Below are 144179 nucleotides of genomic sequence, written 5' to 3'. Positions count from 1 at the left end.
CTATAAGCGGTCCAAATATCCACTTGCAGATTCTATGAAAAGAGTGTTTCAAAACTTCTCTGTCAAAAGGAATGTTCAACTCTGTGAGCTGAATGCACACACCACAAAGAAGTTTCAGAGAATGCTTCTGTCTACTTGTTATGTGAAGATATTTCCTTTGCACCACAGGCCTCAAAGCGCTCCAAATGTCCACTTGCAGATTCTAGAAAATCAGTGTTTCAAAACTGCTCTAGCAAAAGAAGAGCTCAGCTCTTTGAGTTGAATGCACCCGTAACACAGAAGTTTGTGAAAATGCTTCTGACTAGTTTTTGTGTGAGGGTGTCCCGTTTCCAATGAATTCCTCTAAGCGGTCCAAATATCCACTTGCAGATTCTACAAAAAAGAGTGTTTCAAAACGGCTACATGCAAACGAAGGTTCAACTCTGTGAGTTGAATGCACAGATCACACAAAAGTTTGTCAGAGTGCTTGTCTATTGTTTGTGTGAAGGTGTCCGGTTTCCAACGAATTCCTATAAGCCTTCCAAATTTCCACTTGCAGATTCTACAAAACAAGTGTTTCAAAACTTCTCTGTCAAAAGGAATGTTCAACTCTGTGAATTTAATGCACGCACCAGAGAGAAGTTTCAGAGAATGCTTCTGTCTAGTTTTTATGTGAAGATATTTCTTTTCCACCACAGGCCTCAAGGCACGCCAAATGTCCACTTGCAGATTCTAGAAAAAGAGTGTTGCAAAACTGCTCTATCCAAAGAAAGGTTCAACTCTGTGAGCTGAATGCTCACATCACAGAGAAGTTTCTGAGAATGCTTCTGTCTAGTTTTTGGGTGAGGGTGTCCCGTTTCCAATGCATTCCTATGACAGGTCCAAATATCCACTTGCAGATACTAGTAAAAGAGTGTTTCAAAACTGCTACATTGAAAAAAAGGTTAAACTCTGTGAGTTGAATGCACATATCCCACAGAAGTCTGTCAGAATGCTTCTGTCTTGTTTTTGTGTGAAGATGTCCCGTTTCCAACGAATTACTGTAAGCGGTCCAAATTTCCACGAGCACATTCTACAAAAAAAGTGTTTCGAAACTTCTCTGTCAAAAGGAATGCTCAAATCTGTGAATTTAATGCACGCACGAGAAAGAAGTTTCAGAGAATGCTTCTGCCTAGTTTTTATGTGAAGATATTTCCTTTCCACCACAGGCCTCAAGGCGCTCCAAATGTCCACTCGCAGATTGTAGAAAAGGAGTGTTTCAAAACTGCACCATCAAAGGAAAGGTTGAGCTCTGTGAGCTGCATGCTCACATCACACAGAAGTTTGTGAGAATGCTTCTGTCTAGATTTTCTGCGACGGTGTCCCGTTTCCAACGAATTCCAAGAAGCGGTCCGAATATCCACTTGCAGATGCCATAAAAAGAGTCTTTCAAAACTTCCCTGTCAAAAGGAATGTTCAAATCTGTGAGGTGAATGCACACACCACAAAGAAGTTTCAGAGAATGCTTCTGTCTACTTGTTATGTGAAGATATTTCCTTTCGAAAACAGGCCTCCAATCGCTCCAAATGTCCACTTGCATGTTCTAGAAAAAGGTGGTTTCAAAACTGCTCTACCAAAAGTATGGTTCACATCTGTGAGTTGAGATCACACATCAGAAAGGAGTTTGTGGGAATGCTTCTGTCTCCTTTGTGTATGAGGATGTCTCGTTTCCATCAAATTGCTATAAGTGGTCCAAATATCCACATGGAGATTCTAGAAAAAGTGTGTTTCAAAACTGCTGTAACAAAAGGAATGTTCAACCCTGAGAGTTGAAGGCACACATCACAAAGTGGTTTCTGAGAATGCTTCTTTCTAGGTTTTATGTGAAGACATTTCGTTTTCCACAGCAGGCCTCAGAGCTCTCCAAATGTCCAATTGCAGATTATACAAAAAGAGTGTTTCGTGGCTGCTGTAACCAAAGGAATGTTCCGCTATGTGAATTGAATGCAAACAACACAGAGTCGTTGCTGAGAACGCTTCTTTCTAGGTTATATGTGAAGATGTTACCTTTTCGACCACAGGCCTCATAGCTTTCCGAATGACCACTTGCATCTACTGCAAAAGGAGTGTTTCCAAACTAATCCAGTAAAAGACAGTTAAACTCTGTGAGTTGAATGCACACATCGCAGATAAGTTTGTGAGAAAGCTTTTCTCTAGTTTTTGTGAGAAGTTGTCCCGTTTCCAATGAATTCCTATAAACGGTCCAAGTTGCCACTTGCAGTTTCTACAAAAAGAGTGTTTCACAACTTCTCAGTCAAAAGGAATGTTCAACTCTGAGGGTGACTGCATGCACCACGAGGAAGTTTCAGAAAATGCATCTGTCTAGTTTTTTAGTGAAGATATTTCCTTTCCACCACAGGCCTAAAAGCGCTCCAAATGTCCACTTGCAGATTCTAGAAAAAGAGTGTTTCAAAACTGCCTTATCAAAAGAAAGGTTCAGCTCTGTGAGCTGAATGCTCACGTCACAGAAGCATTTGTGAGAATGCTTCTGTCTAGTTTTTGTGTGAGGCTGTCCCGTTTCCAACGAATTCCTATAAGCGGTCCAAATATCCACTTGCAGATTCTATGAAAAGAGTGTTTCAAAACTTCTCTGTCAAAAGGAATGTTCAACTCTGTGAGCTGAATGCACACACCACAAAGAAGTTTCAGAGAATGCTTCTGTCTACTTGTTATGTGAAGATATTTCCTTTGCACCACAGGCCTCAAAGCGCTCCAAATGTCCACTTGCAGATTCTAGAAAATCAGTGTTTCAAAACTGCTCTAGCAAAAGAAGAGCTCAGCTCTTTGAGTTGAACGCACCCGTAACACAGAAGTTTGTGAAAATGCTTCTGACTAGTTTTTGTGTGAGGGTGTCCCGTTTCCAATGAATTCCTCTAAGCGGTCCAAATATCCACTTGCAGATTCTACAAAAAAGAGTGTTTCAAAACGGCTACATGCAAACGAAGGTTCAACTCTGTGAGTTGAATGCACAGATCACACAAAAGTTTGTCAGAGTGCTTGTCTATTGTTTGTGTGAAGGTGTCCGGTTTCCAACGAATTCCTATAAGCCTTCCAAATTTCCACTTGCAGATTCTACAAAACAAGTGTTTCAAAACTTCTCTGTCAAAAGGAATGTTCAACTCTGTGAATTTAATGCATGCACCACAGAGAAGTTTCAGAGAATGCTTCTGTCTAGTTTTTATGTGAAGATATTTCTTTTCCACCACAGGCCTCAAGGCACGCCAAATGTCCACTTGCAGATTCTAGAAAAAGAGTGTTGCAAAACTGCTCTATCCAAAGAAAGGTTCAACTCTGTGAGCTGAATGCTCACATCACAGAGAAGTTTCTGAGAATGCTTCTGTCTAGTTTTTGGGTGAGGGTGTCCCGTTTCCAATGCATTCCTATGACAGGTCCAAATATCCACTTGCAGATACTAGTAAAAGAGTGTTTCAAAACTGCTACATTGAAAAAAAGGTTAAACTCTGTGAGTTGAATGCACATATCCCACAGAAGTCTGTCAGAATGCTTCTGTCTTGTTTTTGTGTGAGGATGTCCCGTTTCCAACGAATTACTGTAAGCGGTCCAAATTTCCACGAGCACATTCTACAAAAAAAGTGTTTCGAAACTTCTCTGTCAAAAGGAATGCTCAAATCTGTGAATTTAATGCACGCACGAGAAAGAAGTTTCAGAGAATGCTTCTGCCTAGTTTTTATGTGAAGATATTTCCTTTCCACCACAGGCCTCAAGGCGCTCCAACTGTCCACTCGCAGATTGTAGAAAAGGAGTGTTTCAAAACTGCACCATCAAAGGAAAGGTTGAGCTCTGTGAGCTGCATGCTCACATCACACAGAAGTTTGTGAGAATGCTTCTGTCTAGATTTTCTGCGACGGTGTCCCGTTTCCAACGAATTCCAAGAAGCGGTCCGAATATCCACTTGCAGATGCCATAAAAAGAGTCTTTCAAAACTTCCCTGTCAAAAGGAATGTTCAAATCTGTGAGGTGAATGCACACACCACAAAGAAGTTTCAGAGAATGCTTCTGTCTACTTGTTATGTGAAGATATTTCCTTTCGAAAACAGGCCTCCAATCGCTCCAAATGTCCACTTGCATGTTCTAGAAAAAGGTGGTTTCAAAACTGCTCTACCAAAAGTATGGTTCACATCTGTGAGTTGAGATCACACATCAGAAAGGAGTTTGTGGGAATGCTTCTGTCTCCTTTGTGTATGAGGATGTCTCGTTTCCATCAAATTGCTATAAGTGGTCCAAATATCCACATGGAGATTCTAGAAAAAGTGTGTTTCAAAACTGCTGTAACAAAAGGAATGTTCAACCCTGAGAGTTGAAGGCACACATCACAAAGTGGTTTCTGAGAATGCTTCTTTCTAGGTTTTATGTGAAGACATTTCGTTTTCCACAGCAGGCCTCAGAGCTCTCCAAATGTCCAATTGCAGATTATACAAAAAGAGTGTTTCGTGGCTGCTGTAACCAAAGGAATGTTCCGCTATGTGAATTGAAGGCAAACAACACAGAGTCGTTGCTGAGAACGCTTCTTCCTAGGTTATATGTGAAGATGTTACCTTTTCGACCACAGGCCTGATAGCTTTCCGAATGACCACTTGCATCTACTGCAAAAGGAGTGTTTCCAAACTAATCCAGTAAAAGACAGTTAAACTCTGTGAGTTGAATGCACACATCGCAGATAAGTTTGTGAGAAAGCTTTTCTCTAGTTTTTGTGAGAAGTTGTCCCGTTTCCAATGAATTCCTATAAACGGTCCAAGTTGCCACTTGCAGTTTCTACAAAAAGAGTGTTTCACAACTTCTCAGTCAAAAGGAATGTTCAACTCTGAGGGTGACTGCATGCACCACGAGGAAGTTTCAGAAAATGCATCTGCCTAGTTTTTTAGTGAAGATATTTCCTTTCCACCACAGGCCTAAAAGCGCTCCAAATGTCCACTTGCAGATTCTAGAAAAAGAGTGTTTCAAAACTGCCTTATCAAAAGAAAGGTTCAGCTCTGTGAGCTGAATGCTCACGTCACAGAAGCATTTGTGAGAATGCTTCTGTCTAGTTTTTGTGTGAGGCTGTCCCGTTTCCAACGAATTCCTATAAGCGGTCCAAATATCCACTTGCAGATTCTATGAAAAGAGTGTTTCAAAACTTCTCTGTCAAAAGGAATGTTCAACTCTGTGAGCTGAATGCACACACCACAAAGAAGTTTCAGAGAATGCTTCTGTCTACTTGTTATGTGAAGATATTTCCTTTGCACCACAGGCCTCAAAGCGCTCCAAATGTCCACTTGCAGATTCTAGAAAATCAGTGTTTCAAAACTGCTCTAGCAAAAGAAGAGCTCAGCTCTTTGAGTTGAATGCACCCGTAACACAGAAGTTTGTGAAAATGCTTCTGACTAGTTTTTGTGTGAGGGTGTCCCGTTTCCAATGAATTCCTCTAAGCGGTCCAAATATCCACTTGCAGATTCTACAAAAAAGAGTGTTTCAAAACGGCTACATGCAAACGAAGGTTCAACTCTGTGAGTTGAATGCACAGATCACACAAAAGTTTGTCAGAGTGCTTGTCTATTGTTTGTGTGAAGGTGTCCGGTTTCCAACGAATTCCTATAAGCCTTCCAAATTTCCACTTGCAGATTCTACAAAACAAGTGTTTCAAAACTTCTCTGTCAAAAGGAATGTTCAACTCTGTGAATTTAATGCACGCACCAGAGAGAAGTTTCAGAGAATGCTTCTGTCTAGTTTTTATGTGAAGATATTTCTTTTCCACCACAGGCCTCAAGGCACGCCAAATGTCCACTTGCAGATTCTAGAAAAAGAGTGTTGCAAAACTGCTCTATCCAAAGAAAGGTTCAACTCTGTGAGCTGAATGCTCACATCACAGAGAAGTTTCTGAGAATGCTTCTGTCTAGTTTTTGGGTGAGGGTGTCCCGTTTCCAATGCATTCCTATGACAGGTCCAAATATCCACTTGCAGATACTAGTAAAAGAGTGTTTCAAAACTGCTACATTGAAAAAAAGGTTAAACTCTGTGAGTTGAATGCACATATCCCACAGAAGTCTGTCAGAATGCTTCTGTCTTGTTTTTGTGTGAAGATGTCCCGTTTCCAACGAATTACTGTAAGCGGTCCAAATTTCCACGAGCACATTCTACAAAAAAAGTGTTTCGAAACTTCTCTGTCAAAAGGAATGCTCAAATCTGTGAATTTAATGCACGCACGAGAAAGAAGTTTCAGAGAATGCTTCTGCCTAGTTTTTATGTGAAGATATTTCCTTTCCACCACAGGCCTCAAGGCGCTCCAAATGTCCACTCGCAGATTGTAGAAAAGGAGTGTTTCAAAACTGCACCATCAAAGGAAAGGTTGAGCTCTGTGAGCTGCATGCTCACATCACACAGAAGTTTGTGAGAATGCTTCTGTCTAGATTTTCTGCGACGGTGTCCCGTTTCCAACGAATTCCAAGAAGCGGTCCGAATATCCACTTGCAGATGCCATAAAAAGAGTCTTTCAAAACTTCCCTGTCAAAAGGAATGTTCAAATCTGTGAGGTGAATGCACACACCACAAAGAAGTTTCAGAGAATGCTTCTGTCTACTTGTTATGTGAAGATATTTCCTTTCGAAAACAGGCCTCCAATCGCTCCAAATGTCCACTTGCATGTTCTAGAAAAAGGTGGTTTCAAAACTGCTCTACCAAAAGTATGGTTCACATCTGTGAGTTGAGATCACACATCAGAAAGGAGTTTGTGGGAATGCTTCTGTCTCCTTTGTGTATGAGGATGTCTCGTTTCCATCAAATTGCTATAAGTGGTCCAAATATCCACATGGAGATTCTAGAAAAAGTGTGTTTCAAAACTGCTGTAACAAAAGGAATGTTCAACCCTGAGAGTTGAAGGCACACATCACAAAGTGGTTTCTGAGAATGCTTCTTTCTAGGTTTTATGTGAAGACATTTCGTTTTCCACAGCAGGCCTCAGAGCTCTCCAAATGTCCAATTGCAGATTATACAAAAAGAGTGTTTCGTGGCTGCTGTAACCAAAGGAATGTTCCGCTATGTGAATTGAATGCAAACAACACAGAGTCGTTGCTGAGAACGCTTCTTTCTAGGTTATATGTGAAGATGTTACCTTTTCGACCACAGGCCTCATAGCTTTCCGAATGACCACTTGCATCTACTGCAAAAGGAGTGTTTCCAAACTAATCCAGTAAAAGACAGTTAAACTCTGTGAGTTGAATGCACACATCGCAGATAAGTTTGTGAGAAAGCTTTTCTCTAGTTTTTGTGAGAAGTTGTCCCGTTTCCAATGAATTCCTATAAACGGTCCAAGTTGCCACTTGCAGTTTCTACAAAAAGAGTGTTTCACAACTTCTCAGTCAAAAGGAATGTTCAACTCTGAGGGTGACTGCATGCACCACGAGGAAGTTTCAGAAAATGCATCTGTCTAGTTTTTTAGTGAAGATATTTCCTTTCCACCACAGGCCTAAAAGCGCTCCAAATGTCCACTTGCAGATTCTAGAAAAAGAGTGTTTCAAAACTGCCTTATCAAAAGAAAGGTTCAGCTCTGTGAGCTGAATGCTCACGTCACAGAAGCATTTGTGAGAATGCTTCTGTCTAGTTTTTGTGTGAGGCTGTCCCGTTTCCAACGAATTCCTATAAGCGGTCCAAATATCCACTTGCAGATTCTATGAAAAGAGTGTTTCAAAACTTCTCTGTCAAAAGGAATGTTCAACTCTGTGGGCTGAATGCACACACCACAAAGAAGTTTCAGAGAATGCTTCTGTCTACTTGTTATGTGAAGATATTTCCTTTGCACCACAGGCCTCAAAGCGCTCCAAATGTCCACTTGCAGATTCTAGAAAATCAGTGTTTCAAAACTGCTCTAGCAAAAGAAGAGCTCAGCTCTTTGAGTTGAACGCACCCGTAACACAGAAGTTTGTGAAAATGCTTCTGACTAGTTTTTGTGTGAGGGTGTCCCGTTTCCAATGAATTCCTCTAAGCGGTCCAAATATCCACTTGCAGATTCTACAAAAAAGAGTGTTTCAAAACGGCTACATGCAAACGAAGGTTCAACTCTGTGAGTTGAATGCACAGATCACACAAAAGTTTGTCAGAGTGCTTGTCTATTGTTTGTGTGAAGGTGTCCGGTTTCCAACGAATTCCTATAAGCCTTCCAAATTTCCACTTGCAGATTCTACAAAACAAGTGTTTCAAAACTTCTCTGTCAAAAGGAATGTTCAACTCTGTGAATTTAATGCACGCACCACAGAGAAGTTTCAGAGAATGCTTCTGTCTAGTTTTTATGTGAAGATATTTCTTTTCCACCACAGGCCTCAAGGCACGCCAAATGTCCACTTGCAGATTCTAGAAAAAGAGTGTTGCAAAACTGCTCTATCCAAAGAAAGGTTCAACTCTGTGAGCTGAATGCTCACATCACAGAGAAGTTTCTGAGAATGCTTCTGTCTAGTTTTTGGGTGAGGGTGTCCCGTTTCCAATGCATTCCTATGACAGGTCCAAATATCCACTTGCAGATACTAGTAAAAGAGTGTTTCAAAACTGCTACATTGAAAAAAAGGTTAAACTCTGTGAGTTGAATGCACATATCCCACAGAAGTCTGTCAGAATGCTTCTGTCTTGTTTTTGTGTGAGGATGTCCCGTTTCCAACGAATTACTGTAAGCGGTCCAAATTTCCACGAGCACATTCTACAAAAAAAGTGTTTCGAAACTTCTCTGTCAAAAGGAATGCTCAAATCTGTGAATTTAATGCACGCACGAGAAAGAAGTTTCAGAGAATGCTTCTGCCTAGTTTTTATGTGAAGATATTTCCTTTCCACCACAGGCCTCAAGGCGCTCCAAATGTCCACTCGCAGATTGTAGAAAAGGAGTGTTTCAAAACTGCACCATCAAAGGACAGGTTGAGCTCTGTGAGCTGCATGCTCACATCACACAGAAGTTTGTGAGAATGCTTCTGTCTAGATTTTCTGCGACGGTGTCCCGTTTCCAACGAATTCCAAGAAGCGGTCCGAATATCCACTTGCAGATGCCATAAAAAGAGTCTTTCAAAACTTCCCTGTCAAAAGGAATGTTCAAATCTGTGAGGTGAATGCACACACCACAAAGAAGTTTCAGAGAATGCTTCTGTCTACTTGTTATGTGAAGATATTTCCTTTCGAAAACAGGCCTCCAATCGCTCCAAATGTCCACTTGCATGTTCTAGAAAAAGGTGGTTTCAAAACTGCTCTACCAAAAGTAAGTTTCACATCTGTGAGTTGAGATCACACATCAGAAAGGAGTTTGTGGGAATGCTTCTGTCTCCTTTGTGTATGAGGATGTCTCGTTTCCATCAAATTGCTATAAGTGGTCCAAATATCCACATGGAGATTCTAGAAAAAGTGTGTTTCAAAACTGCTGTAACAAAAGGAATGTTCAACCCTGAGAGTTGAAGGCACACATCACAAAGTGGTTTCTGAGAATGCTTCTTTCTAGGTTTTATGTGAAGACATTTCGTTTTCCACAGCAGGCCTCAGAGCTCTCCAAATGTCCAATTGCAGATTATACAAAAAGAGTGTTTCGTGGCTGCTGTAACCAAAGGAATGTTCCGCTATGTGAATTGAATGCAAACAACACAGAGTCGTTGCTGAGAACGCTTCTTTCTAGGTTATATGTGAAGATGTTACCTTTTCGACCACAGGCCTGATAGCTTTCCGAATGACCACTTGCATCTACTGCTAAAGGAGTGTTTCCAAACTAATCCAGTAAAAGACAGTTAAACTCTGTGAGTTGAATGCACACATCGCAGATAAGTTTGTGAGAAAGCTTTTCTCTAGTTTTTGTGAGAAGTTGTCCCGTTTCCAATGAATTCCTATAAACGGTCCAAGTTGCCACTTGCAGTTTCTACAAAAAGAGTGTTTCACAACTTCTCAGTCAAAAGGAATGTTCAACTCTGAGGGTGACTGCATGCACCACGAGGATGTTTCAGAAAATGCATCTGCCTAGTTTTTTAGTGAAGATATTTCCTTTCCACCACAGGCCTAAAAGCGCTCCAAATGTCCACTTGCAGATTCTAGAAAAAGAGTGTTTCAAAACTGCCTTATCAAAAGAAAGGTTCAGCTCTGTGAGCTGAATGCTCACGTCACAGAAGCATTTGTGAGAATGCTTCTGTCTAGTTTTTGTGTGAGGCTGTCCCGTTTCCAACGAATTCCTATAAGCGGTCCAAATATCCACTTGCAGATTCTATGAAAAGAGTGTTTCAAAACTTCTCTGTCAAAAGGAATGTTCAACTCTGTGAGCTGAATGCACACACCACAAAGAAGTTTCAGAGAATGCTTCTGTCTACTTGTTATGTGAAGATATTTCCTTTGCACCACAGGCCTCAAAGCGCTCCAAATGTCCACTTGCAGATTCTAGAAAATCAGTGTTTCAAAACTGCTCTAGCAAAAGAAGAGCTCAGCTCTTTGAGTTGAATGCACCCGTAACACAGAATTTTGTGAAAATGCTTCTGACTAGTTTTTGTGTGAGGGTGTCCCGTTTCCAATGAATTCCTCTAAGCGGTCCAAATATCCACTTGCAGATTCTACAAAAAAGAGTGTTTCAAAACGGCTACATGCAAACGAAGGTTCAACTCTGTGAGTTGAATGCACAGATCACACAAAAGTTTGTCAGAGTGCTTGTCTATTGTTTGTGTGAAGGTGTCCGGTTTCCAACGAATTCCTATAAGCCTTCCAAATTTCCACTTGCAGATTCTACAAAACAAGTGTTTCAAAACTTCTCTGTCAAAAGGAATGTTCAACTCTGTGAATTTAATGCACGCACCACAGAGAAGTTTCAGAGAATGCTTCTGTCTAGTTTTTATGTGAAGATATTTCTTTTCCACCACAGGCCTCAAGGCACGCCAAATGTCCACTTGCAGATTCTAGAAAAAGAGTGTTGCAAAACTGCTCTATCCAAAGAAAGGTTCAACTCTGTGAGCTGAATGCTCACATCACAGAGAAGTTTCTGAGAATGCTTCTGTCTAGTTTTTGGGTGAGGGTGTCCCGTTTCCAATGCATTCCTATGACAGGTCCAAATATCCACTTGCAGATACTAGTAAAAGAGTGTTTCAAAACTGCTCCATTGAAAAAAAGGTTAAACTCTGTGAGTTGAATGCACATATCCCACAGAAGTCTGTCAGAATGCTTCTGTCTTGTTTTTGTGTGAAGATGTCCCGTTTCCAACGAATTACTGTAAGCGGTCCAAATTTCCACGAGCACATTCTACAAAAAAAGTGTTTTGAAACTTCTCTGTCAAAAGGAATGCTCAAATCTGTGAATTTAATGCACGCACGAGAAAGAAGTTTCAGAGAATGCTTCTGCCTAGTTTTTATGTGAAGATATTTCCTTTCCACCACAGGCCTCAAGGCGCTCCAACTGTCCACTCGCAGATTGTAGAAAAGGAGTGTTTCAAAACTGCACCATCAAAGGAAAGGTTGAGCTCTGTGAGCTGCATGCTCACATCACACAGAAGTTTGTGAGAATGCTTCTGTCTAGATTTTCTGCGACGGTGTCCCGTTTCCAACGAATTCCAAGAAGCGGTCCGAATATCCACTTGCAGATGCCATAAAAAGAGTCTTTCAAAACTTCCCTGTCAAAAGGAATGTTCAAATCTGTGAGGTGAATGCACACACCACAAAGAAGTTTCAGAGAATGCTTCTGTCTACTTGTTATGTGAAGATATTTCCTTTCGAAAACAGGCCTCCAATCGCTCCAAATGTCCACTTGCATGTTCTAGAAAAAGGTGGTTTCAAAACTGCTCTACCAAAAGTATGGTTCACATCTGTGAGTTGAGATCACACATCAGAAAGGAGTTTGTGGGAATGCTTCTGTCTCCTTTGTGTATGAGGATGTCTCGTTTCCATCAAATTGCTATAAGTGGTCCAAATATCCACATGGAGATTCTAGAAAAAGTGTGTTTCAAAACTGCTGTAACAAAAGGAATGTTCAACCCTGAGAGTTGAAGGCACACATCACAAAGTGGTTTCTGAGAATGCTTCTTTCTAGGTTTTATGTGAAGACATTTCGTTTTCCACAGCAGGCCTCAGAGCTCTCCAAATGTCCAATTGCAGATTATACAAAAAGAGTGTTTCGTGGCTGCTGTAACCAAAGGAATGTTCCGCTATGTGAATTGAATGCAAACAACACAGAGTCGTTGCTGAGAACGCTTCTTTCTAGGTTATATGTGAAGATGTTACCTTTTCGACCACAGGCCTCATAGCTTTCCGAATGACCACTTGCATCTACTGCAAAAGGAGTGTTTCCAAACTAATCCAGTAAAAGACAGTTAAACTCTGTGAGTTGAATGCACACATCGCAGATAAGTTTGTGAGAAAGCTTTTCTCTAGTTTTTGTGAGAAGTTGTCCCGTTTCCAATGAATTCCTATAAACGGTCCAAGTTGCCACTTGCAGTTTCTACAAAAAGAGTGTTTCACAACTTCTCAGTCAAAAGGAATGTTCAACTCTGAGGGTGACTGCATGCACCACGAGGAAGTTTCAGAAAATGCATCTGTCTAGTTTTTTAGTGAAGATATTTCCTTTCCACCACAGGCCTAAAAGCGCTCCAAATGTCCACTTGCAGATTCTAGAAAAAGAGTGTTTCAAAACTGCCTTATCAAAAGAAAGGTTCAGCTCTGTGAGCTGAATGCTCACGTCACAGAAGCATTTGTGAGAATGCTTCTGTCTAGTTTTTGTGTGAGGCTGTCCCGTTTCCAACGAATTCCTATAAGCGGTCCAAATATCCACTTGCAGATTCTATGAAAAGAGTGTTTCAAAACTTCTCTGTCAAAAGGAATGTTCAACTCTGTGAGCTGAATGCACACACCACAAAGAAGTTTCAGAGAATGCTTCTGTCTACTTGTTATGTGAAGATATTTCCTTTGCACCACAGGCCTCAAAGCGCTCCAAATGTCCACTTGCAGATTCTAGAAAATCAGTGTTTCAAAACTGCTCTAGCAAAAGAAGAGCTCAGCTCTTTGAGTTGAACGCACCCGTAACACAGAAGTTTGTGAAAATGCTTCTGACTAGTTTTTGTGTGAGGGTGTCCCGTTTCCAATGAATTCCTCTAAGCGGTCCAAATATCCACTTGCAGATTCTACAAAAAAGAGTGTTTCAAAACGGCTACATGCAAACGAAGGTTCAACTCTGTGAGTTGAATGCACAGATCACACAAAAGTTTGTCAGAGTGCTTGTCTATTGTTTGTGTGAAGGTGTCCGGTTTCCAACGAATTCCTATAAGCCTTCCAAATTTCCACTTGCAGATTCTACAAAACAAGTGTTTCAAAACTTCTCTGTCAAAAGGAATGTTCAACTCTGTGAATTTAATGCACGCACCACAAAGAAGTTTCAGAGAATGCTTCTGTCTAGTTTTTATGTGAAGATATTTCTTTTCCACCACAGGCCTCAAGGCACGCCAAATGTCCACTTGCAGATTCTAGAAAAAGAGTGTTGCAAAACTGCTCTATCCAAAGAAAGGTTCAACTCTGTGAGCTGAATGCTCACATCACAGAGAAGTTTCTGAGAATGCTTCTGTCTAGTTTTTGGGTGAGGGTGTCCCGTTTCCAATGCATTCCTATGACAGGTCCAAATATCCACTTGCAGATACTAGTAAAAGAGTGTTTCAAAACTGCTACATTGAAAAAAAGGTTAAACTCTGTGAGTTGAATGCATATATCCCACAGAAGTCTGTCAGAATGCTTCTGTCTTGTTTTTGTGTGAAGATGTCCCGTTTCCAACGAATTACTGTAAGCGGTCCAAATTTCCACGAGCACATTCTACAAAAAAAGTGTTTCGAAACTTCTCTGTCAAAAGGAATGCTCAAATCTGTGAATTTAATGCACGCACGAGAAAGAAGTTTCAGAGAATGCTTCTGCCTAGTTTTTATGTGAAGATATTTCCTTTCCACCACAGGCCTCAAGGCGCTCCAAATGTCCACTCACAGATTGTAGAAAAGGAGTGTTTCAAAACTGCACCATCAAAGGAAAGGTTGAGCTCTGTGAGCTGCATGCTCACATCACACAGAAGTTTGTGAGAATGCTTCTGTCTAGATTTTCTGCGACGGTGTCCCGTTTCCAACGAATTCCAAGAAGCGGTCCGAATATCCACTTGCAGATGCCATAAAAAGAGTCTTTCAAAACTTCCCTGTCAAAAGGAATGTTCAAATCTGTGAGGTGAATGCACACACCACAAAGAAGTTTCAGAGAATGCTTCTGTCTACTTGTTATGTGAAGATATTTCCTTTCGAAAACAGGCCTCCAATCGCTCCAAATGTCCACTTGCATGTTCTAGAAAAAGGTGGTTTCAAAACTGCTCTACCAAAAGTAAGGTTCACATCTGTGAGTTGAGATCACACATCAGAAAGGAGTTTGTGGGAATGCTTCTGTCTCCTTTGTGTATGAGGATGTCTCGTTTCCATCAAATTGCTATAAGTGGTCCAAATATCCACATGGAGATTCTAGAAAAAGTGTGTTTCAAAACTGCTGTAACAAAAGGAATGTTCAACCCTGAGAGTTGAAGGCACATATCACAAAGTGGTTTCTGAGAATGCTTCTTTCTAGGTTTTATGTGAAGACATTTCGTTTTCCACAGCAGGCCTCAGAGCTCTCCAAATGTCCAATTGCAGATTATACAAAAAGAGTGTTTCGTGGCTGCTGTAACCAAAGGAATGTTCCGCTATGTGAATTGAATGCAAACAACACAGAGTCGTTGCTGAGAACGCTTCTTCCTAGGTTATATGTGAAGATGTTACCTTTTCGACCACAGGCCTGATAGCTTTCCGAATGACCACTTGCATCTACTGCAAAAGGAGTGTTTCCAAACTAATCCAGTAAAAGACAGTTAAACTCTGTGAGTTGAATGCACACATCGCAGATAAGTTTGTGAGAAAGCTTTTCTCTAGCTTTTGTGAGAAGTTGTCCCGTTTCCAATGAATTCCTATAAACGGTCCAAGTTGCCACTTGCAGTTTCTACAAAAAGAGTGTTTCACAACTTCTCAGTCAAAAGGAATGTTCAACTCTGAGGGTGACTGCATGCACCACGAGGAAGTTTCAGAAAATGCATCTGTCTAGTTTTTTAGTGAAGATATTTCCTTTCCACCACAGGCCTAAAAGCGCTCCAAATGTCCACTTGCAGATTCTAGAAAAAGAGTGTTTCAAAACTGCCTTATCAAAAGAAAGGTTCAGCTCTGTGAGCTGAATGCTCACGTCACAGAAGCATTTGTGAGAATGCTTCTGTCTAGTTTTTGTGTGAGGCTGTCCCGTTTCCAACGAATTCCTATAAGCGGTCCAAATATCCACTTGCAGATTCTATGAAAAGAGTGTTTCAAAACTTCTCTGTCAAAAGGAATGTTCAACTCTGTGAGCTGAATGCACACACCACAAAGAAGTTTCAGAGAATGCTTCTGTCTACTTGTTATGTGAAGATATTTCCTTTGCTCCACAGGCCTCAAAGCGCTCCAAATGTCCACTTGCAGATTCTAGAAAATCAGTGTTTCAAAACTGCTCTAGCAAAAGAAGAGCTCAGCTCTTTGAGTTGAACGCACCCGTAACACAGAAGTTTGTGAAAATGCTTCTGACTAGTTTTTGTGTGAGGGTGTCCCGTTTCCAATGAATTCCTCTAAGCGGTCCAAATATCCACTTGCAGATTCTACAAAAAAGAGTGTTTCAAAACGGCTACATGCAAACGAAGGTTCAACTCTGTGAGTTGAATGCACAGATCACACAAAAGTTTGTCAGAGTGCTTGTCTATTGTTTGTGTGAAGGTGTCCGGTTTCCAACGAATTCCTATAAGCCTTCCAAATTTCCACTTGCAGATTCTACAAAAAAAATGTTTCAAAACTTCTCTGTCAAAAGGAATGTTCAACTCTGTGAATTTAATGCACGCACAACAAAGAAGTTTCAGAGAATGCTTCTGTCTAGTTTTTATGTGAAGATATTTCTTTTCCACCGCAGGCCTCAAGGCACGCCAAATGTCCACTTGCAGATTCTAGAAAAAGAGTGTTGCAAAACTGCTCTATCCAAAGAAAGGTTCAACTCTGTGAGCTGAATGCTCACATCACAGAGAAGTTTCTGAGAATGCTTCTGTCTAGTTTTTGGGTGAGGGTGTCCCGTTTCCAATGCATTCCTATGACAGGTCCAAATATCCACTTGCAGATACTAGTAAAAGAGTGTTTCAAAACTGCTACATTGAAAAAAAGGTTAAACTCTGTGAGTTGAATGCACATATCCCACAGAAGTCTGTCAGAATGCTTCTGTCTTGTTTTTGTGTGAAGATGTCCCGTTTCCAACGAATTACTGTAAGCGGTCCAAATTTCCACGAGCACATTCTACAAAAAAAGTGTTTCGAAACTTCTCTGTCAAAAGGAATGCTCAAATCTGTGAATTTAATGCACGCACGAGAAAGAAGTTTCAGAGAATGCTTCTGCCTAGTTTTTATGTGAAGATATTTCCTTTCCACCAAAGGCCTCAAGGCGCTCCAAATGTCCACTCGCAGATTGTAGAAAAGGAGTGTTTCAAAACTGCACCATCAAAGGAAAGGTTGAGCTCTGTGAGCTGCATGCTCACATCACACAGAAGTTTGTGAGAATGCTTCTGTCTAGATTTTCTGCGACGGTGTCCCATTTCCAACGAATTCCAAGAAGCGGTCCGAATATCCACTTGCAGATGCCATAAAAAGAGTCTTTCAAAACTTCCCTGTCAAAAGGAATGTTCAAATCTGTGAGGTGAATGCACACACCACAAAGAAGTTTCAGAGAATGCTTCTGTCTACTTGTTATGTGAAGATATTTCCTTTCGAAAACAGGCCTCCAATCGCTCCAAATGTCCACTTGCATGTTCTAGAAAAAGGTGGTTTCAAAACTGCTCTACCAAAAGTAAGGTTCACATCTGTGAGTTGAGATCACACATCAGAAAGGAGTTTGTGGGAATGCTTCTGTCTCCTTTGTGTATGAGGATGTCTCGTTTCCATCAAATTGCTATAAGTGGTCCAAATATCCACATGGAGATTCTAGAAAAAGTGTGTTTCAAAACTGCTGTAACAAAAGGAATGTTCAACCCTGAGAGTTGAAGGCACACATCACAAAGTGGTTTCTGAGAATGCTTCTTTCTAGGTTTTATGTGAAGACATTTCGTTTTCCACAGCAGGCCTCAGAGCTCTCCAAATGTCCAATTGCAGATTATACAAAAAGAGTGTTTCGTGGCTGCTGTAACCAAAGGAATGTTCCGCTATGTGAATTGAATGCAAACAACACAGAGTCGTTGCTGAGAACGCTTCTTCCTAGGTTATATGTGAAGATGTTACCTTTTCGACCACAGGCCTGATAGCTTTCCGAATGACCACTTGCATCTACTGCAAAAGGAGTGTTTCCAAACTAATCCAGTAAAAGACAGTTAAACTCTGTGAGTTGAATGCACACATCGCAGATAAGTTTGTGAGAAAGCTTTTCTCTAGTTTTTGTGAGAAGTTGTCCCGTTTCCAATGAATTCCTATAAACGGTCCAAGTTGCCACTTGCAGTTTCTACAAAAAGAGTGTTTCACAACTTCTCAGTCAAAAGGAATGTTCAACTCTGAGGGTGACTGCATGCACCACGAGGAAGTTTCAGAAAATGCATCTGTCTAGTTTTTTAGTGAAGATATTTCCTTTCCACCACAGGCCTAAAAGCGCTCCAAATGTCCACTTGCAGATTCTAGAAAAAGAGTGTTTCAAAACTGCCTTATCAAAAGAAAGGTTCAGCTCTGTGAGCTGAATGCTCACGTCACAGAAGCATTTGTGAGAATGCTTCTGTCTAGTTTTTGTGTGAGGCTGTCCCGTTTCCAACGAATTCCTATAAGCGGTCCAAATATCCACTTGCAGATTCTATGAAAAGAGTGTTTCAAAACTTCTCTGTCAAAAGGAATGTTCAACTCTGTGAGCTGAATGCACACACCACAAAGAAGTTTCAGAGAATGCTTCTGTCTACTTGTTATGTGAAGATATTTCCTTTGCACCACAGGCCTCAAAGCGCTCCAAATGTCCACTTGCAGATTCTAGAAAATCAGTGTTTCAAAACTGCTCTAGCAAAAGAAGAGCTCAGCTCTTTGAGTTGAATGCACCCGTAACACAGAAGTTTGTGAAAATGCTTCTGACTAGTTTTTGTGTGAGGGTGTCCCGTTTCCAATGAATTCCTCTAAGCGGTCCAAATATCCACTTGCAGATTCTACAAAAAAGAGTGTTTCAAAACGGCTACATGCAAACGAAGGTTCAACTCTGTGAGTTGAATGCACAGATCACACAAAAGTTTGTCAGAGTGCTTGTCTATTGTTTGTGTGAAGGTTTCCGGTTTCCAACGAATTCCTATAAGCCTTCCAAATTTCCACTTGCAGATTCTACAAAACAAGTGTTTCAAAACTTCTCTGTCAAAAGGAATGTTCAACTCTGTGAATTTAATGCACGCACCACAAAGAAATTTCAGAGAATGCTTCTGTCTAGTTTTTATGTGAAGATATTTCTTTTCTACCACAGGCCTCAAGGCACGCCAAATGTCCACTTGCAGATTCTAGAAAAAGAGTGTTGCAAAACTGCACTATCCAAAGAAAGGTTCAACTCTGTGAGCTGAATGCTCACATCACAGAGAAGTTTCTGAGAATGCTTCTGTCTAGTTTTTGGGTGAGGGTGTCCCGTTTCCAATGCATTCCTATGACAGGTCCAAATATCCACTTGCAGATACTAGTAAAAGAGTGTTTCAAAACTGCTACATTGAAAAAAAGGTTAAACTCTGTGAGTTGAATGCACATATCCCACAGAAGTCTGTCAGAATGCTTCTGTCTTGTTTTTGTGTGAAGATGTCCCGTTTCCAACGAATTACTGTAAGCGGTCCAAATTTCCACGAGCACATTCTACAAAAAAAGTGTTTCGAAACTTCTCTGTCAAAAGGAATGCTCAAATCTGTGAATTTAATGCACGCACGAGAAAGAAGTTTCAGAGAATGCTTCTGCCTAGTTTTTATGTGAAGATATTTCCTTTCCACCACAGGCCTCAAGGCGCTCCAAATGTCCACTCGCAGATTGTAGAAAAGGAGTGTTTCAAAACTGCACCATCAAAGGAAAGGTTGAGCTCTGTGAGCTGCATGCTCACATCACACAGAAGTTTGTGAGAATGCTTCTGTCTAGATTTTCTGCGACGGTGTCCCGTTTCCAACGAATTCCAAGAAGCGGTCCGAATATCCACTTGCAGATGCCATAAAAAGAGTCTTTCAAAACTTCCCTGTCAAAAGGAATGTTCAAATCTGTGAGGTGAATGCACACACCACAAAGAAGTTTCAGAGAATGCTTCTGTCTACTTGTTATGTGAAGATATTTCCTTTCGAAAACAGGCCTCCAATCGCTCCAAATGTCCACTTGCATGTTCTAGAAAAAGGTGGTTTCAAAACTGCTCTACCAAAAGTAAGGTTCACATCTGTGAGTTGAGATCACACATCAGAAAGGAGTTTGTGGGAATGCTTCTGTCTCCTTTGTGTATGAGGATGTCTCGTTTCCATCAAATTGCTATAAGTGGTCCAAATATCCACATGGAGATTCTAGAAAAAGTGTGTTTCAAAACTGCTGTAACAAAAGGAATGTTCAACCCTGAGAGTTGAAGGCACACATCACAAAGTGGTTTCTGAGAATGCTTCTTTCTAGGTTTTATGTGAAGACATTTCGTTTTCCACAGCAGGCCTCAGAGCTCTCCAAATGTCCAATTGCAGATTATACAAAAAGAGTGTTTCGTGGCTGCTGTAACCAAAGGAATGTTCCGCTATGTGAATTGAATGCAAACAACACAGAGTCGTTGCTGAGAACGCTTCTTTCTAGGTTATATGTGAAGATGTTACCTTTTCGACCACAGGCCTGATAGCTTTCCGAATGACCACTTGCATCTACTGCAAAAGGAGTGTTTCCAAACTAATCCAGTAAAAGACAGTTAAACTCTGTGAGTTGAATGCACACATCGCAGATAAGTTTGTGAGAAAGCTTTTCTCTAGTTTTTGTGAGAAGTTGTCCCGTTTCCAATGAATTCCTATAAACGGTCCAAGTTGCCACTTGCAGTTTCTACAAAAAGAGTGTTTCACAACTTCTCAGTCAAAAGGAATGTTCAACTCTGAGGGTGACTGCATGCACCACGAGGAAGTTTCAGAAAATTCATCTGTCTAGTTTTTTAGTGAAGATATTTCCTTTCCACCACAGGCCTAAAAGCGCTCCAAATGTCCACTTGCAGATTCTAGAAAAAGAGTGTTTCAAAACTGCCTTATCAAAAGAAAGGTTCAGCTCTGTGAGCTGAATGCTCACGTCACAGAAGCATTTGTGAGAATGCTTCTGTCTAGTTTTTGTGTGAGGCTGTCCCGTTTCCAACGAATTCCTATAAGCGGTCCAAATATCCACTTGCAGATTCTATGAAAAGAGTGTTTCAAAACTTCTCTGTCAAAAGGAATGTTCAACTCTGTGAGCTGAATGCACACACCACAAAGAAGTTTCAGAGAATGCTTCTGTCTACTTGTTATGTGAAGATATTTCCTTTGCACCACAGGCCTCAAAGCGCTCCAAATGTCCACTTGCAGATTCTAGAAAATCAGTGTTTCAAAACTGCTCTAGCAAAAGAAGAGCTCAGCTCTTTGAGTTGAACGCACCCGTAACACAGAAGTTTGTGAAAATGCTTCTGACTAGTTTTTGTGTGAGGGTGTCCCGTTTCCAATGAATTCCTCTAAGCGGTCCAAATATCCACTTGCAGATTCTACAAAAAAGAGTGTTTCAAAACGGCTACATGCAAACGAAGGTTCAACTCTGTGAGTTGAATGCACAGATCACACAAAAGTTTGTCAGAGTGCTTGTCTATTGTTTGTGTGAAGGTGTCCGGTTTCCAACGAATTCCTATAAGCCTTCCAAATTTCCACTTGCAGATTCTACAAAACAAGTGTTTCAAAACTTCTCTGTCAAAAGGAATGTTCAACTCTGTGAATTTAATGCACGCACCACAGAGAAGTTTCAGAGAATGCTTCTGTCTAGTTTTTATGTGAAGATATTTCTTTTCCACCACAGGCCTCAAGGCACGCCAAATGTCCACTTGCAGATTCTAGAAAAAGAGTGTTGCAAAACTGCTCTATCCAAAGAAAGGTTCAACTCTGTGAGCTGAATGCTCACATCACAGAGAAGTTTCTGAGAATGCTTCTGTCTAGTTTTTGGGTGAGGGTGTCCCGTTTCCAATGCATTCCTATGACAGGTCCAAATATCCACTTGCAGATACTAGTAAAAGAGTGTTTCAAAACTGCTACATTGAAAAAAAGGTTAAACTCTGTGAGTTGAATGCACATATCCCACAGAAGTCTGTCAGAATGCTTCTGTCTTGTTTTTGTGTGAGGATGTCCCGTTTCCAACGAATTACTGTAAGCGGTCCAAATTTCCACGAGCACATTCTACAAAAAAAGTGTTTCGAAACTTCTCTGTCAAAAGGAATGCTCAAATCTGTGAATTTAATGCACGCACGAGAAAGAAGTTTCAGAGAATGCTTCTGCCTAGTTTTTATGTGAAGATATTTCCTTTCCACCACAGGCCTCAAGGCGCTCCAACTGTCCACTCACAGATTGTAGAAAAGGAGTGTTTCAAAACTGCACCATCAAAGGACAGGTTGAGCTCTGTGAGCTTCATGCTCACATCACACAGAAGTTTGTGAGAATGCTTCTGTCTAGATTTTCTGCGACGGTGTCCCGTTTCCAACGAATTCCAAGAAGCGGTCCGAATATCCACTTGCAGATGCCATAAAAAGAGTCTTTCAAAACTTCCCTGTCAAAAGGAATGTTCAAATCTGTGAGGTGAATGCACACACCACAAAGAAGTTTCAGAGAATGCTTCTGTCTACTTGTTATGTGAAGATATTTCCTTTCAAAAACAGGCCTCCAATCGCTCCAAATGTCCACTTGCATGTTCTAGAAAAAGGTGGTTTCAAAACTGCTCTACCAAAAGTAAGGTTCACATCTGTGAGTTGAGATCACACATCAGAAAGGAGTTTGTGGGAATGCTTCTGTCTCCTTTGTGTATGAGGATGTCTCGTTTCCATCAAATTGCTATAAGTGGTCCAAATATCCACATGGAGATTCTAGAAAAAGTGTGTTTCAAAACTGCTGTAACAAAAGGAATGTTCAACCCTGAGAGTTGAAGGCACACATCACAAAGTGGTTTCTGAGAATGCTTCTTTCTAGGTTTTATGTGAAGACATTTCGTTTTCCACAGCAGGCCTCAGAGCTCTCTAAATGTCCAATTGCAGATTATACAAAAAGAGTGTTTCGTGGCTGCTGTAACCAAAGGAATGTTCCGCTATGTGAATTGAATGCAAACAACACAGAGTCGTTGCTGAGAACGCTTCTTTCTAGGTTATATGTGAAGATGTTACCTTTTCGACCACAGGCCTGATAGCTTTCCGAATGACCACTTGCATCTACTGCAAAAGGAGTGTTTCCAAACTAATCCAGTAAAAGACAGTTAAACTCTGTGAGTTGAATGCACACATCGCAGATAAGTTTGTGAGAAAGCTTTTCTCTAGTTTTTGTGAGAAGTTGTCCCGTTTCCAATGAATTCCTATAAACGGTCCAAGTTGCCACTTGCAGTTTCTACAAAAAGAGTGTTTCACAACTTCTCAGTCAAAAGGAATGTTCAACTCTGAGGGTGACTGCATGCACCACGAGGAAGTTTCAGAAAATGCATCTGTCTAGTTTTTTAGTGAAGATATTTCCTTTCCACCACAGGCCTAAAAGCGCTCCAAATGTCCACTTGCAGATTCTAGAAAAAGAGTGTTTCAAAACTGCCTTATCAAAAGAAAGGTTCAGCTCTGTGAGCTGAATGCTCACGTCACAGAAGCATTTGTGAGAATGCTTCTGTCTAGTTTTTGTGTGAGGCTGTCCCGTTTCCAACGAATTCCTATAAGCGGTCCAAATATCCACTTGCAGATTCTATGAAAAGAGTGTTTCAAAACTTCTCTGTCAAAAGGAATGTTCAACTCTGTGAGCTGAATGCACACACCACAAAGAAGTTTCAGAGAATGCTTCTGTCTACTTGTTATGTGAAGATATTTCCTTTGCACCACAGGCCTCAAAGCGCTCCAAATGTCCACTTGCAGATTCTAGAAAATCAGTGTTTCAAAACTGCTCTAGCAAAAGAAGAGCTCAGCTCTTTGAGTTGAACGCACCCGTAACACAGAAGTTTGTGAAAATGCTTCTGACTAGTTTTTGTGTGAGGGTGTCCCGTTTCCAATGAATTCCTCTAAGCGGTCCAAATATCCACTTGCAGATTCTACAAAAAAGAGTGTTTCAAAACGGCTACATGCAAACGAAGGTTCAACTCTGTGAGTTGAATGCACAGATCACACAAAAGTTTGTCAGAGTGCTTGTCTATTGTTTGTGTGAAGGTGTCCGGTTTCCAACGAATTCCTATAAGCCTTCCAAATTTCCACTTGCAGATTCTACAAAACAAGTGTTTCAAAACTTCTCTGTCAAAAGGAATGTTCAACTCTGTGAATTTAATGCACGCACCACAGAGAAGTTTCAGAGAATGCTTCTGTCTAGTTTTTATGTGAAGATATTTCTTTTCCACCACAGGCCTCAAGGCACGCCAAATGTCCACTTGCAGATTCTAGAAAAAGAGTGTTGCAAAACTGCTCTATCCAAAGAAAGGTTCAACTCTGTGAGCTGAATGCTCACATCACAGAGAAGTTTCTGAGAATGCTTCTGTCTAGTTTTTGGGTGAGGGTGTCCCGTTTCCAATGCATTCCTATGACAGGTCCAAATATCCACTTGCAGATACTAGTAAAAGAGTGTTTCAAAACTGCTACATTGAAAAAAAGGTTAAACTCTGTGAGTTGAATGCACATATCCCACAGAAGTCTGTCAGAATGCTTCTGTCTTGTTTTTGTGTGAGGATGTCCCGTTTCCAACGAATTACTGTAAGCGGTCCAAATTTCCACGAGCACATTCTCCAAAAATGTGTTTCGAAACTTCTCTGTCAAAAGGAATGCTCAAATCTGTGAATTTAATGCACGCACGAGAAAGAAGTTTCAGAGAATGCTTCTGCCTAGTTTTTATGTGAAGATATTTCCTTTCCACCACAGGCCTCAAGGCGCTCCAACTGTCCACTCACAGATTGTAGAAAAGGAGTGTTTCAAAACTGCACCATCAAAGGAAAGGTTGAGCTCTGTGAGCTGCATGCTCACATCACACAGAAGTTTGTGAGAATGCTTCTGTCTAGATTTTCTGCGACGGTGTCCCGTTTCCAACGAATTCCAAGAAGCGGTCCGAATATCCACTTGCAGATGCCATAAAAAGAGTCTTTCAAAACTTCCCTGTCAAAAGGAATGTTCAAATCTGTGAGGTGAATGCACACACCACAAAGAAGTTTCAGAGAATGCTTCTGTCTACTTGTTATGTGAAGATATTTCCTTTTGAAAACAGGCCTGCAATCGCTCCAAATGTCCACTCGCATGTTCTAGAAAAAGGTGGTTTCAAAACTGCTCTACCAAAAGTAAGGTTCACATCTGTGAGTTGAGATCACACATCAGAAAGGAGTTTGTGGGAATGCTTCTGTCTCCTTTGTGTATGAGGATGTCTCGTTTCCATCAAATTGCTATAAGTGGTCCAAATATCCACATGGAGATTCTAGAAAAAGTGTGTTTCAAAACTGCTGTAACAAAAGGAATGTTCAACCCTGAGAGTTGAAGGCACACATCACAAAGTGGTTTCTGAGAATGCTTCTTTCTAGGTTTTATGTGAAGACATTTCGTTTTCCACAGCAGGCCTCAGAGCTCTCCAAATGTCCAATTGCAGATTATACAAAAAGAGTGTTTCGTGGCTGCTGTAACCAAAGGAATGTTCCGCTATGTGAATTGAATGCAAACAACACAGAGTCGTTGCTGAGAACGCTTCTTCCTAGGTTATATGTGAAGATGTTACCTTTTCGACCACAGGCCTGATAGCTTTCCGAATGACCACTTGCATCTACTGCAAAAGGAGTGTTTCCAAACTAATCCAGTAAAAGACAGTTAAACTCTGTGAGTTGAATGCACACATCGCAGATAAGTTTGTGAGAAAGCTTTTCTCTAGCTTTTGTGAGAAGTTGTCCCGTTTCCAATGAATTCCTATAAACGGTCCAAGTTGCCACTTGCAGTTTCTACAAAAAGAGTGTTTCACAACTTCTCAGTCAAAAGGAATGTTCAACTCTGAGGGTGACTGCATGCACCACGAGGAAGTTTCAGAAAATGCATCTGTCTAGTTTTTTAGTGAAGATATTTCCTTTCCACCACAGGCCTAAAAGCGCTCCAAATGTCCACTTGCAGATTCTAGAAAAAGAGTGTTTCAAAACTGCCTTATCAAAAGAAAGGTTCAGCTCTGTGAGCTGAATGCTCACGTCACAGAAGCATTTGTGAGAATGCTTCTGTCTAGTTTTTGTGTGAGGCTGTCCCGTTTCCAACGAATTCCTATAAGCGGTCCAAATATCCACTTGCAGATTCTATGAAAAGAGTGTTTCAAAACTTCTCTGTCAAAAGGAATGTTCAACTCTGTGGGCTGAATGCACACACCACAAAGAAGTTTCAGAGAATGCTTCTGTCTACTTGTTATGTGAAGATATTTCCTTTGCACCACAGGCCTCAAAGCGCTCCAAATGTCCACTTGCAGATTCTAGAAAATCAGTGTTTCAAAACTGCTCTAGCAAAAGAAGAGCTCAGCTCTTTGAGTTGAACGCACCCGTAACACAGAAGTTTGTGAAAATGCTTCTGACTAGTTTTTGTGTGAGGGTGTCCCGTTTCCAATGAATTCCTCTAAGCGGTCCAAATATCCACTTGCAGATTCTACAAAAAAGAGTGTTTCAAAACGGCTACATGCAAACGAAGGTTCAACTCTGTGAGTTGAATGCACAGATCACACAAAAGTTTGTCAGAGTGCTTGTCTATTGTTTGTGTGAAGGTGTCCGGTTTCCAACGAATTCCTATAAGCCTTCCAAATTTCCACTTGCAGATTCTACAAAACAAGTGTTTCAAAACTTCTCTGTCAAAAGGAATGTTCAACTCTGTGAATTTAATGCACGCACCACAAAGAAGTTTCAGAGAATGCTTCTGTCTAGTTTTTATGTGAAGATATTTCTTTTCCACCACAGGCCTCAAGGCACGCCAAATGTCCACTTGCAGATTCTAGAAAAAGAGTGTTGCAAAACTGCTCTATCCAAAGAAAGGTTCAACTCTGTGAGCTGAATGCTCACATCACAGAGAAGTTTCTGAGAATGCTTCTGTCTAGTTTTTGGGTGAGGGTGTCCCGTTTCCAATGCATTCCTATGACAGGTCCAAATATCCACTTGCAGATACTAGTAAAAGAGTGTTTCAAAACTGCTACATTGAAAAAAAGGTTAAACTCTGTGAGTTGAATGCACATATCCCACAGAAGTCTGTCAGAATGCTTCTGTCTTGTTTTTGTGTGAGGATGTCCCGTTTCCAACGAATTACTGTAAGCGGTCCAAATTTCCACGAGCACATTCTACAAAAAAAGTGTTTCGAAACTTCTCTGTCAAAAGGAATGCTCAAATCTGTGAATTTAATGCACGCACGAGAAAGAAGTTTCAGAGAATGCTTCTGCCTAGTTTTTATGTGAAGATATTTCCTTTCCACCACAGGCCTCAAGGCGCTCCAACTGTCCACTCGCAGATTGTAGAAAAGGAGTGTTTCAAAACTGCACCATCAAAGGAAAGGTTGAGCTCTGTGAGCTGCATGCTCACATCACACAGAAGTTTGTGAGAATGCTTCTGTCTAGATTTTCTGCGACGGTGTCCCGTTTCCAACGAATTCCAAGAAGCGGTCCGAATATCCACTTGCAGATGCCATAAAAAGAGTCTTTCAAAACTTCCCTGTCAAAAGGAATGTTCAAATCTGTGAGGTGAATGCACACACCACAAAGAAGTTTCAGAGAATGCTTCTGTCTACTTGCTATGTGAAGATATTTCCTTTCGAAAACAGGCCTCCAATCGCTCCAAATGTCCACTTGCATGTTCTAGAAAAAGGTGATTTCAAAACTGCTCTACCAAAAGTAAGGTTCACATCTGTGAGTTGAGATCACACATCAGAAAGGAGTTTGTGGGAATGCTTCTGTCTCCTTTGTGTATGAGGATGTCTCGTTTCCATCAAATTGCTATAAGTGGTCCAAATATCCACATGGAGATTCTAGAAAAAGTGTGTTTCAAAACTGCTGTAACAAAAGGAATGTTCAACCCTGAGAGTTGAAGGCACACATCACAAAGTGGTTTCTGAGAATGCTTCTTTCTAGGTTTTATGTGAAGACATTTCGTTTTCCACAGCAGGCCTCAGAGCTCTCCAAATGTCCAATTGCAGATTATACAAAAAGAGTGTTTCGTGGCTGCTGTAACCAAAGGAATGTTCCGCTATGTGAATTGAATGCAAACAACACAGAGTCGTTGCTGAGAACGCTTCTTCCTAGGTTATATGTGAAGATGTTACCTTTTCGACCACAGGCCTCATAGCTTTCCGAATGACCACTTGCATCTACTGCAAAAGGAGTGTTTCCAAACTAATCCAGTAAAAGACAGTTAAACTCTGTGAGTTGAATGCACACATCGCAGATAAGTTTGTGAGAAAGCTTTTCTCTAGTTTTTGTGAGAAGTTGTCCCGTTTCCAATGAATTCCTATAAACGGTCCAAGTTGCCACTTGCAGTTTCTACAAAAAGAGTGTTTCACAACTTCTCAGTCAAAAGGAATGTTCAACTCTGAGGGTGACTGCATGCACCACGAGGAAGTTTCAGAAAATGCATCTGTCTAGTTTTTTAGTGAAGATATTTCCTTTCCACCACAGGCCTAAAAGCGCTCCAAATGTCCACTTGCAGATTCTAGAAAAAGAGTGTTTCAAAACTGCCTTATCAAAAGAAAGGTTCAGCTCTGTGAGCTGAATGCTCACGTCACAGAAGCATTTGTGAGAATGCTTCTGTCTAGTTTTTGTGTGAGGCTGTCCCGTTTCCAACGAATTCCTATAAGCGGTCCAAATATCCACTTGCAGATTCTATGAAAAGAGTGTTTCAAAACTTCTCTGTCAAAAGGAATGTTCAACTCTGTGAGCTGAATGCACACACCACAAAGAAGTTTCAGAGAATGCTTCTGTCTACTTGTTATGTGAAGATATTTCCTTTGCACCACAGGCCTCAAAGCGCTCCAAATGTCCACTTGCAGATTCTAGAAAATCAGTGTTTCAAAACTGCTCTAGCAAAAGAAGAGCTCAGCTCTTTGAGTTGAACGCACCCGTAACACAGAAGTTTGTGAAAATGCTTCTGACTAGTTTTTGTGTGAGGGTGTCCCGTTTCCAATGAATTCCTCTAAGCGGTCCAAATATCCACTTGCAGATTCTACAAAAAAGAGTGTTTCAAAACGGCTACATGCAAACGAAGGTTCAACTCTGTGAGTTGAATGCACAGATCACACAAAAGTTTGTCAGAGTGCTTGTCTATTGTTTGTGTGAAGGTGTCCGGTTTCCAACGAATTCCTATAAGCCTTCCAAATTTCCACTTGCAGATTCTACAAAACAAGTGTTTCAAAACTTCTCTGTCAAAAGGAATGTTCAACTCTGTGAATTTAATGCACGCACCACAAAGAAGTTTCAGAGAATGCTTCTGTCTAGTTTTTATGTGAAGATATTTCTTTTCCACCACAGGCCTCAAGGCACGCCAAATGTCCACTTGCAGATTCTAGAAAAAGAGTGTTGCAAAACTGCTCTATCCAAAGAAAGGTTCAACTCTGTGAGCTGAATGCTCACATCACAGAGAAGTTTCTGAGAATGCTTCTGTCTAGTTTTTGGGTGAGGGTGTCCCGTTTCCAATGCATTCCTATGACAGGTCCAAATATCCACTTGCAGATACTAGTAAAAGAGTGTTTCAAAACTGCTACATTGAAAAAAAGGTTAAACTCTGTGAGTTGAATGCACATATCCCACAGAAGTCTGTCAGAATGCTTCTGTCTTGTTTTTGTGTGAGGATGTCCCGTTTCCAACGAATTACTGTAAGCGGTCCAAATTTCCACGAGCACATTCTACAAAAAAAGTGTTTCGAAACTTCTCTGTCAAAAGGAATGCTCAAATCTGTGAATTTAATGCACGCACGAGAAAGAAGTTTCAGAGAATGCTTCTGCCTAGTTTTTATGTGAAGATATTTCCTTTCCACCACAGGCCTCAAGGCGCTCCAACTGTCCACTCGCAGATTGTAGAAAAGGAGTGTTTCAAAACTGCACCATCAAAGGAAAGGTTGAGCTCTGTGAGCTGCATGCTCACATCACACAGAAGTTTGTGAGAATGCTTCTGTCTAGATTTTCTGCGACGGTGTCCCGTTTCCAACGAATTCCAAGAAGCAGTCCGAATATCCACTTGCAGATGCCATAAAAAGAGTCTTTCAAAACTTCCCTGTCAAAAGGAATGTTCAAATCTGTGAGGTGAATGCACACACCACAAAGAAGTTTCAGAGAATGCTTCTGTCTACTTGTTATGTGAAGATATTTCCTTTTGAAAACAGGCCTGCAATCGCTCCAAATGTCCACTCGCATGTTCTAGAAAAAGGTGGTTTCAAAACTGCTCTACCAAAAGTAAGGTTCACATCTGTGAGTTGAGATCACACATCAGAAAGGAGTTTGTGGGAATGCTTCTGTCTCCTTTGTGTATGAGGATGTCTCGTTTCCATCAAATTGCTATAAGTGGTCCAAATATCCACATGGAGATTCTAGAAAAAGTGTGTTTCAAAACTGCTGTAACAAAAGGAATGTTCAACCCTGAGAGTTGAAGGCACCCATCACAAAGTGGTTTCTGAGAATGCTTCTTTCTAGGTTTTATGTGAAGACATTTCGTTTTCCACAGCAGGCCTCAGAGCTCTCCAAATGTCCAATTGCAGATTATACAAAAAGAGTGTTTCGTGGCTGCTGTAACCAAAGGAATGTTCCGCTATGTGAATTGAATGCAAACAACACAGAGTCGTTGCTGAGAACGCTTCTTCCTAGGTTATATGTGAAGATGTTACCTTTTCGACCACAGGCCTGATAGCTTTCCGAATGACCACTTGCATCTACTGCAAAAGGAGTGTTTCCAAACTAATCCAGTAAAAGACAGTTAAACTCTGTGAGTTGAATGCACACATCGCAGATAAGTTTGTGAGAAAGCTTTTCTCTAGCTTTTGTGAGAAGTTGTCCCGTTTCCAATGAATTCCTATAAACGGTCCAAGTTGCCACTTGCAGTTTCTACAAAAAGAGTGTTTCACAACTTCTCAGTCAAAAGGAATGTTCAACTCTGAGGGTGACTGCATGCACCACGAGGAAGTTTCAGAAAATGCATCTGTCTAGTTTTTTAGTGAAGATATTTCCTTTCCACCACAGGCCTAAAAGCGCTCCAAATGTCCACTTGCAGATTCTAGAAAAAGAGTGTTTCAAAACTGCCTTATCAAAAGAAAGGTTCAGCTCTGTGAGCTGAATGCTCACGTCACAGAAGCATTTGTGAGAATGCTTCTGTCTAGTTTTTGTGTGAGGCTGTCCCGTTTCCAACGAATTCCTATAAGCGGTCCAAATATCCACTTGCAGATTCTATGAAAAGAGTGTTTCAAAACTTCTCTGTCAAAAGGAATGTTCAACTCTGTGGGCTGAATGCACACACCACAAAGAAGTTTCAGAGAATGCTTCTGTCTACTTGTTATGTGAAGATATTTCCTTTGCACCACAGGCCTCAAAGCGCTCCAAATGTCCACTTGCAGATTCTAGAAAATCAGTGTTTCAAAACTGCTCTAGCAAAAGAAGAGCTCAGCTCTTTGAGTTGAACGCACCCGTAACACAGAAGTTTGTGAAAATGCTTCTGACTAGTTTTTGTGTGAGGGTGTCCCGTTTCCAATGAATTCCTCTAAGCGGTCCAAATATCCACTTGCAGATTCTACAAAAAAGAGTGTTTCAAAACGGCTACATGCAAACGAAGGTTCAACTCTGTGAGTTGAATGCACAGATCACACAAAAGTTTGTCAGAGTGCTTGTCTATTGTTTGTGTGAAGGTGTCCGGTTTCCAACGAATTCCTATAAGCCTTCCAAATTTCCACTTGCAGATTCTACAAAACAAGTGTTTCAAAACTTCTCTGTCAAAAGGAATGTTCAACTCTGTGAATTTAATGCACGCACCACAAAGAAGTTTCAGAGAATGCTTCTGTCTAGTTTTTATGTGAAGATATTTCTTTTCCACCACAGGCCTCAAGGCACGCCAAATGTCCACTTGCAGATTCTAGAAAAAGAGTGTTGCAAAACTGCTCTATCCAAAGAAAGGTTCAACTCTGTGAGCTGAATGCTCACATCACAGAGAAGTTTCTGAGAATGCTTCTGTCTAGTTTTTGGGTGAGGGTGTCCCGTTTCCAATGCATTCCTATGACAGGTCCAAATATCCACTTGCAGATACTAGTAAAAGAGTGTTTCAAAACTGCTACATTGAAAAAAAGGTTAAACTCTGTGAGTTGAATGCACATATCCCACAGAAGTCTGTCAGAATGCTTCTGTCTTGTTTTTGTGTGAGGATGTCCCGTTTCCAACGAATTACTGTAAGCGGTCCAAATTTCCACGAGCACATTCTACAAAAAAAGTGTTTCGAAACTTCTCTGTCAAAAGGAATGCTCAAATCTGTGAATTTAATGCACGCACGAGAAAGAAGTTTCAGAGAATGCTTCTGCCTAGTTTTTATGTGAAGATATTTCCTTTCCACCACAGGCCTCAAGGCGCTCCAACTGTCCACTCGCAGATTGTAGAAAAGGAGTGTTTCAAAACTGCACCATCAAAGGAAAGGTTGAGCTCTGTGAGCTGCATGCTCACATCACACAGAAGTTTGTGAGAATGCTTCTGTCTAGATTTTCTGCGACGGTGTCCCGTTTCCAACGAATTCCAAGAAGCGGTCCGAATATCCACTTGCAGATGCCATAAAAAGAGTCTTTCAAAACTTCCCTGTCAAAAGGAATGTTCAAATCTGTGAGGTGAATGCACACACCACAAAGAAGTTTCAGAGAATGCTTCTGTCTACTTGCTATGTGAAGATATTTCCTTTCGAAAACAGGCCTCCAATCGCTCCAAATGTCCACTTGCATGTTCTAGAAAAAGGTGATTTCAAAACTGCTCTACCAAAAGTAAGGTTCACATCTGTGAGTTGAGATCACACATCAGAAAGGAGTTTGTGGGAATGCTTCTGTCTCCTTTGTGTATGAGGATGTCTCGTTTCCATCAAATTGCTATAAGTGGTCCAAATATCCACATGGAGATTCTAGAAAAAGTGTGTTTCAAAACTGCTGTAACAAAAGGAATGTTCAACCCTGAGAGTTGAAGGCACACATCACAAAGTGGTTTCTGAGAATGCTTCTTTCTAGGTTTTATGTGAAGACATTTCGTTTTCCACAGCAGGCCTCAGAGCTCTCCAAATGTCCAATTGCAGATTATACAAAAAGAGTGTTTCGTGGCTGCTGTAACCAAAGGAATGTTCCGCTATGTGAATTGAATGCAAACAACACAGAGTCGTTGCTGAGAACGCTTCTTCCTAGGTTATATGTGAAGATGTTACCTTTTCGACCACAGGCCTGATAGCTTTCCGAATGACCACTTGCATCTACTGCAAAAGGAGTGTTTCCAAACTAATCCAGTAAAAGAGAGTTAAACTCTGTGAGTTGAATGCACACATCGCAGATAAGTTTGTGAGAAAGCTTTTCTCTAGTTTTTGTGAGAAGTTGTCCCGTTTCCAATGAATTCCTATAAACGGTCCAAGTTGCCACTTGCAGTTTCTACAAAAAGAGTGTTTCACAACTTCTCAGTCAAAAGGAATGTTCAACTCTGAGGGTGACTGCATGCACCACGAGGAAGTTTCAGAAAATGCATCTGTCTAGTTTTTTAGTGAAGATATTTCCTTTCCACCACAGGCCTAAAAGCGCTCCAAATGTCCACTTGCAGATTCTAGAAAAAGAGTGTTTCAAAACTGCCTTATCAAAAGAAAGGTTCAGCTCTGTGAGCTGAATGCTCACGTCACAGAAGCATTTGTGAGAATGCTTCTGTCTAGTTTTTGTGTGAGGCTGTCCCGTTTCCAACGAATTCCTATAAGCGGTCCAAATATCCACTTGCAGATTCTATGAAAAGAGTGTTTCAAAACTTCTCTGTCAAAAGGAATGTTCAACTCTGTGAGCTGAATGCACACACCACAAAGAAGTTTCAGAGAATGCTTCTGTCTACTTGTTATGTGAAGATATTTCCTTTGCACCACAGGCCTCAAAGCGCTCCAAATGTCCACTTGCAGATTCTAGAAAATCAGTGTTTCAAAACTGCTCTAGCAAAAGAAGAGCTCAGCTCTTTGAGTTGAACGCACCCGTAACACAGAAGTTTGTGAAAATGCTTCTGACTAGTTTTTGTGTGAGGGTGTCCCGTTTCCAATGAATTCCTCTAAGCGGTCCAAATATCCACTTGCAGATTCTACAAAAAAGAGTGTTTCAAAACGGCTACATGCAAACGAAGGTTCAACTCTGTGAGTTGAATGCACAGATCACACAAAAGTTTGTCAGAGTGCTTGTCTATTGTTTGTGTGAAGGTGTCCGGTTTCCAACGAATTCCTATAAGCCTTCCAAATTTCCACTTGCAGATTCTACAAAACAAGTGTTTCAAAACTTCTCTGTCAAAAGGAATGTTCAACTCTGTGAATTTAATGCACGCACCACAAAGAAGTTTCAGAGAATGCTTCTGTCTAGTTTTTATGTGAAGATATTTCTTTTCCACCACAGGCCTCAAGGCACGCCAAATGTCCACTTGCAGATTCTAGAAAAAGAGTGTTGCAAAACTGCTCTATCCAAAGAAAGGTTCAACTCTGTGAGCTGAATGCTCACATCACAGAGAAGTTTCTGAGAATGCTTCTGTCTAGTTTTTGGGTGAGGGTGTCCCGTTTCCAATGCATTCCTATGACAGGTCCAAATATCCACTTGCAGATACTAGTAAAAGAGTGTTTCAAAACTGCTACATTGAAAAAAAGGTTAAACTCTGTGAGTTGAATGCACATATCCCACAGAAGTCTGTCAGAATGCTTCTGTCTTGTTTTTGTGTGAGGATGTCCCGTTTCCAACGAATTACTGTAAGCGGTCCAAATTTCCACGAGCACATTCTACAAAAAAAGTGTTTCGAAACTTCTCTGTCAAAAGGAATGCTCAAATCTGTGAATTTAATGCACGCACGAGAAAGAAGTTTCAGAGAATGCTTCTGCCTAGTTTTTATGTGAAGATATTTCCTTTCCACCACAGGCCTCAAGGCGCTCCAACTGTCCACTCGCAGATTGTAGAAAAGGAGTGTTTCAAAACTGCACCATCAAAGGAAAGGTTGAGCTCTGTGAGCTGCATGCTCACATCACACAGAAGTTTGTGAGAATGCTTCTGTCTAGATTTTCTGCGACGGTGTCCCGTTTCCAACAAATTCCAAGAAGCGGTCCGAATATCCACTTGCAGATGCCATAAAAAGAGTCTTTCAAAACTTCCCTGTCAAAAGGAATGTTCAAATCTGTGAGGTGAATGCACACACCACAAAGAAGTTTCAGAGAATGCTTCTGTCTACTTGCTATGTGAAGATATTTCCTTTCGAAAACAGGCCTCCAATCGCTCCAAATGTCCACTTGCATGTTCTAGAAAAAGGTGGTTTCAAAACTGCTCTACCAAAAGTAAGGTTCACATCTGTGAGTTGAGATCACACATCAGAAAGGAGTTTGTGGGAATGCTTCTGTCTCCTTTGTGTATGAGGATGTCTCGTTTCCATCAAATTGCTATAAGTGGTCCAAATATCCACATGGAGATTCTAGAAAAAGTGTGTTTCAAAACTGCTGTAACAAAAGGAATGTTCAACCCTGAGAGTTGAAGGCACACATCACAAAGTGGTTTCTGAGAATGCTTCTTTCTAGGTTTTATGTGAAGACATTTCGTTTTCCACAGCAGGCCTCAGAGCTCTCCAAATGTCCAATTGCAGATTATACAAAAAGAGTGTTTCGTGGCTGCTGTAACCAAAGGAATGTTCCGCTATGTGAATTGAATGCAAACAACACAGAGTCGTTGCTGAGAACGCTTCTTCCTAGGTTATATGTGAAGATGTTACCTTTTCGACCACAGGCCTCATAGCTTTCCGAATGACCACTTGCATCTACTGCAAAAGGAGTGTTTCCAAACTAATCCAGTAAAAGACAGTTAAACTCTGTGAGTTGAATGCACACATCGCAGATAAGTTTGTGAGAAAGCTTTTCTCTAGTTTTTGTGAGAAGTTGTCCCGTTTCCAATGAATTCCTATAAACGGTCCAAGTTGCCACTTGCAGTTTCTACAAAAAGAGTGTTTCACAACTTCTCAGTCAAAAGGAATGTTCAACTCTGAGGGTGACTGCATGCACCACGAGGAAGTTTCAGAAAATTCATCTGTCTAGTTTTTTAGTGAAGATATTTCCTTTCCACCACAGGCCTAAAAGCGCTCCAAATGTCCACTTGCAGATTCTAGAAAAAGAGTGTTTCAAAACTGCCTTATCAAAAGAAAGGTTCAGCTCTGTGAGCTGAATGCTCACGTCACAGAAGCATTTGTGAGAATGCTTCTGTCTAGTTTTTGTGTGAGGCTGTCCCGTTTCCAACGAATTCCTATAAGCGGTCCAAATATCCACTTGCAGATTCTATGAAAAGAGTGTTTCAAAACTTCTCTGTCAAAAGGAATGTTCAACTCTGTGAGCTGAATGCACACACCACAAAGAAGTTTCAGAGAATGCTTCTGTCTACTTGTTATGTGAAGATATTTCCTTTGCACCACAGGCCTCAAAGCGCTCCAAATGTCCACTTGCAGATTCTAGAAAATCAGTGTTTCAAAACTGCTCTAGCAAAAGAAGAGCTCAGCTCTTTGAGTTGAATGCACCCGTAACACAGAAGTTTGTGAAAATGCTTCTGACTAGTTTTTGTGTGAGGGTGTCCCGTTTCCAATGAATTCCTCTAAGCGGTCCAAATATCCACTTGCAGATTCTACAAAAAAGAGTGTTTCAAAACGGCTACATGCAAACGAAGGTTCAACTCTGTGAGTTGAATGCACAGATCACACAAAAGTTTGTCAGAGTGCTTGTCTATTGTTTGTGTGAAGGTTTCCGGTTTCCAACGAATTCCTATAAGCCTTCCAAATTTCCACTTGCAGATTCTACAAAACAAGTGTTTCAAAACTTCTCTGTCAAAAGGAATGTTCAACTCTGTGAATTTAATGCACGCACCACAAAGAAGTTTCAGAGAATGCTTCTGTCTAGTTTTTATGTGAAGATATTTCTTTTCTACCACAGGCCTCAAGGCACGCCAAATGTCCACTTGCAGATTCTAGAAAAAGAGTGTTGCAAAACTGCACTATCCAAAGAAAGGTTCAACTCTGTGAGCTGAATGCTCACATCACAGAGAAGTTTCTGAGAATGCTTCTGTCTAGTTTTTGGGTGAGGGTGTCCCGTTTCCAATGCATTCCTATGACAGGTCCAAATATCCACTTGCAGATACTAGTAAAAGAGTGTTTCAAAACTGCTACATTGAAAAAAAGGTTAAACTCTGTGAGTTGAATGCACATATCCCACAGAAGTCTGTCAGAATGCTTCTGTCTTGTTTTTGTGTGAAGATGTCCCGTTTCCAACGAATTACTGTAAGCGGTCCAAATTTCCACGAGCACATTCTACAAAAAAAGTGTTTCGAAACTTCTCTGTCAAAAGGAATGCTCAAATCTGTGAATTTAATGCACGCACGAGAAAGAAGTTTCAGAGAATGCTTCTGCCTAGTTTTTATGTGAAGATATTTCCTTTCCACCAAAGGCCTCAAGGCGCTCCAAATGTCCACTCGCAGATTGTAGAAAAGGAGTGTTTCAAAACTGCACCATCAAAGGAAAGGTTGAGCTCTGTGAGCTGCATGCTCACATCACACAGAAGTTTGTGAGAATGCTTCTGTCTAGATTTTCTGCGACGGTGTCCCATTTCCAACGAATTCCAAGAAGCGGTCCGAATATCCACTTGCAGATGCCATAAAAAGAGTCTTTCAAAACTTCCCTGTCAAAAGGAATGTTCAAATCTGTGAGGTGAATGCACACACCACAAAGAAGTTTCAGAGAATGCTTCTGTCTACTTGTTATGTGAAGATATTTCCTTTCGAAAACAGGCCTCCAATCGCTCCAAATGTCCACTTGCATGTTCTAGAAAAAGGTGGTTTCAAAACTGCTCTACCAAAAGTAAGGTTCACATCTGTGAGTTGAGATCACACATCAGAAAGGAGTTTGTGGGAATGCTTCTGTCTCCTTTGTGTATGAGGATGTCTCGTTTCCATCAAATTGCTATAAGTGGTCCAAATATCCACATGGAGATTCTAGAAAAAGTGTGTTTCAAAACTGCTGTAACAAAAGGAATGTTCAACCCTGAGAGTTGAAGGCACACATCACAAAGTGGTTTCTGAGAATGCTTCTTTCTAGGTTTTATGTGAAGACATTTCGTTTTCCACAGCAGGCCTCAGAGCTCTCCAAATGTCCAATTGCAGATTATACAAAAAGAGTGTTTCGTGGCTGCTGTAACCAAAGGAATGTTCCGCTATGTGAATTGAATGCAAACAACACAGAGTCGTTGCTGAGAACGCTTCTTTCTAGGTTATATGTGAAGATGTTACCTTTTCGACCACAGGCCTGATAGCTTTCCGAATGACCACTTGCATCTACTGCAAAAGGAGTGTTTCCAAACTAATCCAGTAAAAGACAGTTAAACTCTGTGAGTTGAATGCACACATCGCAGATAAGTTTGTGAGAAAGCTTTTCTCTAGTTTTTGTGAGAAGTTGTCCCGTTTCCAATGAATTCCTATAAACGGTCCAAGTTGCCACTTGCAGTTTCTACAAAAAGAGTGTTTCACAACTTCTCAGTCAAAAGGAATGTTCAACTCTGAGGGTGACTGCATGCACCACGAGGAAGTTTCAGAAAATTCATCTGTCTAGTTTTTTAGTGAAGATATTTCCTTTCCACCACAGGCCTAAAAGCGCTCCAAATGTCCACTTGCAGATTCTAGAAAAAGAGTGTTTCAAAACTGCCTTATCAAAAGAAAGGTTCAGCTCTGTGAGCTGAATGCTCACGTCACAGAAGCATTTGTGAGAATGCTTCTGTCTAGTTTTTGTGTGAGGCTGTCCCGTTTCCAACGAATTCCTATAAGCGGTCCAAATATCCACTTGCAGATTCTATGAAAAGAGTGTTTCAAAACTTCTCTGTCAAAAGGAATGTTCAACTCTGTGAGCTGAATGCACACACCACAAAGAAGTTTCAGAGAATGCTTCTGTCTACTTGTTATGTGAAGATATTTCCTTTGCACCACAGGCCTCAAAGCGCTCCAAATGTCCACTTGCAGATTCTAGAAAATCAGTGTTTCAAAACTGCTCTAGCAAAAGAAGAGCTCAGCTCTTTGAGTTGAACGCACCCGTAACACAGAAGTTTGTGAAAATGCTTCTGACTAGTTTTTGTGTGAGGGTGTCCCGTTTCCAATGAATTCCTCTAAGCGGTCCAAATATCCACTTGCAGATTCTACAAAAAAGAGTGTTTCAAAACGGCTACATGCAAACGAAGGTTCAACTCTGTGAGTTGAATGCACAGATCACACAAAAGTTTGTCAGAGTGCTTGTCTATTGTTTGTGTGAAGGTGTCCGGTTTCCAACGAATTCCTATAAGCCTTCCAAATTTCCACTTGCAGATTCTACAAAACAAGTGTTTCAAAACTTCTCTGTCAAAAGGAATGTTCAACTCTGTGAATTTAATGCACGCACCACAAAGAAGTTTCAGAGAATGCTTCTGTCTAGTTTTTATGTGAAGATATTTCTTTTCCACCACAGGCCTCAAGGCACGCCAAATGTCCACTTGCAGATTCTAGAAAAAGAGTGTTGCAAAACTGCTCTATCCAAAGAAAGGTTCAACTCTGTGAGCTGAATGCTCACATCACAGAGAAGTTTCTGAGAATGCTTCTGTCTAGTTTTTGGGTGAGGGTGTCCCGTTTCCAATGCATTCCTATGACAGGTCCAAATATCCACTTGCAGATACTAGTAAAAGAGTGTTTCAAAACTGCTACATTGAAAAAAAGGTTAAACTCTGTGAGTTGAATGCACATATCCCACAGAAGTCTGTCAGAATGCTTCTGTCTTGTTTTTGTGTGAGGATGTCCCGTTTCCAACGAATTACTGTAAGCGGTCCAAATTTCCACGAGCACATTCTACAAAAAAAGTGTTTCGAAACTTCTCTGTCAAAAGGAATGCTCAAATCTGTGAATTTAATGCACGCACGAGAAAGAAGTTTCAGAGAATGCTTCTGCCTAGTTTTTATGTGAAGATATTTCCTTTCCACCACAGGCCTCAAGGCGCTCCAACTGTCCACTCGCAGATTGTAGAAAAGGAGTGTTTCAAAACTGCACCATCAAAGGAAAGGTTGAGCTCTGTGAGCTGCATGCTCACATCACACAGAAGTTTGTGAGAATGCTTCTGTCTAGATTTTCTGCGACGGTGTCCCGTTTCCAACGAATTCCAAGAAGCGGTCCGAATATCCACTTGCAGATGCCATAAAAAGAGTCTTTCAAAACTTCCCTGTCAAAAGGAATGTTCAAATCTGTGAGGTGAATGCACACACCACAAAGAAGTTTCAGAGAATGCTTCTGTCTACTTGCTATGTGAAGATATTTCCTTTCGAAAACAGGCCTCCAATCGCTCCAAATGTCCACTTGCATGTTCTAGAAAAAGGTGGTTTCAAAACTGCTCTACCAAAAGTAAGGTTCACATCTGTGAGTTGAGATCACACATCAGAAAGGAGTTTGTGGGAATGCTTCTGTCTCCTTTGTGTATGAGGATGTCTCGTTTCCATCAAATTGCTATAAGTGGTCCAAATATCCACATGGAGATTCTAGAAAAAGTGTGTTTCAAAACTGCTGTAACAAAAGGAATGTTCAACCCTGAGAGTTGAAGGCACACATCACAAAGTGGTTTCTGAGAATGCTTCTTTCTAGGTTTTATGTGAAGACATTTCGTTTTCCACAGCAGGCCTCAGAGCTCTCCAAATGTCCAATTGCAGATTATACAAAAAGAGTGTTTCGTGGCTGCTGTAACCAAAGGAATGTTCCGCTATGTGAATTGAATGCAAACAACACAGAGTCGTTGCTGAGAACGCTTCTTTCTAGGTTATATGTGAAGATGTTACCTTTTCGACCACAGGCCTGATAGCTTTCCGAATGACCACTTGCATCTACTGCAAAAGGAGTGTTTCCAAACTAATCCAGTAAAAGACAGTTAAACTCTGTGAGTTGAATGCACACATCGCAGATAAGTTTGTGAGAAAGCTTTTCTCTAGTTTTTGTGAGAAGTTGTCCCGTTTCCAATGAATTCCTATAAACGGTCCAAGTTGCCACTTGCAGTTTCTACAAAAAGAGTGTTTCACAACTTCTCAGTCAAAAGGAATGTTCAACTCTGAGGGTGACTGCATGCACCACGAGGAAGTTTCAGAAAATGCATCTGTCTAGTTTTTTAGTGAAGATATTTCCTTTCCACCACAGGCCTAAAAGCGCTCCAAATGTCCACTTGCAGATTCTAGAAAAAGAGTGTTTCAAAACTGCCTTATCAAAAGAAAGGTTCAGCTCTGTGAGCTGAATGCTCACGTCACAGAAGCATTTGTGAGAATGCTTCTGTCTAGTTTTTGTGTGAGGCTGTCCCGTTTCCAACGAATTCCTATAAGCGGTCCAAATATCCACTTGCAGATTCTATGAAAAGAGTGTTTCAAAACTTCTCTGTCAAAAGGAATGTTCAACTCTGTGAGCTGAATGCACACACCACAAAGAAGTTTCAGAGAATGCTTCTGTCTACTTGTTATGTGAAGATATTTCCTTTGCACCACAGGCCTCAAAGCGCTCCAAATGTCCACTTGCAGATTCTAGAAAATCAGTGTTTCAAAACTGCTCTAGCAAAAGAAGAGCTCAGCTCTTTGAGTTGAACGCACCCGTAACACAGAAGTTTGTGAAAATGCTTCTGACTAGTTTTTGTGTGAGGGTGTCCCGTTTCCAATGAATTCCTCTAAGCGGTCCAAATATCCACTTGCAGATTCTACAAAAAAGAGTGTTTCAAAACGGCTACATGCAAACGAAGGTTCAACTCTGTGAGTTGAATGCACAGATCACACAAAAGTTTGTCAGAGTGCTTGTCTATTGTTTGTGTGAAGGTGTCCGGTTTCCAACGAATTCCTATAAGCCTTCCAAATTTCCACTTGCAGATTCTACAAAACAAGTGTTTCAAAACTTCTCTGTCAAAAGGAATGTTCAACTCTGTGAATTTAATGCACGCACCACAGAGAAGTTTCAGAGAATGCTTCTGTCTAGTTTTTATGTGAAGATATTTCTTTTCCACCACAGGCCTCAAGGCACGCCAAATGTCCACTTGCAGATTCTAGAAAAAGAGTGTTGCAAAACTGCTCTATCCAAAGAAAGGTTCAACTCTGTGAGCTGAATGCTCACATCACAGAGAAGTTTCTGAGAATGCTTCTGTCTAGTTTTTGGGTGAGGGTGTCCCGTTTCCAATGCATTCCTATGACAGGTCCAAATATCCACTTGCAGATACTAGTAAAAGAGTGTTTCAAAACTGCTACATTGAAAAAAAGGTTAAACTCTGTGAGTTGAATGCACATATCCCACAGAAGTCTGTCAGAATGCTTCTGTCTTGTTTTTGTGTGAGGATGTCCCGTTTCCAACGAATTACTGTAAGCGGTCCAAATTTCCACGAGCACATTCTACAAAAAAAGTGTTTCGAAACTTCTCTGTCAAAAGGAATGCTCAAATCTGTGAATTTAATGCACGCACGAGAAAGAAGTTTCAGAGAATGCTTCTGCCTAGTTTTTATGTGAAGATATTTCCTTTCCACCACAGGCCTCAAGGCGCTCCAACTGTCCACTCACAGATTGTAGAAAAGGAGTGTTTCAAAACTGCACCATCAAAGGAAAGGTTGAGCTCTGTGAGCTGCATGCTCACATCACACAGAAGTTTGTGAGAATGCTTCTGTCTAGATTTTCTGCGACGGTGTCCCGTTTCCAACGAATTCCAAGAAGCGGTCCGAATATCCACTTGCAGATGCCATAAAAAGAGTCTTTCAAAACTTCCCTGTCAAAAGGAATGTTCAAATCTGTGAGGTGAATGCACACACCACAAAGAAGTTTCAGAGAATGCTTCTGTCTACTTGTTATGTGAAGATATTTCCTTTTGAAAACAGGCCTGCAATCGCTCCAAATGTCCACTCGCATGTTCTAGAAAAAGGTGGTTTCAAAACTGCTCTACCAAAAGTAAGGTTCACATCTGTGAGTTGAGATCACACATCAGAAAGGAGTTTGTGGGAATGCTTCTGTCTCCTTTGTGTATGAGGATGTCTCGTTTCCATCAAATTGCTATAAGTGGTCCAAATATCCACATGGAGATTCTAGAAAAAGTGTGTTTCAAAACTGCTGTAACAAAAGGAATGTTCAACCCTGAGAGTTGAAGGCACACATCACAAAGTGGTTTCTGAGAATGCTTCTTTCTAGGTTTTATGTGAAGACATTTCGTTTTCCACAGCAGGCCTCAGAGCTCTCCAAATGTCCAATTGCAGATTATACAAAAAGAGTGTTTCGTGGCTGCTGTAACCAAAGGAATGTTCCGCTATGTGAATTGAATGCAAACAACACAGAGTCGTTGCTGAGAACGCTTCTTCCTAGGTTATATGTGAAGATGTTACCTTTTCGACCACAGGCCTGATAGCTTTCCGAATGACCACTTGCATCTACTGCAAAAGGAGTGTTTCCAAACTAATCCAGTAAAAGACAGTTAAACTCTGTGAGTTGAATGCACACATCGCAGATAAGTTTGTGAGAAAGCTTTTCTCTAGCTTTTGTGAGAAGTTGTCCCGTTTCCAATGAATTCCTATAAACGGTCCAAGTTGCCACTTGCAGTTTCTACAAAAAGAGTGTTTCACAACTTCTCAGTCAAAAGGAATGTTCAACTCTGAGGGTGACTGCATGCACCACGAGGAAGTTTCAGAAAATGCATCTGTCTAGTTTTTTAGTGAAGATATTTCCTTTCCACCACAGGCCTAAAAGCGCTCCAAATGTCCACTTGCAGATTCTAGAAAAAGAGTGTTTCAAAACTGCCTTATCAAAAGAAAGGTTCAGCTCTGTGAGCTGAATGCTCACGTCACAGAAGCATTTGTGAGAATGCTTCTGTCTAGTTTTTGTGTGAGGCTGTCCCGTTTCCAACGAATTCCTATAAGCGGTCCAAATATCCACTTGCAGATTCTATGAAAAGAGTGTTTCAAAACTTCTCTGTCAAAAGGAATGTTCAACTCTGTGGGCTGAATGCACACACCACAAAGAAGTTTCAGAGAATGCTTCTGTCTACTTGTTATGTGAAGATATTTCCTTTGCACCACAGGCCTCAAAGCGCTCCAAATGTCCACTTGCAGATTCTAGAAAATCAGTGTTTCAAAACTGCTCTAGCAAAAGAAGAGCTCAGCTCTTTGAGTTGAACGCACCCGTAACACAGAAGTTTGTGAAAATGCTTCTGACTAGTTTTTGTGTGAGGGTGTCCCGTTTCCAATGAATTCCTCTAAGCGGTCCAAATATCCACTTGCAGATTCTACAAAAAAGAGTGTTTCAAAACGGCTACATGCAAACGAAGGTTCAACTCTGTGAGTTGAATGCACAGATCACACAAAAGTTTGTCAGAGTGCTTGTCTATTGTTTGTGTGAAGGTGTCCGGTTTCCAACGAATTCCTATAAGCCTTCCAAATTTCCACTTGCAGATTCTACAAAACAAGTGTTTCAAAACTTCTCTGTCAAAAGGAATGTTCAACTCTGTGAATTTAATGCACGCACCACAAAGAAGTTTCAGAGAATGCTTCTGTCTAGTTTTTATGTGAAGATATTTCTTTTCCACCACAGGCCTCAAGGCACGCCAAATGTCCACTTGCAGATTCTAGAAAAAGAGTGTTGCAAAACTGCTCTATCCAAAGAAAGGTTCAACTCTGTGAGCTGAATGCTCACATCACAGAGAAGTTTCTGAGAATGCTTCTGTCTAGTTTTTGGGTGAGGGTGTCCCGTTTCCAATGCATTCCTATGACAGGTCCAAATATCCACTTGCAGATACTAGTAAAAGAGTGTTTCAAAACTGCTACATTGAAAAAAAGGTTAAACTCTGTGAGTTGAATGCACATATCCCACAGAAGTCTGTCAGAATGCTTCTGTCTTGTTTTTGTGTGAGGATGTCCCGTTTCCAACGAATTACTGTAAGCGGTCCAAATTTCCACGAGCACATTCTACAAAAAAAGTGTTTCGAAACTTCTCTGTCAAAAGGAATGCTCAAATCTGTGAATTTAATGCACGCACGAGAAAGAAGTTTCAGAGAATGCTTCTGCCTAGTTTTTATGTGAAGATATTTCCTTTCCACCACAGGCCTCAAGGCGCTCCAACTGTCCACTCACAGATTGTAGAAAAGGAGTGTTTCAAAACTGCACCATCAAAGGAAAGGTTGAGCTCTGTGAGCTGCATGCTCACATCACACAGAAGTTTGTGAGAATGCTTCTGTCTAGATTTTCTGCGACGGTGTCCCGTTTCCAACGAATTCCAAGAAGCGGTCCGAATATCCACTTGCAGATGCCATAAAAAGAGTCTTTCAAAACTTCCCTGTCAAAAGGAATGTTCAAATCTGTGAGGTGAATGCACACACCACAAAGAAGTTTCAGAGAATGCTTCTGTCTACTTGCTATGTGAAGATATTTCCTTTCGAAAACAGGCCTCCAATCGCTCCAAATGTCCACTTGCATGTTCTAGAAAAAGGTGGTTTCAAAACTGCTCTACCAAAAGTAAGGTTCACATCTGTGAGTTGAGATCACACATCAGAAAGGAGTTTGTGGGAATGCTTCTGTCTCCTTTGTGTATGAGGATGTCTCGTTTCCATCAAATTGCTATAAGTGGTCCAAATATCCACATGGAGATTCTAGAAAAAGTGTGTTTCAAAACTGCTGTAACAAAAGGAATGTTCAACCCTGAGAGTTGAAGGCACACATCACAAAGTGGTTTCTGAGAATGCTTCTTTCTAGGTTTTATGTGAAGACATTTCGTTTTCCACAGCAGGCCTCAGAGCTCTCCAAATGTCCAATTGCAGATTATACAAAAAGAGTGTTTCGTGGCTGCTGTAACCAAAGGAATGTTCCGCTATGTGAATTGAATGCAAACAACACAGAGTCGTTGCTGAGAACGCTTCTTCCTAGGTTATATGTGAAGATGTTACCTTTTAGACCACAGGCCTGATAGCTTTCCGAATGACCACTTGCATCTACTGCAAAAGGAGTGTTTCCAAACTAATCCAGTAAAAGACAGTTAAACTCTGTGAGTTGAATGCACACATCGCAGATAAGTTTGTGAGAAAGCTTTTCTCTAGTTTTTGTGAGAAGTTGTCCCGTTTCCAATGAATTCCTATAAACGGTCCAAGTTGCCACTTGCAGTTTCTACAAAAAGAGTGTTTCACAACTTCTCAGTCAAAAGGAATGTTCAACTCTGAGGGTGACTGCATGCACCACGAGGAAGTTTCAGAAAATGCATCTGTCTAGTTTTTTAGTGAAGATATTTCCTTTCCACCACAGGCCTAAAAGCGCTCCAAATGTCCACTTGCAGATTCTAGAAAAAGAGTGTTTCAAAACTGCCTTATCAAAAGAAAGGTTCAGCTCTGTGAGCTGAATGCTCACGTCACAGAAGCATTTGTGAGAATGCTTCTGTCTAGTTTTTGTGTGAGGCTGTCCCGTTTCCAACGAATTCCTATAAGCGGTCCAAATATCCACTTGCAGATTCTATGAAAAGAGTGTTTCAAAACTTCTCTGTCAAAAGGAATGTTCAACTCTGTGAGCTGAATGCACACACCACAAAGAAGTTTCAGAGAATGCTTCTGTCTACTTGTTATGTGAAGATATTTCCTTTGCACCACAGGCCTCAAAGCGCTCCAAATGTCCACTTGCAGATTCTAGAAAATCAGTGTTTCAAAACTGCTCTAGCAAAAGAAGAGCTCAGCTCTTTGAGTTGAACGCACCCGTAACACAGAAGTTTGTGAAAATGCTTCTGACTAGTTTTTGTGTGAGGGTGTCCCGTTTCCAATGAATTCCTCTAAGCGGTCCAAATATCCACTTGCAGATTCTACAAAAAAGAGTGTTTCAAAACGGCTACATGCAAACGAAGGTTCAACTCTGTGAGTTGAATGCACAGATCACACAAAAGTTTGTCAGAGTGCTTGTCTATTGTTTGTGTGAAGGTGTCCGGTTTCCAACGAATTCCTATAAGCCTTCCAAATTTCCACTTGCAGATTCTACAAAACAAGTGTTTCAAAACTTCTCTGTCAAAAGGAATGTTCAACTCTGTGAATTTAATGCACGCACCACAAAGAAGTTTCAGAGAATGCTTCTGTCTAGTTTTTATGTGAAGATATTTCTTTTCTACCACAGGCCTCAAGGCACGCCAAATGTCCACTTGCAGATTCTAGAAAAAGAGTGTTGCAAAACTGCACTATCCAAAGAAAGGTTCAACTCTGTGAGCTGAATGCTCACATCACAGAGAAGTTTCTGAGAATGCTTCTGTCTAGTTTTTGGGTGAGGGTGTCCCGTTTCCAATGCATTCCTATGACAGGTCCAAATATCCACTTGCAGATACTAGTAAAAGAGTGTTTCAAAACTGCTACATTGAAAAAAAGGTTAAACTCTGTGAGTTGAATGCACATATCCCACAGAAGTCTGTCAGAATGCTTCTGTCTTGTTTTTGTGTGAAGATGTCCCGTTTCCAACGAATTACTGTAAGCGGTCCAAATTTCCACGAGCACATTCTACAAAAAAAGTGTTTCGAAACTTCTCTGTCAAAAGGAATGCTCAAATTTGTGAATTTAATGCACGCACGAGAAAGAAGTTTCAGAGAATGCTTCTGCCTAGTTTTTATGTGAAGATATTTCCTTTCCACCACAGGCCTCAAGGCGCTCCAAATGTCCACTCGCAGATTGTAGAAAAGGAGTGTTTCAAAACTGCACCATCAAAGGAAAGGTTGAGCTCTGTGAGCTGCATGCTCACATCACACAGAAGTTTGTGAGAATGCTTCTGTCTAGATTTTCTGCGACGGTGTCCCATTTCCAACGAATTCCAAGAAGCGGTCCGAATATCCACTTGCAGATGCCATAAAAAGAGTCTTTCAAAACTTCCCTGTCAAAAGGAATGTTCAAATCTGTGAGGTGAATGCACACACCACAAAGAAGTTTCAGAGAATGCTTCTGTCTACTTGTTATGTGAAGATATTTCCTTTCGAAAACAGGCCTCCAATCGCTCCAAATGTCCACTTGCATGTTCTAGAAAAAGGTGGTTTCAAAACTGCTCTACCAAAAGTAAGGTTCACATCTGTGAGTTGAGATCACACATCAGAAAGGAGTTTGTGGGAATGCTTCTGTCTCCTTTGTGTATGAGGATGTCTCGTTTCCATCAAATTGCTATAAGTGGTCCAAATATCCACATGGAGATTCTAGAAAAAGTGTGTTTCAAAACTGCTGTAACAAAAGGAATGTTCAACCCTGAGAGTTGAAGGCACACATCACAAAGTGGTTTCTGAGAATGCTTCTTTCTAGGTTTTATGTGAAGACATTTCGTTTTCCACAGCAGGCCTCAGAGCTCTCCAAATGTCCAATTGCAGATTATACAAAAAGAGTGTTTCGTGGCTGCTGTAACCAAAGGAATGTTCCGCTATGTGAATTGAATGCAAACAACACAGAGTCGTTGCTGAGAACGCTTCTTTCTAGGTTATATGTGAAGATGTTACCTTTTCGACCACAGGCCTGATAGCTTTCCGAATGACCACTTGCATCTACTGCAAAAGGAGTGTTTCCAAACTAATCCAGTAAAAGACAGTTAAACTCTGTGAGTTGAATGCACACATCGCAGATAAGTTTGTGAGAAAGCTTTTCTCTAGTTTTTGTGAGAAGTTGTCCCGTTTCCAATGAATTCCTATAAACGGTCCAAGTTGCCACTTGCAGTTTCTACAAAAAGAGTGTTTCACAACTTCTCAGTCAAAAGGAATGTTCAACTCTGAGGGTGACTGCATGCACCACGAGGAAGTTTCAGAAAATTCATCTGTCTAGTTTTTTAGTGAAGATATTTCCTTTCCACCACAGGCCTAAAAGCGCTCCAAATGTCCACTTGCAGATTCTAGAAAAAGAGTGTTTCAAAACTGCCTTATCAAAAGAAAGGTTCAGCTCTGTGAGCTGAATGCTCACGTCACAGAAGCATTTGTGAGAATGCTTCTGTCTAGTTTTTGTGTGAGGCTGTCCCGTTTCCAACGAATTCCTATAAGCGGTCCAAATATCCACTTGCAGATTCTATGAAAAGAGTGTTTCAAAACTTCTCTGTCAAAAGGAATGTTCAACTCTGTGAGCTGAATGCACACACCACAAAGAAGTTTCAGAGAATGCTTCTGTCTACTTGTTATGTGAAGATATTTCCTTTGCACCACAGGCCTCAAAGCGCTCCAAATGTCCACTTGCAGATTCTAGAAAATCAGTGTTTCAAAACTGCTCTAGCAAAAGAAGAGCTCAGCTCTTTGAGTTGAACGCACCCGTAACACAGAAGTTTGTGAAAATGCTTCTGACTAGTTTTTGTGTGAGGGTGTCCCGTTTCCAATGAATTCCTCTAAGCGGTCCAAATATCCACTTGCAGATTCTACAAAAAAGAGTGTTTCAAAACGGCTACATGCAAACGAAGGTTCAACTCTGTGAGTTGAATGCACAGATCACACAAAAGTTTGTCAGAGTGCTTGTCTATTGTTTGTGTGAAGGTGTCCGGTTTCCAACGAATTCCTATAAGCCTTCCAAATTTCCACTTGCAGATTCTACAAAACAAGTGTTTCAAAACTTCTCTGTCAAAAGGAATGTTCAACTCTGTGAATTTAATGCACGCACCACAAAGAAGTTTCAGAGAATGCTTCTGTCTAGTTTTTATGTGAAGATATTTCTTTTCCACCACAGGCCTCAAGGCACGCCAAATGTCCACTTGCAGATTCTAGAAAAAGAGTGTTGCAAAACTGCTCTATCCAAAGAAAGGTTCAACTCTGTGAGCTGAATGCTCACATCACAGAGAAGTTTCTGAGAATGCTTCTGTCTAGTTTTTGGGTGAGGGTGTCCCGTTTCCAATGCATTCCTATGACAGGTCCAAATATCCACTTGCAGATACTAGTAAAAGAGTGTTTCAAAACTGCTACATTGAAAAAAAGGTTAAACTCTGTGAGTTGAATGCACATATCCCACAGAAGTCTGTCAGAATGCTTCTGTCTTGTTTTTGTGTGAGGATGTCCCGTTTCCAACGAATTACTGTAAGCGGTCCAAATTTCCACGAGCACATTCTACAAAAAAAGTGTTTCGAAACTTCTCTGTCAAAAGGAATGCTCAAATCTGTGAATTTAATGCACGCACGAGAAAGAAGTTTCAGAGAATGCTTCTGCCTAGTTTTTATGTGAAGATATTTCCTTTCCACCACAGGCCTCAAGGCGCTCCAACTGTCCACTCGCAGATTGTAGAAAAGGAGTGTTTCAAAACTGCACCATCAAAGGAAAGGTTGAGCTCTGTGAGCTGCATGCTCACATCACACAGAAGTTTGTGAGAATGCTTCTGTCTAGATTTTCTGCGACGGTGTCCCGTTTCCAACGAATTCCAAGAAGCGGTCCGAATATCCACTTGCAGATGCCATAAAAAGAGTCTTTCAAAACTTCCCTGTCAAAAGGAATGTTCAAATCTGTGAGGTGAATGCACACACCACAAAGAAGTTTCAGAGAATGCTTCTGTCTACTTGCTATGTGAAGATATTTCCTTTCGAAAACAGGCCTCCAATCGCTCCAAATGTCCACTTGCATGTTCTAGAAAAAGGTGGTTTCAAAACTGCTCTACCAAAAGTAAGGTTCACATCTGTGAGTTGAGATCACACATCAGAAAGGAGTTTGTGGGAATGCTTCTGTCTCCTTTGTGTATGAGGATGTCTCGTTTCCATCAAATTGCTATAAGTGGTCCAAATATCCACATGGAGATTCTAGAAAAAGTGTGTTTCAAAACTGCTGTAACAAAAGGAATGTTCAACCCTGAGAGTTGAAGGCACACATCACAAAGTGGTTTCTGAGAATGCTTCTTTCTAGGTTTTATGTGAAGACATTTCGTTTTCCACAGCAGGCCTCAGAGCTCTCCAAATGTCCAATTGCAGATTATACAAAAAGAGTGTTTCGTGGCTGCTGTAACCAAAGGAATGTTCCGCTATGTGAATTGAATGCAAACAACACAGAGTCGTTGCTGAGAACGCTTCTTTCTAGGTTATATGTGAAGATGTTACCTTTTCGACCACAGGCCTCATAGCTTTCCGAATGACCACTTGCATCTACTGCAAAAGGAGTGTTTCCAAACTAATCCAGTAAAAGACAGTTAAACTCTGTGAGTTGAATGCACACATCGCAGATAAGTTTGTGAGAAAGCTTTTCTCTAGTTTTTGTGAGAAGTTGTCCCGTTTCCAATGAATTCCTATAAACGGTCCAAGTTGCCACTTGCAGTTTCTACAAAAAGAGTGTTTCACAACTTCTCAGTCAAAAGGAATGTTCAACTCTGAGGGTGACTGCATGCACCACGAGGAAGTTTCAGAAAATGCATCTGTCTAGTTTTTTAGTGAAGATATTTCCTTTCCACCACAGGCCTAAAAGCGCTCCAAATGTCCACTTGCAGATTCTAGAAAAAGAGTGTTTCAAAACTGCCTTATCAAAAGAAAGGTTCAGCTCTGTGAGCTGAATGCTCACGTCACAGAAGCATTTGTGAGAATGCTTCTGTCTAGTTTTTGTGTGAGGCTGTCCCGTTTCCAACGAATTCCTATAAGCGGTCCAAATATCCACTTGCAGATTCTATGAAAAGAGTGTTTCAAAACTTCTCTGTCAAAAGGAATGTTCAACTCTGTGACCTGAATGCACACACCACAAAGAAGTTTCAGAGAATGCTTCTGTCTACTTGTTATGTGAAGATATTTCCTTTGCACCACAGGCCTCAAAGCGCTCCAAATGTCCACTTGCAGATTCTAGAAAATCAGTGTTTCAAAACTGCTCTAGCAAAAGAAGAGCTCAGCTCTTTGAGTTGAACGCACCCGTAACACAGAAGTTTGTGAAAATGCTTCTGACTAGTTTTTGTGTGAGGGTGTCCCGTTTCCAATGAATTCCTCTAAGCGGTCCAAATATCCACTTGCAGATTCTACAAAAAAGAGTGTTTCAAAACGGCTACATGCAAACGAAGGTTCAACTCTGTGAGTTGAATGCACAGATCACACAAAAGTTTGTCAGAGTGCTTGTCTATTGTTTGTGTGAAGGTGTCCGGTTTCCAACGAATTCCTATAAGCCTTCCAAATTTCCACTTGCAGATTCTACAAAACAAGTGTTTCAAAACTTCTCTGTCAAAAGGAATGTTCAACTCTGTGAATTTAATGCACACACCACAGAGAAGTTTCAGAGAATGCTTCTGTCTAGTTTTTATGTGAAGATATTTCTTTTCCACCACAGGCCTCAAGGCACGCCAAATGTCCACTTGCAGATTCTAGAAAAAGAGTGTTGCAAAACTGCTCTATCCAAAGAAAGGTTCAACTCTGTGAGCTGAATGCTCACATCACAGAGAAGTTTCTGAGAATGCTTCTGTCTAGTTTTTGGGTGAGGGTGTCCCGTTTCCAATGCATTCCTATGACAGGTCCAAATATCCACTTGCAGATACTAGTAAAAGAGTGTTTCAAAACTGCTACATTGAAAAAAAGGTTAAACTCTGTGAGTTGAATGCACATATCCCACAGAAGTCTGTCAGAATGCTTCTGTCTTGTTTTTGTGTGAGGATGTCCCGTTTCCAACGAATTACTGTAAGCGGTCCAAATTTCCACGAGCACATTCTACAAAAAAAGTGTTTCGAAACTTCTCTGTCAAAAGGAATGCTCAAATCTGTGAATTTAATGCACGCACGAGAAAGAAGTTTCAGAGAATGCTTCTGCCTAGTTTTTATGTGAAGATATTTCCTTTCCACCACAGGCCTCAAGGCGCTCCAACTGTCCACTCACAGATTGTAGAAAAGGAGTGTTTCAAAACTGCACCATCAAAGGAAAGGTTGAGCTCTGTGAGCTGCATGCTCACATCACACAGAAGTTTGTGAGAATGCTTCTGTCTAGATTTTCTGCGACGGTGTCCCGTTTCCAACGAATTCCAAGAAGCGGTCCGAATATCCACTTGCAGATGCCATAAAAAGAGTCTTTCAAAACTTCCCTGTCAAAAGGAATGTTCAAATCTGTGAGGTGAATGCACACACCACAAAGAAGTTTCAGAGAATGCTTCTGTCTACTTGTTATGTGAAGATATTTCCTTTTGAAAACAGGCCTGCAATCGCTCCAAATGTCCACTCGCATGTTCTAGAAAAAGGTGGTTTCAAAACTGCTCTACCAAAAGTAAGGTTCACATCTGTGAGTTGAGATCACACATCAGAAAGGAGTTTGTGGGAATGCTTCTGTCTCCTTTGTGTATGAGGATGTCTCGTTTCCATCAAATTGCTATAAGTGGTCCAAATATCCACATGGAGATTCTAGAAAAAGTGTGTTTCAAAACTGCTGTAACAAAAGGAATGTTCAACCCTGAGAGTTGAAGGCACACATCACAAAGTGGTTTCTGAGAATGCTTCTTTCTAGGTTTTATGTGAAGACATTTCGTTTTCCACAGCAGGCCTCAGAGCTCTCCAAATGTCCAATTGCAGATTATACAAAAAGAGTGTTTCGTGGCTGCTGTAACCAAAGGAATGTTCCGCTATGTGAATTGAATGCAAACAACACAGAGTCGTTGCTGAGAACGCTTCTTCCTAGGTTATATGTGAAGATGTTACCTTTTCGACCACAGGCCTGATAGCTTTCCGAATGACCACTTGCATCTACTGCAAAAGGAGTGTTTCCAAACTAATCCAGTAAAAGACAGTTAAACTCTGTGAGTTGAATGCACACATCGCAGATAAGTTTGTGAGAAAGCTTTTCTCTAGCTTTTGTGAGAAGTTGTCCCGTTTCCAATGAATTCCTATAAACGGTCCAAGTTGCCACTTGCAGTTTCTACAAAAAGAGTGTTTCACAACTTCTCAGTCAAAAGGAATGTTCAACTCTGAGGGTGACTGCATGCACCACGAGGAAGTTTCAGAAAATGCATCTGTCTAGTTTTTTAGTGAAGATATTTCCTTTCCACCACAGGCCTAAAAGCGCTCCAAATGTCCACTTGCAGATTCTAGAAAAAGAGTGTTTCAAAACTGCCTTATCAAAAGAAAGGTTCAGCTCTGTGAGCTGAATGCTCACGTCACAGAAGCATTTGTGAGAATGCTTCTGTCTAGTTTTTGTGTGAGGCTGTCCCGTTTCCAACGAATTCCTATAAGCGGTCCAAATATCCACTTGCAGATTCTATGAAAAGAGTGTTTCAAAACTTCTCTGTCAAAAGGAATGTTCAACTCTGTGGGCTGAATGCACACACCACAAAGAAGTTTCAGAGAATGCTTCTGTCTACTTGTTATGTGAAGATATTTCCTTTGCACCACAGGCCTCAAAGCGCTCCAAATGTCCACTTGCAGATTCTAGAAAATCAGTGTTTCAAAACTGCTCTAGCAAAAGAAGAGCTCAGCTCTTTGAGTTGAACGCACCTGTAACACAGAAGTTTGTGAAAATGCTTCTGACTAGTTTTTGTGTGAGGGTGTCCCGTTTCCAATGAATTCCTCTAAGCGGTCCAAATATCCACTTGCAGATTCTACAAAAAAGAGTGTTTCAAAACGGCTACATGCAAACGAAGGTTCAACTCTGTGAGTTGAATGCACAGATCACACAAAAGTTTGTCAGAGTGCTTGTCTATTGTTTGTGTGAAGGTGTCCGGTTTCCAACGAATTCCTATAAGCCTTCCAAATTTCCACTTGCAGATTCTACAAAACAAGTGTTTCAAAACTTCTCTGTCAAAAGGAATGTTCAACTCTGTGAATTTAATGCACGCACCACAAAGAAGTTTCAGAGAATGCTTCTGTCTAGTTTTTATGTGAAGATATTTCTTTTCTACCACAGGCCTCAAGGCACGCCAAATGTCCACTTGCAGATTCTAGAAAAAGAGTGTTGCAAAACTGCACTATCCAAAGAAAGGTTCAACTCTGTGAGCTGAATGCTCACATCACAGAGAAGTTTCTGAGAATGCTTCTGTCTAGTTTTTGGGTGAGGGTGTCCCGTTTCCAATGCATTCCTATGACAGGTCCAAATATCCACTTGCAGATACTAGTAAAAGAGTGTTTCAAAACTGCTACATTGAAAAAAAGGTTAAACTCTGTGAGTTGAATGCACATATCCCACAGAAGTCTGTCAGAATGCTTCTGTCTTGTTTTTGTGTGAAGATGTCCCGTTTCCAACGAATTACTGTAAGCGGTCCAAATTTCCACGAGCACATTCTACAAAAAAAGTGTTTCGAAACTTCTCTGTCAAAAGGAATGCTCAAATCTGTGAATTTAATGCACGCACGAGAAAGAAGTTTCAGAGAATGCTTCTGCCTAGTTTTTATGTGAAGATATTTCCTTTCCACCACAGGCCTCAAGGCGCTCCAAATGTCCACTCGCAGATTGTAGAAAAGGAGTGTTTCAAAACTGCACCATCAAAGGAAAGGTTGAGCTCTGTGAGCTGCATGCTCACATCACACAGAAGTTTGTGAGAATGCTTCTGTCTAGATTTTCTGCGACGGTGTCCCATTTCCAACGAATTCCAAGAAGCGGTCCCAATATCCACTTGCAGATGCCATAAAAAGAGTCTTTCAAAACTTCCCTGTCAAAAGGAATGTTCAAATCTGTGAGGTGAATGCACACACCACAAAGAAGTTTCAGAGAATGCTTCTGTCTACTTGTTATGTGAAGATATTTCCTTTCGAAAACAGGCCTCCAATCGCTCCAAATGTCCACTTGCATGTTCTAGAAAAAGGTGGTTTCAAAACTGCTCTACCAAAAGTAAGGTTCACATCTGTGAGTTGAGATCACACATCAGAAAGGAGTTTGTGGGAATGCTTCTGTCTCCTTTGTGTATGAGGATGTCTCGTTTCCATCAAATTGCTATAAGTGGTCCAAATATCCACATGGAGATTCTAGAAAAAGTGTGTTTCAAAACTGCTGTAACAAAAGGAATGTTCAACCCTGAGAGTTGAAGGCACACATCACAAAGTGGTTTCTGAGAATGCTTCTTTCTAGGTTTTATGTGAAGACATTTCGTTTTCCACAGCAGGCCTCAGAGCTCTCCAAATGTCCAATTGCAGATTATACAAAAAGAGTGTTTCGTGGCTGCTGTAACCAAAGGAATGTTCCGCTATGTGAATTGAATGCAAACAACACAGAGTCGTTGCTGAGAACGCTTCTTTCTAGGTTATATGTGAAGATGTTACCTTTTCGACCACAGGCCTGATAGCTTTCCGAATGACCACTTGCATCTACTGCAAAAGGAGTGTTTCCAAACTAATCCAGTAAAAGACAGTTAAACTCTGTGAGTTGAATGCACACATCGCAGATAAGTTTGTGAGAAAGCTTTTCTCTAGTTTTTGTGAGAAGTTGTCCCGTTTCCAATGAATTCCTATAAACGGTCCAAGTTGCCACTTGCAGTTTCTACAAAAAGAGTGTTTCACAACTTCTCAGTCAAAAGGAATGTTCAACTCTGAGGGTGACTGCATGCACCACGAGGAAGTTTCAGAAAATTCATCTGTCTAGTTTTTTAGTGAAGATATTTCCTTTCCACCACAGGCCTAAAAGCGCTCCAAATGTCCACTTGCAGATTCTAGAAAAAGAGTGTTTCAAAACTGCCTTATCAAAAGAAAGGTTCAGCTCTGTGAGCTGAATGCTCACGTCACAGAAGCATTTGTGAGAATGCTTCTGTCTAGTTTTTGTGTGAGGCTGTCCCGTTTCCAACGAATTCCTATAAGCGGTCCAAATATCCACTTGCAGATTCTATGAAAAGAGTGTTTCAAAACTTCTCTGTCAAAAGGAATGTTCAACTCTGTGAGCTGAATGCACACACCACAAAGAAGTTTCAGAGAATGCTTCTGTCTACTTGTTATGTGAAGATATTTCCTTTGCACCACAGGCCTCAAAGCGCTCCAAATGTCCACTTGCAGATTCTAGAAAATCAGTGTTTCAAAACTGCTCTAGCAAAAGAAGAGCTCAGCTCTTTGAGTTGAACGCACCCGTAACACAGAAGTTTGTGAAAATGCTTCTGACTAGTTTTTGTGTGAGGGTGTCCCGTTTCCAATGAATTCCTCTAAGCGGTCCAAATATCCACTTGCAGATTCTACAAAAAAGAGTGTTTCAAAACGGCTACATGCAAACGAAGGTTCAACTCTGTGAGTTGAATGCACAGATCACACAAAAGTTTGTCAGAGTGCTTGTCTATTGTTTGTGTGAAGGTGTCCGGTTTCCAACGAATTCCTATAAGCCTTCCAAATTTCCACTTGCAGATTCTACAAAACAAGTGTTTCAAAACTTCTCTGTCAAAAGGAATGTTCAACTCTGTGAATTTAATGCACGCACCACAAAGAAGTTTCAGAGAATGCTTCTGTCTAGTTTTTATGTGAAGATATTTCTTTTCCACCACAGGCCTCAAGGCACGCCAAATGTCCACTTGCAGATTCTAGAAAAAGAGTGTTGCAAAACTGCTCTATCCAAAGAAAGGTTCAACTCTGTGAGCTGAATGCTCACATCACAGAGAAGTTTCTGAGAATGCTTCTGTCTAGTTTTTGGGTGAGGGTGTCCCGTTTCCAATGCATTCCTATGACAGGTCCAAATATCCACTTGCAGATACTAGTAAAAGAGTGTTTCAAAACTGCTACATTGAAAAAAAGGTTAAACTCTGTGAGTTGAATGCACATATCCCACAGAAGTCTGTCAGAATGCTTCTGTCTTGTTTTTGTGTGAGGATGTCCCGTTTCCAACGAATTACTGTAAGCGGTCCAAATTTCCACGAGCACATTCTACAAAAAAAGTGTTTCGAAACTTCTCTGTCAAAAGGAATGCTCAAATCTGTGAATTTAATGCACGCACGAGAAAGAAGTTTCAGAGAATGCTTCTGCCTAGTTTTTATGTGAAGATATTTCCTTTCCACCACAGGCCTCAAGGCGCTCCAACTGTCCACTCGCAGATTGTAGAAAAGGAGTGTTTCAAAACTGCACCATCAAAGGAAAGGTTGAGCTCTGTGAGCTGCATGCTCACATCACACAGAAGTTTGTGAGAATGCTTCTGTCTAGATTTTCTGCGACGGTGTCCCGTTTCCAACGAATTCCAAGAAGCGGTCCGAATATCCACTTGCAGATGCCATAAAAAGAGTCTTTCAAAACTTCCCTGTCAAAAGGAATGTTCAAATCTGTGAGGTGAATGCACACACCACAAAGAAGTTTCAGAGAATGCTTCTGTCTACTTGCTATGTGAAGATATTTCCTTTCGAAAACAGGCCTCCAATCGCTCCAAATGTCCACTTGCATGTTCTAGAAAAAGGTGGTTTCAAAACTGCTCTACCAAAAGTAAGGTTCACATCTGTGAGTTGAGATCACACATCAGAAAGGAGTTTGTGGGAATGCTTCTGTCTCCTTTGTGTATGAGGATGTCTCGTTTCCATCAAATTGCTATAAGTGGTCCAAATATCCACATGGAGATTCTAGAAAAAGTGTGTTTCAAAACTGCTGTAACAAAAGGAATGTTCAACCCTGAGAGTTGAAGGCACACATCACAAAGTGGTTTCTGAGAATGCTTCTTTCTAGGTTTTATGTGAAGACATTTCGTTTTCCACAGCAGGCCTCAGAGCTCTCCAAATGTCCAATTGCAGATTATACAAAAAGAGTGTTTCGTGGCTGCTGTAACCAAAGGAATGTTCCGCTATGTGAATTGAATGCAAACAACACAGAGTCGTTGCTGAGAACGCTTCTTTCTAGGTTATATGTGAAGATGTTACCTTTTCGACCACAGGCCTCATAGCTTTCCGAATGACCACTTGCATCTACTGCAAAAGGAGTGTTTCCAAACTAATCCAGTAAAAGACAGTTAAACTCTGTGAGTTGAATGCACACATCGCAGATAAGTTTGTGAGAAAGCTTTTCTCTAGTTTTTGTGAGAAGTTGTCCCGTTTCCAATGAATTCCTATAAACGGTCCAAGTTGCCACTTGCAGTTTCTACAAAAAGAGTGTTTCACAACTTCTCAGTCAAAAGGAATGTTCAACTCTGAGGGTGACTGCATGCACCACGGGGAAGTTTCAGAAAATGCATCTGTCTAGTTTTTTAGTGAAGATATTTCCTTTCCACCACAGGCCTAAAAGCGCTCCAAATGTCCACTTGCAGATTCTAGAAAAAGAGTGTTTCAAAACTGCCTTATCAAAAGAAAGGTTCAGCTCTGTGAGCTGAATGCTCACGTCACAGAAGCATTTGTGAGAATGCTTCTGTCTAGTTTTTGTGTGAGGCTGTCCCGTTTCCAACGAATTCCTATAAGCGGTCCAAATATCCACTTGCAGATTCTATGAAAAGAGTGTTTCAAAACTTCTCTGTCAAAAGGAATGTTCAACTCTGTGAGCTGAATGCACACACCACAAAGAAGTTTCAGAGAATGCTTCTGTCTACTTGTTATGTGAAGATATTTCCTTTGCACCACAGGCCTCAAAGCGCTCCAAATGTCCACTTGCAGATTCTAGAAAATCAGTGTTTCAAAACTGCTCTAGCAAAAGAAGAGCTCAGCTCTTTGAGTTGAACGCACCCGTAACACAGAAGTTTGTGAAAATGCTTCTGACTAGTTTTTGTGTGAGGGTGTCCCGTTTCCAATGAATTCCTCTAAGCGGTCCAAATATCCACTTGCAGATTCTACAAAAAAGAGTGTTTCAAAACGGCTACATGCAAACAAAGGTTCAACTCTGTGAGTTGAATGCACAGATCACACAAAAGTTTGTCAGAGTGCTTGTCTATTGTTTGTGTGAAGGTGTCCGGTTTCCAACGAATTCCTATAAGCCTTCCAAATTTCCACTTGCAGATTCTACAAAACAAGTGTTTCAAAACTTCTCTGTCAAAAGGAATGTTCAACTCTGTGAATTTAATGCACGCACCACAAAGAAGTTTCAGAGAATGCTTCTGTCTAGTTTTTATGTGAAGATATTTCTTTTCCACCACAGGCCTCAAGGCACGCCAAATGTCCACTTGCAGATTCTAGAAAAAGAGTGTTGCAAAACTGCTCTATCCAAAGAAAGGTTCAACTCTGTGAGCTGAATGCTCACATCACAGAGAAGTTTCTGAGAATGCTTCTGTCTAGTTTTTGGGTGAGGGTGTCCCGTTTCCAATGCATTCCTATGACAGGTCCAAATATCCACTTGCAGATACTAGTAAAAGAGTGTTTCAAAACTGCTACATTGAAAAAAAGGTTAAACTCTGTGAGTTGAATGCACATATCCCACAGAAGTCTGTCAGAATGCTTCTGTCTTGTTTTTGTGTGAGGATGTCCCGTTTCCAACGAATTACTGTAAGCGGTCCAAATTTCCACGAGCACATTCTACAAAAAAAGTGTTTCGAAACTTCTCTGTCAAAAGGAATGCTCAAATCTGTGAATTTAATGCACGCACGAGAAAGAAGTTTCAGAGAATGCTTCTGCCTAGTTTTTATGTGAAGATATTTCCTTTCCACCACAGGCCTCAAGGCGCTCCAACTGTCCACTCACAGATTGTAGAAAAGGAGTGTTTCAAAACTGCACCATCAAAGGAAAGGTTGAGCTCTGTGAGCTGCATGCTCACATCACACAGAAGTTTGTGAGAATGCTTCTGTCTAGATTTTCTGCGACGGTGTCCCGTTTCCAACGAATTCCAAGAAGCGGTCCGAATATCCACTTGCAGATGCCATAAAAAGAGTCTTTCAAAACTTCCCTGTCAAAAGGAATGTTCAAATCTGTGAGGTGAATGCACACACCACAAAGAAGTTTCAGAGAATGCTTCTGTCTACTTGTTATGTGAAGATATTTCCTTTTGAAAACAGGCCTGCAATCGCTCCAAATGTCCACTCGCATGTTCTAGAAAAAGGTGGTTTCAAAACTGCTCTACCAAAAGTAAGGTTCACATCTGTGAGTTGAGATCACACATCAGAAAGGAGTTTGTGGGAATGCTTCTGTCTCCTTTGTGTATGAGGATGTCTCGTTTCCATCAAATTGCTATAAGTGGTCCAAATATCCACATGGAGATTCTAGAAAAAGTGTGTTTCAAAACTGCTGTAACAAAAGGAATGTTCAACCCTGAGAGTTGAAGGCACACATCACAAAGTGGTTTCTGAGAATGCTTCTTTCTAGGTTTTATGTGAAGACATTTCGTTTTCCACAGCAGGCCTCAGAGCTCTCCAAATGTCCAATTGCAGATTATACAAAAAGAGTGTTTCGTGGCTGCTGTAACCAAAGGAATGTTCCGCTATGTGAATTGAATGCAAACAACACAGAGTCGTTGCTGAGAACGCTTCTTCCTAGGTTATATGTGAAGATGTTACCTTTTCGACCACAGGCCTGATAGCTTTCCGAATGACCACTTGCATCTACTGCAAAAGGAGTGTTTCCAAACTAATCCAGTAAAAGACAGTTAAACTCTGTGAGTTGAATGCACACATCGCAGATAAGTTTGTGAGAAAGCTTTTCTCTAGCTTTTGTGAGAAGTTGTCCCGTTTCCAATGAATTCCTATAAACGGTCCAAGTTGCCACTTGCAGTTTCTACAAAAAGAGTGTTTCACAACTTCTCAGTCAAAAGGAATGTTCAACTCTGAGGGTGACTGCATGCACCACGAGGAAGTTTCAGAAAATGCATCTGTCTAGTTTTTTAGTGAAGATATTTCCTTTCCACCACAGGCCTAAAAGCGCTCCAAATGTCCACTTGCAGATTCTAGAAAAAGAGTGTTTCAAAACTGCCTTATCAAAAGAAAGGTTCAGCTCTGTGAGCTGAATGCTCACGTCACAGAAGCATTTGTGAGAATGCTTCTGTCTAGTTTTTGTGTGAGGCTGTCCCGTTTCCAACGAATTCCTATAAGCGGTCCAAATATCCACTTGCAGATTCTATGAAAAGAGTGTTTCAAAACTTCTCTGTCAAAAGGAATGTTCAACTCTGTGGGCTGAATGCACACACCACAAAGAAGTTTCAGAGAATGCTTCTGTCTACTTGTTATGTGAAGATATTTCCTTTGCACCACAGGCCTCAAAGCGCTCCAAATGTCCACTTGCAGATTCTAGAAAATCAGTGTTTCAAAACTGCTCTAGCAAAAGAAGAGCTCAGCTCTTTGAGTTGAACGCACCCGTAACACAGAAGTTTGTGAAAATGCTTCTGACTAGTTTTTGTGTGAGGGTGTCCCGTTTCCAATGAATTCCTCTAAGCGGTCCAAATATCCACTTGCAGATTCTACAAAAAAGAGTGTTTCAAAACGGCTACATGCAAACGAAGGTTCAACTCTGTGAGTTGAATGCACAGATCACACAAAAGTTTGTCAGAGTGCTTGTCTATTGTTTGTGTGAAGGTGTCCGGTTTCCAACGAATTCCTATAAGCCTTCCAAATTTCCACTTGCAGATTCTACAAAACAAGTGTTTCAAAACTTCTCTGTCAAAAGGAATGTTCAACTCTGTGAATTTAATGCACGCACCACAAAGAAGTTTCAGAGAATGCTTCTGTCTAGTTTTTATGTGAAGATATTTCTTTTCCACCACAGGCCTCAAGGCACGCCAAATGTCCACTTGCAGATTCTAGAAAAAGAGTGTTGCAAAACTGCTCTATCCAAAGAAAGGTTCAACTCTGTGAGCTGAATGCTCACATCACAGAGAAGTTTCTGAGAATGCTTCTGTCTAGTTTTTGGGTGAGGGTGTCCCGTTTCCAATGCATTCCTATGACAGGTCCAAATATCCACTTGCAGATACTAGTAAAAGAGTGTTTCAAAACTGCTACATTGAAAAAAAGGTTAAACTCTGTGAGTTGAATGCACATATCCCACAGAAGTCTGTCAGAATGCTTCTGTCTTGTTTTTGTGTGAGGATGTCCCGTTTCCAACGAATTACTGTAAGCGGTCCAAATTTCCACGAGCACATTCTACAAAAAAAGTGTTTCGAAACTTCTCTGTCAAAAGGAATGCTCAAATCTGTGAATTTAATGCACGCACGAGAAAGAAGTTTCAGAGAATGCTTCTGCCTAGTTTTTATGTGAAGATATTTCCTTTCCACCACAGGCCTCAAGGCGCTCCAACTGTCCACTCACAGATTGTAGAAAAGGAGTGTTTCAAAACTGCACCATCAAAGGAAAGGTTGAGCTCTGTGAGCTGCATGCTCACATCACACAGAAGTTTGTGAGAATGCTTCTGTCTAGATTTTCTGCGACGGTGTCCCGTTTCCAACGAATTCCAAGAAGCGGTCCGAATATCCACTTGCAGATGCCATAAAAAGAGTCTTTCAAAACTTCCCTGTCAAAAGGAATGTTCAAATCTGTGAGGTGAATGCACACACCACAAAGAAGTTTCAGAGAATGCTTCTGTCTACTTGCTATGTGAAGATATTTCCTTTCGAAAACAGGCCTCCAATCGCTCCAAATGTCCACTTGCATGTTCTAGAAAAAGGTGGTTTCAAAACTGCTCTACCAAAAGTAAGGTTCACATCTGTGAGTTGAGATCACACATCAGAAAGGAGTTTGTGGGAATGCTTCTGTCTCCTTTGTGTATGAGGATGTCTCGTTTCCATCAAATTGCTATAAGTGGTCCAAATATCCACATGGAGATTCTAGAAAAAGTGTGTTTCAAAACTGCTGTAACAAAAGGAATGTTCAACCCTGAGAGTTGAAGGCACACATCACAAAGTGGTTTCTGAGAATGCTTCTTTCTAGGTTTTATGTGAAGACATTTCGTTTTCCACAGCAGGCCTCAGAGCTCTCCAAATGTCCAATTGCAGATTATACAAAAAGAGTGTTTCGTGGCTGCTGTAACCAAAGGAATGTTCCGCTATGTGAATTGAATGCAAACAACACAGAGTCGTTGCTGAGAACGCTTCTTCCTAGGTTATATGTGAAGATGTTACCTTTTAGACCACAGGCCTGATAGCTTTCCGAATGACCACTTGCATCTACTGCAAAAGGAGTGTTTCCAAACTAATCCAGTAAAAGACAGTTAAACTCTGTGAGTTGAATGCACACATCGCAGATAAGTTTGTGAGAAAGCTTTTCTCTAGTTTTTGTGAGAAGTTGTCCCGTTTCCAATGAATTCCTATAAACGGTCCAAGTTGCCACTTGCAGTTTCTACAAAAAGAGTGTTTCACAACTTCTCAGTCAAAAGGAATGTTCAACTCTGAGGGTGACTGCATGCACCACGAGGAAGTTTCAGAAAATGCATCTGTCTAGTTTTTTAGTGAAGATATTTCCTTTCCACCACAGGCCTAAAAGCGCTCCAAATGTCCACTTGCAGATTCTAGAAAAAGAGTGTTTCAAAACTGCCTTATCAAAAGAAAGGTTCAGCTCTGTGAGCTGAATGCTCACGTCACAGAAGCATTTGTGAGAATGCTTCTGTCTAGTTTTTGTGTGAGGCTGTCCCGTTCCCAACGAATTCCTATAAGCGGTCCAAATATCCACTTGCAGATTCTATGAAAAGAGTGTTTCAAAACTTCTCTGTCAAAAGGAATGTTCAACTCTGTGAGCTGAATGCACACACCACAAAGAAGTTTCAGAGAATGCTTCTGTCTACTTGTTATGTGAAGATATTTCCTTTGCACCACAGGCCTCAAAGCGCTCCAAATGTCCACTTGCAGATTCTAGAAAATCAGTGTTTCAAAACTGCTCTAGCAAAAGAAGAGCTCAGCTCTTTGAGTTGAACGCACCCGTAACACAGAAGTTTGTGAAAATGCTTCTGACTAGTTTTTGTGTGAGGGTGTCCCGTTTCCAATGAATTCCTCTAAGCGGTCCAAATATCCACTTGCAGATTCTACAAAAAAGAGTGTTTCAAAACGGCTACATGCAAACGAAGGTTCAACTCTGTGAGTTGAATGCACAGATCACACAAAAGTTTGTCAGAGTGCTTGTCTATTGTTTGTGTGAAGGTGTCCGGTTTCCAACGAATTCCTATAAGCCTTCCAAATTTCCACTTGCAGATTCTACAAAAAAAATGTTTCAAAACTTCTCTGTCAAAAGGAATGTTCAACTCTGTGAATTTAATGCACGCACCACAAAGAAGTTTCAGAGAATGCTTCTGTCTAGTTTTTATGTGAAGATATTTCTTTTCCACCACAGGCCTCAAGGCACGCCAAATGTCCACTTGCAGATTCTAGAAAAAGAGTGTTGCAAAACTGCTCTATCCAAAGAAAGGTTCAACTCTGTGAGCTGAATGCTCACATCACAGAGAAGTTTCTGAGAATGCTTCTGTCTAGTTTTTGGGTGAGGGTGTCCCGTTTCCAATGCATTCCTATGACAGGTCCAAATATCCACTTGCAGATACTAGTAAAAGAGTGTTTCAAAACTGCTACATTGAAAAAAAGGTTAAACTCTGTGAGTTGAATGCACATATCCCACAGAAGTCTGTCAGAATGCTTCTGTCTTGTTTTTGTGTGAGGATGTCCCGTTTCCAACGAATTACTGTAAGCGGTCCAAATTTCCACGAGCACATTCTACAAAAAAAGTGTTTCGAAACTTCTCTGTCAAAAGGAATGCTCAAATCTGTGAATTTAATGCACGCACGAGAAAGAAGTTTCAGAGAATGCTTCTGCCTAGTTTTTATGTGAAGATATTTCCTTTCCACCACAGGCCTCAAGGCGCTCCAACTGTCCACTCACAGATTGTAGAAAAGGAGTGTTTCAAAACTGCACCATCAAAGGAAAGGTTGAGCTCTGTGAGCTGCATGCTCACATCACACAGAAGTTTGTGAGAATGCTTCTGTCTAGATTTTCTGCGACGGTGTCCCGTTTCCAACGAATTCCAAGAAGCGGTCCGAATATCCACTTGCAGATGCCATAAAAAGAGTCTTTCAAAACTTCCCTGTCAAAAGGAATGTTCAAATCTGTGAGGTGAATGCACACACCACAAAGAAGTTTCAGAGAATGCTTCTGTCTACTTGCTATGTGAAGATATTTCCTTTCGAAAACAGGCCTCCAATCGCTCCAAATGTCCACTTGCATGTTCTAGAAAAAGGTGGTTTCAAAACTGCTCTACCAAAAGTAAGGTTCACATCTGTGAGTTGAGATCACACATCAGAAAGGAGTTTGTGGGAATGCTTCTGTCTCCTTTGTGTATGAGGATGTCTCGTTTCCATCAAATTGCTATAAGTGGTCCAAATATCCACATGGAGATTCTAGAAAAAGTGTGTTTCAAAACTGCTGTAACAAAAGGAATGTTCAACCCTGAGAGTTGAAGGCACACATCACAAAGTGGTTTCTGAGAATGCTTCTTTCTAGGTTTTATGTGAAGACATTTCGTTTTCCACAGCAGGCCTCAGAGCTCTCCAAATGTCCAATTGCAGATTATACAAAAAGAGTGTTTCGTGGCTGCTGTAACCAAAGGAATGTTCCGCTATGTGAATTGAATGCAAACAACACAGAGTCGTTGCTGAGAACGCTTCTTTCTAGGTTATATGTGAAGATGTTACCTTTTCGACCACAGGCCTGATAGCTTTCCGAATGACCACTTGCATCTACTGCAAAAGGAGTGTTTCCAAACTAATCCAGTAAAAGAGAGTTAAACTCTGTGAGTTGAATGCACACATCGCAGATAAGTTTGTGAGAAAGCTTTTCTCTAGTTTTTGTGAGAAGTTGTCCCGTTTCCAATGAATTCCTATAAACGGTCCAAGTTGCCACTTGCAGTTTCTACAAAAAGAGTGTTTCACAACTTCTCAGTCAAAAGGAATGTTCAACTCTGAGGGTGACTGCATGCACCACGAGGAAGTTTCAGAAAATGCATCTGTCTAGTTTTTTAGTGAAGATATTTCCTTTCCACCACAGGCCTAAAAGCGCTCCAAATGTCCACTTGCAGATTCTAGAAAAAGAGTGTTTCAAAACTGCCTTATCAAAAGAAAGGTTCAGCTCTGTGAGCTGAATGCTCACGTCACAGAAGCATTTGTGAGAATGCTTCTGTCTAGTTTTTGTGTGAGGCTGTCCCGTTTCCAACGAATTCCTATAAGCGGTCCAAATATCCACTTGCAGATTCTATGAAAAGAGTGTTTCAAAACTTCTCTGTCAAAAGGAATGTTCAACTCTGTGAGCTGAATGCACACACCACAAAGAAGTTTCAGAGAATGCTTCTGTCTACTTGTTATGTGAAGATATTTCCTTTGCACCACAGGCCTCAAAGCGCTCCAAATGTCCACTTGCAGATTCTAGAAAATCAGTGTTTCAAAACTGCTCTAGCAAAAGAAGAGCTCAGCTCTTTGAGTTGAACGCACCCGTAACACAGAAGTTTGTGAAAATGCTTCTGACTAGTTTTTGTGTGAGGGTGTCCCGTTTCCAATGAATTCCTCTAAGCGGTCCAAATATCCACTTGCAGATTCTACAAAAAAGAGTGTTTCAAAACGGCTACATGCAAACGAAGGTTCAACTCTGTGAGTTGAATGCACAGATCACACAAAAGTTTGTCAGAGTGCTTGTCTATTGTTTGTGTGAAGGTGTCCGGTTTCCAACGAATTCCTATAAGCCTTCCAAATTTCCACTTGCAGATTCTACAAAACAAGTGTTTCAAAACTTCTCTGTCAAAAGGAATGTTCAACTCTGTGAATTTAATGCACGCACCACAAAGAAGTTTCAGAGAATGCTTCTGTCTAGTTTTTATGTGAAGATATTTCTTTTCCACCACAGGCCTCAAGGCACGCCAAATGTCCACTTGCAGATTCTAGAAAAAGAGTGTTGCAAAACTGCTCTATCCAAAGAAAGGTTCAACTCTGTGAGCTGAATGCTCACATCACAGAGAAGTTTCTGAGAATGCTTCTGTCTAGTTTTTGGGTGAGGGTGTCCCGTTTCCAATGCATTCCTATGACAGGTCCAAATATCCACTTGCAGATACTAGTAAAAGAGTGTTTCAAAACTGCTACATTGAAAAAAAGGTTAAACTCTGTGAGTTGAATGCACATATCCCACAGAAGTCTGTCAGAATGCTTCTGTCTTGTTTTTGTGTGAGGATGTCCCGTTTCCAACGAATTACTGTAAGCGGTCCAAATTTCCACGAGCACATTCTACAAAAAAAGTGTTTCGAAACTTCTCTGTCAAAAGGAATGCTCAAATCTGTGAATTTAATGCACGCACGAGAAAGAAGTTTCAGAGAATGCTTCTGCCTAGTTTTTATGTGAAGATATTTCCTTTCCACCACAGGCCTCAAGGCGCTCCAACTGTCCACTCGCAGATTGTAGAAAAGGAGTGTTTCAAAACTGCACCATCAAAGGAAAGGTTGAGCTCTGTGAGCTGCATGCTCACATCACACAGAAGTTTGTGAGAATGCTTCTGTCTAGATTTTCTGCGACGGTGTCCCGTTTCCAACGAATTCCAAGAAGCGGTCCGAATATCCACTTGCAGATGCCATAAAAAGAGTCTTTCAAAACTTCCCTGTCAAAAGGAATGTTCAAATCTGTGAGGTGAATGCACACACCACAAAGAAGTTTCAGAGAATGCTTCTGTCTACTTGCTATGTGAAGATATTTCCTTTCGAAAACAGGCCTCCAATCGCTCCAAATGTCCACTTGCATGTTCTAGAAAAAGGTGGTTTCAAAACTGCTCTACCAAAAGTAAGGTTCACATCTGTGAGTTGAGATCACACATCAGAAAGGAGTTTGTGGGAATGCTTCTGTCTCCTTTGTGTATGAGGATGTCTCGTTTCCATCAAATTGCTATAAGTGGTCCAAATATCCACATGGAGATTCTAGAAAAAGTGTGTTTCAAAACTGCTGTAACAAAAGGAATGTTCAACCCTGAGAGTTGAAGGCACACATCACAAAGTGGTTTCTGAGAATGCTTCTTTCTAGGTTTTATGTGAAGACATTTCGTTTTCCACAGCAGGCCTCAGAGCTCTCCAAATGTCCAATTGCAGATTATACAAAAAGAGTGTTTCGTGGCTGCTGTAACCAAAGGAATGTTCCGCTATGTGAATTGAATGCAAACAACACAGAGTCGTTGCTGAGAACGCTTCTTCCTAGGTTATATGTGAAGATGTTACCTTTTCGACCACAGGCCTGATAGCTTTCCGAATGACCACTTGCATCTACTGCAAAAGGAGTGTTTCCAAACTAATCCAGTAAAAGACAGTTAAACTCTGTGAGTTGAATGCACACATCGCAGATAAGTTTGTGAGAAAGCTTTTCTCTAGTTTTTGTGAGAAGTTGTCCCGTTTCCAATGAATTCCTATAAACGGTCCAAGTTGCCACTTGCAGTTTCTACAAAAAGAGTGTTTCACAACTTCTCAGTCAAAAGGAATGTTCAACTCTGAGGGTGACTGCATGCACCACGAGGAAGTTTCAGAAAATGCATCTGTCTAGTTTTTTAGTGAAGATATTTCCTTTCCACCACAGGCCTAAAAGCGCTCCAAATGTCCACTTGCAGATTCTAGAAAAAGAGTGTTTCAAAACTGCCTTATCAAAAGAAAGGTTCAGCTCTGTGAGCTGAATGCTCACGTCACAGAAGCATTTGTGAGAATGCTTCTGTCTAGTTTTTGTGTGAGGCTGTCCCGTTTCCAACGAATTCCTATAAGCGGTCCAAATATCCACTTGCAGATTCTATGAAAAGAGTGTTTCAAAACTTCTCTGTCAAAAGGAATGTTCAACTCTGTGAGCTGAATGCACACACCACAAAGAAGTTTCAGAGAATGCTTCTGTCTACTTGTTATGTGAAGATATTTCCTTTGCACCACAGGCCTCAAAGCGCTCCAAATGTCCACTTGCAGATTCTAGAAAATCAGTGTTTCAAAACTGCTCTAGCAAAAGAAGAGCTCAGCTCTTTGAGTTGAATGCACCCGTAACACAGAAGTTTGTGAAAATGCTTCTGACTAGTTTTTGTGTGAGGGTGTCCCGTTTCCAATGAATTCCTCTAAGCGGTCCAAATATCCACTTGCAGATTCTACAAAAAAGAGTGTTTCAAAACGGCTACATGCAAACGAAGGTTCAACTCTGTGAGTTGAATGCACAGATCACACAAAAGTTTGTCAGAGTGCTTGTCTATTGTTTGTGTGAAGGTTTCCGGTTTCCAACGAATTCCTATAAGCCTTCCAAATTTCCACTTGCAGATTCTACAAAAGAAGTGTTTCAAAACTTCTCTGTCAAAAGGAATGTTCAACTCTGTGAATTTAATGCACGCACCACAAAGAAGTTTCAGAGAATGCTTCTGTCTAGTTTTTATGTGAAGATATTTCTTTTCCACAACAGGCCTCAAGGCACGCCAAATGTCCACTTGCAGATTCTAGAAAAAGAGTGTTGCAAAACTGCTCTATCCAAAGAAAGGTTCAACTCTGTGAGCTGAATGCTCACATCACAGAGAAGTTTCTGAGAATGCTTCTGTCTAGTTTTTGGGTGAGGGTGTCCCGTTTCCAATGCATTCCTATGACAGGTCCAAATATCCACTTGCAGATACTAGTAAAAGAGTGTTTCAAAACTGCTACATTGAAAAAAAGGTTAAACTCTGTGAGTTGAATGCACATATCCCACAGAAGTCTGTCAGAATGCTTCTGTCTTGTTTTTGTGTGAGGATGTCCCGTTTCCAACGAATTACTGTAAGCGGTCCAAATTTCCACGAGCACATTCTACAAAAAAAGTGTTTCGAAACTTCTCTGTCAAAAGGAATGCTCAAATCTGTGAATTTAATGCACGCACGAGAAAGAAGTTTCAGAGAATGCTTCTGCCTAGTTTTTATGTGAAGATATTTCCTTTCCACCACAGGCCTCAAGGCGCTCCAACTGTCCACTCACAGATTGTAGAAAAGGAGTGTTTCAAAACTGCACCATCAAAGGAAAGGTTGAGCTCTGTGAGCTGCATGCTCACATCACACAGAAGTTTGTGAGAATGCTTCTGTCTAGATTTTCTGCGACGGTGTCCCGTTTCCAACGAATTCCAAGAAGCGGTCCGAATATCCACTTGCAGATGCCATAAAAAGAGTCTTTCAAAACTTCCCTGTCAAAAGGAATGTTCAAATCTGTGAGGTGAATGCACACACCACAAAGAAGTTTCAGAGAATGCTTCTGTCTACTTGTTATGTGAAGATATTTCCTTTTGAAAACAGGCCTGCAATCGCTCCAAATGTCCACTCGCATGTTCTAGAAAAAGGTGGTTTCAAAACTGCTCTACCAAAAGTAAGGTTCACATCTGTGAGTTGAGATCACACATCAGAAAGGAGTTTGTGGGAATGCTTCTGTCTCCTTTGTGTATGAGGATGTCTCGTTTCCATCAAATTGCTATAAGTGGTCCAAATATCCACATGGAGATTCTAGAAAAAGTGTGTTTCAAAACTGCTGTAACAAAAGGAATGTTCAACCCTGAGAGTTGAAGGCACACATCACAAAGTGGTTTCTGAGAATGCTTCTTTCTAGGTTTTATGTGAAGACATTTCGTTTTCCACAGCAGGCCTCAGAGCTCTCCAAATGTCCAATTGCAGATTATACAAAAAGAGTGTTTCGTGGCTGCTGTAACCAAAGGAATGTTCCGCTATGTGAATTGAATGCAAACAACACAGAGTCGTTGCTGAGAACGCTTCTTCCTAGGTTATATGTGAAGATGTTACCTTTTCGACCACAGGCCTGATAGCTTTCCGAATGACCACTTGCATCTACTGCAAAAGGAGTGTTTCCAAACTAATCCAGTAAAAGACAGTTAAACTCTGTGAGTTGAATGCACACATCGCAGATAAGTTTGTGAGAAAGCTTTTCTCTAGCTTTTGTGAGAAGTTGTCCCGTTTCCAATGAATTCCTATAAACGGTCCAAGTTGCCACTTGCAGTTTCTACAAAAAGAGTGTTTCACAACTTCTCAGTCAAAAGGAATGTTCAACTCTGAGGGTGACTGCATGCACCACGAGGAAGTTTCAGAAAATGCATCTGTCTAGTTTTTTAGTGAAGATATTTCCTTTCCACCACAGGCCTAAAAGCGCTCCAAATGTCCACTTGCAGATTCTAGAAAAAGAGTGTTTCAAAACTGCCTTATCAAAAGAAAGGTTCAGCTCTGTGAGCTGAATGCTCACGTCACAGAAGCATTTGTGAGAATGCTTCTGTCTAGTTTTTGTGTGAGGCTGTCCCGTTTCCAACGAATTCCTATAAGCGGTCCAAATATCCACTTGCAGATTCTATGAAAAGAGTGTTTCAAAACTTCTCTGTCAAAAGGAATGTTCAACTCTGTGGGCTGAATGCACACACCACAAAGAAGTTTCAGAGAATGCTTCTGTCTACTTGTTATGTGAAGATATTTCCTTTGCACCACAGGCCTCAAAGCGCTCCAAATGTCCACTTGCAGATTCTAGAAAATCAGTGTTTCAAAACTGCTCTAGCAAAAGAAGAGCTCAGCTCTTTGAGTTGAACGCACCCGTAACACAGAAGTTTGTGAAAATGCTTCTGACTAGTTTTTGTGTGAGGGTGTCCCGTTTCCAATGAATTCCTCTAAGCGGTCCAAATATCCACTTGCAGATTCTACAAAAAAGAGTGTTTCAAAACGGCTACATGCAAACGAAGGTTCAACTCTGTGAGTTGAATGCACAGATCACACAAAAGTTTGTCAGAGTGCTTGTCTATTGTTTGTGTGAAGGTGTCCGGTTTCCAACGAATTCCTATAAGCCTTCCAAATTTCCACTTGCAGATTCTACAAAACAAGTGTTTCAAAACTTCTCTGTCAAAAGGAATGTTCAACTCTGTGAATTTAATGCACGCACCACAAAGAAGTTTCAGAGAATGCTTCTGTCTAGTTTTTATGTGAAGATATTTCTTTTCCACCACAGGCCTCAAGGCACGCCAAATGTCCACTTGCAGATTCTAGAAAAAGAGTGTTGCAAAACTGCTCTATCCAAAGAAAGGTTCAACTCTGTGAGCTGAATGCTCACATCACAGAGAAGTTTCTGAGAATGCTTCTGTCTAGTTTTTGGGTGAGGGTGTCCCGTTTCCAATGCATTCCTATGACAGGTCCAAATATCCACTTGCAGATACTAGTAAAAGAGTGTTTCAAAACTGCTACATTGAAAAAAAGGTTAAACTCTGTGAGTTGAATGCACATATCCCACAGAAGTCTGTCAGAATGCTTCTGTCTTGTTTTTGTGTGAGGATGTCCCGTTTCCAACGAATTACTGTAAGCGGTCCAAATTTCCACGAGCACATTCTACAAAAAAAGTGTTTCGAAACTTCTCTGTCAAAAGGAATGCTCAAATCTGTGAATTTAATGCACGCACGAGAAAGAAGTTTCAGAGAATGCTTCTGCCTAGTTTTTATGTGAAGATATTTCCTTTCCACCACAGGCCTCAAGGCGCTCCAACTGTCCACTCACAGATTGTAGAAAAGGAGTGTTTCAAAACTGCACCATCAAAGGAAAGGTTGAGCTCTGTGAGCTGCATGCTCACATCACACAGAAGTTTGTGAGAATGCTTCTGTCTAGATTTTCTGCGACGGTGTCCCGTTTCCAACGAATTCCAAGAAGCGGTCCGAATATCCACTTGCAGATGCCATAAAAAGAGTCTTTCAAAACTTCCCTGTCAAAAGGAATGTTCAAATCTGTGAGGTGAATGCACACACCACAAAGAAGTTTCAGAGAATGCTTCTGTCTACTTGCTATGTGAAGATATTTCCTTTCGAAAACAGGCCTCCAATCGCTCCAAATGTCCACTTGCATGTTCTAGAAAAAGGTGGTTTCAAAACTGCTCTACCAAAAGTAAGGTTCACATCTGTGAGTTGAGATCACACATCAGAAAGGAGTTTGTGGGAATGCTTCTGTCTCCTTTGTGTATGAGGATGTCTCGTTTCCATCAAATTGCTATAAGTGGTCCAAATATCCACATGGAGATTCTAGAAAAAGTGTGTTTCAAAACTGCTGTAACAAAAGGAATGTTCAACCCTGAGAGTTGAAGGCACACATCACAAAGTGGTTTCTGAGAATGCTTCTTTCTAGGTTTTATGTGAAGACATTTCGTTTTCCACAGCAGGCCTCAGAGCTCTCCAAATGTCCAATTGCAGATTATACAAAAAGAGTGTTTCGTGGCTGCTGTAACCAAAGGAATGTTCCGCTATGTGAATTGAATGCAAACAACACAGAGTCGTTGCTGAGAACGCTTCTTCCTAGGTTATATGTGAAGATGTTACCTTTTAGACCACAGGCCTGATAGCTTTCCGAATGACCACTTGCATCTACTGCAAAAGGAGTGTTTCCAAACTAATCCAGTAAAAGACAGTTAAACTCTGTGAGTTGAATGCACACATCGCAGATAAGTTTGTGAGAAAGCTTTTCTCTAGTTTTTGTGAGAAGTTGTCCCGTTTCCAATGAATTCCTATAAACGGTCCAAGTTGCCACTTGCAGTTTCTACAAAAAGAGTGTTTCACAACTTCTCAGTCAAAAGGAATGTTCAACTCTGAGGGTGACTGCATGCACCACGAGGAAGTTTCAGAAAATGCATCTGTCTAGTTTTTTAGTGAAGATATTTCCTTTCCACCACAGGCCTAAAAGCGCTCCAAATGTCCACTTGCAGATTCTAGAAAAAGAGTGTTTCAAAACTGCCTTATCAAAAGAAAGGTTCAGCTCTGTGAGCTGAATGCTCACGTCACAGAAGCATTTGTGAGAATGCTTCTGTCTAGTTTTTGTGTGAGGCTGTCCCGTTTCCAACGAATTCCTATAAGCGGTCCAAATATCCACTTGCAGATTCTATGAAAAGAGTGTTTCAAAACTTCTCTGTCAAAAGGAATGTTCAACTCTGTGAGCTGAATGCACACACCACAAAGAAGTTTCAGAGAATGCTTCTGTCTACTTGTTATGTGAAGATATTTCCTTTGCACCACAGGCCTCAAAGCGCTCCAAATGTCCACTTGCAGATTCTAGAAAATCAGTGTTTCAAAACTGCTCTAGCAAAAGAAGAGCTCAGCTCTTTGAGTTGAACGCACCCGTAACACAGAAGTTTGTGAAAATGCTTCTGACTAGTTTTTGTGTGAGGGTGTCCCGTTTCCAATGAATTCCTCTAAGCGGTCCAAATATCCACTTGCAGATTCTACAAAAAAGAGTGTTTCAAAACGGCTACATGCAAACGAAGGTTCAACTCTGTGAGTTGAATGCACAGATCACACAAAAGTTTGTCAGAGTGCTTGTCTATTGTTTGTGTGAAGGTGTCCGGTTTCCAACGAATTCCTATAAGCCTTCCAAATTTCCACTTGCAGATTCTACAAAAAAAATGTTTCAAAACTTCTCTGTCAAAAGGAATGTTCAACTCTGTGAATTTAATGCACGCACCACAAAGAAGTTTCAGAGAATGCTTCTGTCTAGTTTTTATGTGAAGATATTTCTTTTCCACCACAGGCCTCAAGGCACGCCAAATGTCCACTTGCAGATTCTAGAAAAAGAGTGTTGCAAAACTGCTCTATCCAAAGAAAGGTTCAACTCTGTGAGCTGAATGCTCACATCACAGAGAAGTTTCTGAGAATGCTTCTGTCTAGTTTTTGGGTGAGGGTGTCCCGTTTCCAATGCATTCCTATGACAGGTCCAAATATCCACTTGCAGATACTAGTAAAAGAGTGTTTCAAAACTGCTACATTGAAAAAAAGGTTAAACTCTGTGAGTTGAATGCACATATCCCACAGAAGTCTGTCAGAATGCTTCTGTCTTGTTTTTGTGTGAGGATGTCCCGTTTCCAACGAATTACTGTAAGCGGTCCAAATTTCCACGAGCACATTCTACAAAAAAAGTGTTTCGAAACTTCTCTGTCAAAAGGAATGCTCAAATCTGTGAATTTAATGCACGCACGAGAAAGAAGTTTCAGAGAATGCTTCTGCCTAGTTTTTATGTGAAGATATTTCCTTTCCACCACAGGCCTCAAGGCGCTCCAACTGTCCACTCACAGATTGTAGAAAAGGAGTGTTTCAAAACTGCACCATCAAAGGAAAGGTTGAGCTCTGTGAGCTGCATGCTCACATCACACAGAAGTTTGTGAGAATGCTTCTGTCTAGATTTTCTGCGACGGTGTCCCGTTTCCAACGAATTCCAAGAAGCGGTCCGAATATCCACTTGCAGATGCCATAAAAAGAGTCTTTCAAAACTTCCCTGTCAAAAGGAATGTTCAAATCTGTGAGGTGAATGCACACACCACAAAGAAGTTTCAGAGAATGCTTCTGTCTACTTGCTATGTGAAGATATTTCCTTTCGAAAACAGGCCTCCAATCGCTCCAAATGTCCACTTGCATGTTCTAGAAAAAGGTGGTTTCAAAACTGCTCTACCAAAAGTAAGGTTCACATCTGTGAGTTGAGATCACACATCAGAAAGGAGTTTGTGGGAATGCTTCTGTCTCCTTTGTGTATGAGGATGTCTCGTTTCCATCAAATTGCTATAAGTGGTCCAAATATCCACATGGAGATTCTAGAAAAAGTGTGTTTCAAAACTGCTGTAACAAAAGGAATGTTCAACCCTGAGAGTTGAAGGCACACATCACAAAGTGGTTTCTGAGAATGCTTCTTTCTAGGTTTTATGTGAAGACATTTCGTTTTCCACAGCAGGCCTCAGAGCTCTCCAAATGTCCAATTGCAGATTATACAAAAAGAGTGTTTCGTGGCTGCTGTAACCAAAGGAATGTTCCGCTATGTGAATTGAATGCAAACAACACAGAGTCGTTGCTGAGAACGCTTCTTTCTAGGTTATATGTGAAGATGTTACCTTTTCGACCACAGGCCTGATAGCTTTCCGAATGACCACTTGCATCTACTGCAAAAGGAGTGTTTCCAAACTAATCCAGTAAAAGAGAGTTAAACTCTGTGAGTTGAATGCACACATCGCAGATAAGTTTGTGAGAAAGCTTTTCTCTAGTTTTTGTGAGAAGTTGTCCCGTTTCCAATGAATTCCTATAAACGGTCCAAGTTGCCACTTGCAGTTTCTACAAAAAGAGTGTTTCACAACTTCTCAGTCAAAAGGAATGTTCAACTCTGAGGGTGACTGCATGCACCACGAGGAAGTTTCAGAAAATGCATCTGTCTAGTTTTTTAGTGAAGATATTTCCTTTCCACCACAGGCCTAAAAGCGCTCCAAATGTCCACTTGCAGATTCTAGAAAAAGAGTGTTTCAAAACTGCCTTATCAAAAGAAAGGTTCAGCTCTGTGAGCTGAATGCTCACGTCACAGAAGCATTTGTGAGAATGCTTCTGTCTAGTTTTTGTGTGAGGCTGTCCCGTTTCCAACGAATTCCTATAAGCGGTCCAAATATCCACTTGCAGATTCTATGAAAAGAGTGTTTCAAAACTTCTCTGTCAAAAGGAATGTTCAACTCTGTGAGCTGAATGCACACACCACAAAGAAGTTTCAGAGAATGCTTCTGTCTACTTGTTATGTGAAGATATTTCCTTTGCACCACAGGCCTCAAAGCGCTCCAAATGTCCACTTGCAGATTCTAGAAAATCAGTGTTTCAAAACTGCTCTAGCAAAAGAAGAGCTCAGCTCTTTGAGTTGAACGCACCCGTAACACAGAAGTTTGTGAAAATGCTTCTGACTAGTTTTTGTGTGAGGGTGTCCCGTTTCCAATGAATTCCTCTAAGCGGTCCAAATATCCACTTGCAGATTCTACAAAAAAGAGTGTTTCAAAACGGCTACATGCAAACGAAGGTTCAACTCTGTGAGTTGAATGCACAGATCACACAAAAGTTTGTCAGAGTGCTTGTCTATTGTTTGTGTGAAGGTGTCCGGTTTCCAACGAATTCCTATAAGCCTTCCAAATTTCCACTTGCAGATTCTACAAAACAAGTGTTTCAAAACTTCTCTGTCAAAAGGAATGTTCAACTCTGTGAATTTAATGCACGCACCACAAAGAAGTTTCAGAGAATGCTTCTGTCTAGTTTTTATGTGAAGATATTTCTTTTCCACCACAGGCCTCAAGGCACGCCAAATGTCCACTTGCAGATTCTAGAAAAAGAGTGTTGCAAAACTGCTCTATCCAAAGAAAGGTTCAACTCTGTGAGCTGAATGCTCACATCACAGAGAAGTTTCTGAGAATGCTTCTGTCTAGTTTTTGGGTGAGGGTGTCCCGTTTCCAATGCATTCCTATGACAGGTCCAAATATCCACTTGCAGATACTAGTAAAAGAGTGTTTCAAAACTGCTACATTGAAAAAAAGGTTAAACTCTGTGAGTTGAATGCACATATCCCACAGAAGTCTGTCAGAATGCTTCTGTCTTGTTTTTGTGTGAGGATGTCCCGTTTCCAACGAATTACTGTAAGCGGTCCAAATTTCCACGAGCACATTCTACAAAAAAAGTGTTTCGAAACTTCTCTGTCAAAAGGAATGCTCAAATCTGTGAATTTAATGCACGCACGAGAAAGAAGTTTCAGAGAATGCTTCTGCCTAGTTTTTATGTGAAGATATTTCCTTTCCACCACAGGCCTCAAGGCGCTCCAACTGTCCACTCGCAGATTGTAGAAAAGGAGTGTTTCAAAACTGCACCATCAAAGGAAAGGTTGAGCTCTGTGAGCTGCATGCTCACATCACACAGAAGTTTGTGAGAATGCTTCTGTCTAGATTTTCTGCGACGGTGTCCCGTTTCCAACGAATTCCAAGAAGCGGTCCGAATATCCACTTGCAGATGCCATAAAAAGAGTCTTTCAAAACTTCCCTGTCAAAAGGAATGTTCAAATCTGTGAGGTGAATGCACACACCACAAAGAAGTTTCAGAGAATGCTTCTGTCTACTTGCTATGTGAAGATATTTCCTTTCGAAAACAGGCCTCCAATCGCTCCAAATGTCCACTTGCATGTTCTAGAAAAAGGTGGTTTCAAAACTGCTCTACCAAAAGTAAGGTTCACATCTGTGAGTTGAGATCACACATCAGAAAGGAGTTTGTGGGAATGCTTCTGTCTCCTTTGTGTATGAGGATGTCTCGTTTCCATCAAATTGCTATAAGTGGTCCAAATATCCACATGGAGATTCTAGAAAAAGTGTGTTTCAAAACTGCTGTAACAAAAGGAATGTTCAACCCTGAGAGTTGAAGGCACACATCACAAAGTGGTTTCTGAGAATGCTTCTTTCTAGGTTTTATGTGAAGACATTTCGTTTTCCACAGCAGGCCTCAGAGCTCTCCAAATGTCCAATTGCAGATTATACAAAAAGAGTGTTTCGTGGCTGCTGTAACCAAAGGAATGTTCCGCTATGTGAATTGAATGCAAACAACACAGAGTCGTTGCTGAGAACGCTTCTTCCTAGGTTATATGTGAAGATGTTACCTTTTCGACCACAGGCCTGATAGCTTTCCGAATGACCACTTGCATCTACTGCAAAAGGAGTGTTTCCAAACTAATCCAGTAAAAGACAGTTAAACTCTGTGAGTTGAATGCACACATCGCAGATAAGTTTGTGAGAAAGCTTTTCTCTAGTTTTTGTGAGAAGTTGTCCCGTTTCCAATGAATTCCTATAAACGGTCCAAGTTGCCACTTGCAGTTTCTACAAAAAGAGTGTTTCACAACTTCTCAGTCAAAAGGAATGTTCAACTCTGAGGGTGACTGCATGCACCACGAGGAAGTTTCAGAAAATGCATCTGTCTAGTTTTTTAGTGAAGATATTTCCTTTCCACCACAGGCCTAAAAGCGCTCCAAATGTCCACTTGCAGATTCTAGAAAAAGAGTGTTTCAAAACTGCCTTATCAAAAGAAAGGTTCAGCTCTGTGAGCTGAATGCTCACGTCACAGAAGCATTTGTGAGAATGCTTCTGTCTAGTTTTTGTGTGAGGCTGTCCCGTTTCCAACGAATTCCTATAAGCGGTCCAAATATCCACTTGCAGATTCTATGAAAAGAGTGTTTCAAAACTTCTCTGTCAAAAGGAATGTTCAACTCTGTGAGCTGAATGCACACACCACAAAGAAGTTTCAGAGAATGCTTCTGTCTACTTGTTATGTGAAGATATTTCCTTTGCACCACAGGCCTCAAAGCGCTCCAAATGTCCACTTGCAGATTCTAGAAAATCAGTGTTTCAAAACTGCTCTAGCAAAAGAAGAGCTCAGCTCTTTGAGTTGAATGCACCCGTAACACAGAAGTTTGTGAAAATGCTTCTGACTAGTTTTTGTGTGAGGGTGTCCCGTTTCCAATGAATTCCTCTAAGCGGTCCAAATATCCACTTGCAGATTCTACAAAAAAGAGTGTTTCAAAACGGCTACATGCAAACGAAGGTTCAACTCTGTGAGTTGAATGCACAGATCACACAAAAGTTTGTCAGAGTGCTTGTCTATTGTTTGTGTGAAGGTTTCCGGTTTCCAACGAATTCCTATAAGCCTTCCAAATTTCCACTTGCAGATTCTACAAAAGAAGTGTTTCAAAACTTCTCTGTCAAAAGGAATGTTCAACTCTGTGAATTTAATGCACGCACCACAAAGAAGTTTCAGAGAATGCTTCTGTCTAGTTTTTATGTGAAGATATTTCTTTTCCACAACAGGCCTCAAGGCACGCCAAATGTCCACTTGCAGATTCTAGAAAAAGAGTGTTGCAAAACTGCTCTATCCAAAGAAAGGTTCAACTCTGTGAGCTGAATGCTCACATCACAGAGAAGTTTCTGAGAATGCTTCTGTCTAGTTTTTGGGTGAGGGTGTCCCGTTTCCAATGCATTCCTATGACAGGTCCAAATATCCACTTGCAGATACTAGTAAAAGAGTGTTTCAAAACTGCTACATTGAAAAAAAGGTTAAACTCTGTGAGTTGAATGCACATATCCCACAGAAGTCTGTCAGAATGCTTCTGTCTTGTTTTTGTGTGAGGATGTCCCGTTTCCAACGAATTACTGTAAGCGGTCCAAATTTCCACGAGCACATTCTACAAAAAAAGTGTTTCGAAACTTCTCTGTCAAAAGGAATGCTCAAATCTGTGAATTTAATGCACGCACGAGAAAGAAGTTTCAGAGAATGCTTCTGCCTAGTTTTTATGTGAAGATATTTCCTTTCCACCACAGGCCTCAAGGCGCTCCAACTGTCCACTCGCAGATTGTAGAAAAGGAGTGTTTCAAAACTGCACCATCAAAGGAAAGGTTGAGCTCTGTGAGCTGCATGCTCACATCACACAGAAGTTTGTGAGAATGCTTCTGTCTAGATTTTCTGCGACGGTGTCCCGTTTCCAACGAATTCCAAGAAGCGGTCCGAATATCCACTTGCAGATGCCATAAAAAGAGTCTTTCAAAACTTCCCTGTCAAAAGGAATGTTCAAATCTGTGAGGTGAATGCACACACCACAAAGAAGTTTCAGAGAATGCTTCTGTCTACTTGTTATGTGAAGATATTTCCTTTTGAAAACAGGCCTCCAATCGCTCCAAATGTCCACTTGCATGTTCTAGAAAAAGGTGGTTTCAAAACTGCTCTACCAAAAGTAAGGTTCACATCTGTGAGTTGAGATCACACATCAGAAAGGAGTTTGTGGGAATGCTTCTGTCTCCTTTGTGTATGAGGATGTCTCGTTTCCATCAAATTGCTATAAGTGGTCCAAATATCCACATGGAGATTCTAGAAAAAGTGTGTTTCAAAACTGCTGTAACAAAAGGAATGTTCAACCCTGAGAGTTGAAGGCACACATCACAAAGTGGTTTCTGAGAATGCTTCTTTCTAGGTTTTATGTGAAGACATTTCGTTTTCCACAGCAGGCCTCAGAGCTCTCCAAATGTCCAATTGCAGATTATACAAAAAGAGTGTTTCGTGGCTGCTGTAACCAAAGGAATGTTCCGCTATGTGAATTGAATGCAAACAACACAGAGTCGTTGCTGAGAACGCTTCTTCCTAGGTTATATGTGAAGATGTTACCTTTTCGACCACAGGCCTGATAGCTTTCCGAATGACCACTTGCATCTACTGCAAAAGGAGTGTTTCCAAACTAATCCAGTAAAAGACAGTTAAACTCTGTGAGTTGAATGCACACATCGCAGATAAGTTTGTGAGAAAGCTTTTCTCTAGTTTTTGTGAGAAGTTGTCCCGTTTCCAATGAATTCCTATAAACGGTCCAAGTTGCCACTTGCAGTTTCTACAAAAAGAGTGTTTCACAACTTCTCAGTCAAAAGGAATGTTCAACTCTGAGGGTGACTGCATGCACCACGAGGAAGTTTCAGAAAATTCATCTGTCTAGTTTTTTAGTGAAGATATTTCCTTTCCACCACAGGCCTAAAAGCGCTCCAAATGTCCACTTGCAGATTCTAGAAAAAGAGTGTTTCAAAACTGCCTTATCAAAAGAAAGGTTCAGCTCTGTGAGCTGAATGCTCACGTCACAGAAGCATTTGTGAGAATGCTTCTGTCTAGTTTTTGTGTGAGGCTGTCCCGTTTCCAACGAATTCCTATAAGCGGTCCAAATATCCACTTGCAGATTCTATGAAAAGAGTGTTTCAAAACTTCTCTGTCAAAAGGAATGTTCAACTCTGTGAGCTGAATGCACACACCACAAAGAAGTTTCAGAGAATGCTTCTGTCTACTTGTTATGTGAAGATATTTCCTTTGCACCACAGGCCTCAAAGCGCTCCAAATGTCCACTTGCAGATTCTAGAAAATCAGTGTTTCAAAACTGCTCTAGCAAAAGAAGAGCTCAGCTCTTTGAGTTGAATGCACCCGTAACACAGAAGTTTGTGAAAATGCTTCTGACTAGTTTTTGTGTGAGGGTGTCCCGTTTCCAATGAATTCCTCTAAGCGGTCCAAATATCCACTTGCAGATTCTACAAAAAAGAGTGTTTCAAAACGGCTACATGCAAACGAAGGTTCAACTCTGTGAGTTGAATGCACAGATCACACAAAAGTTTGTCAGAGTGCTTGTCTATTGTTTGTGTGAAGGTTTCCGGTTTCCAACGAATTCCTATAAGCCTTCCAAATTTCCACTTGCAGATTCTACAAAACAAGTGTTTCAAAACTTCTCTGTCAAAAGGAATGTTCAACTCTGTGAATTTAATGCACGCACCACAAAGAAGTTTCAGAGAATGCTTCTGTCTAGTTTTTATGTGAAGATATTTCTTTTCTACCACAGGCCTCAAGGCACGCCAAATGTCCACTTGCAGATTCTAGAAAAAGAGTGTTGCAAAACTGCACTATCCAAAGAAAGGTTCAACTCTGTGAGCTGAATGCTCACATCACAGAGAAGTTTCTGAGAATGCTTCTGTCTAGTTTTTGGGTGAGGGTGTCCCGTTTCCAATGCATTCCTATGACAGGTCCAAATATCCACTTGCAGATACTAGTAAAAGAGTGTTTCAAAACTGCTACATTGAAAAAAAGGTTAAACTCTGTGAGTTGAATGCACATATCCCACAGAAGTCTGTCAGAATGCTTCTGTCTTGTTTTTGTGTGAAGATGTCCCGTTTCCAACGAATTACTGTAAGCGGTCCAAATTTCCACGAGCACATTCTACAAAAAAAGTGTTTCGAAACTTCTCTGTCAAAAGGAATGCTCAAATCTGTGAATTTAATGCACGCACGAGAAAGAAGTTTCAGAGAATGCTTCTGCCTAGTTTTTATGTGAAGATATTTCCTTTCCACCAAAGGCCTCAAGGCGCTCCAAATGTCCACTCGCAGATTGTAGAAAAGGAGTGTTTCAAAACTGCACCATCAAAGGAAAGGTTGAGCTCTGTGAGCTGCATGCTCACATCACACAGAAGTTTGTGAGAATGCTTCTGTCTAGATTTTCTGCGACGGTGTCCCATTTCCAACGAATTCCAAGAAGCGGTCCGAATATCCACTTGCAGATGCCATAAAAAGAGTCTTTCAAAACTTCCCTGTCAAAAGGAATGTTCAAATCTGTGAGGTGAATGCACACACCACAAAGAAGTTTCAGAGAATGCTTCTGTCTACTTGTTATGTGAAGATATTTCCTTTCGAAAACAGGCCTCCAATCGCTCCAAATGTCCACTTGCATGTTCTAGAAAAAGGTGGTTTCAAAACTGCTCTACCAAAAGTAAGGTTCACATCTGTGAGTTGAGATCACACATCAGAAAGGAGTTTGTGGGAATGCTTCTGTCTCCTTTGTGTATGAGGATGTCTCGTTTCCATCAAATTGCTATAAGTGGTCCAAATATCCACATGGAGATTCTAGAAAAAGTGTGTTTCAAAACTGCTGTAACAAAAGGAATGTTCAACCCTGAGAGTTGAAGGCACACATCACAAAGTGGTTTCTGAGAATGCTTCTTTCTAGGTTTTATGTGAAGACATTTCGTTTTCCACAGCAGGCCTCAGAGCTCTCCAAATGTCCAATTGCAGATTATACAAAAAGAGTGTTTCGTGGCTGCTGTAACCAAAGGAATGTTCCGCTATGTGAATTGAATGCAAACAACACAGAGTCGTTGCTGAGAACGCTTCTTTCTAGGTTATATGTGAAGATGTTACCTTTTCGACCACAGGCCTGATAGCTTTCCGAATGACCACTTGCATCTACTGCAAAAGGAGTGTTTCCAAACTAATCCAGTAAAAGACAGTTAAACTCTGTGAGTTGAATGCACACATCGCAGATAAGTTTGTGAGAAAGCTTTTCTCTAGTTTTTGTGAGAAGTTGTCCCGTTTCCAATGAATTCCTATAAACGGTCCAAGTTGCCACTTGCAGTTTCTACAAAAAGAGTGTTTCACAACTTCTCAGTCAAAAGGAATGTTCAACTCTGAGGGTGACTGCATGCACCACGAGGAAGTTTCAGAAAATTCATCTGTCTAGTTTTTTAGTGAAGATATTTCCTTTCCACCACAGGCCTAAAAGCGCTCCAAATGTCCACTTGCAGATTCTAGAAAAAGAGTGTTTCAAAACTGCCTTATCAAAAGAAAGGTTCAGCTCTGTGAGCTGAATGCTCACGTCACAGAAGCATTTGTGAGAATGCTTCTGTCTAGTTTTTGTGTGAGGCTGTCCCGTTTCCAACGAATTCCTATAAGCGGTCCAAATATCCACTTGCAGATTCTATGAAAAGAGTGTTTCAAAACTTCTCTGTCAAAAGGAATGTTCAACTCTGTGAGCTGAATGCACACACCACAAAGAAGTTTCAGAGAATGCTTCTGTCTACTTGTTATGTGAAGATATTTCCTTTGCACCACAGGCCTCAAAGCGCTCCAAATGTCCACTTGCAGATTCTAGAAAATCAGTGTTTCAAAACTGCTCTAGCAAAAGAAGAGCTCAGCTCTTTGAGTTGAACGCACCCGTAACACAGAAGTTTGTGAAAATGCTTCTGACTAGTTTTTGTGTGAGGGTGTCCCGTTTCCAATGAATTCCTCTAAGCGGTCCAAATATCCACTTGCAGATTCTACAAAAAAGAGTGTTTCAAAACGGCTACATGCAAACGAAGGTTCAACTCTGTGAGTTGAATGCACAGATCACACAAAAGTTTGTCAGAGTGCTTGTCTATTGTTTGTGTGAAGGTGTCCGGTTTCCAACGAATTCCTATAAGCCTTCCAAATTTCCACTTGCAGATTCTACAAAACAAGTGTTTCAAAACTTCTCTGTCAAAAGGAATGTTCAACTCTGTGAATTTAATGCACGCACCACAAAGAAGTTTCAGAGAATGCTTCTGTCTAGTTTTTATGTGAAGATATTTCTTTTCCACCACAGGCCTCAAGGCACGCCAAATGTCCACTTGCAGATTCTAGAAAAAGAGTGTTGCAAAACTGCTCTATCCAAAGAAAGGTTCAACTCTGTGAGCTGAATGCTCACATCACAGAGAAGTTTCTGAGAATGCTTCTGTCTAGTTTTTGGGTGAGGGTGTCCCGTTTCCAATGCATTCCTATGACAGGTCCAAATATCCACTTGCAGATACTAGTAAAAGAGTGTTTCAAAACTGCTACATTGAAAAAAAGGTTAAACTCTGTGAGTTGAATGCACATATCCCACAGAAGTCTGTCAGAATGCTTCTGTCTTGTTTTTGTGTGAGGATGTCCCGTTTCCAACGAATTACTGTAAGCGGTCCAAATTTCCACGAGCACATTCTACAAAAAAAGTGTTTCGAAACTTCTCTGTCAAAAGGAATGCTCAAATCTGTGAATTTAATGCACGCACGAGAAAGAAGTTTCAGAGAATGCTTCTGCCTAGTTTTTATGTGAAGATATTTCCTTTCCACCACAGGCCTCAAGGCGCTCCAACTGTCCACTCGCAGATTGTAGAAAAGGAGTGTTTCAAAACTGCACCATCAAAGGAAAGGTTGAGCTCTGTGAGCTGCATGCTCACATCACACAGAAGTTTGTGAGAATGCTTCTGTCTAGATTTTCTGCGACGGTGTCCCGTTTCCAACGAATTCCAAGAAGCGGTCCGAATATCCACTTGCAGATGCCATAAAAAGAGTCTTTCAAAACTTCCCTGTCAAAAGGAATGTTCAAATCTGTGAGGTGAATGCACACACCACAAAGAAGTTTCAGAGAATGCTTCTGTCTACTTGCTATGTGAAGATATTTCCTTTCGAAAACAGGCCTCCAATCGCTCCAAATGTCCACTTGCATGTTCTAGAAAAAGGTGGTTTCAAAACTGCTCTACCAAAAGTAAGGTTCACATCTGTGAGTTGAGATCACACATCAGAAAGGAGTTTGTGGGAATGCTTCTGTCTCCTTTGTGTATGAGGATGTCTCGTTTCCATCAAATTGCTATAAGTGGTCCAAATATCCACATGGAGATTCTAGAAAAAGTGTGTTTCAAAACTGCTGTAACAAAAGGAATGTTCAACCCTGAGAGTTGAAGGCACACATCACAAAGTGGTTTCTGAGAATGCTTCTTTCTAGGTTTTATGTGAAGACATTTCGTTTTCCACAGCAGGCCTCAGAGCTCTCCAAATGTCCAATTGCAGATTATACAAAAAGAGTGTTTCGTGGCTGCTGTAACCAAAGGAATGTTCCGCTATGTGAATTGAATGCAAACAACACAGAGTCGTTGCTGAGAACGCTTCTTTCTAGGTTATATGTGAAGATGTTACCTTTTCGACCACAGGCCTGATAGCTTTCCGAATGACCACTTGCATCTACTGCAAAAGGAGTGTTTCCAAACTAATCCAGTAAAAGACAGTTAAACTCTGTGAGTTGAATGCACACATCGCAGATAAGTTTGTGAGAAAGCTTTTCTCTAGTTTTTGTGAGAAGTTGTCCCGTTTCCAATGAATTCCTATAAACGGTCCAAGTTGCCACTTGCAGTTTCTACAAAAAGAGTGTTTCACAACTTCTCAGTCAAAAGGAATGTTCAACTCTGAGGGTGACTGCATGCACCACGAGGAAGTTTCAGAAAATGCATCTGTCTAGTTTTTTAGTGAAGATATTTCCTTTCCACCACAGGCCTAAAAGCGCTCCAAATGTCCACTTGCAGATTCTAGAAAAAGAGTGTTTCAAAACTGCCTTATCAAAAGAAAGGTTCAGCTCTGTGAGCTGAATGCTCACGTCACAGAAGCATTTGTGAGAATGCTTCTGTCTAGTTTTTGTGTGAGGCTGTCCCGTTTCCAACGAATTCCTATAAGCGGTCCAAATATCCACTTGCAGATTCTATGAAAAGAGTGTTTCAAAACTTCTCTGTCAAAAGGAATGTTCAACTCTGTGAGCTGAATGCACACACCACAAAGAAGTTTCAGAGAATGCTTCTGTCTACTTGTTATGTGAAGATATTTCCTTTGCACCACAGGCCTCAAAGCGCTCCAAATGTCCACTTGCAGATTCTAGAAAATCAGTGTTTCAAAACTGCTCTAGCAAAAGAAGAGCTCAGCTCTTTGAGTTGAACGCACCCGTAACACAGAAGTTTGTGAAAATGCTTCTGACTAGTTTTTGTGTGAGGGTGTCCCGTTTCCAATGAATTCCTCTAAGCGGTCCAAATATCCACTTGCAGATTCTACAAAAAAGAGTGTTTCAAAACGGCTACATGCAAACGAAGGTTCAACTCTGTGAGTTGAATGCACAGATCACACAAAAGTTTGTCAGAGTGCTTGTCTATTGTTTGTGTGAAGGTGTCCGGTTTCCAACGAATTCCTATAAGCCTTCCAAATTTCCACTTGCAGATTCTACAAAACAAGTGTTTCAAAACTTCTCTGTCAAAAGGAATGTTCAACTCTGTGAATTTAATGCACGCACCACAGAGAAGTTTCAGAGAATGCTTCTGTCTAGTTTTTATGTGAAGATATTTCTTTTCCACCACAGGCCTCAAGGCACGCCAAATGTCCACTTGCAGATTCTAGAAAAAGAGTGTTGCAAAACTGCTCTATCCAAAGAAAGGTTCAACTCTGTGAGCTGAATGCTCACATCACAGAGAAGTTTCTGAGAATGCTTCTGTCTAGTTTTTGGGTGAGGGTGTCCCGTTTCCAATGCATTCCTATGACAGGTCCAAATATCCACTTGCAGATACTAGTAAAAGAGTGTTTCAAAACTGCTACATTGAAAAAAAGGTTAAACTCTGTGAGTTGAATGCACATATCCCACAGAAGTCTGTCAGAATGCTTCTGTCTTGTTTTTGTGTGAGGATGTCCCGTTTCCAACGAATTACTGTAAGCGGTCCAAATTTCCACGAGCACATTCTACAAAAAAAGTGTTTCGAAACTTCTCTGTCAAAAGGAATGCTCAAATCTGTGAATTTAATGCACGCACGAGAAAGAAGTTTCAGAGAATGCTTCTGCCTAGTTTTTATGTGAAGATATTTCCTTTCCACCACAGGCCTCAAGGCGCTCCAACTGTCCACTCACAGATTGTAGAAAAGGAGTGTTTCAAAACTGCACCATCAAAGGAAAGGTTGAGCTCTGTGAGCTGCATGCTCACATCACACAGAAGTTTGTGAGAATGCTTCTGTCTAGATTTTCTGCGACGGTGTCCCGTTTCCAACGAATTCCAAGAAGCGGTCCGAATATCCACTTGCAGATGCCATAAAAAGAGTCTTTCAAAACTTCCCTGTCAAAAGGAATGTTCAAATCTGTGAGGTGAATGCACACACCACAAAGAAGTTTCAGAGAATGCTTCTGTCTACTTGTTATGTGAAGATATTTCCTTTTGAAAACAGGCCTGCAATCGCTCCAAATGTCCACTCGCATGTTCTAGAAAAAGGTGGTTTCAAAACTGCTCTACCAAAAGTAAGGTTCACATCTGTGAGTTGAGATCACACATCAGAAAGGAGTTTGTGGGAATGCTTCTGTCTCCTTTGTGTATGAGGATGTCTCGTTTCCATCAAATTGCTATAAGTGGTCCAAATATCCACATGGAGATTCTAGAAAAAGTGTGTTTCAAAACTGCTGTAACAAAAGGAATGTTCAACCCTGAGAGTTGAAGGCACACATCACAAAGTGGTTTCTGAGAATGCTTCTTTCTAGGTTTTATGTGAAGACATTTCGTTTTCCACAGCAGGCCTCAGAGCTCTCCAAATGTCCAATTGCAGATTATACAAAAAGAGTGTTTCGTGGCTGCTGTAACCAAAGGAATGTTCCGCTATGTGAATTGAATGCAAACAACACAGAGTCGTTGCTGAGAACGCTTCTTCCTAGGTTATATGTGAAGATGTTACCTTTTAGACCACAGGCCTGATAGCTTTCCGAATGACCACTTGCATCTACTGCAAAAGGAGTGTTTCCAAACTAATCCAGTAAAAGACAGTTAAACTCTGTGAGTTGAATGCACACATCGCAGATAAGTTTGTGAGAAAGCTTTTCTCTAGTTTTTGTGAGAAGTTGTCCCGTTTCCAATGAATTCCTATAAACGGTCCAAGTTGCCACTTGCAGTTTCTACAAAAAGAGTGTTTCACAACTTCTCAGTCAAAAGGAATGTTCAACTCTGAGGGTGACTGCATGCACCACGAGGAAGTTTCAGAAAATGCATCTGTCTAGTTTTTTAGTGAAGATATTTCCTTTCCACCACAGGCCTAAAAGCGCTCCAAATGTCCACTTGCAGATTCTAGAAAAAGAGTGTTTCAAAACTGCCTTATCAAAAGAAAGGTTCAGCTCTGTGAGCTGAATGCTCACGTCACAGAAGCATTTGTGAGAATGCTTCTGTCTAGTTTTTGTGTGAGGCTGTCCCGTTTCCAACGAATTCCTATAAGCGGTCCAAATATCCACTTGCAGATTCTATGAAAAGAGTGTTTCAAAACTTCTCTGTCAAAAGGAATGTTCAACTCTGTGAGCTGAATGCACACACCACAAAGAAGTTTCAGAGAATGCTTCTGTCTACTTGTTATGTGAAGATATTTCCTTTGCACCACAGGCCTCAAAGCGCTCCAAATGTCCACTTGCAGATTCTAGAAAATCAGTGTTTCAAAACTGCTCTAGCAAAAGAAGAGCTCAGCTCTTTGAGTTGAACGCACCCGTAACACAGAAGTTTGTGAAAATGCTTCTGACTAGTTTTTGTGTGAGGGTGTCCCGTTTCCAATGAATTCCTCTAAGCGGTCCAAATATCCACTTGCAGATTCTACAAAAAAGAGTGTTTCAAAACGGCTACATGCAAACGAAGGTTCAACTCTGTGAGTTGAATGCACAGATCACACAAAAGTTTGTCAGAGTGCTTGTCTATTGTTTGTGTGAAGGTGTCCGGTTTCCAACGAATTCCTATAAGCCTTCCAAATTTCCACTTGCAGATTCTACAAAACAAGTGTTTCAAAACTTCTCTGTCAAAAGGAATGTTCAACTCTGTGAATTTAATGCACGCACCACAAAGAAGTTTCAGAGAATGCTTCTGTCTAGTTTTTATGTGAAGATATTTCTTTTCCACAACAGGCCTCAAGGCACGCCAAATGTCCACTTGCAGATTCTAGAAAAAGAGTGTTGCAAAACTGCTCTATCCAAAGAAAGGTTCAACTCTGTGAGCTGAATGCTCACATCACAGAGAAGTTTCTGAGAATGCTTCTGTCTAGTTTTTGGGTGAGGGTGTCCCGTTTCCAATGCATTCCTATGACAGGTCCAAATATCCACTTGCAGATACTAGTAAAAGAGTGTTTCAAAACTGCTACATTGAAAAAAAGGTTAAACTCTGTGAGTTGAATGCACATATCCCACAGAAGTCTGTCAGAATGCTTCTGTCTTGTTTTTGTGTGAGGATGTCCCGTTTCCAACGAATTACTGTAAGCGGTCCAAATTTCCACGAGCACATTCTACAAAAAAAGTGTTTCGAAACTTCTCTGTCAAAAGGAATGCTCAAATCTGTGAATTTAATGCACGCACGAGAAAGAAGTTTCAGAGAATGCTTCTGCCTAGTTTTTATGTGAAGATATTTCCTTTCCACCACAGGCCTCAAGGCGCTCCAACTGTCCACTCGCAGATTGTAGAAAAGGAGTGTTTCAAAACTGCACCATCAAAGGAAAGGTTGAGCTCTGTGAGCTGCATGCTCACATCACACAGAAGTTTGTGAGAATGCTTCTGTCTAGATTTTCTGCGACGGTGTCCCGTTTCCAACGAATTCCAAGAAGCGGTCCGAATATCCACTTGCAGATGCCATAAAAAGAGTCTTTCAAAACTTCCCTGTCAAAAGGAATGTTCAAATCTGTGAGGTGAATGCACACACCACAAAGAAGTTTCAGAGAATGCTTCTGTCTACTTGTTATGTGAAGATATTTCCTTTTGAAAACAGGCCTCCAATCGCTACAAATGTCCACTTGCATGTTCTAGAAAAAGGTGGTTTCAAAACTGCTCTACCAAAAGTAAGGTTCACATCTGTGAGTTGAGATCACACATCAGAAAGGAGTTTGTGGGAATGCTTCTGTCTCCTTTGTGTATGAGGATGTCTCGTTTCCATCAAATTGCTATAAGTGGTCCAAATATCCACATGGAGATTCTAGAAAAAGTGTGTTTCAAAACTGCTGTAACAAAAGGAATGTTCAACCCTGAGAGTTGAAGGCACACATCACAAAGTGGTTTCTGAGAATGCTTCTTTCTAGGTTTTATGTGAAGACATTTCGTTTTCCACAGCAGGCCTCAGAGCTCTCCAAATGTCCAATTGCAGATTATACAAAAAGAGTGTTTCGTGGCTGCTGTAACCAAAGGAATGTTCCGCTATGTGAATTGAATGCAAACAACACAGAGTCGTTGCTGAGAACGCTTCTTCCTAGGTTATATGTGAAGATGTTACCTTTTCGACCACAGGCCTGATAGCTTTCCGAATGACCACTTGCATCTACTGCAAAAGGAGTGTTTCCAAACTAATCCAGTAAAAGACAGTTAAACTCTGTGAGTTGAATGCACACATCGCAGATAAGTTTGTGAGAAAGCTTTTCTCTAGTTTTTGTGAGAAGTTGTCCCGTTTCCAATGAATTCCTATAAACGGTCCAAGTTGCCACTTGCAGTTTCTACAAAAAGAGTGTTTCACAACTTCTCAGTCAAAAGGAATGTTCAACTCTGAGGGTGACTGCATGCACCACGAGGAAGTTTCAGAAAATGCATCTGTCTAGTTTTTTAGTGAAGATATTTCCTTTCCACCACAGGCCTAAAAGCGCTCCAAATGTCCACTTGCAGATTCTAGAAAAAGAGTGTTTCAAAACTGCCTTATCAAAAGAAAGGTTCAGCTCTGTGAGCTGAATGCTCACGTCACAGAAGCATTTGTGAGAATGCTTCTGTCTAGTTTTTGTGTGAGGCTGTCCCGTTTCCAACGAATTCCTATAAGCGGTCCAAATATCCACTTGCAGATTCTATGAAAAGAGTGTTTCAAAACTTCTCTGTCAAAAGGAATGTTCAACTCTGTGAGCTGAATGCACACACCACAAAGAAGTTTCAGAGAATGCTTCTGTCTACTTGTTATGTGAAGATATTTCCTTTGCACCACAGGCCTCAAAGCGCTCCAAATGTCCACTTGCAGATTCTAGAAAATCAGTGTTTCAAAACTGCTCTAGCAAAAGAAGAGCTCAGCTCTTTGAGTTGAATGCACCCGTAACACAGAAGTTTGTGAAAATGCTTCTGACTAGTTTTTGTGTGAGGGTGTCCCGTTTCCAATGAATTCCTCTAAGCGGTCCAAATATCCACTTGCAGATTCTACAAAAAAGAGTGTTTCAAAACGGCTACATGCAAACGAAGGTTCAACTCTGTGAGTTGAATGCACAGATCACACAAAAGTTTGTCAGAGTGCTTGTCTATTGTTTGTGTGAAGGTTTCCGGTTTCCAACGAATTCCTATAAGCCTTCCAAATTTCCACTTGCAGATTCTACAAAACAAGTGTTTCAAAACTTCTCTGTCAAAAGGAATGTTCAACTCTGTGAATTTAATGCACGCACCACAAAGAAGTTTCAGAGAATGCTTCTGTCTAGTTTTTATGTGAAGATATTTCTTTTCTACCACAGGCCTCAAGGCACGCCAAATGTCCACTTGCAGATTCTAGAAAAAGAGTGTTGCAAAACTGCACTATCCAAAGAAAGGTTCAACTCTGTGAGCTGAATGCTCACATCACAGAGAAGTTTCTGAGAATGCTTCTGTCTAGTTTTTGGGTGAGGGTGTCCCGTTTCCAATGCATTCCTATGACAGGTCCAAATATCCACTTGCAGATACTAGTAAAAGAGTGTTTCAAAACTGCTACATTGAAAAAAAGGTTAAACTCTGTGAGTTGAATGCACATATCCCACAGAAGTCTGTCAGAATGCTTCTGTCTTGTTTTTGTGTGAAGATGTCCCGTTTCCAACGAATTACTGTAAGCGGTCCAAATTTCCACGAGCACATTCTACAAAAAAAGTGTTTCGAAACTTCTCTGTCAAAAGGAATGCTCAAATCTGTGAATTTAATGCACGCACGAGAAAGAAGTTTCAGAGAATGCTTCTGCCTAGTTTTTATGTGAAGATATTTCCTTTCCACCACAGGCCTCAAGGCGCTCCAAATGTCCACTCGCAGATTGTAGAAAAGGAGTGTTTCAAAACTGCACCATCAAAGGAAAGGTTGAGCTCTGTGAGCTGCATGCTCACATCACACAGAAGTTTGTGAGAATGCTTCTGTCTAGATTTTCTGCGACGGTGTCCCATTTCCAACGAATTCCAAGAAGCGGTCCGAATATCCACTTGCAGATGCCATAAAAAGAGTCTTTCAAAACTTCCCTGTCAAAAGGAATGTTCAAATCTGTGAGGTGAATGCACACACCACAAAGAAGTTTCAGAGAATGCTTCTGTCTACTTGTTATGTGAAGATATTTCCTTTCGAAAACAGGCCTCCAATCGCTCCAAATGTCCACTTGCATGTTCTAGAAAAAGGTGGTTTCAAAACTGCTCTACCAAAAGTAAGGTTCACATCTGTGAGTTGAGATCACACATCAGAAAGGAGTTTGTGGGAATGCTTCTGTCTCCTTTGTGTATGAGGATGTCTCGTTTCCATCAAATTGCTATAAGTGGTCCAAATATCCACATGGAGATTCTAGAAAAAGTGTGTTTCAAAACTGCTGTAACAAAAGGAATGTTCAACCCTGAGAGTTGAAGGCACACATCACAAAGTGGTTTCTGAGAATGCTTCTTTCTAGGTTTTATGTGAAGACATTTCGTTTTCCACAGCAGGCCTCAGAGCTCTCCAAATGTCCAATTGCAGATTATACAAAAAGAGTGTTTCGTGGCTGCTGTAACCAAAGGAATGTTCCGCTATGTGAATTGAATGCAAACAACACAGAGTCGTTGCTGAGAACGCTTCTTTCTAGGTTATATGTGAAGATGTTACCTTTTCGACCACAGGCCTGATAGCTTTCCGAATGACCACTTGCATCTACTGCAAAAGGAGTGTTTCCAAACTAATCCAGTAAAAGACAGTTAAACTCTGTGAGTTGAATGCACACATCGCAGATAAGTTTGTGAGAAAGCTTTTCTCTAGTTTTTGTGAGAAGTTGTCCCGTTTCCAATGAATTCCTATAAACGGTCCAAGTTGCCACTTGCAGTTTCTACAAAAAGAGTGTTTCACAACTTCTCAGTCAAAAGGAATGTTCAACTCTGAGGGTGACTGCATGCACCACGAGGAAGTTTCAGAAAATGCATCTGTCTAGTTTTTTAGTGAAGATATTTCCTTTCCACCACAGGCCTAAAAGCGCTCCAAATGTCCACTTGCAGATTCTAGAAAAAGAGTGTTTCAAAACTGCCTTATCAAAAGAAAGGTTCAGCTCTGTGAGCTGAATGCTCACGTCACAGAAGCATTTGTGAGAATGCTTCTGTCTAGTTTTTGTGTGAGGCTGTCCCGTTTCCAACGAATTCCTATAAGCGGTCCAAATATCCACTTGCAGATTCTATGAAAAGAGTGTTTCAAAACTTCTCTGTCAAAAGGAATGTTCAACTCTGTGAGCTGAATGCACACACCACAAAGAAGTTTCAGAGAATGCTTCTGTCTACTTGTTATGTGAAGATATTTCCTTTGCACCACAGGCCTCAAAGTGCTCCAAATGTCCACTTGCAGATTCTAGAAAATCAGTGTTTCAAAACTGCTCTAGCAAAAGAAGAGCTCAGCTCTTTGAGTTGAACGCACCCGTAACACAGAAGTTTGTGAAAATGCTTCTGACTAGTTTTTGTGTGAGGGTGTCCCGTTTCCAATGAATTCCTCTAAGCGGTCCAAATATCCACTTGCAGATTCTACAAAAAAGAGTGTTTCAAAACGGCTACATGCAAACGAAGGTTCAACTCTGTGAGTTGAATGCACAGATCACACAAAAGTTTGTCAGAGTGCTTGTCTATTGTTTGTGTGAAGGTGTCCGGTTTCCAACGAATTCCTATAAGCCTTCCAAATTTCCACTTGCAGATTCTACAAAACAAGTGTTTCAAAACTTCTCTGTCAAAAGGAATGTTCAACTCTGTGAATTTAATGCACGCACCACAAAGAAGTTTCAGAGAATGCTTCTGTCTAGTTTTTATGTGAAGATATTTCTTTTCCACCACAGGCCTCAAGGCACGCCAAATGTCCACTTGCAGATTCTAGAAAAAGAGTGTTGCAAAACTGCTCTATCCAAAGAAAGGTTCAACTCTGTGAGCTGAATGCTCACATCACAGAGAAGTTTCTGAGAATGCTTCTGTCTAGTTTTTGGGTGAGGGTGTCCCGTTTCCAATGCATTCCTATGACAGGTCCAAATATCCACTTGCAGATACTAGTAAAAGAGTGTTTCAAAACTGCTACATTGAAAAAAAGGTTAAACTCTGTGAGTTGAATGCACATATCCCACAGAAGTCTGTCAGAATGCTTCTGTCTTGTTTTTGTGTGAGGATGTCCCGTTTCCAACGAATTACTGTAAGCGGTCCAAATTTCCACGAGCACATTCTACAAAAAAAGTGTTTCGAAACTTCTCTGTCAAAAGGAATGCTCAAATCTGTGAATTTAATGCACGCACGAGAAAGAAGTTTCAGAGAATGCTTCTGCCTAGTTTTTATGTGAAGATATTTCCTTTCCACCACAGGCCTCAAGGCGCTCCAACTGTCCACTCGCAGATTGTAGAAAAGGAGTGTTTCAAAACTGCACCATCAAAGGAAAGGTTGAGCTCTGTGAGCTGCATGCTCACATCACACAGAAGTTTGTGAGAATGCTTCTGTCTAGATTTTCTGCGACGGTGTCCCGTTTCCAACGAATTCCAAGAAGCGGTCCGAATATCCACTTGCAGATGCCATAAAAAGAGTCTTTCAAAACTTCCCTGTCAAAAGGAATGTTCAAATCTGTGAGGTGAATGCACACACCACAAAGAAGTTTCAGAGAATGCTTCTGTCTACTTGCTATGTGAAGATATTTCCTTTCGAAAACAGGCCTCCAATCGCTCCAAATGTCCACTTGCATGTTCTAGAAAAAGGTGGTTTCAAAACTGCTCTACCAAAAGTAAGGTTCACATCTGTGAGTTGAGATCACACATCAGAAAGGAGTTTGTGGGAATGCTTCTGTCTCCTTTGTGTATGAGGATGTCTCGTTTCCATCAAATTGCTATAAGTGGTCCAAATATCCACATGGAGATTCTAGAAAAAGTGTGTTTCAAAACTGCTGTAACAAAAGGAATGTTCAACCCTGAGAGTTGAAGGCACACATCACAAAGTGGTTTCTGAGAATGCTTCTTTCTAGGTTTTATGTGAAGACATTTCGTTTTCCACAGCAGGCCTCAGAGCTCTCCAAATGTCCAATTGCAGATTATACAAAAAGAGTGTTTCGTGGCTGCTGTAACCAAAGGAATGTTCCGCTATGTGAATTGAATGCAAACAACACAGAGTCGTTGCTGAGAACGCTTCTTTCTAGGTTATATGTGAAGATGTTACCTTTTCGACCACAGGCCTCATAGCTTTCCGAATGACCACTTGCATCTACTGCAAAAGGAGTGTTTCCAAACTAATCCAGTAAAAGACAGTTAAACTCTGTGAGTTGAATGCACACATCGCAGATAAGTTTGTGAGAAAGCTTTTCTCTAGTTTTTGTGAGAAGTTGTCCCGTTTCCAATGAATTCCTATAAACGGTCCAAGTTGCCACTTGCAGTTTCTACAAAAAGAGTGTTTCACAACTTCTCAGTCAAAAGGAATGTTCAACTCTGAGGGTGACTGCATGCACCACGAGGAAGTTTCAGAAAATGCATCTGTCTAGTTTTTTAGTGAAGATATTTCCTTTCCACCACAGGCCTAAAAGCGCTCCAAATGTCCACTTGCAGATTCTAGAAAAAGAGTGTTTCAAAACTGCCTTATCAAAAGAAAGGTTCAGCTCTGTGAGCTGAATGCTCACGTCACAGAAGCATTTGTGAGAATGCTTCTGTCTAGTTTTTGTGTGAGGCTGTCCCGTTTCCAACGAATTCCTATAAGCGGTCCAAATATCCACTTGCAGATTCTATGAAAAGAGTGTTTCAAAACTTCTCTGTCAAAAGGAATGTTCAACTCTGTGACCTGAATGCACACACCACAAAGAAGTTTCAGAGAATGCTTCTGTCTACTTGTTATGTGAAGATATTTCCTTTGCACCACAGGCCTCAAAGCGCTCCAAATGTCCACTTGCAGATTCTAGAAAATCAGTGTTTCAAAACTGCTCTAGCAAAAGAAGAGCTCAGCTCTTTGAGTTGAACGCACCCGTAACACAGAAGTTTGTGAAAATGCTTCTGACTAGTTTTTGTGTGAGGGTGTCCCGTTTCCAATGAATTCCTCTAAGCGGTCCAAATATCCACTTGCAGATTCTACAAAAAAGAGTGTTTCAAAACGGCTACATGCAAACGAAGGTTCAACTCTGTGAGTTGAATGCACAGATCACACAAAAGTTTGTCAGAGTGCTTGTCTATTGTTTGTGTGAAGGTGTCCGGTTTCCAACGAATTCCTATAAGCCTTCCAAATTTCCACTTGCAGATTCTACAAAACAAGTGTTTCAAAACTTCTCTGTCAAAAGGAATGTTCAACTCTGTGAATTTAATGCACACACCACAGAGAAGTTTCAGAGAATGCTTCTGTCTAGTTTTTATGTGAAGATATTTCTTTTCCACCACAGGCCTCAAGGCACGCCAAATGTCCACTTGCAGATTCTAGAAAAAGAGTGTTGCAAAACTGCTCTATCCAAAGAAAGGTTCAACTCTGTGAGCTGAATGCTCACATCACAGAGAAGTTTCTGAGAATGCTTCTGTCTAGTTTTTGGGTGAGGGTGTCCCGTTTCCAATGCATTCCTATGACAGGTCCAAATATCCACTTGCAGATACTAGTAAAAGAGTGTTTCAAAACTGCTACATTGAAAAAAAGGTTAAACTCTGTGAGTTGAATGCACATATCCCACAGAAGTCTGTCAGAATGCTTCTGTCTTGTTTTTGTGTGAGGATGTCCCGTTTCCAACGAATTACTGTAAGCGGTCCAAATTTCCACGAGCACATTCTACAAAAAAAGTGTTTCGAAACTTCTCTGTCAAAAGGAATGCTCAAATCTGTGAATTTAATGCACGCACGAGAAAGAAGTTTCAGAGAATGCTTCTGCCTAGTTTTTATGTGAAGATATTTCCTTTCCACCACAGGCCTCAAGGCGCTCCAACTGTCCACTCACAGATTGTAGAAAAGGAGTGTTTCAAAACTGCACCATCAAAGGAAAGGTTGAGCTCTGTGAGCTGCATGCTCACATCACACAGAAGTTTGTGAGAATGCTTCTGTCTAGATTTTCTGCGACGGTGTCCCGTTTCCAACGAATTCCAAGAAGCGGTCCGAATATCCACTTGCAGATGCCATAAAAAGAGTCTTTCAAAACTTCCCTGTCAAAAGGAATGTTCAAATCTGTGAGGTGAATGCACACACCACAAAGAAGTTTCAGAGAATGCTTCTGTCTACTTGTTATGTGAAGATATTTCCTTTTGAAAACAGGCCTGCAATCGCTCCAAATGTCCACTCGCATGTTCTAGAAAAAGGTGGTTTCAAAACTGCTCTACCAAAAGTAAGGTTCACATCTGTGAGTTGAGATCACACATCAGAAAGGAGTTTGTGGGAATGCTTCTGTCTCCTTTGTGTATGAGGATGTCTCGTTTCCATCAAATTGCTATAAGTGGTCCAAATATCCACATGGAGATTCTAGAAAAAGTGTGTTTCAAAACTGCTGTAACAAAAGGAATGTTCAACCCTGAGAGTTGAAGGCACACATCACAAAGTGGTTTCTGAGAATGCTTCTTTCTAGGTTTTATGTGAAGACATTTCGTTTTCCACAGCAGGCCTCAGAGCTCTCCAAATGTCCAATTGCAGATTATACAAAAAGAGTGTTTCGTGGCTGCTGTAACCAAAGGAATGTTCCGCTATGTGAATTGAATGCAAACAACACAGAGTCGTTGCTGAGAACGCTTCTTCCTAGGTTATATGTGAAGATGTTACCTTTTCGACCACAGGCCTGATAGCTTTCCGAATGACCACTTGCATCTACTGCAAAAGGAGTGTTTCCAAACTAATCCAGTAAAAGACAGTTAAACTCTGTGAGTTGAATGCACACATCGCAGATAAGTTTGTGAGAAAGCTTTTCTCTAGCTTTTGTGAGAAGTTGTCCCGTTTCCAATGAATTCCTATAAACGGTCCAAGTTGCCACTTGCAGTTTCTACAAAAAGAGTGTTTCACAACTTCTCAGTCAAAAGGAATGTTCAACTCTGAGGGTGACTGCATGCACCACGAGGAAGTTTCAGAAAATGCATCTGTCTAGTTTTTTAGTGAAGATATTTCCTTTCCACCACAGGCCTAAAAGCGCTCCAAATGTCCACTTGCAGATTCTAGAAAAAGAGTGTTTCAAAACTGCCTTATCAAAAGAAAGGTTCAGCTCTGTGAGCTGAATGCTCACGTCACAGAAGCATTTGTGAGAATGCTTCTGTCTAGTTTTTGTGTGAGGCTGTCCCGTTTCCAACGAATTCCTATAAGCGGTCCAAATATCCACTTGCAGATTCTATGAAAAGAGTGTTTCAAAACTTCTCTGTCAAAAGGAATGTTCAACTCTGTGGGCTGAATGCACACACCACAAAGAAGTTTCAGAGAATGCTTCTGTCTACTTGTTATGTGAAGATATTTCCTTTGCACCACAGGCCTCAAAGCGCTCCAAATGTCCACTTGCAGATTCTAGAAAATCAGTGTTTCAAAACTGCTCTAGCAAAAGAAGAGCTCAGCTCTTTGAGTTGAACGCACCCGTAACACAGAAGTTTGTGAAAATGCTTCTGACTAGTTTTTGTGTGAGGGTGTCCCGTTTCCAATGAATTCCTCTAAGCGGTCCAAATATCCACTTGCAGATTCTACAAAAAAGAGTGTTTCAAAACGGCTACATGCAAACGAAGGTTCAACTCTGTGAGTTGAATGCACAGATCACACAAAAGTTTGTCAGAGTGCTTGTCTATTGTTTGTGTGAAGGTGTCCGGTTTCCAACGAATTCCTATAAGCCTTCCAAATTTCCACTTGCAGATTCTACAAAACAAGTGTTTCAAAACTTCTCTGTCAAAAGGAATGTTCAACTCTGTGAATTTAATGCACGCACCACAAAGAAGTTTCAGAGAATGCTTCTGTCTAGTTTTTATGTGAAGATATTTCTTTTCTACCACAGGCCTCAAGGCACGCCAAATGTCCACTTGCAGATTCTAGAAAAAGAGTGTTGCAAAACTGCACTATCCAAAGAAAGGTTCAACTCTGTGAGCTGAATGCTCACATCACAGAGAAGTTTCTGAGAATGCTTCTGTCTAGTTTTTGGGTGAGGGTGTCCCGTTTCCAATGCATTCCTATGACAGGTCCAAATATCCACTTGCAGATACTAGTAAAAGAGTGTTTCAAAACTGCTACATTGAAAAAAAGGTTAAACTCTGTGAGTTGAATGCACATATCCCACAGAAGTCTGTCAGAATGCTTCTGTCTTGTTTTTGTGTGAAGATGTCCCGTTTCCAACGAATTACTGTAAGCGGTCCAAATTTCCACGAGCACATTCTACAAAAAAAGTGTTTCGAAACTTCTCTGTCAAAAGGAATGCTCAAATCTGTGAATTTAATGCACGCACGAGAAAGAAGTTTCAGAGAATGCTTCTGCCTAGTTTTTATGTGAAGATATTTCCTTTCCACCACAGGCCTCAAGGCGCTCCAACTGTCCACTCACAGATTGTAGAAAAGGAGTGTTTCAAAACTGCACCATCAAAGGAAAGGTTGAGCTCTGTGAGCTGCATGCTCACATCACACAGAAGTTTGTGAGAATGCTTCTGTCTAGATTTTCTGCGACGGTGTCCCGTTTCCAACGAATTCCAAGAAGCGGTCCGAATATCCACTTGCAGATGCCATAAAAAGAGTCTTTCAAAACTTCCCTGTCAAAAGGAATGTTCAAATCTGTGAGGTGAATGCACACACCACAAAGAAGTTTCAGAGAATGCTTCTGTCTACTTGTTATGTGAAGATATTTCCTTTTGAAAACAGGCCTGCAATCGCTCCAAATGTCCACTCGCATGTTCTAGAAAAAGGTGGTTTCAAAACTGCTCTACCAAAAGTAAGGTTCACATCTGTGAGTTGAGATCACACATCAGAAAGGAGTTTGTGGGAATGCTTCTGTCTCCTTTGTGTATGAGGATGTCTCGTTTCCATCAAATTGCTATAAGTGGTCCAAATATCCACATGGAGATTCTAGAAAAAGTGTGTTTCAAAACTGCTGTAACAAAAGGAATGTTCAACCCTGAGAGTTGAAGGCACACATCACAAAGTGGTTTCTGAGAATGCTTCTTTCTAGGTTTTATGTGAAGACATTTCGTTTTCCACAGCAGGCCTCAGAGCTCTCCAAATGTCCAATTGCAGATTATACAAAAAGAGTGTTTCGTGGCTGCTGTAACCAAAGGAATGTTCCGCTATGTGAATTGAATGCAAACAACACAGAGTCGTTGCTGAGAACGCTTCTTCCTAGGTTATATGTGAAGATGTTACCTTTTCGACCACAGGCCTGATAGCTTTCCGAATGACCACTTGCATCTACTGCAAAAGGAGTGTTTCCAAACTAATCCAGTAAAAGACAGTTAAACTCTGTGAGTTGAATGCACACATCGCAGATAAGTTTGTGAGAAAGCTTTTCTCTAGCTTTTGTGAGAAGTTGTCCCGTTTCCAATGAATTCCTATAAACGGTCCAAGTTGCCACTTGCAGTTTCTACAAAAAGAGTGTTTCACAACTTCTCAGTCAAAAGGAATGTTCAACTCTGAGGGTGACTGCATGCACCACGAGGAAGTTTCAGAAAATGCATCTGTCTAGTTTTTTAGTGAAGATATTTCCTTTCCACCACAGGCCTAAAAGCGCTCCAAATGTCCACTTGCAGATTCTAGAAAAAGAGTGTTTCAAAACTGCCTTATCAAAAGAAAGGTTCAGCTCTGTGAGCTGAATGCTCACGTCACAGAAGCATTTGTGAGAATGCTTCTGTCTAGTTTTTGTGTGAGGCTGTCCCGTTTCCAACGAATTCCTATAAGCGGTCCAAATATCCACTTGCAGATTCTATGAAAAGAGTGTTTCAAAACTTCTCTGTCAAAAGGAATGTTCAACTCTGTGGGCTGAATGCACACACCACAAAGAAGTTTCAGAGAATGCTTCTGTCTACTTGTTATGTGAAGATATTTCCTTTGCACCACAGGCCTCAAAGCGCTCCAAATGTCCACTTGCAGATTCTAGAAAATCAGTGTTTCAAAACTGCTCTAGCAAAAGAAGAGCTCAGCTCTTTGAGTTGAACGCACCCGTAACACAGAAGTTTGTGAAAATGCTTCTGACTAGTTTTTGTGTGAGGGTGTCCCGTTTCCAATGAATTCCTCTAAGCGGTCCAAATATCCACTTGCAGATTCTACAAAAAAGAGTGTTTCAAAACGGCTACATGCAAACGAAGGTTCAACTCTGTGAGTTGAATGCACAGATCACACAAAAGTTTGTCAGAGTGCTTGTCTATTGTTTGTGTGAAGGTGTCCGGTTTCCAACGAATTCCTATAAGCCTTCCAAATTTCCACTTGCAGATTCTACAAAACAAGTGTTTCAAAACTTCTCTGTCAAAAGGAATGTTCAACTCTGTGAATTTAATGCACGCACCACAAAGAAGTTTCAGAGAATGCTTCTGTCTAGTTTTTATGTGAAGATATTTCTTTTCTACCACAGGCCTCAAGGCACGCCAAATGTCCACTTGCAGATTCTAGAAAAAGAGTGTTGCAAAACTGCACTATCCAAAGAAAGGTTCAACTCTGTGAGCTGAATGCTCACATCACAGAGAAGTTTCTGAGAATGCTTCTGTCTAGTTTTTGGGTGAGGGTGTCCCGTTTCCAATGCATTCCTATGACAGGTCCAAATATCCACTTGCAGATACTAGTAAAAGAGTGTTTCAAAACTGCTACATTGAAAAAAAGGTTAAACTCTGTGAGTTGAATGCACATATCCCACAGAAGTCTGTCAGAATGCTTCTGTCTTGTTTTTGTGTGAAGATGTCCCGTTTCCAACGAATTACTGTAAGCGGTCCAAATTTCCACGAGCACATTCTACAAAAAAAGTGTTTCGAAACTTCTCTGTCAAAAGGAATGCTCAAATCTGTGAATTTAATGCACGCACGAGAAAGAAGTTTCAGAGAATGCTTCTGCCTAGTTTTTATGTGAAGATATTTCCTTTCCACCACAGGCCTCAAGGCGCTCCAAATGTCCACTCGCAGATTGTAGAAAAGGAGTGTTTCAAAACTGCACCATCAAAGGAAAGGTTGAGCTCTGTGAGCTGCATGCTCACATCACACAGAAGTTTGTGAGAATGCTTCTGTCTAGATTTTCTGCGACGGTGTCCCATTTCCAACGAATTCCAAGAAGCGGTCCGAATATCCACTTGCAGATGCCATAAAAAGAGTCTTTCAAAACTTCCCTGTCAAAAGGAATGTTCAAATCTGTGAGGTGAATGCACACACCACAAAGAAGTTTCAGAGAATGCTTCTGTCTACTTGTTATGTGAAGATATTTCCTTTCGAAAACAGGCCTCCAATCGCTCCAAATGTCCACTCGCATGTTCTAGAAAAAGGTGGTTTCAAAACTGCTCTACCAAAAGTAAGGTTCACATCTGTGAGTTGAGATCACACATCAGAAAGGAGTTTGTGGGAATGCTTCTGTCTCCTTTGTGTATGAGGATGTCTCGTTTCCATCAAATTGCTATAAGTGGTCCAAATATCCACATGGAGATTCTAGAAAAAGTGTGTTTCAAAACTGCTGTAACAAAAGGAATGTTCAACCCTGAGAGTTGAAGGCACACATCACAAAGTGGTTTCTGAGAATGCTTCTTTCTAGGTTTTATGTGAAGACATTTCGTTTTCCACAGCAGGCCTCAGAGCTCTCCAAATGTCCAATTGCAGATTATACAAAAAGAGTGTTTCGTGGCTGCTGTAACCAAAGGAATGTTCCGCTATGTGAATTGAATGCAAACAACACAGAGTCGTTGCTGAGAACGCTTCTTTCTAGGTTATATGTGAAGATGTTACCTTTTCGACCACAGGCCTGATAGCTTTCCGAATGACCACTTGCATCTACTGCAAAAGGAGTGTTTCCAAACTAATCCAGTAAAAGACAGTTAAACTCTGTGAGTTGAATGCACACATCGCAGATAAGTTTGTGAGAAAGCTTTTCTCTAGTTTTTGTGAGAAGTTGTCCCGTTTCCAATGAATTCCTATAAACGGTCCAAGTTGCCACTTGCAGTTTCTACAAAAAGAGTGTTTCACAACTTCTCAGTCAAAAGGAATGTTCAACTCTGAGGGTGACTGCATGCACCACGAGGAAGTTTCAGAAAATGCATCTGTCTAGTTTTTTAGTGAAGATATTTCCTTTCCACCACAGGCCTAAAAGCGCTCCAAATGTCCACTTGCAGATTCTAGAAAAAGAGTGTTTCAAAACTGCCTTATCAAAAGAAAGGTTCAGCTCTGTGAGCTGAATGCTCACGTCACAGAAGCATTTGTGAGAATGCTTCTGTCTAGTTTTTGTGTGAGGCTGTCCCGTTTCCAACGAATTCCTATAAGCGGTCCAAATATCCACTTGCAGATTCTATGAAAAGAGTGTTTCAAAACTTCTCTGTCAAAAGGAATGTTCAACTCTGTGAGCTGAATGCACACACCACAAAGAAGTTTCAGAGAATGCTTCTGTCTACTTGTTATGTGAAGATATTTCCTTTGCACCACAGGCCTCAAAGCGCTCCAAATGTCCACTTGCAGATTCTAGAAAATCAGTGTTTCAAAACTGCTCTAGCAAAAGAAGAGCTCAGCTCTTTGAGTTGAACGCACCCGTAACACAGAAGTTTGTGAAAATGCTTCTGACTAGTTTTTGTGTGAGGGTGTCCCGTTTCCAATGAATTCCTCTAAGCGGTCCAAATATCCACTTGCAGATTCTACAAAAAAGAGTGTTTCAAAACGGCTACATGCAAACGAAGGTTCAACTCTGTGAGTTGAATGCACAGATCACACAAAAGTTTGTCAGAGTGCTTGTCTATTGTTTGTGTGAAGGTGTCCGGTTTCCAACGAATTCCTATAAGCCTTCCAAATTTCCACTTGCAGATTCTACAAAACAAGTGTTTCAAAACTTCTCTGTCAAAAGGAATGTTCAACTCTGTGAATTTAATGCACGCACCACAAAGAAGTTTCAGAGAATGCTTCTGTCTAGTTTTTATGTGAAGATATTTCTTTTCCACCACAGGCCTCAAGGCACGCCAAATGTCCACTTGCAGATTCTAGAAAAAGAGTGTTGCAAAACTGCTCTATCCAAAGAAAGGTTCAACTCTGTGAGCTGAATGCTCACATCACAGAGAAGTTTCTGAGAATGCTTCTGTCTAGTTTTTGGGTGAGGGTGTCCCGTTTCCAATGCATTCCTATGACAGGTCCAAATATCCACTTGCAGATACTAGTAAAAGAGTGTTTCAAAACTGCTACATTGAAAAAAAGGTTAAACTCTGTGAGTTGAATGCACATATCCCACAGAAGTCTGTCAGAATGCTTCTGTCTTGTTTTTGTGTGAGGATGTCCCGTTTCCAACGAATTACTGTAAGCGGTCCAAATTTCCACGAGCACATTCTACAAAAAAAGTGTTTCGAAACTTCTCTGTCAAAAGGAATGCTCAAATCTGTGAATTTAATGCACGCACGAGAAAGAAGTTTCAGAGAATGCTTCTGCCTAGTTTTTATGTGAAGATATTTCCTTTCCACCACAGGCCTCAAGGCGCTCCAACTGTCCACTCACAGATTGTAGAAAAGGAGTGTTTCAAAACTGCACCATCAAAGGAAAGGTTGAGCTCTGTGAGCTGCATGCTCACATCACACAGAAGTTTGTGAGAATGCTTCTGTCTAGATTTTCTGCGACGGTGTCCCGTTTCCAACGAATTCCAAGAAGCGGTCCGAATATCCACTTGCAGATGCCATAAAAAGAGTCTTTCAAAACTTCCCTGTCAAAAGGAATGTTCAAATCTGTGAGGTGAATGCACACACCACAAAGAAGTTTCAGAGAATGCTTCTGTCTACTTGTTATGTGAAGATATTTCCTTTTGAAAACAGGCCTGCAATCGCTCCAAATGTCCACTCGCATGTTCTAGAAAAAGGTGGTTTCAAAACTGCTCTACCAAAAGTAAGGTTCACATCTGTGAGTTGAGATCACACATCAGAAAGGAGTTTGTGGGAATGCTTCTGTCTCCTTTGTGTATGAGGATGTCTCGTTTCCATCAAATTGCTATAAGTGGTCCAAATATCCACATGGAGATTCTAGAAAAAGTGTGTTTCAAAACTGCTGTAACAAAAGGAATGTTCAACCCTGAGAGTTGAAGGCACACATCACAAAGTGGTTTCTGAGAATGCTTCTTTCTAGGTTTTATGTGAAGACATTTCGTTTTCCACAGCAGGCCTCAGAGCTCTCCAAATGTCCAATTGCAGATTATACAAAAAGAGTGTTTCGTGGCTGCTGTAACCAAAGGAATGTTCCGCTATGTGAATTGAATGCAAACAACACAGAGTCGTTGCTGAGAACGCTTCTTCCTAGGTTATATGTGAAGATGTTACCTTTTCGACCACAGGCCTGATAGCTTTCCGAATGACCACTTGCATCTACTGCAAAAGGAGTGTTTCCAAACTAATCCAGTAAAAGACAGTTAAACTCTGTGAGTTGAATGCACACATCGCAGATAAGTTTGTGAGAAAGCTTTTCTCTAGCTTTTGTGAGAAGTTGTCCCGTTTCCAATGAATTCCTATAAACGGTCCAAGTTGCCACTTGCAGTTTCTACAAAAAGAGTGTTTCACAACTTCTCAGTCAAAAGGAATGTTCAACTCTGAGGGTGACTGCATGCACCACGAGGAAGTTTCAGAAAATGCATCTGTCTAGTTTTTTAGTGAAGATATTTCCTTTCCACCACAGGCCTAAAAGCGCTCCAAATGTCCACTTGCAGATTCTAGAAAAAGAGTGTTTCAAAACTGCCTTATCAAAAGAAAGGTTCAGCTCTGTGAGCTGAATGCTCACGTCACAGAAGCATTTGTGAGAATGCTTCTGTCTAGTTTTTGTGTGAGGCTGTCCCGTTTCCAACGAATTCCTATAAGCGGTCCAAATATCCACTTGCAGATTCTATGAAAAGAGTGTTTCAAAACTTCTCTGTCAAAAGGAATGTTCAACTCTGTGGGCTGAATGCACACACCACAAAGAAGTTTCAGAGAATGCTTCTGTCTACTTGTTATGTGAAGATATTTCCTTTGCACCACAGGCCTCAAAGCGCTCCAAATGTCCACTTGCAGATTCTAGAAAATCAGTGTTTCAAAACTGCTCTAGCAAAAGAAGAGCTCAGCTCTTTGAGTTGAACGCACCCGTAACACAGAAGTTTGTGAAAATGCTTCTGACTAGTTTTTGTGTGAGGGTGTCCCGTTTCCAATGAATTCCTCTAAGCGGTCCAAATATCCACTTGCAGATTCTACAAAAAAGAGTGTTTCAAAACGGCTACATGCAAACGAAGGTTCAACTCTGTGAGTTGAATGCACAGATCACACAAAAGTTTGTCAGAGTGCTTGTCTATTGTTTGTGTGAAGGTGTCCGGTTTCCAACGAATTCCTATAAGCCTTCCAAATTTCCACTTGCAGATTCTACAAAACAAGTGTTTCAAAACTTCTCTGTCAAAAGGAATGTTCAACTCTGTGAATTTAATGCACGCACCACAAAGAAGTTTCAGAGAATGCTTCTGTCTAGTTTTTATGTGAAGATATTTCTTTTCCACCACAGGCCTCAAGGCACGCCAAATGTCCACTTGCAGATTCTAGAAAAAGAGTGTTGCAAAACTGCTCTATCCAAAGAAAGGTTCAACTCTGTGAGCTGAATGCTCACATCACAGAGAAGTTTCTGAGAATGCTTCTGTCTAGTTTTTGGGTGAGGGTGTCCCGTTTCCAATGCATTCCTATGACAGGTCCAAATATCCACTTGCAGATACTAGTAAAAGAGTGTTTCAAAACTGCTACATTGAAAAAAAGGTTAAACTCTGTGAGTTGAATGCACATATCCCACAGAAGTCTGTCAGAATGCTTCTGTCTTGTTTTTGTGTGAGGATGTCCCGTTTCCAACGAATTACTGTAAGCGGTCCAAATTTCCACGAGCACATTCTACAAAAAAAGTGTTTCGAAACTTCTCTGTCAAAAGGAATGCTCAAATCTGTGAATTTAATGCACGCACGAGAAAGAAGTTTCAGAGAATGCTTCTGCCTAGTTTTTATGTGAAGATATTTCCTTTCCACCACAGGCCTCAAGGCGCTCCAACTGTCCACTCACAGATTGTAGAAAAGGAGTGTTTCAAAACTGCACCATCAAAGGAAAGGTTGAGCTCTGTGAGCTGCATGCTCACATCACACAGAAGTTTGTGAGAATGCTTCTGTCTAGATTTTCTGCGACGGTGTCCCGTTTCCAACGAATTCCAAGAAGCGGTCCGAATATCCACTTGCAGATGCCATAAAAAGAGTCTTTCAAAACTTCCCTGTCAAAAGGAATGTTCAAATCTGTGAGGTGAATGCACACACCACAAAGAAGTTTCAGAGAATGCTTCTGTCTACTTGCTATGTGAAGATATTTCCTTTCGAAAACAGGCCTCCAATCGCTCCAAATGTCCACTCGCATGTTCTAGAAAAAGGTGGTTTCAAAACTGCTCTACCAAAAGTAAGGTTCACATCTGTGAGTTGAGATCACACATCAGAAAGGAGTTTGTGGGAATGCTTCTGTCTCCTTTGTGTATGAGGATGTCTCGTTTCCATCAAATTGCTATAAGTGGTCCAAATATCCACATGGAGATTCTAGAAAAAGTGTGTTTCAAAACTGCTGTAACAAAAGGAATGTTCAACCCTGAGAGTTGAAGGCACACATCACAAAGTGGTTTCTGAGAATGCTTCTTTCTAGGTTTTATGTGAAGACATTTCGTTTTCCACAGCAGGCCTCAGAGCTCTCCAAATGTCCAATTGCAGATTATACAAAAAGAGTGTTTCGTGGCTGCTGTAACCAAAGGAATGTTCCGCTATGTGAATTGAATGCAAACAACACAGAGTCGTTGCTGAGAACGCTTCTTCCTAGGTTATATGTGAAGATGTTACCTTTTCGACCACAGGCCTGATAGCTTTCCGAATGACCACTTGCATCTACTGCAAAAGGAGTGTTTCCAAACTAATCCAGTAAAAGACAGTTAAACTCTGTGAGTTGAATGCACACATCGCAGATAAGTTTGTGAGAAAGCTTTTCTCTAGCTTTTGTGAGAAGTTGTCCCGTTTCCAATGAATTCCTATAAACGGTCCAAGTTGCCACTTGCAGTTTCTACAAAAAGAGTGTTTCACAACTTCTCAGTCAAAAGGAATGTTCAACTCTGAGGGTGACTGCATGCACCACGAGGAAGTTTCAGAAAATGCATCTGTCTAGTTTTTTAGTGAAGATATTTCCTTTCCACCACAGGCCTAAAAGCGCTCCAAATGTCCACTTGCAGATTCTAGAAAAAGAGTGTTTCAAAACTGCCTTATCAAAAGAAAGGTTCAGCTCTGTGAGCTGAATGCTCACGTCACAGAAGCATTTGTGAGAATGCTTCTGTCTAGTTTTTGTGTGAGGCTGTCCCGTTTCCAACGAATTCCTATAAGCGGTCCAAATATCCACTTGCAGATTCTATGAAAAGAGTGTTTCAAAACTTCTCTGTCAAAAGGAATGTTCAACTCTGTGGGCTGAATGCACACACCACAAAGAAGTTTCAGAGAATGCTTCTGTCTACTTGTTATGTGAAGATATTTCCTTTGCACCACAGGCCTCAAAGCGCTCCAAATGTCCACTTGCAGATTCTAGAAAATCAGTGTTTCAAAACTGCTCTAGCAAAAGAAGAGCTCAGCTCTTTGAGTTGAACGCACCCGTAACACAGAAGTTTGTGAAAATGCTTCTGACTAGTTTTTGTGTGAGGGTGTCCCGTTTCCAATGAATTCCTCTAAGCGGTCCAAATATCCACTTGCAGATTCTACAAAAAAGAGTGTTTCAAAACGGCTACATGCAAACGAAGGTTCAACTCTGTGAGTTGAATGCACAGATCACACAAAAGTTTGTCAGAGTGCTTGTCTATTGTTTGTGTGAAGGTGTCCGGTTTCCAACGAATTCCTATAAGCCTTCCAAATTTCCACTTGCAGATTCTACAAAACAAGTGTTTCAAAACTTCTCTGTCAAAAGGAATGTTCAACTCTGTGAATTTAATGCACGCACCACAAAGAAGTTTCAGAGAATGCTTCTGTCTAGTTTTTATGTGAAGATATTTCTTTTCCACCACAGGCCTCAAGGCACGCCAAATGTCCACTTGCAGATTCTAGAAAAAGAGTGTTGCAAAACTGCTCTATCCAAAGAAAGGTTCAACTCTGTGAGCTGAATGCTCACATCACAGAGAAGTTTCTGAGAATGCTTCTGTCTAGTTTTTGGGTGAGGGTGTCCCGTTTCCAATGCATTCCTATGACAGGTCCAAATATCCACTTGCAGATACTAGTAAAAGAGTGTTTCAAAACTGCTACATTGAAAAAAAGGTTAAACTCTGTGAGTTGAATGCACATATCCCACAGAAGTCTGTCAGAATGCTTCTGTCTTGTTTTTGTGTGAGGATGTCCCGTTTCCAACGAATTACTGTAAGCGGTCCAAATTTCCACGAGCACATTCTACAAAAAAAGTGTTTCGAAACTTCTCTGTCAAAAGGAATGCTCAAATCTGTGAATTTAATGCACGCACGAGAAAGAAGTTTCAGAGAATGCTTCTGCCTAGTTTTTATGTGAAGATATTTCCTTTCCACCACAGGCCTCAAGGCGCTCCAACTGTCCACTCACAGATTGTAGAAAAGGAGTGTTTCAAAACTGCACCATCAAAGGAAAGGTTGAGCTCTGTGAGCTGCATGCTCACATCACACAGAAGTTTGTGAGAATGCTTCTGTCTAGATTTTCTGCGACGGTGTCCCGTTTCCAACGAATTCCAAGAAGCGGTCCGAATATCCACTTGCAGATGCCATAAAAAGAGTCTTTCAAAACTTCCCTGTCAAAAGGAATGTTCAAATCTGTGAGGTGAATGCACACACCACAAAGAAGTTTCAGAGAATGCTTCTGTCTACTTGTTATGTGAAGATATTTCCTTTTGAAAACAGGCCTGCAATCGCTCCAAATGTCCACTCGCATGTTCTAGAAAAAGGTGGTTTCAAAACTGCTCTACCAAAAGTAAGGTTCACATCTGTGAGTTGAGATCACACATCAGAAAGGAGTTTGTGGGAATGCTTCTGTCTCCTTTGTGTATGAGGATGTCTCGTTTCCATCAAATTGCTATAAGTGGTCCAAATATCCACATGGAGATTCTAGAAAAAGTGTGTTTCAAAACTGCTGTAACAAAAGGAATGTTCAACCCTGAGAGTTGAAGGCACACATCACAAAGTGGTTTCTGAGAATGCTTCTTTCTAGGTTTTATGTGAAGACATTTCGTTTTCCACAGCAGGCCTCAGAGCTCTCCAAATGTCCAATTGCAGATTATACAAAAAGAGTGTTTCGTGGCTGCTGTAACCAAAGGAATGTTCCGCTATGTGAATTGAATGCAAACAACACAGAGTCGTTGCTGAGAACGCTTCTTCCTAGGTTATATGTGAAGATGTTACCTTTTCGACCACAGGCCTGATAGCTTTCCGAATGACCACTTGCATCTACTGCAAAAGGAGTGTTTCCAAACTAATCCAGTAAAAGACAGTTAAACTCTGTGAGTTGAATGCACACATCGCAGATAAGTTTGTGAGAAAGCTTTTCTCTAGCTTTTGTGAGAAGTTGTCCCGTTTCCAATGAATTCCTATAAACGGTCCAAGTTGCCACTTGCAGTTTCTACAAAAAGAGTGTTTCACAACTTCTCAGTCAAAAGGAATGTTCAACTCTGAGGGTGACTGCATGCACCACGAGGAAGTTTCAGAAAATGCATCTGTCTAGTTTTTTAGTGAAGATATTTCCTTTCCACCACAGGCCTAAAAGCGCTCCAAATGTCCACTTGCAGATTCTAGAAAAAGAGTGTTTCAAAACTGCCTTATCAAAAGAAAGGTTCAGCTCTGTGAGCTGAATGCTCACGTCACAGAAGCATTTGTGAGAATGCTTCTGTCTAGTTTTTGTGTGAGGCTGTCCCGTTTCCAACGAATTCCTATAAGCGGTCCAAATATCCACTTGCAGATTCTATGAAAAGAGTGTTTCAAAACTTCTCTGTCAAAAGGAATGTTCAACTCTGTGGGCTGAATGCACACACCACAAAGAAGTTTCAGAGAATGCTTCTGTCTACTTGTTATGTGAAGATATTTCCTTTGCACCACAGGCCTCAAAGCGCTCCAAATGTCCACTTGCAGATTCTAGAAAATCAGTGTTTCAAAACTGCTCTAGCAAAAGAAGAGCTCAGCTCTTTGAGTTGAACGCACCCGTAACACAGAAGTTTGTGAAAATGCTTCTGACTAGTTTTTGTGTGAGGGTGTCCCGTTTCCAATGAATTCCTCTAAGCGGTCCAAATATCCACTTGCAGATTCTACAAAAAAGAGTGTTTCAAAACGGCTACATGCAAACGAAGGTTCAACTCTGTGAGTTGAATGCACAGATCACACAAAAGTTTGTCAGAGTGCTTGTCTATTGTTTGTGTGAAGGTGTCCGGTTTCCAACGAATTCCTATAAGCCTTCCAAATTTCCACTTGCAGATTCTACAAAACAAGTGTTTCAAAACTTCTCTGTCAAAAGGAATGTTCAACTCTGTGAATTTAATGCACGCACCACAAAGAAGTTTCAGAGAATGCTTCTGTCTAGTTTTTATGTGAAGATATTTCTTTTCCACCACAGGCCTCAAGGCACGCCAAATGTCCACTTGCAGATTCTAGAAAAAGAGTGTTGCAAAACTGCTCTATCCAAAGAAAGGTTCAACTCTGTGAGCTGAATGCTCACATCACAGAGAAGTTTCTGAGAATGCTTCTGTCTAGTTTTTGGGTGAGGGTGTCCCGTTTCCAATGCATTCCTATGACAGGTCCAAATATCCACTTGCAGATACTAGTAAAAGAGTGTTTCAAAACTGCTACATTGAAAAAAAGGTTAAACTCTGTGAGTTGAATGCACATATCCCACAGAAGTCTGTCAGAATGCTTCTGTCTTGTTTTTGTGTGAGGATGTCCCGTTTCCAACGAATTACTGTAAGCGGTCCAAATTTCCACGAGCACATTCTACAAAAAAAGTGTTTCGAAACTTCTCTGTCAAAAGGAATGCTCAAATCTGTGAATTTAATGCACGCACGAGAAAGAAGTTTCAGAGAATGCTTCTGCCTAGTTTTTATGTGAAGATATTTCCTTTCCACCACAGGCCTCAAGGCGCTCCAACTGTCCACTCGCAGATTGTAGAAAAGGAGTGTTTCAAAACTGCACCATCAAAGGAAAGGTTGAGCTCTGTGAGCTGCATGCTCACATCACACAGAAGTTTGTGAGAATGCTTCTGTCTAGATTTTCTGCGACGGTGTCCCGTTTCCAACGAATTCCAAGAAGCGGTCCGAATATCCACTTGCAGATGCCATAAAAAGAGTCTTTCAAAACTTCCCTGTCAAAAGGAATGTTCAAATCTGTGAGGTGAATGCACACACCACAAAGAAGTTTCAGAGAATGCTTCTGTCTACTTGCTATGTGAAGATATTTCCTTTCGAAAACAGGCCTCCAATCGCTCCAAATGTCCACTCGCATGTTCTAGAAAAAGGTGGTTTCAAAACTGCTCTACCAAAAGTAAGGTTCACATCTGTGAGTTGAGATCACACATCAGAAAGGAGTTTGTGGGAATGCTTCTGTCTCCTTTGTGTATGAGGATGTCTCGTTTCCATCAAATTGCTATAAGTGGTCCAAATATCCACATGGAGATTCTAGAAAAAGTGTGTTTCAAAACTGCTGTAACAAAAGGAATGTTCAACCCTGAGAGTTGAAGGCACACATCACAAAGTGGTTTCTGAGAATGCTTCTTTCTAGGTTTTATGTGAAGACATTTCGTTTTCCACAGCAGGCCTCAGAGCTCTCCAAATGTCCAATTGCAGATTATACAAAAAGAGTGTTTCGTGGCTGCTGTAACCAAAGGAATGTTCCGCTATGTGAATTGAATGCAAACAACACAGAGTCGTTGCTGAGAACGCTTCTTCCTAGGTTATATGTGAAGATGTTACCTTTTCGACCACAGGCCTGATAGCTTTCCGAATGACCACTTGCATCTACTGCAAAAGGAGTGTTTCCAAACTAATCCAGTAAAAGACAGTTAAACTCTGTGAGTTGAATGCACACATCGCAGATAAGTTTGTGAGAAAGCTTTTCTCTAGTTTTTGTGAGAAGTTGTCCCGTTTCCAATGAATTCCTATAAACGGTCCAAGTTGCCACTTGCAGTTTCTACAAAAAGAGTGTTTCACAACTTCTCAGTCAAAAGGAATGTTCAACTCTGAGGGTGACTGCATGCACCACGAGGAAGTTTCAGAAAATGCATCTGTCTAGTTTTTTAGTGAAGATATTTCCTTTCCACCACAGGCCTAAAAGCGCTCCAAATGTCCACTTGCAGATTCTAGAAAAAGAGTGTTTCAAAACTGCCTTATCAAAAGAAAGGTTCAGCTCTGTGAGCTGAATGCTCACGTCACAGAAGCATTTGTGAGAATGCTTCTGTCTAGTTTTTGTGTGAGGCTGTCCCGTTTCCAACGAATTCCTATAAGCGGTCCAAATATCCACTTGCAGATTCTATGAAAAGAGTGTTTCAAAACTTCTCTGTCAAAAGGAATGTTCAACTCTGTGAGCTGAATGCACACACCACAAAGAAGTTTCAGAGAATGCTTCTGTCTACTTGTTATGTGAAGATATTTCCTTTGCACCACAGGCCTCAAAGCGCTCCAAATGTCCACTTGCAGATTCTAGAAAATCAGTGTTTCAAAACTGCTCTAGCAAAAGAAGAGCTCAGCTATTTGAGTTGAACGCACCCGTAACACAGAAGTTTGTGAAAATGCTTCTGACTAGTTTTTGTGTGAGGGTGTCCCGTTTCCAATGAATTCCTCTAAGCGGTCCAAATATCCACTTGCAGATTCTACAAAAAAGAGTGTTTCAAAACGGCTACATGCAAACGAAGGTTCAACTCTGTGAGTTGAATGCACAGATCACACAAAAGTTTGTCAGAGTGCTTGTCTATTGTTTGTGTGAAGGTGTCCGGTTTCCAACGAATTCCTATAAGCCTTCCAAATTTCCACTTGCAGATTCTACAAAAAAAATGTTTCAAAACTTCTCTGTCAAAAGGAATGTTCAACTCTGTGAATTTAATGCACGCACCACAAAGAAGTTTCAGAGAATGCTTCTGTCTAGTTTTTATGTGAAGATATTTCTTTTCCACCACAGGCCTCAAGGCACGCCAAATGTCCACTTGCAGATTCTAGAAAAAGAGTGTTGCAAAACTGCTCTATCCAAAGAAAGGTTCAACTCTGTGAGCTGAATGCTCACATCACAGAGAAGTTTCTGAGAATGCTTCTGTCTAGTTTTTGGGTGAGGGTGTCCCGTTTCCAATGCATTCCTATGACAGGTCCAAATATCCACTTGCAGATACTAGTAAAAGAGTGTTTCAAAACTGCTACATTGAAAAAAAGGTTAAACTCTGTGAGTTGAATGCACATATCCCACAGAAGTCTGTCAGAATGCTTCTGTCTTGTTTTTGTGTGAGGATGTCCCGTTTCCAACGAATTACTGTAAGCGGTCCAAATTTCCACGAGCACATTCTACAAAAAAAGTGTTTCGAAACTTCTCTGTCAAAAGGAATGCTCAAATCTGTGAATTTAATGCACGCACGAGAAAGAAGTTTCAGAGAATGCTTCTGCCTAGTTTTTATGTGAAGATATTTCCTTTCCACCACAGGCCTCAAGGCGCTCCAACTGTCCACTCGCAGATTGTAGAAAAGGAGTGTTTCAAAACTGCACCATCAAAGGAAAGGTTGAGCTCTGTGAGCTGCATGCTCACATCACACAGAAGTTTGTGAGAATGCTTCTGTCTAGATTTTCTGCGACGGTGTCCCGTTTCCAACGAATTCCAAGAAGCGGTCCGAATATCCACTTGCAGATGCCATAAAAAGAGTCTTTCAAAACTTCCCTGTCAAAAGGAATGTTCAAATCTGTGAGGTGAATGCACACACCACAAAGAAGTTTCAGAGAATGCTTCTGTCTACTTGCTATGTGAAGATATTTCCTTTCGAAAACAGGCCTCCAATCGCTCCAAATGTCCACTTGCATGTTCTAGAAAAAGGTGGTTTCAAAACTGCTCTACCAAAAGTAAGGTTCACATCTGTGAGTTGAGATCACACATCAGAAAGGAGTTTGTGGGAATGCTTCTGTCTCCTTTGTGTATGAGGATGTCTCGTTTCCATCAAATTGCTATAAGTGGTCCAAATATCCACATGGAGATTCTAGAAAAAGTGTGTTTCAAAACTGCTGTAACAAAAGGAATGTTCAACCCTGAGAGTTGAAGGCACACATCACAAAGTGGTTTCTGAGAATGCTTCTTTCTAGGTTTTATGTGAAGACATTTCGTTTTCCACAGCAGGCCTCAGAGCTCTCCAAATGTCCAATTGCAGATTATACAAAAAGAGTGTTTCGTGGCTGCTGTAACCAAAGGAATGTTCCGCTATGTGAATTGAATGCAAACAACACAGAGTCGTTGCTGAGAACGCTTCTTCCTAGGTTATATGTGAAGATGTTACCTTTTCGACCACAGGCCTCATAGCTTTCCGAATGACCACTTGCATCTACTGCAAAAGGAGTGTTTCCAAACTAATTCAGTAAAAGACAGTTAAACTCTGTGAGTTGAATGCACACATCGCAGATAAGTTTGTGAGAAAGCTTTTCTCTAGTTTTTGTGAGAAGTTGTCCCGTTTCCAATGAATTCCTATAAACGGTCCAAGTTGCCACTTGCAGTTTCTACAAAAAGAGTGTTTCACAACTTCTCAGTCAAAAGGAATGTTCAACTCTGAGGGTGACTGCATGCACCACGAGGAAGTTTCAGAAAATGCATCTGTCTAGTTTTTTAGTGAAGATATTTCCTTTCCACCACAGGCCTAAAAGCGCTCCAAATGTCCACTTGCAGATTCTAGAAAAAGAGTGTTTCAAAACTGCCTTATCAAAAGAAAGGTTCAGCTCTGTGAGCTGAATGCTCACGTCACAGAAGCATTTGTGAGAATGCTTCTGTCTAGTTTTTGTGTGAGGCTGTCCCGTTTCCAACGAATTCCTATAAGCGGTCCAAATATCCACTTGCAGATTCTATGAAAAGAGTGTTTCAAAACTTCTCTGTCAAAAGGAATGTTCAACTCTGTGAGCTGAATGCACACACCACAAAGAAGTTTCAGAGAATGCTTCTGTCTACTTGTTATGTGAAGATATTTCCTTTGCACCACAGGCCTCAAAGCGCTCCAAATGTCCACTTGCAGATTCTAGAAAATCAGTGTTTCAAAACTGCTCTAGCAAAAGAAGAGCTCAGCTCTTTGAGTTGAATGCACCCGTAACACAGAAGTTTGTGAAAATGCTTCTGACTAGTTTTTGTGTGAGGGTGTCCCGTTTCCAATGAATTCCTCTAAGCGGTCCAAATATCCACTTGCAGATTCTACAAAAAAGAGTGTTTCAAAACGGCTACATGCAAACGAAGGTTCAACTCTGTGAGTTGAATGCACAGATCACACAAAAGTTTGTCAGAGTGCTTGTCTATTGTTTGTGTGAAGGTTTCCGGTTTCCAACGAATTCCTATAAGCCTTCCAAATTTCCACTTGCAGATTCTACAAAACAAGTGTTTCAAAACTTCTCTGTCAAAAGGAATGTTCAACTCTGTGAATTTAATGCACGCACCACAAAGAAGTTTCAGAGAATGCTTCTGTCTAATTTTTATGTGAAGATATTTCTTTTCTAAAACAGGCCTCAAGGCACGCCAAATGTCCACTTGCAGATTCTAGAAAAAGAGTGTTGCAAAACTGCACTATCCAAAGAAAGGTTCAACTCTGTGAGCTGAATGCTCACATCACAGAGAAGTTTCTGAGAATGCTTCTGTCTAGTTTTTGGGTGAGGGTGTCCCGTTTCCAATGCATTCCTATGACAGGTCCAAATATCCACTTGCAGATACTAGTAAAAGAGTGTTTCAAAACTGCTACATTGAAAAAAAGGTTAAACTCTGTGAGTTGAATGCACATATCCCACAGAAGTCTGTCAGAATGCTTCTGTCTTGTTTTTGTGTGAAGATGTCCCGTTTCCAACGAATTACTGTAAGCGGTCCAAATTTCCACGAGCACATTCTACAAAAAAAGTGTTTCGAAACTTCTCTGTCAAAAGGAATGCTCAAATCTGTGAATTTAATGCACGCACGAGAAAGAAGTTTCAGAGAATGCTTCTGCCTAGTTTTTATGTGAAGATATTTCCTTTCCACCACAGGCCTCAAGGCGCTCCAAATGTCCACTCGCAGATTGTAGAAAAGGAGTGTTTCAAATCTGCACCATCAAAGGAAAGGTTGAGCTCTGTGAGCTGCATGCTCACATCACACAGAAGTTTGTGAGAATGCTTCTGTCTAGATTTTCTGCGACGGTGTCCCGTTTCCAACGAATTCCAAGAAGCGGTCCGAATATCCACTTGCAGATGCCATAAAAAGAGTCTTTCAAAACTTCCCTGTCAAAAGGAATGTTCAAATCTGTGAGGTGAATGCACACACCACAAAGAAGTTTCAGAGAATGCTTCTGTCTACTTGTTATGTGAAGATATTTCCTTTCGAAAACAGGCCTCCAATCGCTCCAAATGTCCACTTGCATGTTCTAGAAAAAGGTGGTTTCAAAACTGCTCTACCAAAAGTAAGGTTCACATCTGTGAGTTGAGATCACACATCAGAAAGGAGTTTGTGGGAATGCTTCTGTCTCCTTTGTGTATGAGGATGTCTCGTTTCCATCAAATTGCTATAAGTGGTCCAAATATCCACATGGAGATTCTAGAAAAAGTGTGTTTCAAAACTGCTGTAACAAAAGGAATGTTCAACCCTGAGAGTTGAAGGCACACATCACAAAGTGGTTTCTGAGAATGCTTCTTTCTAGGTTTTATGTGAAGACATTTCGTTTTCCACAGCAGGCCTCAGAGCTCTCCAAATGTCCAATTGCAGATTATACAAAAAGAGTGTTTCGTGGCTGCTGTAACCAAAGGAATGTTCCGCTATGTGAATTGAATGCAAACAACACAGAGTCGTTGCTGAGAACGCTTCTTTCTAGGTTATATGTGAAGATGTTACCTTTTCGAACACAGGCCTGATAGCTTTCCGAATGACCACTTGCATCTACTGCAAAAGGAGTGTTTCCAAACTAATCCAGTAAAAGACAGTTAAACTCTGTGAGTTGAATGCACACATCGCAGATAAGTTTGTGAGAAAGCTTTTCTCTAGTTTTTGTGAGAAGTTGTCCCGTTTCCAATGAATTCCTATAAACGGTCCAAGTTGCCACTTGCAGTTTCTACAAAAAGAGTGTTTCACAACTTCTCAGTCAAAAGGAATGTTCAACTCTGAGGGTGACTGCATGCACCACGAGGAAGTTTCAGAAAATGCATCTGTCTAGTTTTTTAGTGAAGATATTTCCTTTCCACCACAGGCCTAAAAGCGCTCCAAATGTCCACTTGCAGATTCTAGAAAAAGAGTGTTTCAAAACTGCCTTATCAAAAGAAAGGTTCAGCTCTGTGAGCTGAATGCTCACGTCACAGAAGCATTTGTGAGAATGCTTCTGTCTAGTTTTTGTGTGAGGCTGTCCCGTTTCCAACGAATTCCTATAAGCGGTCCAAATATCCACTTGCAGATTCTATGAAAAGAGTGTTTCAAAACTTCTCTGTCAAAAGGAATGTTCAACTCTGTGAGCTGAATGCACACACCACAAAGAAGTTTCAGAGAATGCTTCTGTCTACTTGTTATGTGAAGATATTTCCTTTGCACCACAGGCCTCAAAGTGCTCCAAATGTCCACTTGCAGATTCTAGAAAATCAGTGTTTCAAAACTGCTCTAGCAAAAGAAGAGCTCAGCTCTTTGAGTTGAACGCACCCGTAACACAGAAGTTTGTGAAAATGCTTCTGACTAGTTTTTGTGTGAGGGTGTCCCGTTTCCAATGAATTCCTCTAAGCGGTCCAAATATCCACTTGCAGATTCTACAAAAAAGAGTGTTTCAAAACGGCTACATGCAAACGAAGGTTCAACTCTGTGAGTTGAATGCACAGATCACACAAAAGTTTGTCAGAGTGCTTGTCTATTGTTTGTGTGAAGGTTTCCAGTTTCCAACGAATTCCTATAAGCCTTCCAAATTTCCACTTGCAGATTCTACAAAACAAGTGTTTCAAAACTTCTCTGCCAAAAGGAATGTTCAACTCTGTGAATTTAATGCACGCACCACAAAGAAGTTTCAGAGAATGCTTCTGTCTAGTTTTTATGTGAAGATATTTCTTTTCCACCACAGGCCTCAAGGCACGCCAAATGTCCACTTGCAGATTCTAGAAAAAGAGTGTTGCAAAACTGCTCTATCCAAAGAAAGGTTCAACTCTGTGAGCTGAATGCTCACATCACAGAGAAGTTTCTGAGAATGCTTCTGTCTAGTTTTTGGGTGAGGGTGTCCCGTTTCCAATGCATTCCTATGACAGGTCCAAATATCCACTTGCAGATACTAGTAAAAGAGTGTTTCAAAACTGCTACATTGAAAAAAAGGTTAAACTCTGTGAGTTGAATGCACATATCCCACAGAAGTCTGTCAGAATGCTTCTGTCTTGTTTTTGTGTGAAGATGTCCCGTTTCCAACGAATTACTGTAAGCGGTCCAAATTTCCACGAGCACATTCTACAAAAAAAGTGTTTCGAAACTTCTCTGTCCAAAGGAATGCTCAAATCTGTGAATTTAATGCACGCACGAGAAAGAAGTTTCAGAGAATGCTTTTGCCTAGTTTTTATGTGAAGATATTTCCTTTCCACCACAGGCCTCAAGGCGCTCCAACTGTCCACTCGCAGATTGTAGAAAAGGAGTGTTTCAAAACTGCACCATCAAAGGAAAGGTTGAGCTCTGTGAGCTGCATGCTCACATCACACAGAAGTTTGTGAGAATGCTTCTGTCTAGATTTTCTGCGACGGTGTCCCGTTTCCAACGAATTCCAAGAAGCGGTCCGAATATCCACTTGCAGATGCCATAAAAAGAGTCTTTCAAAACTTCCCTGTCAAAAGGAATGTTCAAATCTGTGAGGTGAATGCACACACCACAAAGAAGTTTCAGAGAATGCTTCTGTCTACTTGTTATGTGAAGATATTTCCTTTCGAAAACAGGCCTCCAATCGCTCCAAGTGTCCACTTGCATGTTCTAGAAAAAGGGGGTTTCAAAACTGCTCTACCAAAAGTAAGGTTCACATCTGTGAGTTGAGATCACACATCAGAAAGGAGTTTGTGGGAATGCTTCTGTCTCCTTTGTGTATGAGGATGTCTCGTTTCCATCAAATTGCTATAAGTGGTCCAAATATCCACATGGAGATTCTAGAAAAAGTGTGTTTCAAAACTGCTGTAACAAAAGGAATGTTCAACCCTGAGAGTTGAAGGCACACATCACAAAGTGGTTTCTGAGAATGCTTCTTTCTAGGTTTTATGTGAAGACATTTCGTTTTCCACAGCAGGCCTCAGAGCTCTCCAAATGTCCAATTGCAGATTATACAAAAAGAGTGTTTCGTGGCTGCTGTAACCAAAGGAATGTTCCGCTATGTGAATTGAATGCAAACAACACAGAGTCGTTGCTGAGAACGCTTCTTTCTAGGTTATATGTGAAGATGTTACCTTTTCGACCACAGGCCTCATAGCTTTCCGAATGACCACTTGCATCTACTGCAAAAGGAGTGTTTCCAAACTAATCCAGTAAAAGACAGTTAAACTCTGTGAGTTGAATGCACACATCGCAGATAAGTTTGTGAGAAAGCTTTTCTCTAGTTTTTGTGAGAAGTTGTCCCGTTTCCAATGAATTCCTATAAACGGTCCAAGTTGCCACTTGCAGTTTCTACAAAAAGAGTGTTTCACAACTTCTCAGTCAAAAGGAATGTTCAACTCTGAGGGTGACTGCATGCACCACGAGGAAGTTTCAGAAAATGCATCCGCCTAGTTTTTTAGTGAAGATATTTCCTTTCCACCACAGGCCTAAAAGCGCTCCAAATGTCCACTTGCAGATTCTAGAAAAAGAGTGTTTCAAAACTGCCTTATCAAAAGAAAGGTTCAGCTCTGTGAGCTGAATGCTCACGTCACAGAAGCATTTGTGAGAATGCTTCTGTCTAGTTTTTGTGTGAGGCTGTCCCGTTTCCAACGAATTCCTATAAGCGGTCCAAATATCCACTTGCAGATTCTATGAAAAGAGTGTTTCAAAACTTCTCTGTCAAAAGGAATGTTCAACTCTGTGAGCTGAATGCACACACCACAAAGAAGTTTCAGAGAATGCTTCTGTCTACTTGTTATGTGAAGATATTTCCTTTGCACCACAGGCCTCAAAGCGCTCCAAATGTCCACTTGCAGATTCTAGAAAATCAGTGTTTCAAAACTGCTCTAGCAAAAGAAGAGCTCAGCTCTTTGAGTTGAATGCACCCGTAACACAGAAGTTTGTGAAAATGCTTCTGACTAGTTTTTGTGTGAGGGTGTCCCGTTTCCAATGAATTCCTCTAAGCGGTCCAAATATCCACTTGCAGATTCTACAAAAAAGAGTGTTTCAAAACGGCTACATGCAAACGAAGGTTCAACTGTGAGTTGAATGCACAGATCACACAAAAGTTTGTCAGAGTGCTTGTCTATTGTTTGTGTGAAGGTGTCCGGTTTCCAACGAATTCCTATAAGCCTTCCAAATTTCCACTTGCAGATTCTACAAAACAAGTGTTTCAAAACTTCTCTGTCAAAAGGAATGTTCAACTCTGTGAATTTAATGCACGCACCACAAAGAAGTTTCAGAGAATGCTTCTGTCTAGTTTTTATGTGAAGATATTTCTTTTCCACCACAGGCCTCAAGGCACGCCAAATGTCCACTTGCAGATTCTAGAAAAAGAGTGTTGCAAAACTGCTCTATCAAAAGAAAGGTTCAACTCTGTGAGCTGAATGCTCACATCACAGAGAAGTTTCTGAGAATGCTTCTGTCTAGTTTTTGGGTGAGGGTGTCCCGTTTCCAATGCATTCCTATGACAGGTCCAAATATCCACTTGCAGATACTAGTAAAAGAGTGTTTCAAAACTGCTACATTGAAAAAAAGGTTAAACTCTGTGAGTTGAATGCACATATCCCACAGAAGTCTGTCAGAATGCTTCTGTCTTGTTTTTGTGTGAAGATGTCCCGTTTCCAACGAATTACTGTAAGCGGTCCAAATTTCCACGAGCACATTCTACAAAAAAAGTGTTTCGAAACTTCTCTGTCAAAAGGAATGCTCAAATCTGTGAATTTAATGCACGCACGAGAAAGAAGTTTCAGAGAATGCTTCTGCCTAGTTTTTATGTGAAGATATTTCCTTTCCACCACAGGCCTCAAGGCGCTCCAACTGTCCACTTGCAGATTGTAGAAAAGGAGTGTTTCAAAACTGCACCATCAAAGGAAAGGTTGAGCTCTGTGAGCTGCATGCTCACATCACACAGAAGTTTGTGAGAATGCTTCTGTCTAGATTTTCTGCGACGGTGTCCCGTTTCCAACGAATTCCAAGAAGCGGTCCGAATATCCACTTGCAGATGCCATAAAAAGAGTCTTTCAAAACTTCCCTGTCAAAAGGAATGTTCAAATCTGTGAGGTGAATGCACACACCACAAAGAAGTTTCAGAGAATGCTTCTGTCTACTTGTTATGTGAAGATATTTCCTTTCGAAAACAGGCCTCCAATCGCTCCAAATGTCCGCTTGCATGTTCTAGAAAAAGGTGGTTTCAAAACTGCTCTACCAAAAGTAAGGTTCACATCTGTGAGTTGAGATCACACATCAGAAAGGAGTTTGTGGGAATGCTTCTGTCTCCTTTGTGTATGAGGATGTCTCGTTTCCATCAAATTGCTATAAGTGGTCCAAATATCCACATGGAGATTCTAGAAAAAGTGTGTTTCAAAACTGCTGTAACAAAAGGAATGTTCAACCCTGAGAGTTGAAGGCACACATCACAAAGTGGTTTCTGAGAATGCTTCTTTCTAGGTTTTATGTGAAGACATTTCGTTTTCCACAGCAGGCCTCAGAGCTCTCCAAATGTCCAATTGCAGATTATACAAAAAGAGTGTTTCGTGGCTGCTGTAACCAAAGGAATGTTCCGCTATGTGAATTGAATGCAAACAACACAGAGTCGTTGCTGAGAACGCTTCTTTCTAGGTTATATGTGAAGATGTTACCTTTTCGACCACAGGCCTCATAGCTTTCCGAATGACCACTTGCATCTACTGCAAAAGGAGTGTTTCCAAACTAATCCAGTAAAAGACAGTTAAACTCTGTGAGTTGAATGCACACATCGCAGATAAGTTTGTGAGAAAGCTTTTCTCTAGTTTTTGTGAGAAGTTGTCCCGTTTCCAATGAATTCCTATAAACGGTCCAAGTTGCCACTTGCAGTTTCTACAAAAAGAGTGTTTCACAACTTCTCAGTCAAAAGGAATGTTCAACTCTGAGGGTGACTGCATGCACCACGAGGAAGTTTCAGAAAATGCATCTGTCTAGTTTTTTAGTGAAGATATTTCCTTTCCACCACAGGCCTAAAAGCGCTCCAAATGTCCACTTGCAGATTCTAGAAAAAGAGTGTTTCAAAACTGCCTTATCAAAAGAAAGGTTCAGCTCTGTGAGCTGAATGCTCACGTCACAGAAGCATTTGTGAGAATGCTTCTGTCTAGTTTTTGTGTGAGGCTGTCCCGTTTCCAACGAATTCCTATAAGCGGTCCAAATATCCACTTGCAGATTCTATGAAAAGAGTGTTTCAAAACTTCTCTGTCAAAAGGAATGTTCAACTCTGTGAGCTGAATGCACACACCACAAAGAAGTTTCAGAGAATGCTTCTGTCTACTTGTTATGTGAAGATATTTCCTTTGCACCACAGGCCTCAAAGCGCTCCAAATGTCCACTTGCAGATTCTAGAAAATCAGTGTTTCAAAACTGCTCTAGCAAAAGAAGAGCTCAGCTCTTTGAGTTGAACGCACCCGTAACAGAGAAGTTTGTGAAAATGCTTCTGACTAGTTTATGTGTGAGGGTGACCCGTTTCCAATGAATTCCTCTATGCGGTCCAAATATCCACTTGCAGATTCTACAAAAAAGAGTGTTTCAAAACGGCTACATGCAAACGAAGGTTCAACTCTGTGAGTTGAATGCACAGATCACACAAAAGTTTGTCAGAGTGCTTGTCTATTGTTTCTGTGAAGGTGTCCGGTTTCCAACGAATTCCTATAAGCCTTCCAAATTTCCACTTGCAGATTCTACAAAACAAGTGTTTCAAAACTTCTCTGTCAAAAGGAATGTTCAACTCTGTGAATTTAATGCACGCACCACAAAGAAGTTTCAGAGAATGCTTCTGTCTAGTTTTTATGTGAAGATATTTCTTTTCCACCACAGGCCTCAAGGCACGCCAAATGTCCACTTGCAGATTCTAGAAAAAGAGTGTTGCAAAACTGCTCTATCAAAAGAAAGGTTCAACTCTGTGAGCCGAATGCGCACATCACAGAGAAGTTTCTGAGAATGCTTCTGTCTAGTTTTTGGGTGAGGGTGTCCCGTTTCCAATGCATTCCTATGACAGGTCCAAATATCCACTTGCAGATACTAGTAAAAGAGTGTTTCAAAACTGCTACATTGAAAAAAAGGTTAAACTCTGTGAGTTGAATGCACATATCCCACAGAAGTCTGTCAGAATGCTTCTGTCTTGTTTTTGTGTGAAGATGTCCCGTTTCCAACGAATTACTGTAAGCGGTCCAAATTTCCATGAGCACATTCTACAAAAAAAGTGTTTCGAAACTTCTCTGTCAAAAGGAATGCTCAAATCTGTGAATTTAATGCACGCACGAGAAAGAAGTTTCAGAGAATGCTTCTGCCTAGTTTTTATGTGAAGATATTTCCTTTCCACCACAGGCCTCAAGGCGCTCCAAAGGTCCACTCGCAGATTGTAGAAAAGGAGTGTTTCAAAACTGCACCATCAAAGGAAAGGTTGAGCTCTGTGAGCTGCATGCTCACATCACACAGAAGTTTGTGAGAATGCTTCTGTCTAGATTTTCTGCGACGGTGTCCCGTTTCCAACGAATTCCAAGAAGCGGTCCGAATATCCACTTGCAGATGCCATAAAAAGAGTCTTTCAAAACTTCCCTGTCAAAAGGAATGTTCAAATCTGTGAGGTGAATGCACACACCACAAAGAAGTTTCAGAGAATGCTTCTGTCTACTTGTTATGTGAAGATATTTCCTTTCGAAAACAGGCCTCCAATCGCTCCAAATGTCCACTTGCATATTCTAGAAAAAGGTGGTTTCAAAACTGCTCTACCAAAAGTAAGGTTCACATCTGTGAGTTGAGATCACACATCAGAAAGGAGTTTGTGGGAATGCTTCTGTCTCCTTTGTGTATGAGGATGTCTCGTTTCCATCAAATTGCTATAAGTGGTCCAAATATCCACATGGAGATTCTAGAAAAAGTGTGTTTCAAAACTGCTGTAACAAAAGGAATGTTCAACCCTGAGAGTTGAAGGCACACATCACAAAGTGGTTTCTGAGAATGCTTCTTTCTAGGTTTTATGTGAAGACATTTCGTTTTCCACAGCAGGCCTCAGAGCTCTCCAAATGTCCAATTGCAGATTATACAAAAAGAGTGTTTCGTGGCTGCTGTAACCAAAGGAATGTTCCGCTATGAGAATTGAATGCAAACAACACAGAGTCGTTGCTGAGAACGCTTCTTTCTAGGTTATATGTGAAGATGTTACCTTTTCGACCACAGGCCTCATAGCTTTCCGAATGACCACTTGCATCTACTGCAAAACGAGTGTTTCCAAACTAATCCAGTAAAAGACGGTTAAACTCTGTGAGTTGAATGCACACATCGCAGATAAGTTTGTGAGAAAGCTCTTCTCTAGTTTTTGTGAGAAGTTGTCCCGTTTCCAATGAATTCCTATAAACGGTCCAAGTTGCCACTTGCAGTTTCTACAAAAAGAGTGTTTCACAACTTCTCAGTCAAAAGGAATGTTCAACTCTGAGGGTGACTGCATGCACCACGAGGAAGTTTCAGAAAATGCATCTGTCTAGTTTTTTAGTGAAGATATTTCCTTTCCACCACAGGCCTAAAAGCGCTCCAAATGTCCACTTGCAGATTCTAGAAAAAGAGTGTTTCAAAACTGCCTTATCAAAAGAAAGGTTCAGCTCTGTGAGCTGAATGCTCACGTCACAGAAGCATTTGTGAGAATGCTTCTGTCTAGTTTTTGTGTGAGGCTGTCCCGTTTCCAACGAATTCCTATAAGCGGTCCAAATATCCACTTGCAGATTCTATGAAAAGAGTGTTTCAAAACTTCTCTGTCAAAAGGAATGTTCAACTCTGTGAGCTGAATGCACACACCACAAAGAAGTTTCAGAGAATGCTTCTGTCTACTTGTTATGTGAAGATATTTCCTTTGCACCACAGGCCTCAAAGCGCTCCAAATGTCCACTTGCAGATTCTAGAAAATTAGTGTTTCAAAACTGCTCTAGCAAAAGAAGAGCTCAGCTCTTTGAGTTGAATGCACCCGTAACACAGAAGTTTGTGAAAATGCTTCTGACTAGTTTTTGTGTGAGGGTGTCCCGTTTCCAATGAATTCCTCTAAGCGGTCCAAATATCCACTTGCAGATTCTACAAAAAAGAGTGTTTCAAAACGGCTACATGCAAACGAAGGTTCAACTCTGTGAGTTGAATGCACAGATCACACAAAAGTTTGTCAGAGTGCTTGTCTATTGTTTGTGTGAAGGTGTCCGGTTTCCAACGAATTCCTATAAGCCTTCCAAATTTCCACTTGCAGATTCTACAAAACAAGTGTTTCAAAACTTCTCTGTCAAAAGGAATGTTCAACTCTGTGAATTTAATGCACGCACCACAAAGAAGTTTCAGAGAATGCTTCTGTCTAGTTTTTATGTGAAGATATTTCTTTTCCACCACAGGCCTCAAGGCACGCCAAATGTCCACTTGCAGATTCTAGAAAAAGAGTGTTGCAAAACTGCTCTATCCAAAGAAAGGTTCAACTCTGTGAGCTGAATGCTCACATCACAGAGAAGTTTCTGAGAATGCTTCTGTCTAGTTTTTGGGTGAGGGTGTCCCGTTTCCAATGCATTCCTATGACAGGTCCAAATATCCACTTGCAGATACTAGTAAAAGAGTGTTTCAAAACTGCTACATTGAAAAAAAGGTTAAACTCTGTGAGTTGAATGCACATATCCCACAGAAGTCTGTCAGAATGCTTCTGTCTTGTTTTTGTGTGAGGATGTCCCGTTTCCAACGAATTACTGTAAGCGGTCCAAATTTCCACGAGCACATTCTACAAAAAAAGTGTTTCGAAACTTCTCTGTCAAAAGGAATGCTCAAATCTGTGAATTTAATGCACGCACGAGAAAGAAGTTTCAGAGAATGCTTCTGCCTAGTTTTTATGTGAAGATATTTCCTTTCCACCACAGGCCTCAAGGCGCTCCAACTGTCCACTCGCAGATTGTAGAAAAGGAGTGTTTCAAAACTGCACCATCAAAGGAAAAGTTGAGCTCTGTGAGCTGCATGCTCACATCACACAGAAGTTTGTGAGAATGCTTCTGTCTAGATTTTCTGCGACGGTGTCCCGTTTCCAACGAATTCCAAGAAGCGGTCCGAATATCCACTTGCAGATGCCATAAAAAGAGTCTTTCAAAACTTCCCTGTCAAAAGGAATGTTCAAATCTGTGAGGTGAATGCACACACCACAAAGAAGTTTCAGAGAATGCTTCTGTCTACTTGCTATGTGAAGATATTTCCTTTCGAAAACAGGCCTCCAATCGCTCCAAATGTCCACTTGCATGTTCTAGAAAAAGGTGGTTTCAAAACTGCTCTACCAAAAGTAAGGTTCACATCTGTGAGTTGAGATCACACATCAGAAAGGAGTTTGTGGGAATGCTTCTGTCTCCTTTGTGTATGAGGATGTCTCGTTTCCATCAAATTGCTATAAGTGGTCCAAATATCCACATGGAGATTCTAGAAAAAGTGTGTTTCAAAACTGCTGTAACAAAAGGAATGTTCAACCCTGAGAGTTGAAGGCACACATCACAAAGTGGTTTCTGAGAATGCTTCTTTCTAGGTTTTATGTGAAGACATTTCGTTTTCCACAGCAGGCCTCAGAGCTCTCCAAATGTCCAATTGCAGATTATACAAAAAGAGTGTTTCGTGGCTGCTGTAACCAAAGGAATGTTCCGCTATGTGAATTGAATGCAAACAACACAGAGTCGTTGCTGAGAACGCTTCTTCCTAGGTTATATGTGAAGATGTTACCTTTTCGACCACAGGCCTGATAGCTTTCCGAATGACCACTTGCATCTACTGCAAAAGGAGTGTTTCCAAACTAATCCAGTAAAAGACAGTTAAACTCTGTGAGTTGAATGCACACATCGCAGATAAGTTTGTGAGAAAGCTTTTCTCTAGTTTTTGTGAGAAGTTGTCCCGTTTCCAATGAATTCCTATAAACGGTCCAAGTTGCCACTTGCAGTTTCTACAAAAAGAGTGTTTCACAACTTCTCAGTCAAAAGGAATGTTCAACTCTGAGGGTGACTGCATGCACCACGAGGAAGTTTCAGAAAATGCATCTGTCTAGTTTTTTAGTGAAGATATTTCCTTTCCACCACAGGCCTAAAAGCGCTCCAAATGTCCACTTGCAGATTCTAGAAAAAGAGTGTTTCAAAACTGCCTTATCAAAAGAAAGGTTCAGCTCTGTGAGCTGAATGCTCACGTCACAGAAGCATTTGTGAGAATGCTTCTGTCTAGTTTTTGTGTGAGGCTGTCCCGTTTCCAACGAATTCCTATAAGCGGTCCAAATATCCACTTGCAGATTCTATGAAAAGAGTGTTTCAAAACTTCTCTGTCAAAAGGAATGTTCAACTCTGTGAGCTGAATGCACACACCACAAAGAAGTTTCAGAGAATGCTTCTGTCTACTTGTTATGTGAAGATATTTCCTTTGCACCACAGGCCTCAAAGCGCTCCAAATGTCCACTTGCAGATTCTAGAAAATCAGTGTTTCAAAACTGCTCTAGCAAAAGAAGAGCTCAGCTCTTTGAGTTGAACGCACCCGTAACACAGAAGTTTGTGAAAATGCTTCTGACTAGTTTTTGTGTGAGGGTGTCCCGTTTCCAATGAATTCCTCTAAGCGGTCCAAATATCCACTTGCAGATTCTACAAAAAAGAGTGTTTCAAAACGGCTACATGCAAACGAAGGTTCAACTCTGTGAGTTGAATGCACAGATCACACAAAAGTTTGTCAGAGTGCTTGTCTATTGTTTGTGTGAAGGTGTCCGGTTTCCAACGAATTCCTATAAGCCTTCCAAATTTCCACTTGCAGATTCTACAAAACAAGTGTTTCAAAACTTCTCTGTCAAAAGGAATGTTCAACTCTGTGAATTTAATGCACGCACCACAAAGAAGTTTCAGAGAATGCTTCTGTCTAGTTTTTATGTGAAGATATTTCTTTTCCACCACAGGCCTCAAGGCACGCCAAATGTCCACTTGCAGATTCTAGAAAAAGAGTGTTGCAAAACTGCTCTATCCAAAGAAAGGTTCAACTCTGTGAGCTGAATGCTCACATCACAGAGAAGTTTCTGAGAATGCTTCTGTCTAGTTTTTGGGTGAGGGTGTCCCGTTTCCAATGCATTCCTATGACAGGTCCAAATATCCACTTGCAGATACTAGTAAAAGAGTGTTTCAAAACTGCTACATTGAAAAAAAGGTTAAACTCTGTGAGTTGAATGCACATATCCCACAGAAGTCTGTCAGAATGCTTCTGTCTTGTTTTTGTGTGAGGATGTCCCGTTTCCAACGAATTACTGTAAGCGGTCCAAATTTCCACGAGCACATTCTACAAAAAAAGTGTTTCGAAACTTCTCTGTCAAAAGGAATGCTCAAATCTGTGAATTTAATGCACGCACGAGAAAGAAGTTTCAGAGAATGCTTCTGCCTAGTTTTTATGTGAAGATATTTCCTTTCCACCACAGGCCTCAAGGCGCTCCAACTGTCCACTCGCAGATTGTAGAAAAGGAGTGTTTCAAAACTGCACCATCAAAGGAAAAGTTGAGCTCTGTGAGCTGCATGCTCACATCACACAGAAGTTTGTGAGAATGCTTCTGTCTAGATTTTCTGCGACGGTGTCCCGTTTCCAACGAATTCCAAGAAGCGGTCCGAATATCCACTTGCAGATGCCATAAAAAGAGTCTTTCAAAACTTCCCTGTCAAAAGGAATGTTCAAATCTGTGAGGTGAATGCACACACCACAAAGAAGTTTCAGAGAATGCTTCTGTCTACTTGCTATGTGAAGATATTTCCTTTCGAAAACAGGCCTCCAATCGCTCCAAATGTCCACTTGCATGTTCTAGAAAAAGGTGGTTTCAAAACTGCTCTACCAAAAGTAAGGTTCACATCTGTGAGTTGAGATCACACATCAGAAAGGAGTTTGTGGGAATGCTTCTGTCTCCTTTGTGTATGAGGATGTCTCGTTTCCATCAAATTGCTATAAGTGGTCCAAATATCCACATGGAGATTCTAGAAAAAGTGTGTTTCAAAACTGCTGTAACAAAAGGAATGTTCAACCCTGAGAGTTGAAGGCACACATCACAAAGTGGTTTCTGAGAATGCTTCTTTCTAGGTTTTATGTGAAGACATTTCGTTTTCCACAGCAGGCCTCAGAGCTCTCCAAATGTCCAATTGCAGATTATACAAAAAGAGTGTTTCGTGGCTGCTGTAACCAAAGGAATGTTCCGCTATGTGAATTGAATGCAAACAACACAGAGTCGTTGCTGAGAACGCTTCTTCCTAGGTTATATGTGAAGATGTTACCTTTTCGACCACAGGCCTGATAGCTTTCCGAATGACCACTTGCATCTACTGCAAAAGGAGTGTTTCCAAACTAATCCAGTAAAAGACAGTTAAACTCTGTGAGTTGAATGCACACATCGCAGATAAGTTTGTGAGAAAGCTTTTCTCTAGTTTTTGTGAGAAGTTGTCCCGTTTCCAATGAATTCCTATAAACGGTCCAAGTTGCCACTTGCAGTTTCTACAAAAAGAGTGTTTCACAACTTCTCAGTCAAAAGGAATGTTCAACTCTGAGGGTGACTGCATGCACCACGAGGAAGTTTCAGAAAATGCATCTGTCTAGTTTTTTAGTGAAGATATTTCCTTTCCACCACAGGCCTAAAAGCGCTCCAAATGTCCACTTGCAGATTCTAGAAAAAGAGTGTTTCAAAACTGCCTTATCAAAAGAAAGGTTCAGCTCTGTGAGCTGAATGCTCACGTCACAGAAGCATTTGTGAGAATGCTTCTGTCTAGTTTTTGTGTGAGGCTGTCCCGTTTCCAACGAATTCCTATAAGCGGTCCAAATATCCACTTGCAGATTCTATGAAAAGAGTGTTTCAAAACTTCTCTGTCAAAAGGAATGTTCAACTCTGTGAGCTGAATGCACACACCACAAAGAAGTTTCAGAGAATGCTTCTGTCTACTTGTTATGTGAAGATATTTCCTTTGCACCACAGGCCTCAAAGCGCTCCAAATGTCCACTTGCAGATTCTAGAAAATCAGTGTTTCAAAACTGCTCTAGCAAAAGAAGAGCTCAGCTCTTTGAGTTGAACGCACCCGTAACACAGAAGTTTGTGAAAATGCTTCTGACTAGTTTTTGTGTGAGGGTGTCCCGTTTCCAATGAATTCCTCTAAGCGGTCCAAATATCCACTTGCAGATTCTACAAAAAAGAGTGTTTCAAAACGGCTACATGCAAACGAAGGTTCAACTCTGTGAGTTGAATGCACAGATCACACAAAAGTTTGTCAGAGTGCTTGTCTATTGTTTGTGTGAAGGTGTCCGGTTTCCAACGAATTCCTATAAGCCTTCCAAATTTCCACTTGCAGATTCTACAAAAAAAATGTTTCAAAACTTCTCTGTCAAAAGGAATGTTCAACTCTGTGAATTTAATGCACGCACCACAAAGAAGTTTCAGAGAATGCTTCTGTCTAGTTTTTATGTGAAGATATTTCTTTTCCACCACAGGCCTCAAGGCACGCCAAATGTCCACTTGCAGATTCTAGAAAAAGAGTGTTGCAAAACTGCTCTATCCAAAGAAAGGTTCAACTCTGTGAGCTGAATGCTCACATCACAGAGAAGTTTCTGAGAATGCTTCTGTCTAGTTTTTGGGTGAGGGTGTCCCGTTTCCAATGCATTCCTATGACAGGTCCAAATATCCACTTGCAGATACTAGTAAAAGAGTGTTTCAAAACTGCTACATTGAAAAAAAGGTTAAACTCTGTGAGTTGAATGCACATATCCCACAGAAGTCTGTCAGAATGCTTCTGTCTTGTTTTTGTGTGAGGATGTCCCGTTTCCAACGAATTACTGTAAGCGGTCCAAATTTCCACGAGCACATTCTACAAAAAAAGTGTTTCGAAACTTCTCTGTCAAAAGGAATGCTCAAATCTGTGAATTTAATGCACGCACGAGAAAGAAGTTTCAGAGAATGCTTCTGCCTAGTTTTTATGTGAAGATATTTCCTTTCCACCACAGGCCTCAAGGCGCTCCAACTGTCCACTCGCAGATTGTAGAAAAGGAGTGTTTCAAAACTGCACCATCAAAGGAAAGGTTGAGCTCTGTGAGCTGCATGCTCACATCACACAGAAGTTTGTGAGAATGCTTCTGTCTAGATTTTCTGCGACGGTGTCCCGTTTCCAACGAATTCCAAGAAGCGGTCCGAATATCCACTTGCAGATGCCATAAAAAGAGTCTTTCAAAACTTCCCTGTCAAAAGGAATGTTCAAATCTGTGAGGTGAATGCACACACCACAAAGAAGTTTCAGAGAATGCTTCTGTCTACTTGCTATGTGAAGATATTTCCTTTCGAAAACAGGCCTCCAATCGCTCCAAATGTCCACTTGCATGTTCTAGAAAAAGGTGGTTTCAAAACTGCTCTACCAAAAGTAAGGTTCACATCTGTGAGTTGAGATCACACATCAGAAAGGAGTTTGTGGGAATGCTTCTGTCTCCTTTGTGTATGAGGATGTCTCGTTTCCATCAAATTGCTATAAGTGGTCCAAATATCCACATGGAGATTCTAGAAAAAGTGTGTTTCAAAACTGCTGTAACAAAAGGAATGTTCAACCCTGAGAGTTGAAGGCACACATCACAAAGTGGTTTCTGAGAATGCTTCTTTCTAGGTTTTATGTGAAGACATTTCGTTTTCCACAGCAGGCCTCAGAGCTCTCCAAATGTCCAATTGCAGATTATACAAAAAGAGTGTTTCGTGGCTGCTGTAACCAAAGGAATGTTCCGCTATGTGAATTGAATGCAAACAACACAGAGTCGTTGCTGAGAACGCTTCTTCCTAGGTTATATGTGAAGATGTTACCTTTTCGACCACAGGCCTCATAGCTTTCCGAATGACCACTTGCATCTACTGCAAAAGGAGTGTTTCCAAACTAATTCAGTAAAAGACAGTTAAACTCTCTGAGTTGAATGCACACATCGCAGATAAGTTTGTGAGAAAGCTTTTCTCTAGTTTTTGTGAGAAGTTGTCCCGTTTCCAATGAATTCCTATAAACGGTCCAAGTTGCCACTTGCAGTTTCTACAAAAAGAGTGTTTCACAACTTCTCAGTCAAAAGGAATGTTCAACTCTGAGGGTGACTGCATGCACCACGAGGAAGTTTCAGAAAATGCATCTGTCTAGTTTTTTAGTGAAGATATTTCCTTTCCACCACAGGCCTAAAAGCGCTCCAAATGTCCACTTGCAGATTCTAGAAAAAGAGTGTTTCAAAACTGCCTTATCAAAAGAAAGGTTCAGCTCTGTGAGCTGAATGCTCACGTCACAGAAGCATTTGTGAGAATGCTTCTGTCTAGTTTTTGTGTGAGGCTGTCCCGTTTCCAACGAATTCCTATAAGCGGTCCAAATATCCACTTGCAGATTCTATGAAAAGAGTGTTTCAAAACTTCTCTGTCAAAAGGAATGTTCAACTCTGTGAGCTGAATGCACACACCACAAAGAAGTTTCAGAGAATGCTTCTGTCTACTTGTTATGTGAAGATATTTCCTTTGCACCACAGGCCTCAAAGCGCTCCAAATGTCCACTTGCAGATTCTAGAAAATCAGTGTTTCAAAACTGCTCTAGCAAAAGAAGAGCTCAGCTCTTTGAGTTGAATGCACCCGTAACACAGAAGTTTGTGAAAATGCTTCTGACTAGTTTTTGTGTGAGGGTGTCCCGTTTCCAATGAATTCCTCTAAGCGGTCCAAATATCCACTTGCAGATTCTACAAAAAAGAGTGTTTCAAAACGGCTACATGCAAACGAAGGTTCAACTCTGTGAGTTGAATGCACAGATCACACAAAAGTTTGTCAGAGTGCTTGTCTATTGTTTGTGTGAAGGTGTCCGGTTTCCAACGAATTCCTATAAGCCTTCCAAATTTCCACTTGCAGATTCTACAAAACAAGTGTTTCAAAACTTCTCTGTCAAAAGGAATGTTCAACTCTGTGAATTTAATGCACGCACCACAAAGAAGTTTCAGAGAATGCTTCTGTCTAGTTTTTATGTGAAGATATTTCTTTTCCACCACAGGCCTCAAGGCACGCCAAATGTCCACTTGCAGATTCTAGAAAAAGAGTGTTGCAAAACTGCTCTATCCAAAGAAAGGTTCAACTCTGTGAGCTGAATGCTCACATCACAGAGAAGTTTCTGAGAATGCTTCTGTCTAGTTTTTGGGTGAGGGTGTCCCGTTTCCAATGCATTCCTATGACAGGTCCAAATATCCACTTGCAGATACTAGTAAAAGAGTGTTTCAAAACTGCTACATTGAAAAAAAGGTTAAACTCTGTGAGTTGAATGCACATATCCCACAGAAGTCTGTCAGAATGCTTCTGTCTTGTTTTTGTGTGAAGATGTCCCGTTTCCAACGAATTACTGTAAGCGGTCCAAATTTCCACCAGCACATTCTACAAAAAAAGTGTTTCGAAACTTCTCTGTCAAAAGGAATGCTCAAACCTGTGAATTTAATGCACGCACGAGAAAGAAGTTTCAGAGAATGCTTCTGCCTAGTTTTTATGTGAAGATATTTCCTTTCCACCACAGGCCTCAAGGCGCTCCAACTGTCCACTTGCAGATTGTAGAAAAGGAGTGTTTCAAAACTGCACCATCAAAGGAAAGGTTGAGCTCTGTGAGCTGCATGCTCACATCACACAGAAGTTTGTGAGAATGCTTCTGTCTAGATTTTCTGCGACGGTGTCCCGTTTCCAACGAATTCCAAGAAGCGGTCCGAATATCCACTTGCAGATGCCATAAAAAGAGTCTTTCAAAACTTCCCTGTCAAAAGGAATGTTCAAATCTGTGAGGTGAATGCACACACCACAAAGAAGTTTCAGAGAATGCTTCTGTCTACTTGTTATGTGAAGATATTTCCTTTCGAAAACAGGCCTCCAATCGCTCCAAATGTCCGCTTGCATGTTCTAGAAAAAGGTGGTTTCAAAACTGCTCTACCAAAAGTAAGGTTCACATCTGTGAGTTGAGATCACACATCAGAAAGGAGTTTGTGGGAATGCTTCTGTCTCCTTTGTGTATGAGGATGTCTCGTTTCCATCAAATTGCTATAAGTGGTCCAAATATCCACATGGAGATTCTAGAAAAAGTGTGTTTCAAAACTGCTGTAACAAAAGGAATGTTCAACCCTGAGAGTTGAAGGCACACATCACAAAGTGGTTTCTGAGAATGCTTCTTTCTAGGTTTTATGTGAAGACATTTCGTTTTCCACAGCAGGCCTCAGAGCTCTCCAAATGTCCAATTGCAGATTATACAAAAAGAGTGTTTCGTGGCTGCTGTAACCAAAGGAATGTTCCGCTATGTGAATTGAATGCAAACAACACAGAGTCGTTGCTGAGAACGCTTCTTTCTAGGTTATATGTGAAGATGTTACCTTTTCGACCACAGGCCTCATAGCTTTCCGAATGACCACTTGCATCTACTGCAAAAGGAGTGTTTCCAAACTAATCCAGTAAAAGACAGTTAAACTCTCTGAGTTGAATGCACACATCGCAGATAAGTTTGTGAGAAAGCTTTTCTCTAGTTTTTGTGAGAAGTTGTCCCGTTTCCAATGAATTCCTATAAACGGTCCAAGTTGCCACTTGCAGTTTCTACAAAAAGAGTGTTTCACAACTTCTCAGTCAAAAGGAATGTTCAACTCTGAGGGTGACTGCATGCACCACGAGGAAGTTTCAGAAAATGCATCCGCCTAGTTTTTTAGTGAAGATATTTCCTTTCCACCACAGGCCTAAAAGCGCTCCAAATGTCCACTTGCAGATTCTAGAAAAAGAGTGTTTCAAAACTGCCTTATCAAAAGAAAGGTTCAGCTCTGTGAGCTGAATGCTCACGTCACAGAAGCATTTGTGAGAATGCTTCTGTCTAGTTTTTGTGTGAGGCTGTCCCGTTTCCAACGAATTCCTATAAGCGGTCCAAATATCCACTTGCAGATTCTATGAAAAGAGTGTTTCAAAACTTCTCTGTCAAAAGGAATGTTCAACTCTGTGAGCTGAATGCACACACCACAAAGAAGTTTCAGAGAATGCTTCTGTCTACTTGTTATGTGAAGATATTTCCTTTGCACCACAGGCCTCAAAGCGCTCCAAATGTCCACTTGCAGATTCTAGAAAATCAGTGTTTCAAAACTGCTCTAGCAAAAGAAGAGCTCAGCTCTTTGAGTTGAATGCACCCGTAACACAGAAGTTTGTGAAAATGCTTCTGACTAGTTTTTGTGTGAGGGTGTCCCGTTTCCAATGAATTCCTCTAAGCGGTCCAAATATCCACTTGCAGATTCTACAAAAAAGAGTGTTTCAAAACGGCTACATGCAAACGAAGGTTCAACTCTGTGAGTTGAATGCACAGATCACACAAAAGTTTGTCAGAGTGCTTGTCTATTGTTTGTGTGAAGGTGTCCGGTTTCCAACGAATTCCTATAAGCCTTCCAAATTTCCACTTGCAGATTCTACAAAACAAGTGTTTCAAAACTTCTCTGTCAAAAGGAATGTTCAACTCTGTGAATTTAATGCACGCACCACAAAGAAGTTTCAGAGAATGCTTCTGTCTAGTTTTTATGTGAAGATATTTCTTTTCCACCACAGGCCTCAAGGCACGCCAAATGTCCACTTGCAGATTCTAGAAAAAGAGTGTTGCAAAACTGCTCTATCCAAAGAAAGGTTCAACTCTGTGAGCTGAATGCTCACATCACAGAGAAGTTTCTGAGAATGCTTCTGTCTAGTTTTTGGGTGAGGGTGTCCCGTTTCCAATGCATTCCTATGACAGGTCCAAATATCCACTTGCAGATACTAGTAAAAGAGTGTTTCAAAACTGCTACATTGAAAAAAAGGTTAAACTCTGTGAGTTGAATGCACATATCCCACAGAAGTCTGTCAGAATGCTTCTGTCTTGTTTTTGTGTGAGGATGTCCCGTTTCCAACGAATTACTGTAAGCGGTCCAAATTTCCACGAGCACATTCTACAAAAAAAGTGTTTCGAAACTTCTCTGTCAAAAGGAATGCTCAAATCTGTGAATTTAATGCACGCACGAGAAAGAAGTTTCAGAGAATGCTTCTGCCTAGTTTTTATGTGAAGATATTTCCTTTCCACCACAGGCCTCAAGGCGCTCCAACTGTCCACTCGCAGATTGTAGAAAAGGAGTGTTTCAAAACTGCACCATCAAAGGAAAAGTTGAGCTCTGTGAGCTGCATGCTCACATCACACAGAAGTTTGTGAGAATGCTTCTGTCTAGATTTTCTGCGACGGTGTCCCGTTTCCAACGAATTCCAAGAAGCGGTCCGAATATCCACTTGCAGATGCCATAAAAAGAGTCTTTCAAAACTTCCCTGTCAAAAGGAATGTTCAAATCTGTGAGGTGAATGCACACACCACAAAGAAGTTTCAGAGAATGCTTCTGTCTACTTGCTATGTGAAGATATTTCCTTTCGAAAACAGGCCTCCAATCGCTCCAAATGTCCACTTGCATGTTCTAGAAAAAGGTGGTTTCAAAACTGCTCTACCAAAAGTAAGGTTCACATCTGTGAGTTGAGATCACACATCAGAAAGGAGTTTGTGGGAATGCTTCTGTCTCCTTTGTGTATGAGGATGTCTCGTTTCCATCAAATTGCTATAAGTGGTCCAAATATCCACATGGAGATTCTAGAAAAAGTGTGTTTCAAAACTGCTGTAACAAAAGGAATGTTCAACCCTGAGAGTTGAAGGCACACATCACAAAGTGGTTTCTGAGAATGCTTCTTTCTAGGTTTTATGTGAAGACATTTCGTTTTCCACAGCAGGCCTCAGAGCTCTCCAAATGTCCAATTGCAGATTATACAAAAAGAGTGTTTCGTGGCTGCTGTAACCAAAGGAATGTTCCGCTATGTGAATTGAATGCAAACAACACAGAGTCGTTGCTGAGAACGCTTCTTCCTAGGTTATATGTGAAGATGTTACCTTTTCGACCACAGGCCTGATAGCTTTCCGAATGACCACTTGCATCTACTGCAAAAGGAGTGTTTCCAAACTAATCCAGTAAAAGACAGTTAAACTCTGTGAGTTGAATGCACACATCGCAGATAAGTTTGTGAGAAAGCTTTTCTCTAGTTTTTGTGAGAAGTTGTCCCGTTTCCAATGAATTCCTATAAACGGTCCAAGTTGCCACTTGCAGTTTCTACAAAAAGAGTGTTTCACAACTTCTCAGTCAAAAGGAATGTTCAACTCTGAGGGTGACTGCATGCACCACGAGGAAGTTTCAGAAAATGCATCTGTCTAGTTTTTTAGTGAAGATATTTCCTTTCCACCACAGGCCTAAAAGCGCTCCAAATGTCCACTTGCAGATTCTAGAAAAAGAGTGTTTCAAAACTGCCTTATCAAAAGAAAGGTTCAGCTCTGTGAGCTGAATGCTCACGTCACAGAAGCATTTGTGAGAATGCTTCTGTCTAGTTTTTGTGTGAGGCTGTCCCGTTTCCAACGAATTCCTATAAGCGGTCCAAATATCCACTTGCAGATTCTATGAAAAGAGTGTTTCAAAACTTCTCTGTCAAAAGGAATGTTCAACTCTGTGAGCTGAATGCACACACCACAAAGAAGTTTCAGAGAATGCTTCTGTCTACTTGTTATGTGAAGATATTTCCTTTGCACCACAGGCCTCAAAGCGCTCCAAATGTCCACTTGCAGATTCTAGAAAATCAGTGTTTCAAAACTGCTCTAGCAAAAGAAGAGCTCAGCTCTTTGAGTTGAACGCACCCGTAACACAGAAGTTTGTGAAAATGCTTCTGACTAGTTTTTGTGTGAGGGTGTCCCGTTTCCAATGAATTCCTCTAAGCGGTCCAAATATCCACTTGCAGATTCTACAAAAAAGAGTGTTTCAAAACGGCTACATGCAAACGAAGGTTCAACTCTGTGAGTTGAATGCACAGATCACACAAAAGTTTGTCAGAGTGCTTGTCTATTGTTTGTGTGAAGGTGTCCGGTTTCCAACGAATTCCTATAAGCCTTCCAAATTTCCACTTGCAGATTCTACAAAACAAGTGTTTCAAAACTTCTCTGTCAAAAGGAATGTTCAACTCTGTGAATTTAATGCACGCACCACAAAGAAGTTTCAGAGAATGCTTCTGTCTAGTTTTTATGTGAAGATATTTCTTTTCCACCACAGGCCTCAAGGCACGCCAAATGTCCACTTGCAGATTCTAGAAAAAGAGTGTTGCAAAACTGCTCTATCCAAAGAAAGGTTCAACTCTGTGAGCTGAATGCTCACATCACAGAGAAGTTTCTGAGAATGCTTCTGTCTAGTTTTTGGGTGAGGGTGTCCCGTTTCCAATGCATTCCTATGACAGGTCCAAATATCCACTTGCAGATACTAGTAAAAGAGTGTTTCAAAACTGCTACATTGAAAAAAAGGTTAAACTCTGTGAGTTGAATGCACATATCCCACAGAAGTCTGTCAGAATGCTTCTGTCTTGTTTTTGTGTGAGGATGTCCCGTTTCCAACGAATTACTGTAAGCGGTCCAAATTTCCACGAGCACATTCTACAAAAAAAGTGTTTCGAAACTTCTCTGTCAAAAGGAATGCTCAAATCTGTGAATTTAATGCACGCACGAGAAAGAAGTTTCAGAGAATGCTTCTGCCTAGTTTTTATGTGAAAATATTTCCTTTCCACCACAGGCCTCAAGGCGCTCCAACTGTCCACTCGCAGATTGTAGAAAAGGAGTGTTTCAAAACTGCACCATCAAAGGAAAAGTTGAGCTCTGTGAGCTGCATGCTCACATCACACAGAAGTTTGTGAGAATGCTTCTGTCTAGATTTTCTGCGACGGTGTCCCGTTTCCAACGAATTCCAAGAAGCGGTCCGAATATCCACTTGCAGATGCCATAAAAAGAGTCTTTCAAAACTTCCCTGTCAAAAGGAATGTTCAAATCTGTGAGGTGAATGCACACACCACAAAGAAGTTTCAGAGAATGCTTCTGTCTACTTGCTATGTGCAGATATTTCCTTTCGAAAACAGGCCTCCAATCGCTCCAAATGTCCACTTGCATGTTCTAGAAAAAGGTGGTTTCAAAACTGCTCTACCAAAAGTAAGGTTCACATCTGTGAGTTGAGATCACACATCAGAAAGGAGTTTGTGGGAATGCTTCTGTCTCCTTTGTGTATGAGGATGTCTCGTTTCCATCAAATTGCTATAAGTGGTCCAAATATCCACATGGAGATTCTAGAAAAAGTGTGTTTCAAAACTGCTGTAACAAAAGGAATGTTCAACCCTGAGAGTTGAAGGCACACATCACAAAGTGGTTTCTGAGAATGCTTCTTTCTAGGTTTTATGTGAAGACATTTCGTTTTCCACAGCAGGCCTCAGAGCTCTCCAAATGTCCAATTGCAGATTATACAAAAAGAGTGTTTCGTGGCTGCTGTAACCAAAGGAATGTTCCGCTATGTGAATTGAATGCAAACAACACAGAGTCGTTGCTGAGAACGCTTCTTCCTAGGTTATATGTGAAGATGTTACCTTTTCGACCACAGGCCTGATAGCTTTCCGAATGACCACTTGCATCTACTGCAAAAGGAGTGTTTCCAAACTAATCCAGTAAAAGACAGTTAAACTCTGTGAGTTGAATGCACACATCGCAGATAAGTTTGTGAGAAAGCTTTTCTCTAGTTTTTGTGAGAAGTTGTCCCGTTTCCAATGAATTCCTATAAACGGTCCAAGTTGCCACTTGCAGTTTCTACAAAAAGAGTGTTTCACAACTTCTCAGTCAAAAGGAATGTTCAACTCTGAGGGTGACTGCATGCACCACGAGGAAGTTTCAGAAAATGCATCTGTCTAGTTTTTTAGTGAAGATATTTCCTTTCCACCACAGGCCTAAAAGCGCTCCAAATGTCCACTTGCAGATTCTAGAAAAAGAGTGTTTCAAAACTGCCTTATCAAAAGAAAGGTTCAGCTCTGTGAGCTGAATGCTCACGTCACAGAAGCATTTGTGAGAATGCTTCTGTCTAGTTTTTGTGTGAGGCTGTCCCGTTTCCAACGAATTCCTATAAGCGGTCCAAATATCCACTTGCAGATTCTATGAAAAGAGTGTTTCAAAACTTCTCTGTCAAAAGGAATGTTCAACTCTGTGAGCTGAATGCACACACCACAAAGAAGTTTCAGAGAATGCTTCTGTCTACTTGTTATGTGAAGATATTTCCTTTGCACCACAGGCCTCAAAGCGCTCCAAATGTCCACTTGCAGATTCTAGAAAATCAGTGTTTCAAAACTGCTCTAGCAAAAGAAGAGCTCAGCTCTTTGAGTTGAACGCACCCGTAACACAGAAGTTTGTGAAAATGCTTCTGACTAGTTTTTGTGTGAGGGTGTCCCGTTTCCAATGAATTCCTCTAAGCGGTCCAAATATCCACTTGCAGATTCTACAAAAAAGAGTGTTTCAAAACGGCTACATGCAAACGAAGGTTCAACTCTGTGAGTTGAATGCACAGATCACACAAAAGTTTGTCAGAGTGCTTGTCTATTGTTTGTGTGAAGGTGTCCGGTTTCCAACGAATTCCTATAAGCCTTCCAAATTTCCACTTGCAGATTCTACAAAAAAAATGTTTCAAAACTTCTCTGTCAAAAGGAATGTTCAACTCTGTGAATTTAATGCACGCACCACAAAGAAGTTTCAGAGAATGCTTCTGTCTAGTTTTTATGTGAAGATATTTCTTTTCCACCACAGGCCTCAAGGCACGCCAAATGTCCACTTGCAGATTCTAGAAAAAGAGTGTTGCAAAACTGCTCTATCCAAAGAAAGGTTCAACTCTGTGAGCTGAATGCTCACATCACAGAGAAGTTTCTGAGAATGCTTCTGTCTAGTTTTTGGGTGAGGGTGTCCCGTTTCCAATGCATTCCTATGACAGGTCCAAATATCCACTTGCAGATACTAGTAAAAGAGTGTTTCAAAACTGCTACATTGAAAAAAAGGTTAAACTCTGTGAGTTGAATGCACATATCCCACAGAAGTCTGTCAGAATGCTTCTGTCTTGTTTTTGTGTGAGGATGTCCCGTTTCCAACGAATTACTGTAAGCGGTCCAAATTTCCACGAGCACATTCTACAAAAAAAGTGTTTCGAAACTTCTCTGTCAAAAGGAATGCTCAAATCTGTGAATTTAATGCACGCACGAGAAAGAAGTTTCAGAGAATGCTTCTGCCTAGTTTTTATGTGAAGATATTTCCTTTCCACCACAGGCCTCAAGGCGCTCCAACTGTCCACTCGCAGATTGTAGAAAAGGAGTGTTTCAAAACTGCACCATCAAAGGAAAGGTTGAGCTCTGTGAGCTGCATGCTCACATCACACAGAAGTTTGTGAGAATGCTTCTGTCTAGATTTTCTGCGACGGTGTCCCGTTTCCAACGAATTCCAAGAAGCGGTCCGAATATCCACTTGCAGATGCCATAAAAAGAGTCTTTCAAAACTTCCCTGTCAAAAGGAATGTTCAA

The sequence above is a fragment of the Pongo abelii genome, chromosome 18 (genome assembly GCF_028885655.2).
Source record: "Pongo abelii isolate AG06213 chromosome 18, NHGRI_mPonAbe1-v2.0_pri, whole genome shotgun sequence".
NCBI lineage: Eukaryota > Metazoa > Chordata > Mammalia > Primates > Hominidae > Pongo > Pongo abelii.
Note: the sequence above shows the minus strand (reverse complement) of the source record.